At 37.8% G+C, this 140,486-nt stretch overlaps 4 protein-coding genes and 1 long non-coding RNA gene across 19 annotated transcripts; 3 read left to right on the plus strand and 2 right to left on the minus strand.

The window, feature by feature from the left end:
* Window positions 1-12,664: 12,664 nt before the first annotated feature.
* barx1 (BARX homeobox 1) lies at window positions 12,665-74,209 on the minus strand. 14 transcript variants are annotated; one of them, XM_056734253.1, is made up of 10 exons: window positions 74,100-74,209; window positions 66,187-66,365; window positions 48,799-48,957; window positions 41,033-41,184; window positions 40,766-40,932; window positions 15,198-15,403; window positions 14,807-15,058; window positions 13,676-13,967; window positions 13,307-13,391; window positions 12,665-13,219 (listed from the first exon to the last, which is right to left on the minus strand). In XM_056734253.1, exons 7-10 carry the CDS (start codon window positions 15,006-15,008, stop codon window positions 13,055-13,057), a joined length of 744 nt encoding a protein of 247 aa, XP_056590231.1. In that variant the 5' UTR covers window positions 15,009-15,058; window positions 15,198-15,403; window positions 40,766-40,932; window positions 41,033-41,184; window positions 48,799-48,957; window positions 66,187-66,365; window positions 74,100-74,209; the 3' UTR covers window positions 12,665-13,054. The 14 variants fall into 14 exon arrangements, with proteins under 14 accessions (XP_056590231.1, XP_056590227.1, XP_056590225.1 ...); XM_056734249.1 differs by adding an exon at window positions 72,033-72,196 and having other exon boundaries at window positions 14,807-15,403; window positions 74,100-74,205; XM_056734247.1 differs by having other exon boundaries at window positions 14,807-15,403; window positions 48,902-48,957.
* On the plus strand, window positions 17,307-29,742 carry ptpdc1a (protein tyrosine phosphatase domain containing 1a). Its single transcript, XM_056734241.1, has 10 exons — window positions 17,307-17,459; window positions 20,863-20,961; window positions 23,510-23,681; window positions 24,544-24,624; window positions 24,708-24,826; window positions 25,265-25,402; window positions 25,553-26,730; window positions 26,849-27,031; window positions 27,124-27,234; window positions 28,331-29,742. The coding sequence occupies exons 2-10, from the start codon at window positions 20,871-20,873 to the stop codon at window positions 28,463-28,465; spliced, it is 2,208 nt and encodes a 735-aa protein (XP_056590219.1). The 5' UTR covers window positions 17,307-17,459; window positions 20,863-20,870; the 3' UTR covers window positions 28,466-29,742.
* Window positions 30,902-33,522, plus strand: LOC130409979 (uncharacterized). The gene is made up of 2 exons (XR_008904961.1): window positions 30,902-30,940; window positions 32,939-33,522. It is a non-coding gene; the product is annotated as an uncharacterized LOC130409979 (long non-coding RNA).
* On the plus strand, window positions 34,689-44,582 carry wnt7aa (wingless-type MMTV integration site family, member 7Aa). Of its 2 annotated transcripts, none has more exons than XM_056734243.1 (4): window positions 34,689-34,837; window positions 36,513-36,739; window positions 40,180-40,451; window positions 42,266-44,582. In XM_056734243.1, the coding sequence occupies exons 2-4, from the start codon at window positions 36,643-36,645 to the stop codon at window positions 42,743-42,745; spliced, it is 849 nt and encodes a 282-aa protein (XP_056590221.1). In that variant the 5' UTR covers window positions 34,689-34,837; window positions 36,513-36,642; the 3' UTR covers window positions 42,746-44,582. The 2 variants fall into 2 exon arrangements, with proteins under 2 accessions (XP_056590221.1, XP_056590220.1); XM_056734242.1 differs by lacking the exon at window positions 34,689-34,837 and adding an exon at window positions 35,255-36,011.
* A 6,823-nt stretch (window positions 74,210-81,032) lies between the features above and the next one.
* On the minus strand, window positions 81,033-120,382 carry fbln2 (fibulin 2). The gene is made up of 17 exons (XM_056735423.1): window positions 120,298-120,382; window positions 116,879-118,788; window positions 104,918-105,020; window positions 104,389-104,518; window positions 103,111-103,300; window positions 98,210-98,416; window positions 96,967-97,077; window positions 94,750-94,851; window positions 90,688-90,822; window positions 88,811-88,948; window positions 88,490-88,633; window positions 87,354-87,482; window positions 86,606-86,731; window positions 85,452-85,568; window positions 85,008-85,136; window positions 84,022-84,145; window positions 81,033-82,444 (listed from the first exon to the last, which is right to left on the minus strand). The coding sequence occupies exons 2-17, from the start codon at window positions 118,674-118,676 to the stop codon at window positions 82,087-82,089; spliced, it is 4,041 nt and encodes a 1,346-aa protein (XP_056591401.1). The 5' UTR covers window positions 118,677-118,788; window positions 120,298-120,382; the 3' UTR covers window positions 81,033-82,086.
* Window positions 120,383-140,486: the final 20,104 nt, after the last annotated feature.

Here is a 140,486-nt window from a genome sequence, read left to right on the forward strand (position 1 = left end):
GCCTTGGATTTAAAGGGATGTTTTAGCGTTATTGATGCAACCCGCCATGCTGTCAATCAAACCTGAAAACAGACTTTTTCTAGTTGGTAAAAAGCTCATCTCTATCAGTGAGCTCAGTGGAATCTTAGGTCTCTTTTTGTGACCTTTGTTATATAGCCTCAAAACAAAAAAAATACATAATAGTTACCCATTCATATAACTAATAATCTTCAGTATTTATCTTCAATAAAGTCAAAGCTGTTATTTTCTAATAGATTTTCATGTGTTTTTTTTAGAGGATTTTTTTCACAGTGTATTGCCATGTGCCACGCAACAATGTAGACTATAAGATTATTTTATAGTCTAAATGTAATTTTATCTTTTATTTTTATAATTTTGAAATAACATTAATGAGAATGTAATACCCAAATGTGCTCTTCAAATCATATATCAGTTGTGACTTTCTTATGCCAGGTTCTGTTAAAACGATGCTTTTGAAGTCATCTTTGAAGTCACACTTTGCTTAAAGTGTAATCGTTGCAGTTTATTTACAGTAACCATGTGTACGATTTTTTTGTATTATTAAACAATTTATCTTGAGTATTTATTATTTGATTTATACTGTAGCTTTATTTATTAACTTTATTATTTACTTTAATGCAGACATAATACTGTATTATTTATAGGTTTAAAAGTGATGTTAATCACAATTGTACCATCCCGGTTAAATGAAGGTTTAATAATAATAAGTTGAATGAAATAAAAATTGGCTTTATCTTGATAATTTTAGGTTTTTTGTAGTAACTGATCTGCAACCGTGAGATTTAAGGAAACAATATAAGAGATGTGTGTTAAGCTGGAGGCTTAACAAAGGCATTTTGAATGTCACTCCTACGCTCTTAAAAACGTGTGATGACAGCACATTACATTATCATCTGTATTTGCATATTTTCATATGCCAAGTGATTTCTTGCTTTTCATTAAACAAGTCTGAATCAGACTATTAACAGGTCAGAAAATAAGATAAATTTAAAGTCTTATTAATGGTAAATATTTTAAAGCTGGCTAAAAAAAGTACATAAATGCAGGTTGTTCCAAAGTTGCCTGTGCACATAAATATTATAATTTGTATGATTTACAATCCCTTTATATGTTATGCCTGGTTTAAAGACCATATTATTTTACCCTGTTTTCCTTTTGATGAACTGCATGTGTGTGGATTTTTTTTATCCTTGACTTTGATCAATTTTGACAAATGTGTTACTGAAAGGTAAGAAGTTTGACAAATGACACCTGAAAAATCCAGCGAAAGCAGATGACGCTGAACAAAACTTGAACGATCTTTTAACAACTTGAGCTGTGATGTAACTTCAGAAAAAAACAATGGGGCACATCTGCATGAAACAACATTGCACTGTATTTCAGTTTGCATTTAAACTCTCCTAATGATCCTCTTTGTTTGGCAGCCCCAGAAGAGACAATACCTGCCACTTCCCTGTAGTCCACTGCTGGCACAAAGCCAATGATATCATCCCAAATGTTAACACTTCTTTCAACCGAACATCATACCACAAGTAAGTGTATTGTGAACGTTGCGCGCAAAATCTTTCATTCCCTTTTTAAAGTCTGAACTCAAACCCCCACAAAAAACACACCGGGTTACCCATTTTTCCATGCACGCTCTTACGGTCTCAAATGTGACTCTGTAATGAGATGTTGTTTGACATGCGTGCAACATTTGTGTAAGCCATTTGGCATACCGAAAAAAAATCCGTAGAAAGAAAAGGAGAGAAAAAGAGAGGCTGTCATGTGAACTCTGTCTCAAACCGAGCCCGTCGCTACCCTGCCTGAAATAATAGAGAGGAAATTGAGCATTAAATACAAATCAACGGTTATTAATTTCAGCGTGACAGAAGAAGGGCATAGAGGTTGAGCCTTTCAGCACAACGGTGCATGCGATTGCTGTTACTTCACCTCTCTAGCTTTAGAGAGGAGGGGGGACAACAAGCACACGGAGCGGGCCGGCCTGCCGCAGCGGGGAATAGAATTACACTTTTGTTACATGCAAACATCCAAAACGCTCTTTAAGGTTGATCAATTAGAGTTTCTCTCTGCAGTTGCACATTGTCAAGCGGCGGGTGATCAGTTACACGCCACGCTCTGAGAATTTACAGAGAATGATGGTATTGATCAGGGATAGCATTAGGAAGCCTTGACCTTTGTCTCCTTTTATAAACCCGGGAGGAAGCTGTGCTTGATCCCAGTGTTTTCCAAAGGTGCAGGGAGACACGTCCAGCACCTGTGAAATGTCAACCTGTTTAGATTTAAAGCAGAGTCGTGGAGTCATGACATCCAAGACCGTGTTCACGGCCAGCGCGGCTGAAAATGGATGAGGGAAGACATTTGTAGTCCATCTCACAAATGCAGAATCAAACATTAGCTTGCAAAACCATTGCAAAGCTTTAATGGAACTCGTCCACCGTAGCAAAAAGATCAGCATCTGCTGTAAATATTATTTTGTGGACTTTTTTCCGCTTGTCAAAACATGGATCTGCAATTGCTATTAGGCTCCTTAATCTTTGGTTGATTGTCTTAAACACATCAACACATTCCTGACTCCCACTCTCATCTGGAAAAATGCCTTTTGGTACATGCATATCCAGCCCAGGTGCAGATTTTATTCGCATTTTGTCAAATGGACTTGCCACTTTTGTTCCTAGAAAATTTCTGAAATCAAATTTCAGCTTTTTAAAAGTGAACACCTTTCTTGGCACAAGTCTCGTATCTGTGGTAGGTCCTCCGTGTTTTCTAACGGTGACACATATCTCAGAGTTTTCCATGGTCTCGGTTTCTGTCCAACATGTCGTTAACACTTTCCAAAACGTTGACCCGCATGACAAAATACTGTGTTAAACAATTCAACGATTATGCTATTTTGAAAAGTCATAACTTATGTGCATCTACTTGGCACATGACACACGGGGCACAATTTTATTCCCACTTTTTCCTGCTGTCCATTTGAAATGATCCGCTGTCAGCGTTGGTGAGCGCAGTTAAACCTCTCCCTGGGCAGACCCTGGCAGAGCAAATGAAAAAAGGGTGTGAAAAGAAAGTCAAAAGGACCCAACTTCACTCTGAAATTCGGTATGACTAAAACTGCCAAGGGCAAGGTTAAGGGAGAGGCAACCATCTGGAACGGCTGCGTTTGATTGGCACATAGTTAAACAATGATGCAGTTTGACAAATTTCAAGCGGAGCTTATGAAACGATAAGATAAACACAACAGACGCTAGGAGTAGTGCATCCACCTGTGTGCATCGCTGCAAAGCGTGAGGTAAAGACCCGGGCTAATGAGCGAAGCACTGGCTCGCTCTTGGATTAAGGTCTTTGTAATGTAAATCACTGTCAGATAAAGAGCGCATGTTTACACTTACCATTAATATTTTGATCAGCGTGTTTAAGAGACTCGGCTCCTTAATGCACACTCTCTCGTACTTCAGCAGGATGCCTTGGCGCAGACTGCCCTGTCGTCGACCGTGTTAACGTCATAAATCTCTTGCCAGTTTCGGCACGGCTCGCCGAGCTGAATCGCAAAGCGCGTTCCCTATAAGATGTTTTTGGCAAATTCTGTGTTATTTCGTTGAGATATTTTTGGCGCATTAATGCCCAATTAGACATCACTGAATGAGCCCTGAAAGAAACTTTAATACGTGAATGCGGGAGCACGATTGGGTGGGCTTTAAAAATCGTTTGAGCGTTTGTTTTTTCCAGTTTTGACTCGCACTTGAAAGGTTGTTTGGTATTTTCCTTGGAATCACTTTTGTTTTTTTTCCTCAAAACGTTGCTCGTACTGTCAAGTCTTACATTAAGAGTTGAACCTGAGGTTTCAATAACTAAAAGGGGCTTATTTTCGGTGAATATTCTGTCATTTCCTTATTGGGGTCAGTTAAGCTAAACAGGGCCAACTAAACCATATACCTGATGCAAAACATCTGTTTATGGTGTAAACGTGTCCGTTGCGGTGTCATATAAACAGTGTTGATCATTTGAATGTAAAGGTTGATTGGCAAAGCCGCTTGGCATTCTTTCATGCTGCTTTGAGTAACATTGTGTGAAAAAAGAAAAAACATTAGCACTTTTAGTGTGTAACATTTGGCTTCACTGAACATTTTGTAAACATTGATACTACTGCAAATTACTTAGCTAAATGTGAAGGTTTTATTCACAGAATTAGTGTGATGTTGGCTTGGCTCCCCAACAGCCTTTTATTACCAAGAGCTCAAAACGGATTTAAAGTGACTGAACATGGACTGCAACATGGACTGCGTGAACTATTGCCATTACAGGTTTCAAAACAAAAGTAGGCTAACTGACCAGAAAGTGTAATGTTTACTGAAAGGTTTGCAAAATAACCATTTTCTAACGGAAAATGTGCTTGTTGGAGTTCAACGATTAATGTGAAAAGGAAATTTTAATGTTGGTGTTGGAGTTTGTTGATGTTTGTTGGATCAGTGTGAATTGCATGGTCCTAAAAAAGAGTTCTCCCCGATGCTAATAAAATCCATGCTGGTCAGTCTCATTGTACTGTTTTCAAACGTGGCCCATCTGGAAATATATTTCTTTGCTAAAGCTACTACAATAACCATTTTTATACACGGATTTCACAATGATCATCACTGTAAAATGAGAAAAGAAACACATTTGGCTGGGGCTTTTATCCAAAGCAACTTAAAATGCATTTAAGGTTTACATCTTTCATCACTATTTCAGTTTTACCCTGGGAGTCAAACACACCAACCTGTGGCTCAAACTGTTGAGTTTGCAGATTTTTTAGGGATAGTCTACGCAAAAATTAAAATTCTGTAATGAATTACTCATCCTCAAGATATTCCAAACCTGTATAAATGTCTTTGTTCTGTTGAACACAAAGAAAGATATTTAGCGGAATGTTAGCAACCGAGATTCTGGTGCACCACTGACTACCATAATAGGAAAAAATATCGTATATATATTTTTGTTCTGTTAAACACAATAGATATTTTGAAGAATTTAGGAAAACAAACAGCTTTGGGGGACCATTTTTTGACGACCCCAATAATGTCAGCTAACAATTTTTTTTCTCTATGTTCAACAGAACAAAGACATTTATACGTGTTTGGTATTAATTGAGAGTGATTAATTCATGACAGAATTTTTATTTTTGGGTGAAGTGTACCTTTAACAGTGTTACGTCTAAACTTAAAGGGAGAGTTCACCCACAAATGAAAATTCAGTCATCCTCACCAGATGATTTTCATCTGCAGAACACCAAAGACGATATTTTGTAGAATGTCGGTAACAGAACAACGGTGGTCTCATTGACATGCATTTGTTCTGTGTCTGTACTGTAAGTCAATGGGTACCGCCTCTGTTCGGTTACCAACATTCTTCAAAATATCTTCTTTTGTGTTCTTCAAAAGAAACAAAGTCATACAGGTTTGGAATAATGAGTAAATGAGGGTGAGTAAAGGATTAAAAAAATATATTTTTGGTTGATCCATCCCTTTACACTACTGTTTCTAAACTTCTGTCCTAAACCAGGCTGGCTGGTTTGAAACTAGCTGGTTCAACCAAGACTACAAACCAGCTCATAGTTTTTTTAAGACTGCTTTTTTTATAAGCCTGCTTATCTTAAATACTTAAAAACATAAAAAATGACAAAGAAACAGAACTGTAAAACAAAAATACAGTTTGACCAGCTCGACATTATTTTCCAGACCATTACTGTAATGTAGCATTCACTACAAGAAAATGACCGGAAGTTCTGAAGTCATTCAAAGACGTCAGATAAAATCTCACACAATATGCTGCAGAAAGAAAGAAACAATATTGCATTATTTCCCTCTTCAGTCAGTGTTTTGTTAACCACAAGCACGCAGTTCCATACTGACCCACAGCATTCTGTAGCGACGCAGCTGCATGTAGCCCTTGAGTACTTTATTTAGAACACTGAAAACTAAAACAACACTTGCTCAATGACTGTTTCTTACTGCAAAATGTTTATGTGGTTAAAGAAACCAGCAGAAACAGAGCAAGCTAAGTAATGGATTATGAGATCCAGACCTTTAAAAGCAGAAAAAGGCATAAATCATTGCTAATATACTCGGGCTATAAATTGATGAAAGTGAATAGAAGTGTGGTGCAGACCACTCAGCGCTGCGTGCTGAGCGACTTGGTTTGGATATCTTATGTGGAACTGTATTGTTTTAAGAGTTTGTAGACGGTTGCTCTGTCATTACGTGACTTTGGGATTAAAAGATTGATTTGATAGCCCTTAATATAGCAGTTACATTCCTCTAATCTCCACCGTCGTCTGTTAAAGGGCAAGTTCCTACAGAGAAGAAAAACATAACAGTTTCAAAACACACTTTTGGGCGAGCTACAAGTGCAGTTACAGGTAAATGAATAATAGTGTTTCGTTTGATCTGCCCAGATTCGTTTCCAAATAGGAAATGGGAAAACATTTAATGTGTTTCTCAATGTCATTCTTACACGAAAAATGAAGTTAATTCTCTGTTTAATTCGAATCTTCATCATAATCAGTCAAATAAACAAATCTTATATTTTTTTAAGGCGTAACAATTTAGCAAATTTTTCCATTTTGTACGCGTTGGAAAGTAATTTTGTGGGTTGTACAATAGTCTGTTCGTATGTGGTGTGGGTGGCAGTTGAGCTTTTGTCCAGACAACATATTACTTTTTATAAAAATAAAAAAATCTGGCAACATATATAAAATGTTCTGTAAGCGCCACTAAATAACAAAAGAAACACTGAAACTCTCATAGGAGATACAGTAAACAAGCATTACAAGTCAGATGCTTCTGCCGTAGAGTATATGCAGGTCTTGAACTTGTTACAAAAATCCCCAAAAGTGGGTCCAGAGAAAAGCATTTCCTCACAGTACCCGTCATGTCTTCCTTCTGAGAACTCTTCAAAACGTGGGATTGACTTTTGAGCTGGATTTTAAAAGCAAAGCTTTTTTGTGCAATAATTGCTCTATAATGAGGGCTTTCGGTCACCTCCTGCCATATTGTGGCCGTGTTTTTTATTTACTTGTCTGGTGGGAGCCAATAGCTCCGTTAAAGAGATGGAAAAAATAAGTCTTTCCAGCTCCTGCTGGAATTTGATTTCTTCCAACAGCTGTCTTGCTTTATACTACCATGAAGTTAGGGAATCGCCCATCTCAAATCAATCACATGGGGGCTGACATTTCCTGCAAACTCTGCTCATAGGATAAATGGAAGGGTTGGCGTGGGGGGGGAGGGGTCGTGGCTAAAAAAGGAACATCAAATTGGCAGATGAACAGCTGGAATGATGTTCTTGTTTATGTGCGCTAATGCCTTCTCCCATTAGTCTGATGTCTTTGAGAAGTCATTTGGAGCATTTTAGGAAAGTCTCAGCACTTACCCGGAGAAATATTACTTTTGATAGGGCTTCATTAGTACAGAGAAATGAAGTACGTTTTCTTCCTTAATGAATTTGAGAATTCCTCTTATTCCTTTCCAAACGTTGCCTCCTCACTCATTATACGTCAAAACACATTTCTTGTTGTAGACTCACTGCTCTGTTGGACAGAGCAGGTCAAGATGAAATTGAAGGGATAATATGTGACTCACATCAAAAGGAGGCCAAGACGACACATGTTTGTACAGTGATGTAATGTCAGCTCGCTTTTGAACCTTACGGCAAGTAGCATTCGCATTTGAGTCATTAGAAATTACAAACTATGGCTGTTAAACTTCGAGACACATACAGATTGTGTTTATTTTACAGCTTTGGTCCGGGCGAGTGCCCTCGCGCTGGCACGGGCACATATGAGCGCTGAAACAGTGGAGACCTTATTCACACCCTCCCTCTCTCGACAAGTGAGATCTGGACAGCACCGCCCGGGAGCTGGGTGCTCAGCCTAATGAATGGCTCATAGGTCTATATGCATAGTAATGAGGCATAGAGACCCTTAAACCGTATACACTCAATATTTGAATTTTCCTCTCTCGTAAAATGTCATCGTCTCGCCATTCTTCCGAAATGGTCTTTTAATATGGGCTGTGATAGATGTGGCGTGCTTATAGGCGTAGATGGCATAACGTAGTTGAAATTGGATGTTTTGCAAAACTTCACAATGGATGAGGAGGACTTTAGTGTTTTGGAATGCTAAAACAGTGCATGTTGCCATGACGACACCCAACGGCTATGATAGCGTCCTCAAGTCCGCCACACGCTTTTGACGTTATCGCTTAAATGTTCAATTATAGCAGAGTGACATTAAAACACGCTGTCAACCGCAATCCAATGTGAACGGCAAGGGGGCCGGGCAACCGTAGAGGTATTGAATGCCTGAATCGAGTTTCAGCGTAATTGGGATCATACGCAGCATGTGCAGTTTTGGCACATAAGTTCGATTAATCAGAGGGGCTTTAATCGTGGACAATTCTCCTGTGTGTGGCTGGGCAGACGCTCAAGTGTGGGCCCCTACGTTGAGTTCTGTTTAAGTGTGCACCTTTTGACTCCACAAACACCCGCCTCAGAAATGGGGGTCTGTTACCCCACACCCTTCTTGCATCAGCGCATGAGCATGCCACCACAACAGGGTCCACTTAATGATTAAATTGCATCTCACTTGGAAGTCCAAATCACCAGATTCCACGTAGCGGGCTCCTTAGCTGATTGTAATTTATGTCGGAAATCATTGGTGTCCATAACTCGGCCAGACAGGAAGGAGAAGACATGAGGGTTTACGGAGAGCATTTACTTGTTGCTGTGTGGTGAACGTATCACATTGTGTTAAGACACTATCCTTTACAACACATAATTGCTGTTGAAAACATTAACGTTGCTGTTGTTGTCACGGGTTGACTTTAAAGTTTAAAGTGTGAATGCACCTGTTCTTAATCTGCATGGTAACTACAAAAACACCTGAGAACGACACGGATGAACACTGATGAATGAATACACTTTTTGAATGAGGCAGAGGTTGGGGGCTGTATAGAAAAGCTTAGTCAGCCTCCAAACCCCAAAACTTAAATCGTGGACAGTTTTTAATCTTTATCAAAGTGGCTGTCCAAGCACAATAGCACATAATATATTTTGGGCTCTGGTGGATCTTTTAAAATGTAGTTATGATTTTATCTGAGAGACCTGGAATTTATCACGTGCTGATGGTCTGCGTTTCTGGAATGAGGTTTTGTTCACTCGAGTGCATTAGGCATTCCTGCCCATGACTTCATCTGCAACAGATTCCTTTCAATCCAGAAGACAATGCATGAGTTTATTTTCCACAAGCTCTCGACCAAAGTGAAATTTCATCACCTGCACAGTAAATCTCCTTTGTAGAGATGGAATCCATACTAAGAACACTGGTAAGAGCATTAAATGAGCCATTAGTTCAAAAGAGCTGTGCAGAAATCAAAAGCTATTGTGCAGGGCTTGTTTCCTAAAACTTGCACTGTTGTCACTGTGCGCTTAGGGGTATTAAGTGTCTTGTAGAACAAACACTTGAACTGTGGTTTTACATCTCCGGAAGACCCCTGCACTAGCGCTTAAATGATCGGCAGAATCCCACTGTATACCACATCGGGGGAACTGTGTTGAAAGACAACAATATCCATTAACAAACAAGTTTTACACTTGAGCCTGCATGCCATTTAACTTAATAAATCTCTTAAATCCTGGAAACTTAACTGAACTACTTGTCATATATGCACACTTGAACATGACATGTGGTCAATAGTAAATATACTGATGCTTTTAGGTATTTCATTTCTTGTTTTTCCAAAAAACATATCTGTCTGTGAACAGGGATTACTTTAACCCAGGAATTCACAGTGCTGATTCTGCCATCAGTATTTGTTTGTTTTCTTATTATCCAGTTTAACTAGTCTCTTAAACACCAAAAAGAAATTAATTGTATGTTATTATACTGTGTGGAATGAGCTCAATGTGGGCCAGGCAGGTTGCAGGCATTTAATGTGTCATATGCATAATTGAGCAAACAGGATCATTTGAGGACAGCGGTTTGTAATACTGCTGTTTTGTCATGTGAGTTTGCATTTCGTTAAATTCGGGTAAATAGGTTCATTGGTTCATATCAGATATTCAACTTGTTTATATAAGTGGACATTATATTTTAAGGACCGTATTTTGAAATGTTGTAAAGATTAAGGAACAAGTTTAACGAAGCAAGTAGCGCGTTGCACGTGAGTTGTAGGCATAATAAATTTAATGTAAATACGCTCGAATAATAGATAAAAATCTATTTATTATTAGCCTATTATTTTTACTGCACATAACGAGACACAATAAATCAATACAGTAGGTTTAGATTATCAATGCTATCATATATTGTAGAATTAAAAGTGCTGTAGCTAAATACATTCTAAATAGGCCTTTAGATATAAAACGATACTACGCTGTCAGTGAATGGCAAGGAGACACACACAGTGAAAAAAACAAATGAATAGTAAGCCGCTTTGGATAAAAGCGTCTTGACGATAAATGTAGGCTATTGTAAGCATATGATCTGCATTTACAAAAGCTAATTATAATGTCTAATCTTACATATTTATTAGTCTCGTACTTTGGAATAATAATCTTTTCCAGGTTTGTAGGCTGTAAGATTTGTATGAAATATTTTAATGCATACTTTGTTGTTTATCTGCTAACACATCGAAATGTCTGGAACCTTATGTTTCCAGAGCCATGCTTGTCTAAATAATTTTGCGCAGAAAATGCAATTGTTTACATTTGTAAAAAAAATAGTATTATTTTACAACTCTTCATCTCATCACACGAAAATCGTAAGTTTAGAATTTATTCAGCACCTTTGACAGCTCTCATCACAATGACTTCAGTTGTTAAATTATAGGCTCACATGCTTTAGAGAACGAGCGATGCATCTGCGTAAAATGCCTTTTAAGACTGTAATTTGTTATGTTGTGGGTAAATAAGGTATACACCAACAACTTAAGAAAGCAAAAAGAATTGTATTTATTTGAAAAATGCGTTTGATTACCAATAGTTCACTTTTAAATAATTCGTTATTGCATTATAAAGTTATGCATGTACTGTATAGGCCATAAGCAGACAGGGCTTTGAATATATGTGTGTAACTAGATTTACCTCAAAAGTTCTAAGATAAATGTTCGGCTTTTAAAGCACGTTTTGACAGACATGTATTTTAAATTTGAATAGGTTGCAAGAAAGAAAAAAGGATCCATTCCAGTGCTTTACAGTGTAAATTCCAAAGTCTGAAAAACAGTAATTCAGGAAAATATTTTACAAATTAAACCCGTTTAGATATTATACTGACGCTGAGTAATCTTTTTAATTTATTTATTTGGTCAATTAATATTTCAAGAAAATTTTGGAATCAACTATCTTTTGTATGATAAACATTTACCAACATCTTGGTCTTCTTCAATCAGGAGCAGGACATTATTACAAGTATATATCAAGGCACTCGCAGGCCTAAAGGTTCCTGGTTGTACAGAGTCAACGGCAGTACAGGGTCACTGGATGCCTAATGCAGGTCTACAGTCTGTTTGACTACAGCTTTTATAATGCATTTATTTCTTTGTTGTTTTGGTAAAGCCAATTCAAATATGTTGTTCATGTTGGACAATGTAGTCATACAGTTCAGTCTCGTTGGAAGTCAAAGTTTCTAACATCAAGAGTCAAGACTTATCTCCAAATGTGATTTAGGGAGTTTTTTCAGACGGGACACCAAGTGTCTCAGAAATAAATGTTAACTAATAATCAATCATTGAATATAATTGGCCTTACTGCATAGCATGTTAATAGCAGATAAGTGTGAACAAAATATGATGTATTCGGATCACAGGCCTCCTAACTATATTTCAGGGACAATATAATGTCGTATTTGCATAATTTTCGCACATTTGGCTTTATTTTGCATATTATGATTTACATTAATTCTTTAAAAATCATCTTTCTTTGGGACAAGAAATTAACAAATATTTTAAAATGCTAAACAAGGCCAGGCCTACCTGATGTATATTCACATAAATGTGGTCTTTAAAAACTATGAATCAAAATGTAATTTAATTGCATGTATTTGACAGACGCTTTTATTAAAATCGATGTGCAGTGCATTCAATGTAAACTTTTTCATTCAGTATGTGTGTTCCGTGGATATCAAATCCACGGTCTTTATGCTGTCAAAGTAATGCTCCACCAATTAAGCTACCGAAAAACTAATGCTAGTAATATGTTAATTATTTTTTCTTGACGTTTTTGTTCTGAAAATTAAAAAAATGTTATCAGCCGTGTGAAACATGTAGCATTTGCCAGATAAATAAGTCTGCATCCACCACACTGCAAGTGCTTATTTAAGCTTCTTCTTGGCAGCAAAACCAATATCTTTAATCAAAAGATTTCCTTTTTAGTTTTGTGCACGAATTTTTAGGAAAATAAATAACCCCAATTCGAAAATATTGTGTTTAACTACTTAAACAACGTAACCACGCCAAAAGACGTAAGGGTTTAATGTGAAGCGCTTAGAAGAAGTATAATTTAAATCAGCAAAAAATATTAATATTATTACAATAATAATAATCAAAATATGTATGCTGTATTCGATGACGTCTGTGTTGTCATGTTTAAAGAAAAAACGTCACAACGTTACATGGCAAGGAACTTGTCTTTGACAAACTGGCATTTAATTATTTTTGTAAGAATATTGGTGACATAAAAATAAAGCAAAAAGCACAATTTATGCTGGTAAAGAGTCTATGATACCACAGCCTTCAATGCAGAGAGAGAGACCATTCCTTACTAACCACTTCTCGGAGTCTGGTCCATGGAAAACAAGTTCATAAAGACTTCGAGGGCCTCAAAAGTTGGCGTAATCAAACAAAACAAACAAAACATAGGTAGGATAAAATCTGGCCAAGTGGTTAGGTCTTTTAAACGTGTAAGTGCCAAAACAAAGGCATCGGTGAGCAATGATCCAAAGAGGCAGAGGGTCTGTTTGAGTCCTGAAGACGTAAAAATTCACATTTGGTCTTTATGGTCTCGTTTATTCCTCTTGGTTTGCATCAGAAAGTGAAGAAGCACCGTCGGATAAGCGGTCCGCATCTCGTGTCCTCTCCTGCTCCGAGAGCTGCTCACTGGTGGGTATGGAGTTTTTCTTTGGACGGCCTTTAGGTTTGGTTGGAGATTCTAGACCTCCTCCTTGCAAGACCTGCAAACAACGGTGCACGTTAGATTTATTTTTCAACCTGATAAATAAGTCATACTTTCTAAGCGTATTTTCAAACAAAGAACTTACGATTTTTTTCCATTTCATTCTTCTGTTTTGATACCATGTTTTGACTTGAAGTTGACTAAGGCCTAAAGACTCTGCAAGGTCTATTCTGTAAAAAGGAAAATGTCGACTGAGCCATTTCTTAGACAAAACTAAATATAATCATTGCATGTAAACCGTAGGTCAATTTTGCATATAACGAAATGATTTCTAAATTAAACCAGTTGAAAACATAAGTCAAATCATTATGTATTTGATAAATCGCGCGTGCATAAAAATACTAGGCTAGGCTATTTAGAAAACCTAATAATTATTTTTTTATGTCGTTTCCCCATCATGCCCATAATATTATCAATTGCAATACAGGTAATTTACATTTCAAAGCGTGTATACCTGTCAGGGGTTGAGAGATACTTCTGTTTCTCAAATCTTTTTTCCAGACCCATTAGCTGTAGTTCGGTAAACACGGTCCTGCTTCTTCTTCCTTTCTTGCTCTTGCTTACACCATCACCTCCAGGATCGAGTTTACCACGAAGGTGGAGGTCTAGCGGGAGATGATGGGATGATGAGCCAACTTGCAGACCCGCCGCTCCGGAAAAAAGAGCAGAGCCCAGCGGCGCACCGAGTGAGCAGGAGAGAGGAGAGACTGGAAACTTAAGGATGCTGGTCTGGTCTGCTTTCAGGACTGAAAATGAAACAACGGTTTGTAGACATAAACATTTTAGTTTGGATAAATATCGGTTGATTTAAATGATTTTACATGTCAGTTATAAAAATGATGACAAAAGTGAAGCTTTCGTGCTCATCATGGTCGATAAAACACTATGTGCTAATTCATATACTTCTATCATAATATAATATAATACAAATAATACACTACTTCACAAAATACATTCCCTAAGTTTTTCTGTTAAGCATTGTCTAATAGGCTAAAAATTAAAAAGCTTTGAAACTTAAGAAACTTTACGAAAAGATTTAGAAGATCTCAAAAGTGTCTTAAAACAGATACATTATTATTTAAATCACACTCTTAATTTGCCTAAAATATTCCCTTGACTAACAGATGGTACCATTTAAAAAAGACACATATTTAAATGTGGCCTACATCTCTCAACATCTCGAACTTACATTATGTTACCTGTTGTCTATAACGATAATATTTCATCGTTTTGTATGAGCGCAAATATCTTTCCCTTAGAGGAAAAGAGAAAGAGTAACATGAATTGCATGCCGTGGGCCTGCTTTATAAGTGCATTTGCATGCTGTGTGTGAATGTCATATATTTTGTCTTATTTACTTCATAAAGCTCGCTTGGTCTATTGCTTTGTAATTATTTTAGGAGCTCTCTAATTTGTTTTGTTTAAGTCCGCAGAGACAGTGCGGACTGTGCTTTTTGAGTAGGCAAATGGAGAGCTTCGGCGATTTGAATGTCTCTGTCAGCGATTAAGAGATTGCCAATGCTCGATTTCACAATATAGTATCCGACAGACATATCACTGTACTAAGTCATATCACTGTACATACCTAAGTGGTTGTGATATGGTCTGGCCGACAAAAGGGCATGTACTCCAAATTTTAGAAGGTCTCCCGCTGGACTTGATACTTTGTGATCCGGATGGTCTGTAAGAATCTCTTCAATCATGAAACTCCGGTACCTGTGAGACCTTTGGTCTTGATGGGCATCCGGGGGATAAAAGTGCGCCCCAAACTCCAAAGGATGTTGCATTATTAAAGTTGAATGTAGTAGATGTTCTCCGAACCCCCTGCTATTGAAACCTGTTTTTCGGAGATGCGTGAAAGTCACATTGAACATTCAGATGAAGCAACGGCGCATAAAGGTCCATTCAATCTTTTAAATGAGATGAAAATCATCCTTCGAGAACTGTTGAAATACGCAGAGAAGTCTTTGTCTGACCGGCAGATCTTTCTTTTCTTTTTGGGAGTTCCGAAATGTGTGGTCCGGTCCACGCAGCCGGTACGAGCAGTCTGTTCCGCCCAGTAAGGACAGCCTATTTCTGTTCTCACTCCACTGACTGAGCTCTGTATCCGGAACACAGACGTTTGAGTTTAAGGAGGTCTAACACAACGCCACACCTCCTTTTAAGCATGCTTGTACACCCTCTGTAAATAAATTTAAAACGCATAGTCAAAACATTCAGATTAAGTCACCACGGCTTTTTCTGTCCGATCATTTGAATAACTCTTGCACAAATGACCCATCCTATACTTATAATGGTATGCTGATAAGCCTCGTCCAATTTATCAGCTCTATAAATAAATAAGAAACAAAGTTAAAATACATATTCATACTACAATATTTTGTGTTCTTTTTAACCATTTAAAGGGTAAAAGGGTTCTCTGCCAATAAACATATTGTGATTTAAACATGACACAGCACCGTCTTTCCAAAGAAAACTAAACCTTTGAATTTGATGTTAAAGTATAGCCTATTATTATTATTATATAGGAAATGTAAAAATAGTCTATATCAATATATATATATATATATATATTATTTAAACCTGTGGATCTAAGGTCCTAAAACCTTTAAATCACAAGACTGACCAAACGTAAAACTACCGTCAAATCTTACGTAATTGTTGCATTTATATATTTTTGCTGTAAATGAAATAAATGTAATATAAACTAGAATTTTAAGATTGAATCATAACATTATTATGCGGGTTTTGCGACTGGTGAAAAAACATCCATCTTAACCTTGTCATTTTGAGGATATTGTCCTTTAAGTTTAAGAGGACAAAATATTTTCCTACTGCTTGAACCGTGTTAGACCCGCGATGCAAATTTTGCTTAGAATTTTCTTATTAATTAGATCCATTTTCTTCATAGCACATTAAGTCGAATCGCATAGAAAATAAATATAAATAGTGTACAAAAAAAATTCTTAGTGCAACATTTGATAATAGTGAAATGCTGAAACTCGATCGAATATAAGAATATAATTATGAGTGGAATTATTACATGCGTCGAATTAAACACGTTTTAAAATTTTCCCTTTGTTATTATAAGTTGTTAACAATATTATCTTTAATACTGTTACTGTACAAAAAGTTTTTGTATTATGTATTTTTCCAAGCTCTTTGTCCATCATGCACTTATATTACCATCGTCATCTTATACTTGTATACTTCACAAATCTTGTTATGAAGAAATTATTTAGGCCACATATTTATACGCTTATTGTTACTAAATATTAGTAGGCTTATACTGTTCGAATAAGTAACTTTGTGTTATTGCTAGTATGTGATCATTTCTTACCCATACCGGATTATGATCACGTCATTTCGTTATTAAAACATTTTAAGGTACGTTTTGTTTTTTCCCCCTTTGAGCGAGTAGAAGGACGAAATGGGAAAGAACGAGTGAGAGTCATTTTATATCTCCGATTAGGCGAAATCCACAGGGTAATAGAAATGGGGCTCTTCATAGTAGGCAAGGCATTCCCTGTTGGGAGCACCACCGTTTTCAACCACTAGGCGACATCATGCGAATTGGGAATACCAGATTGTGTGTCCACGACTGAGCCTTATTTATTTACATTTTTTTAATTTAAAGAAATACTTTCAGATATAAAAATAGCATTATTTTACTATCCGCTTTATTTAAATAATATATATATATTGTTAACATTAAAATATGCTATTGTTTAAAAAGGCATATAAAAAAAATAAACAATCCAATTTATCAATGGAAGTGTTACTGATAGCCATGCTATGTTGTGACGTCAAACCATAAAAAGCTGACAATGTAAATCAAAATATATAATGACAGCAAGATTTTATTGTGATCGTTTGCATTCACGATGTATTTTTTGTAATAGACAATCATATTCTATAACCCTGACTGTTTCAATTCACTGCTTGCTCTATTGAACCTAGTCAATAGCACGGTGTGGTCTCATTGTCTTCAAACACATGCGCCTCACAGCGTTCCATCCATCAATAGTTGCATTCATTTGGTCACATGACCGTGGATCGACCAATGAAAATCCTTATCTGTATCCTCCAACCTGTTACAATGGCAACATCCCCTTTCGCTGAGAAACTGATACAAATGCACGCCTCCCTATCTGCTCATGACTCATGCTTTCGCAATTCATCATGATTTCAGGGGAAACTATTATCTTTAGCTAACAAAATCCGATCCAAGGACAGAGGTACGTAACGACCGTTAACACAAGCCTTGTTGTTAGCTTTTGCTTTTAGCACAATAGCATTATAGGTTAGCTAGCTTAGAGATGCAGAGGAGATTAACCACACAGTCTGTTTACACTGTTTATGTATAGTTAGTGGTCTTATCTTTTAAACTCCTCAACTTTTGTGCGTTTTGCTTCTTTGTTTTGATATAACAGCTTAGCTAAACTCGTAGTTCCGCAGAACCCAAAGGGTCCATCCGAAGATTATCATTGTCGTTTTTCTAAGTGTAATGTAGGCTATGTTTCAACAAGAGGTTTAGCCTTCCCATCCATCATATATAAACTACTGTAGGGATACTGTTAGTTTGTTTGAGTGGATGTTGTACTTAATAACATTAATAATAAGTTCAAGAGTGTCAGAGAAAGTCAACTTTAGTATTAGGTCATTTAAAATAATGGAGAGAATAGACAGAATTGGTCTCCTATTGTTTTCTTAGACCATTCAATTTTTTCTTATAAAATGCAAAAAAGTGTCTCTATATTATTAAACAACTTAAGCACTAAAACTAATTCTGTTCTAATGGCACCATTTGAAAAGTTTCAAGACCCAAAATCAAATTAAAAGCTTAAAGACTTAAAAAGCACTTCAGGAAGCCACAGGCGACAGATGTACAAACAGTGATGTAACCACATATTCAGGATAAGGGGGAACATCACCCAATGTAACAATTAAAAAGTCAACCATTGACAAATGCAAATCATTTGGCTATTATTGGTTGGGATGTGTCGGTGTCTATTGTGGTTACAGTACTGAACGATTACAAAGAAAGTCCTCCTTTTGATCCCGGTGCACTTTAATGCTATATTCGTGTAAATAAACTTGAATTCTCACAAAATGTTTCCCTTGATAGATCTCTGTATAGATGAGTAGCAGAGTGAGAAATGTTATTTCCTTAAGATGAGGGCATGTGAAGGGTCAGGGACAGAGCCAGAAGCAACAGTAAGATTTCTGTAAACTGTTCGTTGAGTGCTATGACTGGCTGAGACTTTTGAACTCATTCTTTGTGGTCATATCCGAAAGGCCATGTAGACCTAACTAAACATTCAAAATGTCATTTGCTGTACATTACTGTGTGGCTTTGATCATTTAATTTAAAATAAAGTACAGCACTAGAACAAAATGCAACCATCGACCATTTGTTCAGACCCCTTGCTGTAATAGACATACTATGGAAAACTATAAAGAAAATACTATTTCTTGGTAGTAGAAATTGAAAGTATTCAGTTGAAGTGTTTTTGCAGATTTAGAAATAAGAGTGATATGATTTATGTGTTGAATGCTTTTAATAATTCTGCTTGCTTTGCAAATGCTTTGAAAAATCAGTTCAAAGTTTAGATGAAAGTGATAGCTGCTCTTTGATTTAATCCAGTGGGCGGCATTTAAAGATTCAACCAAAGGCTCAGAGTTGCAGCTTGTGTAAGAATTACAGCTGGAATATTGTTAACAAGCATGTTCAGAATGTAAATTTATTATAAATATATTCATGGTGTGATGATTAATAATTGTCAAATTCTTGTTATTTTCAAATCCATTCTTGGGTCAAAAAAGGATAAACCCAACAGGTGGGTTAAATTAACCTACAAAGTTGACCCAACCAAGGGTTGAAAATTACCTCCTCGTTCTCATCGATCTGCGTATAAATCACACGCTGTTGCAATATCGTAATACGTAAGCCAAAGTTTAATTTTGCGTGCATATGATACGCCAATGTTTGGAAGAACCTCGGCCGAGAGCAGCCATTTTGGAGGAAGAGCAAACTGAAAAAAAACTGAAAAAACTGAAAAAAAAAATACTGTAGGTTAAGGGTTTGGGTACAGGTTAATGGAACAAATTGCCGTTTAATATTTACGAAAGCTAAAATTGGAGTGTCATGTGATGCAAAAATTGGCGTATTGTATACAAGCAAAATTTAACTCTGGCATACGTATTGCAAGGTATTGCAACCGCTCATGTTATTTATACGCAATTGATGTGAATGGGTTCGAATAACCTATAATTTTTACAGTGTAGTTTTGTTATTTATGTTTTATATTATTTAAATTGAGTGTGTTTTTTTTATTTAAACATTTAACAGTGGGTGAGGTCATTTTACTTGTTGCTAGTTTTAATAGAATTGGGGAAAGTTTGATCCTTATACTTGAACAACCATTTATCTACATATTAATATTTTTTCACTAAGCTGTATTTACAGTTATAATTAAAATATTTATTCTCATTAGTCACCGTGACCCGAGGTAGTTCGGATAAGCGGTAGAAAATGGAATGGAATGGAATTCTCATTAGTGTGGCAGAAAAAACATGACATCATTTCTTGTTTGAATCAGGAGATACAATTTGCAGTGAACTACTAAAAAAAAGAGAAGCTGGGCTAAAATGACACAAAACTGGTTTGCCACTGTAGTTTCTAATAAGATCTGGAAAAATCAATTTCCAATCAGAGGACTTGTGCACACTGATTCAACGTCCTCAGGTTGAGTTTATGGACAGCTAAAGTGGGGTTTTACTTTGTCGTATCAGTGTGAGCAGTCGTGTACATTACATTGCAAATGAGTCTTACAATTCCACTCCTCTGTCCTGTATCCTCTCATTTTCCTCTATGAATTATTCATGATGTATCAAATGAATGTTAACATAATTTTACATGAGCTCAAGCTCATTACACCAACCCTGCACAAATAGGCATTGCCCTATTCTTTCATTCACTTTCTAGTTTTAGATATTTTAAAGAACATTTATTAAACTAGAAATGTTTGACATGGTTATATCTTTGTCATAATGTAAGCATGCAGAATATTACCCAAGCTTTACAGTGGGGCGGTTAGTCATTGTACTCCTATCTGTGATTAATGACCTTTACAGTCATGTGGTAATGTGAGTAGTCAACTGTTGACAGTTGATATGTTGAGTGTAAGGTTAAACTGACATATTGCATTTTCCACATCCTCTCTTTAAACAAGATCCTGTAGTCTAAATATCTTTCTTATATTATATATATATATGTATTTAAAAGTCTCAATCATTTATGTATGAGTTAATCCTGAGAAATAGATTTTTTTTAATGCCTGAATTTAAAAAAGATCTCCTTGAAAGACACCATGTCAACCATCTTAATTCCCTCTGTTCTTATCTAGAGAGGATAGGTAAGTGAGAGGTTGTATCCTCCTTTGCTCATCCCTTTAGGGTAAGCCAGTGACACTAGATCGAATGTGTGACACAGCACTTTGTGAATTTCTCCCCAAGAGAAAAAAACTCCCCAGCAACCAGAGTTACCGGTTTCCTCATTTCTGTTGTCCTTTTGTAATCGTTTACTTTAGCACCATTCTGTTTTGTCTGAGATCTTACACCATGTATACCACCTTGCAGTGTCGGCCATGGCAGCAGGTGTCAGTTTGTTGAGTGACCTGCCATACACCAGCGGCAGCTCAGCCAACAGGAGAGATTCAACCACTGACATGGAACCAGGTATTATAGTGCTCTTTCTCTACCTGTGATTTTTATTGTTCCTAAAAGTAAAAAACTGGGATTTTTGATATGGAAGGGTTGAATAAACCGAAAAGTTCAAGATGTTTTGTTTTAAAGATTTATTATGCTGTGTTCACACCGATTGACCTGACGCTAAGCCCCGCTCCCCTTAGATACTGTCGCTAACTCAGACAAACATACGGAGTTCGCTAACGTCTTACAATGAGAGCTGTCAGTGCGAAAGCCTTGTGCCAAGAGATTTTTCACACATTTTGCACACACTCTCTCAGTATTCTAGTGGGATGATATATAAAAGATTTGACAATAAATATGGGATGACAAAATTAATTTGGAAGCGAGGCTATACAGATCAATGCAAGTGGGGGAAAACGGTTGTCATGATCGCATATAAAAATACTGTTCATGTACCGCAGGATAAAATTCAATGAATTAACATTTAACCAGTTTAATATGAGATGAATTCTTTTATGTATTTTTGACCTGCGATGAATTTGACGTTTATCGTTTTTAGCCAGTGATACCATGCTGAAGCACATGATGATATTAAAGTTTAGCTTGAGCAAATAAAAATGGTAAGTTAACGAGAGTATGACAACCATTTTCTTTGGGATTGAACCAGGTTACTGCGCCCACATTTTGCTGTGTTGTTTAGGTTTAGCAAAAGAAATAAAATAATTTCCACTCCCAATCCTCTCAGGATATCTGAAGTCAGTGTTACACGTACCCCCAGGCACATCGTTTTGCAATTTTTCTAGCATAAATACTTCAGATTTTACTATCCTTCTCTATGGCGCTGAAATCTCAAATTGTCTGAGTTCCGGTGTTAACACTCACGTTTAGCCCAGGAGTTTCCTGTTTTTCACACCCATCTCCTGTGAAACCTCCGGAACGCAATCACGAACAGACCGAGTGGGAAACCCCCAGAAAGCGAGCCCGATACCTCCGGAAAGCGGTCTTGAACAGACCAACTGGGACCGAAATGCGTTACGAATCGAATTCTGCTTTCACCTCTTTGCTGATTAGACATTTGTAGTCGTGGCAGTTTTTAATCTGGGCTTTATATTTGTTTGTCCTTTGCCAGTGGCACATGCAAACTAGCACACATTTAATAAGGGAAAAGTTAGGTGTCTGCGTGAACAGGGTGCGCTGTAGAATGCAAAATACATTGACTAAAAATGTACACACAATCAATCATTGCATTCGGACCAAATGCAATGATTGGGCAAACTTTTTTTTTATCCTACCCCTCTCGCAGACAATATAGAGTTATTAAAATATCATTGGACCACTTTACTTATTGATTGCTAGCAGGAAGTAAGGACATTTCCAACATGCATGACAAAAAACACATATTCTACCTTTTTTGGGGTGAACCCCCCATTAGTGTGGTAATTTACTGGAGCTACATTCGACATATATTGTTACAATAAAAAAGGTTGTCTTTTTTGAAATTGTAATTCATAGATTTGTAGTTATATTAAGGATGTAAATGGGAATCAATAGTAAAATAAATTAAATAGGCATGATATACTACAGGTTTGCATAGACTCATTAAACTTTATTAGACTGATAATACATCATTAAATGTATTTTAATTGAATTTAGCCTGATGGGTTTAAATTGACATTATTTGCAATTAATATGATTTCAGATTATTTTAAGATTGTTTATCTGTTTAATATTAAGAAGTAACACGTTTGCCTCAATTATATTCTGTGATTATGTATTTTTCATTTTTCCCAAATTAAAGTTGGTTATTTAAGAAAGGGCACATGTAATGGCCATGGTGTTGAGAACTTAAAGCACATATCCATTATTTCATAAGCTTCTTTTGATGACTAACTGTTGAGGAGACTACTTTACCTTTATGTATAATTCTGTACTGTATCCTCTTTGTTACATAAATCCTTTTATTCATTCTTAATAAAGCTCATGGGTTATTGTAATGCTAGCCTCATATTCTTGATGTCCTCGCAAAGCTTTTTTCTCTCCATTAAACACATTATCCTGTTTACCTTTTACCTGAGACTACACACACAAGTGTTCGTCCAACCTCCCACTTACTTCGAACTTGGTCACCATGGAGACCCTATTTGAATGCAACCAATGAACCGGTTGGATTGTAATGGTCTCTTTTGTGCAACTGGGTGATTGTGTAGCGATGATTCACTGCACTAGGGTCATTGCTTGGTTTGTTCAGGCAGTAAGAGGCTGTGCGGAGTGTTGGATCATTGATGCTTTGAACGACAGACATGCAGAAACATTAACCATTCCCGGATGGAAAAGATCAGTGCAGCTTTGTCAAATAAGCAGGACACTCGGATCTCGCTAATGATCCTGAGAAGGAGGTGTAGCTTGGCTGTGGAAGATTTGACTTTCTTTTCGCAGAAGGTGGTAGTGGCTATTAGCATGTCGGATCCCCAGACTGATATCAGAGGAAGCAGATGTATTAAGTCATGTTCAATTTTGGGTTACTATGTCGAATTTGTAGATCCTGAAGACCAAGTCTTACTTGTTTTCTCATCAGGTAATGTTCGAGTCCCTACTGCGAAGTACACCAAGGTAGGTGAGACTTTGAGGCATGTCATCCCAGGACATATGCAGTGTTCCATGGCATGCGGTGGTCGGGCGTGCAAATATGAAAATCCCTCTCGCTGGAGCGATAAAGAACAAGCCATCAAGGGACTGTACTCATCCTGGTAAGCTTCCTTCTTTCTTGTCAGATAAGGAGTATATTCAGCGTTGCTTGATGTGAAAATATCAATATTTGGTCTTTATTGTTTATAGTTATATCACTTGACAATATGTTTATAAAAAATCGTTTTTTATCTGAAAGAGTATTGAAAGAGTACTTAAAGAGTATTTAAGTTTGAAATTGCTTTTCTAGACAAAAAATATATAATTTTATCATATTTCATAATTTATTTATTTTATTAGACTTTTATAAAAAATTGTTTTGAAATGTATTACTTGGACCAAACAATTAATAAAAATCAGTCTATAAGACTCCAGAACCGATGGAAATTCCTTCAATACTGTTCAAAAACATCCATGGTTTAGACTTCAAGAAGCTGAATGATAAAATGCCAAATCTAGTTTAAATTCATTTCTTTTGGATGCTTTGTCAAAATATAATTCCCACAGTTAGAATTGTGCTATTCTACGCTTTAATTTTATTCTAAAATTTGCAAAAATATATACATAGAGAAATGTTCACACCAAACGCAAAGCATTGCATTTCTTACTCTTACTCTTTCTTACTATTACTTGTGGGAATAGTTGGTCAATTTCCTGCGAGTGACGCAAAAAACATTGTGTGACAGAGAGGGAGTGTCTTCACGTGTCCGGACATGCCGAACAATAGATGTCAATAAGCTCTTCGCGATGCGATTGACGCAAATTAGGCAGGACATTGCACATCATTCACGTCGCCCGGTGCAAGTTTGACATTGACTTTGTATCTATTTGACTCGCACAAATCGCTTCATTCGCATTTGGTGTGAACGCACCATTAGGACTCCTGAACTTTCTTTAGTTGACTTATCTGCATTCTCTTCACAGGATAACTGATAATCTATTAGCCATGGCGAGGCCTTCAACTGAGATCATTGAAAAATTCAACATCATCGAACAATTTCAGAAGTATGTACATCTTTGTAAAAGGCTTATAAGCAATTCTTAACATGCCCCAGGGCCGGCTTTGCTGACATTTTATTTCTTTCTAGGTGTGGCTTAAAGACAGTCATCAACCTGCAGCGACCAGGGGAACACGCCAGCTGTGGCGGCACTCTTGAGCCAGAGAGCAGTTTCACTTATCGCCCGGAGGTTTTCATGGAGGCTGGGAGTCAGTACCTCACACAAACATACACCTATACCCCTTTCAGTCTGTTGCATCAAGCTAAGCTAAATCTATTCTGGCTATTATCACATCAACTGTCAGCGCGTTTGACAAGCTAAAGAACATTTGAAAAAACATTTGTCTTCCAAACATGCAGGAGTTGTTGAGCTTCTATATAGGTTTTAAGGCTTAGGGGGATTGGCAGCCCTTAACAAGCTCTCCTGAGATGGTGCTTTGCTTATAGCCAGCGCCTTCTGGGAAACTATGTAGAGTAAGATGCAATTTTCCGCAGAGCGCAGCGTGTTGTAACACGCAACGACAGTTACTCAGAGTTAGGTTTTGCATAGAAGTGTATAAACAATGCACATGTTTCTGTAAATTAAAACAAACAGAAAATCATGCGAGCTGAATTCAATTACATGTTTTATTGCCCACTTTTTCCAGTCTATTTTTACAACTTTGGCTGGAAGGATTATGGTGTGGCTTCCTTGACTACTATCCTTGACATGGTGAAGGTTATGTCATTTGCCATGCAAGAAGGAAAAATGGCTGTTCACTGCCATGCCGGACTTGGCAGGACAGGTCAGTACTTGATGCTCTTAAAGGAACAGTTCACCCAATAATGAAAATTCTTTCTTTATTTTCTAACCCTCAAATTGTTCCAAATCTGTATAATTTGCCTCTTTGAGGCAACACAACAATTGCCCTTAAAGCATTTTCATTTCTCTTCAGGTGTCTTAATAGCATGCTTCTTAGTATTCACATCCCGGATGAGTGCAGATCAAGCTATTTTGTTTGTCAGAGCCAAACGGCGAAATTCAATCCAGACCCGTGGCCAACTGCTGTGCGTGCGAGAATTTGCCCAGTTCCTTGTGCCACTGCGAAGCGTGTTCTCGTGCGCCGAGCCCAAAGCTCACTCGGTCACGTTGTCGCAGTACTTGACCCGTCAACGCCACATGCTGCATGGCTACGAAGCGCGGCAAATGAAAAACATGCCAAAGATCGTCCAACTGGTCTGCAGGCTCTTACTGGACATAGCAGAGAACCGTCAAACTGTGGAAGAGGAGGTGTTGGAAATCCCAGATCTCACAGAGGAAGTGGAGAAGACGGTTTCGTTGCAGGCCATCCAGCAGTTAGGGAAGGAGATGAGGGGCAAGGGAATTCCGATACCCTCACCTCGTTCTCCTGACCAACCCAGCTTTCCTCATCAAGTAACGGGTGCTCAACCAAATGACCGCCCACTGTGTAGTGACCAAGAGTTTGATGTTGTTTGGAGATGGCCAACTGTGGACAATACAAACAAGTCTCAACTCGTCTTAAGGAAGTGTATAAGCTATAGTGACTCAGCTTTGCACAAACTGGATGCAAGAATTCAAGGCCTGCCAAGTCCCCAGAATGCTCTTGGCAGCAAATCTGGTTTGGACCTTTCTGAACACTACACATCGCAGAGCAGATTAGCTAAACAAACCCCTGCTATTCAACCGTCTATACCTCCACTGACAAATAAAAGCAAAAGCAGTCCCAAACATGTCTCCTTAACCAGTTCCAGGAGTTCCCAAGTAGAATCCAAAAAAGGTCAAGATGACAAACCCATAAAGCGGGCGTCTCTAAAGGAGGCAAAGCGCAGCAGATCTTATGGATTTTTAGGGAGAACCAATGTGGACTGCAGCACAGTGCTTTCTAAATGGATCGCAGAAGATGATAGAAATGTTCAAACGTGTCAAGACAGCACAAATCACAGTGGAAATGAAAAGATGACCTGGGATGGCAAAAATGACGAATTTAATGATGTTCCTATTTTATCTCTGCAAAATGAACTCTCGCCTGAGTCTCGGCATCTGTTTGTGGCCAAAGCACTTACAATAGATATAGAAGATGCAGAACTCAGGAACACAGTCTCAATGTGGCAGGTAGGAGGAGTTTTACCTTTGAGATGCTAATAAAATGCACTACAGAAACAGCTTAAGCTCAGTTACTCAGTTACCTTCTGCTTTTTCTGTAATAAACACAATTGGCTTTGGTGGTTAGATGGAGCTGAACTCCCGTGATGGTGCGTGGGAGAGGTTGTGCGGCGAGAGAGATCCTGTGGTTCTCTCCTCTCTCATGTGGTCCTGGCTAGAGCAACTGAAGGAGCCAATCATTACAAAAGAGGACGTCGAGACTTTGGCTGAAAAGAGATGTAATCCCCATGCCCTCAATTCACTGGACAAGGTAATAAGCTAGGGAAAAAGCTCTTTCATTATGATAAATGTTTGTTATTATTCAATGGTTTATGTGTACTAAATATCTGCGTTTTTATTTAGGGACAAAAACAAACCCTTCTGTGTGTTCTTGACTGCGCTGCTCATTTGATGAAGATACCAGAGGATGTTGAGAGTATCTTTGTTGAACGTACAATCAAAGCATTTACTTGGGTAAGCGTTTTTTTACAAACTAAGAGCTTGCACACACATGGGATGATAATCGCACGACCTTATCGCCAGCGCTTTTTCTTGACATTTTTAAACGTTCATACCCAAGCGTTTTTCTCTGGAGATGAGCTGAGTGAACGTGCAAATTCACTCACTGACATAGATGCCTCTTTATTAAAAACTGAAATACCCCGGTACACAATGTGCTGCTGCGCAACACAGAAGAAGAATTCATCTTGCTTCCTCTTCGTCTATGGCTGTGTCCCAATTCGAGTGCTGCGTTCTTTGAAGGCTGCATTTTAAGACCGATTGCATCACATCAGCGCGACTGAGAGCTGGTAAGGCTGTCTTGATACAAAGGTTGCTTTAAAAGCAGCTCCAAAATGCAACCTTATTTACTCGGGTTTTAAAGAATGTATGTATCCTTCACAGCTTTGAATATCCCAAGATTTATTACGTCCCTTTAACGGCTTGAAATTTTTCAATAATAATTCAAAACTTTTGTTAAATCTATTTCAGTGTTTTAATATTATATATTGATGTTGTTCATTAACATTATTGGTGCATTATTGTGTTTTAAATACATAAGGTTGGTTAATTTAATATACTGTTGGGCTGTTTTAATCTACATAAACGTGAAATATTCTCTAAAATAAAATTTTATATTTCTGGCTCCGAATTTGTTGAAAAAACTCAGAAACATCTCTTCTGTGTCCTGCTGATTTCACCACGCAGTTCGGTTCTTGGACTTTTGAGGCTGCCTGCTTTGAAGAACAAGTTTGAAGAACTTAGAAGGTTGCAGCCCCTGAATTGGGACACAGCTAATGTGTGCTCGGCAAGACCATTTGTGCTTGAGCGCAGCCATGAACAAAAGTGGCAAAAGAGCCTGAGGCTTTTTTAATAAATGATGCTTTTACACCTGCTGTTTTGCATGTCGGTGTACACACTCAACGATAACCGTTCATCCCGGTGTGGACGGGCCATAACGGTGTACAGATATAAACTGCAATTTAATGTTTAAAAATCTCAATAAGGTATTAATGTTTCTGCAGGTTGTATCTAAATTGTGTGATTCTGATCTTTTTTTTATCTTATCCAGATTTCTTCTGATTCAGAGAATGGGCGGTTAATCTATAAAACACTAAAAGAAGTTGTGATCCCAGTCCTTAAGGATATGAGGTCAAAAGCACTGAAAGATCTGGATGTGACCTGTCACTGTTCCCAAACAGCTTGATCAATTCACCAAGACACTGGACTGAAAATTGAATATGAATCAGAAATCTGGTACAAAAATTAAAATCTGAAAAAAAGCACAACCTAATGTTTAAGTTATTTTAATTTAAATCTGCCTTTGTGATTACTCATTTGAAAAATGTATTTAACAACTTTTCCGAGAGAGAAAAATAATTACTGCCAAACTTTGACCACACAATGTTATGTTAGGCTATTTTTCTAACTTGTTATTAAAATTTGTTTTATATTTTTTTACATGTGCTATTTATTAGTTAACTGATGAAAATATTGGAAAGTGTTATTTTTTTATTTTTTGTATTTTATTTTAATTATTTGGCTCTTATGATAGAGAATTCAATACAGTTTGCATATAAAAATGTACCTCTATAGACTAAACCAAATTATATCACTGTGCAACATGTCTCATTTTATGAAACATTCTTAAAACTTTTTTTTTTTGAATTTAGCAAATTGCCAGATTTTCTAAATATTGCCTTTGTGATATAACGGTTTGTGTTGGTGCAATAGATGACAACTGAATGCTTTCATTCATAATGCAATGCAGTTTACATTAGATATAGCTCAGCATGATCTTGACGACAATTCTAAAAATGAAATTGAGAATGTTTTTGCAAATCCTGTTAAATTGCAACTTTGCTAAAAGTGAAATACTGGCCTGTAGACTGTGTTTTTGGAGAATGCGTTGTACCTTTAACCATATATTACTTGAACTTAAGCTGCTTTTTTAATGTACTTACAAAAGATAAGTGTGTGTGTAATTTACGTGGTGTTTTAAGTAAGATAACACTAGTGTTTAGGAATTTATCTGATCTCATTTGTCAACTAAAATGTTAACATTGTCTTTCAAAGTAAATTGTTGTGTAGCCAACAGAACATGTTTATTCGTTAGATCCGTAGAAGAATTGTTAGATGTTTTCTTGTCTGATAAAGAAAGATTACTGTGGATTGTTAAAAGCACTATATTTTTTATTTATTGCATTTTCACTCAAACGTGTAGAAATTTATAATGTTACCTTTTGCATTATTTCTTATTAACATATATTTCACATTTGCTCGCACTAAACAAGTTTGATTATTTAATACTATAACTATTAGCCTGTTTATTTGTGTTTCGAATTAAAAAGGTCCGATGATGCAATAAAACTTTATTCTTTTGTGACCTAGAACGTTGTCTTACTCAGCTAATGGCAACATCAGCTTTGATTAAGGCCGAACACATCAACTGTTGAAACGTATTGCATGTTTGAAATGTATAAATGGTGACTCTTTGTAAGAAACTGTCTTGTTTTGTGTGTCTGGATTTTTTCACTTTCCCTGTTCTTGGAGCTGCCTTGCAGCTATAATTATTGCCAGAAGTGCATCAAACAAAGTCAAGTTGCACAGAAGGGGCAGTTGTCCATGCATCATATGCCATATTGGTCAGAAAGGAATTTTACACAAATCAAGCATGTGTTTATAATCTGAATGTTGAAATTTATGCCATACTGTAGCAAATTAATCTGAATTTAGAATTAATTGTAATTTTCAGTATCTTATATACTTTAAATAGACGATTACAACAAAACAAGTTGTAAAACCTTCTTTATCACAAAACAAACATACACATGCCATGAACAAATCATTTACCATCATCATACTTCTCTTTGTCCTAATTTTCGAAGGTTAAGTTTTATTTTGACTAAAATAACTTTTTATTGATATTGAAACAACTGATCACTTTTATTTTCCTGCCCAAATTTAGGCTTTTGAGTGGAAACTAATAATTCTTCCAAAATTCAATAAACACAAAGCAGAATAATGCAACCTCTTTTCAATTTTAAAATGAAAAATGGGGTAAATATTAGTTCATTAAGAAACATGAACAAATGCTTTTGGGTTTTATGGAGTTTTTTTTTTTGAAAATATCTTTTTTCTTAGTATTTTATAAATCGTTATATTTGTGTGCACGTTTAGATATCAACGTTTGTCTCGCTTCACTTATCCAGATAAACAGCGACACCTGGCGTTGAAGAATAAAGCAACCTTACAGAAATATTCAAATGAGCATTAAAACATTATTTATTTGAACAGTATTTTACCGAAAGTATTTTAACAATAACTGTTTGTTGTTTAATTTCTGAAGGCTCCATTTAATGGTTATTATATATGTTTAATTATATATATGTAATTACGCATTTACATGTCATACGAACAACAGTTTTGTTAAATGCAGAAAATAACAGAAACAAATAATATTTTAAATTTGAGATAAAATATAACCACCTCATCACGTTAAAGATAATTTGAGGGAGATTGAATGCATTTGGGGTTAAACAAGCGGATTGCAGGACGCGGGTAGAGAGCAAACATCCGGGTAGTTTAGCTGTAGCAAAGACTCCTCGCGCTGACCGCGGGTGCTCATCAGTATTAGCTATTAGCCGGCTAGCCTTCAGCCTCCATTGAGGACACAGTGAAGGTATGGGAGAGATTTTGTTATCCAAACGCCCCCCTGCTATTTTCATAGAAAACAGCGTTGCGTTTAAACGCACATTTGATTATATTTCGTACGTCGGGTAAACTTTCTAACGAGTTTCTGATGCTTATTGCATTATTTATCAACGATATCTAAACTAGCTTACATGCTAGTTTGTGAGGGACTTTATTTTGGCGTGTCATCTTTATAGAGTGGATATATTTTATATGCTGTCCACGAAGAGGTTATTGTGCCCGTCTAAACGAAAATCGCTGTATCATTTATACGCGTTCCGAGAATTATTTTATTTCTGGAAAATGTTTCGCAGACCAGCCCTAAAGGTGGAGGAGGAGACCGCCATTTTTTATGAATTAAGCGAGGGAAGTTTAAGCAACCTACAAAGAGTTTAGTAAGTCTAACTTTGAGGCCAGAGTTATCAACCATTATATGTAGATACCCCAAGCATGGTCGATGAGTAGCTGTATTTATTATATTCTTGATGTTAAACGACGTCGATTCATAAAGCTTAAAACGTTAAGTTAACGTGACATGTGGATGAGGAATCTTACAGTCAGTGAGCTCAGCTATTTATGGATAGAAGATGTACAGTACTTTAATGAATTAAATCTGGGCTTGTTTAGCACTGAAGCAGGTTACAGATGATGATGTTTTCTCATACGTTAGTTACTCTGTTTTGACAGACAGCTCGTGCGAGGGAGCTTTAGCCGTGAGTGGCACTTCAGCTGCAAACGCAAGATGCATTTAAATGCAAATCTGGTTTGGATTCAAAATTATGACCATTTGTATTCTTCATGATCGCATTTCTCTGAGAAGATTATGTGAGCATGCACATGACAAATTCACGCTCTCTGTATGCTGCTTTTCTGTCATGTCATGAACGTCAGATGGGCAGGCAGAAAAGAAGCTTATGCATTTAAAATAAGGTTAAATGCTGATATGGTTGTTATTAAATCTGTGGAGATCGGACTCAATACTGAGTCTATAATTAATTGCTTGACCTAAATTATTGAAAAATTTCACCACTCTTAGTGCAGTTTAACTAATCATCAGACTCGCTTTTAGTGGATCATTTACTGGCTGTTATCTGTGGTGATTTCAGAACTGTGCCCTTTCAAAGATGAATTCACGGCATTATTGGAAAACATGCAGAACTGCCAGAATGTAAATTAGGCTTGTGTTACCATATGCCAAGGGAGCAAGTAATAGTTAGTTTCATGCCAGCTTTTCATAATATTTTTTTTGCCACTGTTATAGTACTTTGACAGAAAACAGGACCATTTTCCAAAACACTGTCCATTTTGACAAATAGTCTTAATTTTTTTTTCTTTGCAATAATCTGCTCTATTTTGGCTTTTATGGATTGTTATCACTGTTTCATTATAAACATGTGCTGTGAGTTAGAGAATGGTTCGTCTTGTCTTCCTGAGTCTTTTTGCAATCTTATTTATGACATAAAATAAGTCTATGTTATATAAAAGAAGTCCATGTTTAACTATGTTATTTAAAGTTAAAAGATGAACTTGCATTTAGAAATACTTATCTACCAAGATAGCTGCAGACTAGACAATAAGTCTTGTTATCTTTTGCTTTCACTTACTGACAATTTCCACCCCAGAGCCAAACTGGGCCTAGTTCCGAATGTGGCGGATTTTAATCTTACTTGAGATGTTCGTACGTAGCCAAGTCACACACACAATGTCAACATGGCTTCCTGGTGCCGAAAGGGTGCCAGTAACTTTGCCAGCCCCTCCATTTTGCTGCATTACCCAGGGTGTCTAATGCGGTTCGAGGGAGCATTTTGTAGTCGTGTAGATTTCTGGTTGGGTCTCTTTTTATCGTATTTTTTATAATATGTGTTTAACGGTAGCTAGTAATGATATAATGTAAAACTTTTTTCTTTTAATTTTAAACATATGGCTTATTTGTGTCAGTGGATTGTCGACATGATAAAACTCAGTTCAGAACCTTTTCTGTTCACAGACCGTGCTTTTGGAAACGTTGTTGCCGAGAAGATTATCCTAACATGGCGGACATAAAGGACTTTGGAAAATGCCAATCCTTGTATTTCTGTCGCATCCATGAACATTACTTCATTCACAGGTGGAAAGAAAGTGACATTTACACCGTGGGATGAGGTAGTAGGTTGTATAGTTTTAGGGTCACACCCACACTGGGAGATAACTATACATCCTACTGTCTTTCTCAAAGTGAAAACGAAGCTACCGCATTTTAGTCTACATTACCTGAAATTTAATATCAGCGACAGTGATACAGTTTTCATTGTGTTTCATGACATATTGAAATTTTGTGCTTATTGTTACAAAATAAATGATTTTGTGTATAATGGTCTTAGTTATCTTGCTTTATTTAGACTACAGTGCTTTCACAGTGTGAGGTAGTAGATTGTATAGTTGTGGGGTAGTGATTTTATCCCGTGTAGAAGATAACTATACGATCTATTGCCTTCCCTGAGGGGCAGAAATGCACACCGTATTACATTAGACTAAAACATTTTTATAACAGTTTGTCATTTTCTTAAATAAATATTTTGTCTGAAAACTGTTTTTTTTTGGAGCCTTGTGTCATGTTTTTATTACTATTACAAATACAATAAATGTGTTTTCATTGTGTTGTCACGGCGGTCTATGCATGACTGTTTGACAGGCAGATAAATGAAATATGTACACATTATGAGTGTCAGATGTGTACCTATGAGATGAAAAGGGAAAATGGTAATTATAGAACATAATAATTGTTTGGCCCTATCTTGTCTGGAATAAACATTTAATCCAGAAGATGGCGCCCATGCATCGTCTATATTAAATCTTTCCATTTGTCAGCTGCAGATGTCGCTGGCAGTTTTTACTCGGCATCTAATATATCTGTGTTGTCTATTGGCATTAGTTCTTCCTATGGAAAATATTTGGACATTTCAACAAAATGTATTACTCTGATTTTTTAAACGAGGAATTATTGAATTATTAGGAATTAAGGAATTCAGCCTGTGTCGGATTTATTATCGCATGTTGGATGCCTGCTCCTCTGGCTTACTATTAGTAATATTACTCAAAGTTATAATATTTCTCCGTTTGGTGAAAACTGGCTGAAGGGTCTGTGGCTAGTTGCTTTTTGGGGATGAGGGTTGCCTAGCAACTGGAGTTTGTAACATTTAAAACGTCAACCCTGCTCGAGGTAGCACCTTTAACTTTATGTGCGGCTCCCATTTCTCATGGGGGAACAAATGTAAAAATCATAAATGTTAACAACGCAAGGTTGGGGGTTCGATCTCAGGGGATTGCAAATACCTATGTAAAATGTATAGGATAAAGCAATGTAAGTCGCTTTGGATAAAAGCGTCTGCCAAATGCCTAAATGTAGAATTCCTAAAAAAAAGAAATGTAAATGTAGCCAGTAAAAATAATAATAATATCGTACGCTTAAAAACACGTTATTGTTCTCTATTTTAATAGCTATTTTTTGGACTTAAAAATAAATTGTAATATCCTGAATATGACTAGAGACCAATACATATAATGTGGGGCTGTTTCTTTAAGACAAGGGCTTAGCTTACAATGAGTGATGGATGTAGTGTCCAATCGTAGTTCTTAATCAAAAACCACGATAAAAAAGGTCAATGAAGGCACTTTACACTTTTGTGTAATGATACATAAAAGTTTGCAGTTATTGACCAAATGATACAATAAATATTGAACTTAAAATGTAATTGGTACGAATGTTGTCGTCAGTGAGGTTTACAAAGGTTGTATCTAACCATTTTCCGGGAACAAATTGGCAATGATTATGAACTGACAGGTGTAAACGTTAAGATGCAATATTCCAGACGAAAGTCAACCAAATGTGATACTCAAGCCCCATCAGGTGAGTCTATTGATACAATGTTGCAACGGGACATATCGGGAAACGCAATGTCCTGAAACTTTGGATTGAGATTTAAAATATGAACAGAAATATATTTTAGCTACTTCACAAAATCGTCAAGTAACGTAAGTCACTAACTGCTGTGTAACCTGCAGATATACAATATAGTTTTAAAGGAAAAACAACCACCTTTTCATCAACAGTCATTACAGTTTATTGGAGCGTTTTTAATATTCTTATATCACAATTTTGAGTGTTGTACTGCTCTTGACCACCGAGTCAGCAAGCACAGTCCATGACATCTGTATTTTGGAAGGTGTTTGGATGAGCCCATATCTCACCTCGTAATTAACTTGAGGTGGGTGAGGGGAAACCTAAAGTCGAACAAGTTTTCTTTTCTCATGGGAGGAGCAAACGGGTGCAGGAAAATAGATAAAAGCTCTGTTTAAGAAGCTGGAGTTACTGCGATATGATTTTCGACAAAGAGCATAGTGATTATACTTTTTTTCCTTAGACTGCTTATTATGATATTACAGTGATAGCGTGTTATCGACATCATCTGTCGCTTACTACTCAATTGTCGTACCTCAAATCAGGGTTTTACCTCTCTACGTATCGTAGGTTACTTTATGCAGACTTGTTTGTTAAACCCGGGAAGGCGCGTGTGTTCGCTGCGTGTTTCTGTGCAATTAGTCGCGTTATCAACCTGCTGGTGGTAGTCCACTTTCCTTCAAGGAGCGCAGACACATAAAAGGAGTATTGGAGGGTCTAACTTACTCCAGAACGCACCCTGATAGAGTTAACAGATAAATGGTCCAACGTTACAGGAGGGGTGCTGTGAATGTAAGATCGAAATAAGTTTTTGCGTACTTTTTAAGAAAGCGATACGCGTAAAAGTGACCCAGAAGCGGTACATATGCAGAATAACATTCATCTCCACAAGTCCCGAAGGATATCAGCCCAGGTGTTCATCTCAACTTCTCACGGAGTTTTGCATCCCTCTAAGGACTTGGTTTGCTTGTGATAAAACCTCTCGTCGGCGGGTTAGACCCATCAGGAAACTGTTTCTATTTCACAGTCTATTAACTAATTAAAGACTGAACATGAGTAGGAAAATACGTCGCTGGATTTTTCACATTTTCCTCTGCTTGGGGATTATATATTTGAAGATTGGGTAAGTAAGGGAAGACCGAACGTGTTTACTTCTTGCAACGTTGGAAATATGTGCTACTCTCTTGTGGGAACAAAGTTTATTTCATTTCTATTAGCCTGTAACAATTATTGAGTTCACAATTACGCAATTTACGCATGTGTGCCGGTATTTTAAGGCATTGGGGTATTTTGACACTTGATGCATTATTATAGAAAATAAACATATGACTTTAGTTCATTTTTTATTTATCAGTTTATACTTTCACATGCGTTTTAGAAATGTTTTTTTTTCTATCGTTGATCGATGGTCTCAAGAAAAATATATACATGGCATACGGAATGATTTGATTTATTTTTTAATACCTGTCCAAATGATAACTTATTGCGTGTTTTAATTTGATTTATTTACCATTATTTGTGACAAATCCCGCGAAAAAAAGTATCATTCATCATATCATGTAGGCTATAAGTGTTCCTTTTTGTCTTTGTAAATATAAACAGCGCTTATTTTTAAACTTCACAGCGGCTTTTCCTCCGTGGTTGCGTTGGGAGCGAGCATAATCTGTAACAAAATTCCTGGTTTGGCCCCTCGTCAAAGGACTATCTGTCAAAGCCGACCTGACGCTATCATTGTCATTGGAGAAGGAGCGCAAATGGGAATCAATGAGTGTCAGTTTCAATTCAAAAATGGAAGGTGGAACTGCTCGGCCCTCGGGGAGAGAACTGTCTTTGGAAAAGAGTTGAAAGTGGGTATGTTACCAAATTATTACATTTACACCATTAATGTTGATTTTTTATGTTTTGTGGCCTCCTATTCAAAAGCACCAGGAGGGAAAGCAAATTGAAAAGACAAGGGATTCTTTTCTCAAGCCCTTTAAGCCTAAATAAATCTGTTTTAGACCAGAAAAGTTCAGCTTGCCCATAGTAAGCAGGCGTCCAGTTTTCCTCTTTGCAGATGCAAAGATGTGATAAGCTTGCACTCTGTGTTCTCATACACCTGCTAGCACTCATAGAAGAATTTCTTTGTAAAAAGAGACGGAACAAACATTGGACGGAGTCTACGTCCTGCTACTTACTTTGACATCGAATTTGAACTGATTTGTCATTGAATGTAAGGCTAATGTTTAGTGTCTCTCACGCCACAGTAACAATGTCAGGTAAGTTTCAGCCGCATTCATGGAGCAAGTGCCAGCGTGGCTGGATTTATAGCCCTCTCAACAGTCCAACCCCTCAAAAGAATTCTTTTTCTAGTTGTCCCCGTCTTATCTGTAGATTTTAATGATTTGGGAGTCGGGGTTTACAATTTACCACGGGTATAAGTTACAGTGGCTGAATGGCAGGACCAGAAGAAAGTACAGTATTGTAAAGAAATGTTACAATTTGTCACCTTATAAGGCACAGAGAGACAAAGCAAAACTAATTAAAGCCAGTTTTCTACTAAGGGTAATGTTATCCATTTTCCTAAGGCAAACTTTGGCGTGTTAAGGGGTCCTTCAGCGCTATTGAACCAACGACACTTTGATGAATGGTGGTGTAAAGGAGTTTCCGACCCTCCTGTGCTGAGAAAGTAGGATTATCGAGTTGTTTTCCTCATGGAAGATGGCTGCAGGTAGTTTAGTCGCTTGAATGTCTGAACTCTACTGGAAATAAACCCCAATACAAGGTTTAAAGAATTTTTTTTCTTCGCTCTCCTTTTACAGTAGGATCCAGCCAGTGTTTCGATAGTGTGGTTGAGGCCCAGGGGAACAGCTTAGATCTGTAGAGACTTGTATCTATCGCTGAAGGTGAAGTTGTGTTTTATCCTTCTGCATCAAAGGCAAGGGCCTCCTTAAAAAAAGCAGGATTTCTTCTTTCCATTTCATTTTAGATCTGCACACGCTCATTGAATGGCTGCCTGGATCTGTTGTGGGTCCTGATTGTATTGTTTAGTGCCCGGACAGCTGCTATAGGTCTCACGTTTTGCCCTCTCCATCCAAGCACCGGAGAGCTGATGCTGACCTAGCGTGACAGACCGTGGTCTCCGTTTCTGAAGCAGGCCGGGAGGCCAGCCCTCCAAAAGCCCAACTGTTGTATTTAGCCAGACGGCTGTTGTGTATGGTCGGTAAAGGGAGGGTTAAGGAAAGCGGACAACCATTCAAACAGGATTGGTTTCAGTGGCTGTATGACCATTCATGCTCACAGTAGCAGAAGCCTGAGAGATGAAGAAGAGGTGGTTAATCCAGCGGGGAGGGGCTTGAGTGAGTAATGTGCAATCATTTTCAGGGCCTGGTACCAGGGTCTACATTTGGCACCCTTGACTCCTCTATGAGATGCACTTTTTGCATGTTAAATACGTAGCTTTAAGCACAGCTTTTTTCAGTACCCGCGTACCTGTTCACCTTTTGACTGTCCATATGAATGAAGATGTGATTGAGATATCGCCTGGAGTGTGTATTGCTCATAATCAGCTGCAGTTAGAGAGATATGCGAAAGGCATATCATTGCGTTATTTTACATTGGCTGAGAGCAACCCTCCTAAATCTTCTCTGACTTAACCACCCTCTGGTATGCTCAGAAATAGTTTTCCTCAAACAGCATTAATGCCTCAAGTCCAGACAAGTACATTGTATGAGGTTTATAAATTAACCTCTTGCATTTACAGTTTTGGCAAGAGGCGTCTCGCGCAGAATTATGCTATGCCACTATCGAAAATAAATGACACTCTTGTCATAACACACATGTTTTATGGGCGTCTTATCAGCTGTGTTTGCGTTCAGAATATCTTGATTTAAGTAAACGTAGCAGTCGTGATATAACACAAACAAGAAGCATTGAGGAACTTTTTAAGATTTGCTTTGAATATAGCCTACAGTCTTATTTCTTTCTTTTGAGATACATCCCTTCTTCCCTGGCGACAAGCCCAAACAACTCATAAAAATCTCAACATAATTGATGCCCCAAACTGGCCTTTGTTAAATTGCATGGGCAGAGATCCAAGATGTTTATCATCAGAAGATCAACACATACCAACATAAGTGAGTTTCAGGAAACCACTGAAGACTCGTGATCCTTTTGAAGGTGAAAACTCCAAAACTGCTGAGCTGCTCTGTTGATGTTTTTACATATCTGTGCATTTTCCAATTCCGTCTTTTAAGACATTGATTGAAGATACGCATGACATCACTCTTTACGAGGCCTAAGAGTTGAAAAGGTTAACTTTAAAAAAGAAAAAAGCATTTCTTCAGTTCCAGATGTGTAAATGATTCTTAGGACAGTCAATAAATGATGACTTATTAATCCAGTAAATGACATGTACATTTCCGGGAATGTTAACATGGGCAACAATCAATATACTGTATCTTAAAATCACCAGGCTTACTTAGCCAAATGGAATTTTATTCAGCTTCGCTTTTTCTTTTTCTGTACAAGCCAAAGATTTGTAATCAGACAAAGATTGGAGCAATCATCATCTTTTGACTAATCACTTAAATATTGCATTAGAAAACAATCTTGGAGAAGTTGTTCTCAAAGTTGGAGCCTGTTAAATATTTCACTTAAGAGTTCTCTGTTGTTTCATGTCACCTTGTCACAAAAGCTTGAAAAAGCCTTCTCTTGTTAGGATTTTCTGATCTATCCCCGTCCATATAAATTGAGTGCGCAGTTAACCCTGGAAGTGCCCTGTTCAACAGTCGCAATCAATTACAGCCGTGCTCTGGCCAGGGAGGCACCGCATGCCTGAGGAGTTCATCTCCACAGGGTGGATCCACCGTTCTGACGGAAGCTGGGACAGTGGCCAGACTGGAGCCTAAACACATACCCTCTATCTCCACCATTCTATTGTCTGAAATAAACTCTTGTCCTTTGAGCTTATTAAAAAGATGGACCGTTCCTTCCTTCGCCCATCTGTGTGCAAACAGCTTGTCTTCATGTTTCCTCTTTTTGACAACTGAAGGACGATTATTTGTGTGTTGAGTAATCACAGGTATGTGATCTGTTTGTTTTCATGGCCGTGTTAACCTGCGCTGGGTTCTACATCACTTTCTATTAGACCGCTCTCACACTTTTACTGTTAGTGCAGGATAAATGAACGATGCTTCACTTGACCAACACATTTTATTATTGCTATGAGTGTGAAGCTATGTCAGGTATGTTTGGGGGTGGGGTGATGCTGTCTGAGAACAGTCTGACTAAGAATGTTCTTTTGCTTCCAGGGAGTAAGGAGGCGGCCTTCACTTACGCCATCATCGCCGCCGGGGTCGCCCACGCCATCACGGCAGCCTGCACTCAGGGTACCCTGAGTGGCTGTGGATGCGACAAAGAAAAGCAAGGATTCTACAACCAAGAGGAGGGGTGGAAGTGGGGCGGATGCTCGGCCGATATCCACTACGGACTGAGCTTCTCGAAGGTGTTTGTGGACGCACGAGAGATCAAGCAGAATGCGAGGACGCTCATGAACCTTCATAACAATGAAGTGGGACGGAAGGTACATAGTGCAAGTCTTACATTGCATATATATTATTATTTAATTCCATATGCTACTATGCGTGAAGAAGAGTTTAATAGATTAGCGAAGACCAACTTTAATTGTAGAATGTGACTTCTTTGCCATTTGAAATTATGGTGAAGTAGGAAAGTATACGAATCATAGAAAATTGAGAGTCAGCTGATCAAAACCCAGGGTGGCACACAAAACAAAGTTTGATTCTTAATGTACAGTCACGAAGTCAAAAAGATTCTGTATTAAAATATTAAAACAGCATCAACGTCCATACCCATACTTTGAGCACTTTGACTTACCTTCATAAACTGTTTATCATTCACTGCCGAAGTGCCAATCTGAAGTGTGATGTTTCAGCACTCTGGACAGAGCTTCCTTCAGGGCTTTTAAATCCAAAGCCTGACCAGTAACCTTCAGTAATGATTCACATTCACCAATCCGTTGTCTGTAGCAGATGAATTCAGTTCTATAGCAATTCACACAAGTCATTGTGTTGTGGTTGTAACTAAACATATGATTATACCGCACCCATGATTTTGATTGATTAATGGGTTACATTAAAGCACCTTAGTGAGGGGGCGTGGCCTCTCTTAAGGAACATGGATTTTTCCTGCGTAAGCTTTTCCCGAGACTGTTTATCAGGAATCAGCGGCATGACCACACTAAGCCTGATATGCATCCCAGCTTGCAGACAATTGCAACGAAGACTCCAGCATGTCTGAGAGTAAGAAAGGGAGAACAAAATAATTAAAAAGCAAGGTGAACCCTTTCCCACCCACACCAAGAGCAGAACGCCAGAGAAAGAGCAAAAGAGAGAAAGGACACATTAGCCAATCACATTACACCGCCTGGAAAAGACAATTCACTGATGCCAATCACACCATTCAGATATCTTTCATATCTAAACAGGCACTCTGCTTCAGTGAGTTCTGCTTTCATTTGCCTGTTCATTCATATATTATGTGCAAACCTGTGCTTGCTTTTTGCAATGGTAAAACTATAGCTAGGGTATACAATAATGATTGGCACGTGTTGTGGATTAAAAAATAACAAAGTAGTGCTCGAAAAGTTTGACTTGTTGTGTAGGCACCTGAAACCGGACTCCCGAGCTTTATCTGTGTACACTACACACAGGGCGATTGTTGTAGGAACTCTGCGATCATCATTCAGTCATTGTTTATATCATATCCTGTGCAGATTCCGCTCCATTGCATATACAAGACAAGAGACTTCTAGAGACAACCTCTGATAGTTCGCCCCTTGAAACAATTTGTGGCGCTTGTTGTGTACACAAACGAGTAGGCTTGCTACATGGAGTCGGAAAGCTGGTTAACACACAGACTGGGTTTCACAGGCCAGAAGGAATGAGGTAGTATAGCACTGCAGGTTTAACAATCTTTGCATTCTTTAAATCGGAATGTTAAAAACCTTTGTCTCAACCTGTTAAAACCATTCACGGAAATATGCTCTGAAATACACGACTGTATGCACAAATTTTGCCGAGGGTGACTGCACTAATCTCTGCTTTATTGTTAGGCCAGTCAGATCACGGTTTGCTGAAATGTGCCTTATGTTTGACGTCAATACATGCTAAATATTTATATCACATACCTTTTCGTACATATGCTAAGGCAAGGGTCATTTCCTTCCTCAGACATTCCCATCTTTTGTTACAGGTGACTGCAAACTGAAAATGTGTCACAGAATCAACTTTCAGTATGACCTAAGGCTATGATTATGTATACCTAAGCAAACTTAAAGTATTGAGTTTCTAAAATACATTGACTTGTCTTTTTCAGGTATTGGAAAAGAACATGCGTTTAGAGTGTAAATGTCACGGCGTATCTGGGTCCTGCACCACCAAGACCTGCTGGACCACTCTTCCAAAGTTTCGCCAGCTTGGTTACATCCTCAAGGAAAAGTACAACCACGCCGTGCACGTCGAACCGGTCCGAGCCAGTCGAAACAAGAGACCCACCTTCCTCAAGATTAAAAAACCATACTCGTACCGGAAACCCATGGACACTGATTTGGTGTACATCGAGAAGTCGCCCAACTACTGCGAGGCAGATCCTGTGACGGGCAGCATGGGAACCCACGGCAGAATCTGCAACAAGACTTCTCAGCAGGCCAACGGCTGCGACCTCATGTGCTGCGGCCGAGGATATAACACGCACCAGTACTCCCGCGTGTGGCAGTGCAACTGCAAATTTCTTTGGTGCTGCTACGTCAAGTGCAACACCTGCAGCGAGCGGACAGAAGTGTACACGTGCAAGTGATATATTTATTGCGGAGGTATTTATGCACAGCCGTTTTTGACTGGTAGATGGTCTGAAAGAGTCACAACACTGATGATAACCACCGTTATGGATTCAAGGTAGAAAATAGAGCCATTTGCACAGAATACTCGGACCTGGTGGTGCTACCGTGAGTCCAGATGGAGAAATTTGCATGCAATGCATGCAGCTCCAGAGCTACACTGAGAGCTTTGGTATTGGTACCGGTAGACACCTGTTTGTTTCCAGTACTGAGCAACAGAGCGAAGTACCCTGCGAAAAGCTTGATCTGTGGACCATGAGAAGGACGTGGGCTGTGGTCGGGGGGTGTTCTGCCCCGTCGGTAGTGTGAAAGTACTTCTCGAGGAAATTTTGGCAAAAAGACCTGGGCTGAGGGATGGCCGTTATAAATGTTCAAACACAAAAAATGCATGGACACAACAATGGCTATATTTAACGGATTATTTAGAAAAACAGCTAATTTATTTAATAAGAAAACTACTGATTTTCGTCTCGTGTTTACTAGCTTAGACTTTAGGTTGTGTTTTGATATTGTTTTTGCATAAAATCAACTGACCAAGTTTTACACTGTATTTTCATGTGCTGTAGGGATGAACCTACGACAATGCACGATACAAAAACAGCAGCGCGCTGCACTCAAGATAATTGCTAGTCGCTGAACGCGTAGACACCACTGTCTTTGTGTTTCTGTGCTGACATTTTAACCCTCTACGTCAGTGTCAACCCTTGCACATATATTCTTTGTACAAATACACACTGGAATTGAGCATCGTGTGAAGGCTAATTCATTTCGAAGCGAACACAGTCACTTTCTTCAGAAAAGACAATAAGCTAATTTACATAGGATATTCATTCAGAGGTCCTTAGAACAATCAGATTTCCCACTTATATTAAACTTTATGACCTCAGCTGACACAAAGGTTTATGCTAATGTGACCCCAGGCTCCCCTCTCTTTTGGCAAATATTTGCTGTGTGGGCAGAGAAACAGATTCGGTGAAAAATTCACTTTGGAATGAAATGGCTAACATTCAGGAGATGCTTCCACCTGCTACCGATATCGAATGTTGAGATCAGATACATGATCCTGTTAATGCTATACATTATAGGTAATATAACACTTTTGCTGCTAGTCCTGTTCTGTTTTGCAACAGTAGTTAATGCTAGTGTTTTGTGCGTTGTAAGCAAATGTGCTTGTCCAGACAGATCGTCCCTATGTTGTCGTATATTTTCTAAGAGATTATTTTTATATGAGTATTTTATTTATTTTGTGTAAAGGAAAATCCCACGACCGATGTCCTTCAGATGGACAGAAATTAGGGAGATGAGCTAAAAACAGTGTGAGCACGATTGTCACGGTACCAGCTTGATCACTTGTGTTTACTTAATCTACATCGTGTAAACTGCAACTACATTGTTTTTGTGAAGTAATGCTCATAACGGTGTAGTTGGCACATTGTCTTATTTCAGCATGAAAGCCAATCAGTAAACAGTTAAGCGTAGCATCGTCATGACAACAGTCCCCTATGTGGGATCGATAAGGGAAACCATAGTAAACTAATCCTGGGACAAAACTCTTTGGTACGGAGTAAAATGCATGATTGTTGGAGGGGTTTAACCAAAGAACAACTGAAATGAAGCATGACTCTGTCAGGAGTTTAAAAACATGCCGGCCTTGATGTAACTGATATTTCGCAACAGTCTGTGATTTCAATAGATGTCTTGCCAAATTGATCGTACATGGTTGTGTCATCATAAATGGTTGAAAAATGTTGTGCATTATGTTTTGAACAGTGTTAATAAATATTTCCTTGGCTTGCACCGGTTTTCCTGTTTATTAAGAATTTTTCATGTTTGTTATTCATGTTTATTCATTTTGTAAAGTGAACTCAAATAGTTTTACAACGCTCCTAATCTCAACTAAATAACTTGCTGTTGAGTCACATGGTCCACATCATCATACAGCTTCCCAGAACTTAAAAAGAGACGTCACCAATTTGGTGATGCCTTAACTGCTTAGTATCAGCCACAAAACACACATTGCTAAGTTATGGTTGACTAGCGATTGGGGCGCTTTTTAGCGTGGATGACCGCAGGGCAAGAAGGAAGCTTAAGAAAGCTCTTGCATGTTAATGGTAGGGCTGGTGTAAGGCTTTAATTGATGAGCGGTGTTAAGGAGGGTGTCTCAGCAATGGGCAGATAGAGGGGGAGAGGAGGGGTGATGGATTACACTGACATCTGCTTCATTCACTTCCCAGCGCCGTCACCACAACAACGGCACCGTGGCCCCCAAAAATGCTGTCCAGTCTCCATGAGAAGCGGGCCTGCCCATTAGCGAAATGTTAACTATGCAAAATCCAGCTAACTTTTGGATGCTATTTATTTTGTCCCCCCTCCCCAAAAGGCGAAAGGGATGGCAAAAGTGGGGCTTTGCCATTGTGAAGGATGATGTCAAGAGGAATTCGAATCCGAAAGTTAGAAAAGATCTTAGCTTCACCCCCTTGAATAATCGTCACAAAACGTCCCATTGAGAATCGGATGAAAACTCATCAATAGGCAACAGCGTGAAAAGGCAGCTGGCCAAACAGCCTCGGTTAAAGTAACACGGACACCCAGTCACCATGAGCTGAATCACAATATTGTGCGGTTTTGAAAAAGCTTTTGGATGTTACTCTGTTTGGCTCAGGCTCTTGCTTCTTTTCCATAGCCTGAATGGCATGACGGTGGAGAGCTTAACACATGTAGATGGAGGAGACAAGAAGTGTTAGGAGAACAATTAAGGGGAGACAAATTCCACATCTAGCTGCCTCCTTTCGTTATGTCTTTGCCTTCCTTTTACAATGAAGCCATTTAGTTAACAGAGACTCTCTGTGAAACACTTGTCTAGGAGTTGAGTTTTCTTGTCGGCATGCCAGTATGCCAACCCCCCCTTAGTTATTTTATCGTGCCTGCTAACTTAATATTGTGTCACTTTCTTGTAGACCATTTGAACTGCAGATAAACCTATGCAGTCACACTTGCCAACAACGCGAGTTAAAACCTCCATCCAGGTGTTCAGCATGATCGTCTGACATCGGGGACAACATCTCGTTGGCATTATTGTGTTCAATATCACACTGTCTGCCGGCAACTGCAAATACCACGAATTGTATTGAAATGCTAATTAGGATTCCCCGCATTGTTCTCCTATAAACTGCACTGTTAACCCATTCATCGGTTAATGTCAACGGCTGTCCACGAACGTGATGCTTGAACTGAGCCTTCCTCAGCTAACATGAGCATTATGAGCTACACTGTGCACACCTGCGCACACCTGGATTCTCTTTCATTTATAACTACCAGGCCGTCTATCTTAAGCAGTACTGCTGTTCTTCGCTTAAGACCAGAGCAGATAAGACCGGCAGTGAGATTTCCTGGGATGATTTCAGAAACTGTCAACTTTCCTAATGTCTTGGTGAATGTTATACCATCTAATCTGATTTAATCTTTATACAGTGTGTGCCCAGCAAACAGGGAAGCTCTGGTGATGATTTCATTGAGGTTACTGATTGTCTTTATTGGGAGAGATGGGTGTAATGCCAGAAGGTGGGAGTCCTTCTTGCTGTGGATTTAAACAACCGCCACAAGATGAAACATGTCTAAAAACCACTAATAAACCCACTATCTTATTAAAATGCTTGGTGCTGGCTCTTCTTTAAAATGGTTTTATTGCACAAGCATGCACTTTAGGTATAGTTGAGAAGAAATACCTAATGCAAAGTAAATGGGATTTACATAAAGGGCAAATGGGACATAAAACCCTATTCCACACATCAGATATCAACCATAAATCAGACCAACGATGCTCATTACAGAGAGAAGAGTCAGTGTAAAATATTACACTGGCACACCTACCATTTGTCAGTTTCATCATTAAAAAAACTGTTAGCATGTAGAAATAACTATTTAAGTGCATGCAAGTATAATTCGCCAAGCAAGGGTCTAGGGAAATTTCTTTAGTGTTCACTACTGGTCAAAAGTTCAAGGTTACTTGTTCTTTATTTTTTCCACATTAAACTCATCCAAACTAACAAATGACTATGGGAATTATGTTGTAACTACAAATACACAATCCATCAAGTGTTTTTGCATCTTTCTTTTGCAAAATATATTTCTATAAATAAAAAAAGACCAGCTTTTTGAAGCCTCGCCCTGAGATGTTTTTAAACAGTATTGGAGTGTTTTGTCATGCTCTTTATGGCTTTTGACAAAAAAATCAACATTTTTACTAAATTGTTGACACAATTATATTGTTTGTTTACTAATTTCATTTATGATTGTGTCATCAAGTCTGAAGGTTTCATAACATCATTAGAAACATTAGTCAAGTGACCCAAAACATCCGACTAATATTGTTCCAGTATCATATTATATTATTATTTTCAACTATAGTTTCTAGTTGGTAAAGGGTGGATGTAATCTGCACCGAATCTCAGAAGTTGTTAATTTCTATTTACTAGTCGATCAACTATAATTAGCATCTTTTGGCTGTTCTGCTAGTCTACAGTGCTTGACCATACAACTAATCCTACATTGACTGTAATCCCATTGAAGTTGTTTATCACAGATCTGACATTGTGCAATTACATTCTTTGATGTTTTCTTTGAATTTGCACAGGCCACAAAACTGAGCGATTAACGGACAACAAAATACAAATACAGAATAAAATCTACTCTGTCATATCATGAACTGCATACCATAACTGTAACAATGGCAATATATGATTGCAGGAAACAGCATGTCAACCACTTGGAGATCAATTGTATACCGTTTTTTTATCAGAGATCAAAACAATTGAACACTTATTCCTCCAGCTGTATGTGTTTTGTAGTATCATGGTCCTTTATACACAATCCATTCTGCACATGTGACAAAGATGATCTGTGTATGTGCAGAACCACGACAGGAGATGTTTAGTATAATAACCAAATCAGACAGTTGAGCTCATTTTCAGTTCCTAATCCTGAAATGTGTGTGCGAGTGTTGCTTTGTTTATTTGGACGATATAGGCTGGGTGGCAGCGGGGATTTGAAGTATCACTTAAGACACATTCCACAGGTTGTGAGTTTAGTTGCTGACAGTTGTATAGCCGAATGAAGTGCACGACACAGGAGGTCTCGCGCAGCCTCGTACAATGAAGCCGATCTCTCATGTTGCCATAGGAAATACCATCAAACTGCTCTTAATTACAGATCTCCCTCCCTGCTGGCCTCTCCTCATCATGTGTGGCATGTGTCTAGAATTACACTTTATGTATAATGTCTTCCCAGACCTGTGCCAGCATGTAACTCAACCCAATTTGTGGAATATAGAAGAACAATATTGCGGGGATATTTAAAGCACACAGCCCAGGTGGAGTTGCAGGTACATTAAATGGCTGGGGTGTGCACCCTCGCCCCATCCCTTCAGACGTGTAAAGAATGCGTTAATGACTCCAGTCAAAGACGACCCGAGGACTGGAGGCCAAACGATCGGGAAGGCTGTGAATACATCAGCACGGGAGCCATTCCAACTTAATGCGGTGAAAACTGTAATTTTCAGAGAAAGGAACAGAAATAATAGCAGGATTATGGCGGTAAAGCAGCCATGTCCGTGGCCTAAAGCACAGGGATAAGTGTACATTTGCTCTTTCCGTGCCTCCAGTTCTTAACACAGGAGGATGTTGGCGGCTTTTATTGGGGGTTTTGCGAATCACTTTCATCTGCATGTTTGTATGATCTAAATGTTTTTGATTGCTACTTGTAGTATATAAATGAATAGACGCATGGGCTCGTGTGATGTTTCTTCTTGGAATGAGATTTGAGATAATGTTAAGATAAGTTTCTTTCTCATCACCATCACGAAAAAGCTGTATTATCATCATTATCACACTTGTTAGATCTTAACATATTCATGTCGATATACTAAACCATCACAAGTTCATCTTAAGACTCCTACAATAATATCTCCAGGGTTGTATGCATGTGATAAAAAAGAATGTGTGTAAATCATACGAACCATATAGCAAGGCGAAGCATGAGAAATGGTTAAAGATGACAGCTTAACGTCAAATACGCTTTCACGACGTTACATTTATTAATTCACTCTTCTTTTTCATCACCTCTTCCAGAGTACAGTTAAGAAGGAATGTGGCGGTGCATCATCACTGATGGTCTCCTTGAAAGAAGAAATAAAAACAGTAGGGTTGTAGTGACAGAGCAAACCATTGAAAGTCTGTGTTTTGAACCGTTTGATGACAGACGAACTCTGCATCACTTAAATTAGGACAATCGAGTCAGCCGCAAAAGACATTGAATGACAAATCCAGCAGAAATTACTTCATTATTTACATCCACATGTAGGCAGGCTGTTCTAGCAAGTATTCTACAAACTAAAATAAATAAAACTTGAATAAAATGTAAAAGTCTTTAATGAACAAAAACAAAATGAGGTTTAGTGCATGGGACACTATAAAAGCATAGAGGATAAAGATTTAGGCTAAAGGATTTTTTTTGTCGAAATCTTTATTCCCTGAAATGAGGATCCCTCAAAGCAAAAAGCCATATGTGACCCTTGACCCCAAAACCAGTCAAGAGTCAATTAAGATTGAAATTCTGATTTATACATTATCTTAAACCTGAATAAAATATTTCCTTGAAGCACAACTAATTGAAAATCTGGAATCTGAGGGTGCAAAAAATTTGAGTAATTCCCAGCAGCGAGCGAAGTTTGTAGGCCATTTTTGTTCAGGATTTTTCTGCTTCCACTCACAAAAATGTTTTTATATTCACAGTAATAAATTACCTTCATGGAACATATAATAAAAAATATACAATTTTGACTTTTGTCACAAATATACATGTGCTACATTCATCCAAAAATGAGAATGAAATTATCAATTTACATAATTAAAATAACTCAGTCTTCACCCTAGTTCTGGTCCAAGTGTTTGATTTCGACACCGAAGGCACCAGACTAACATGAGTCCTTCACGATAAGTACAGTAAGCCAAAACTAAAGGCCCATAGGGCTTTATGGGACTTTTGTTACCCTCTTTTTGGTGCACCCACCACAACCCCCAGCACCACCACACCCCTGATATATAAGAACATTTAGGAAACTTGAGCAATGTTTTCCTCGTTCAGTTATGTGACCTATCTAGCTCTAGGGCCTATTTGTGTGTATTAAAACTACGCTGTAAAACTTTGCTGTAGTTTTGCAGCAGGTTTGTCAATAACTTACTGTGGATTTAATTTACTATTTTATTTTAAACATAAATTTACCCAGTTCTTATATTTTTTTTTCAATAAATAAGACTAAATATCTTGGGTTACTTTGTTATGTAAATGTATAAAATTTATGACATTTTACATATTTTTATACTGAAAACAAAACAAAAATGCTCAGGAAGAGTGTCATTTTTGCAGTGTTATGCCAGTAATGCTCATTTTGAATATAAAAAGTCAAAGTGTTTTAATTCTGATTAAAGTCAAGTTTAACTCAAATTAAAAACAGTATAAACAGAAAAATATAAAGTAGTAATCAAATCTACAGTAAGTTACTGGCAAAACTGCTGCAAAATTACAGCAAAGTTTCACAGTGTAGTCATACTTCAAAACGTACAGTACAATAGTCAAGTACCTAATGCAGTTAGACAAGACTTTGGAGACAAGTGTTTATGAGGTAAACTAGATAAGGACAGTGATTGTGTTACATCATTGCGTTCAGAATCTATGGATGTCAATTACATTATCCAAAAACAATCCTCTACATTGAATCCCTTTAGATGCTTATAATTGCACGGTTTGCTCACCAAGATGAACGGAACCTTGGAGTGGGGCTTATTCAGAATTTAACACATCACCAATTCAGACTGGCTTGAAATGAGTTTCATCATGCATGTCTACAGAAGAACAAGCACACATGACAAACTCCAACATTGCATAATACTTCTGTGAGTCCTCAAACTGTTTGCCTGTTCTTTCCATCAGTGGAAAAATTTAGTTAATTTTCCCAAACTAGGTTTCCATTTTATGGAGGATTATAAATTGATTGTCAAGCAGAAGTCGAGGTAAGTGGTATTAGTCGTCGCCTTCAATCAACCAGTTCAATAAAAGGTCGCCTTTATGACACTGCATGCATGAGCTCTGGAAGTGAGGTAAATACCATAATGACTCTGACTACGTGGCTTAGTCATTTCAACTGGCAACACCAGCTGAGTACGGTTTCAGTGAACTCAGATCTGTCAGGCTCTCTCCAGAAAACGTGTTCGAACAAGCAACAAGATGCAGATTCTTCACTGAAAAAGACTTCGGCTCAGCTGCATGCCAAGAGAGTCTTCAAGGAGTGGCAACATTTCGCATTATACAATAAACATATGCATACAGTATATACTTATATTTATGTATATATTTAAGCTGTCCAAACTATTATAGTAAGAATATATGATGCATTATGTAGTTTGCCACATTAAGTGGATGTCACATAATTCAGTAGGTCCTTCAAAGAGAAAATCAACCAACAAAATCTTGATTGATTTTTTAAGATACGTTGTGTACAGCATGAAGTCATCATGATGGCCCTGGACTGGTAGGACTGTGCACCTGGCAATGGTGCAAACAGATGTGGGAAGCAAGTTCATATTTCTGAGGCAAAGGAAAATAAGACTGTTCCACTCTACCCCTATTCCAAATGCCGCATTCCCCGTTCCCAGGGTTGACTCATGTTGCTTGTTGCTGTCCCCCACTATCATTGTTTGGACAGCTTGAAGCCTCTTCAAGAAAGGAAAGTTGATATTTGAAGCTTCGCATCGTCCATTTGTTGTTTCAAGTCTGGAATTATTTTTATGATTCAAAAATCTATAAGGTATTTCTAGTAACTTGAAAAGTTAAGAACTGATGCAAATGTGGTTGCACAGTGATGATGTTGGAACTTTTCTTGTCGGTCATGCGTGCTCAGGTTAGTCAAGTATCCGAGTGTCATGTCACTCCACCGTCTGCCTCTGCAGTTCAACGCTGGGTCAGAGGAGACTGTGTACATGTCCTTCTGTCTTCAGAAAAACACAGCTGGGCAGCTCGTGCTGATGTCAGATGAAGACACGAGGAAAGACTATAATTAAATATCTCGCTTTGGCAAACAAATGTGGAACTAAATCAAGGGGGTGGATGACATTAAACACACTGTTTCTGATCAGAAGTGCAAAGTGGAACCAAATGTGTCAAAAAGCCCAACTTGAGGGGTGAATGCAAAGGTTTCCCCCATGGACATTTCACCCAAAATTAAAAACTCTGTCATTATTTATTCACCCTCAAAAACATTTTCCTCTGTGGGAGCCAAAAGAAGATATTTTGAGAAATGTCCCTGTGGTTTTGTGTCCATACAATGAGCTTCAATGGGGGCCCAATGTTATTTGGTTCCTTAAAATGTCTTTAGTGTTCTGTAGCAAAAAGAAAAACATACATGCTTGCAATGACATGAGTAAATGATGAGAGAATATTTTTTGGGGGGAGAACCATCCCTTTAAGTGTTAAACTAGCTTTAATGCTATGTAAACTGTTGTATTCCAATCCAATACACATACTGCAACAACAGGGATGAGCTACTGCAGATATCAAGCAGCCAGTACAGACCTGTTCCGCAGTGATATATCTCCATCTTTATGTCATGTAAGTGTAACGCTGTGCTGGAATGTGTGCTGGGGTCCTAGGGGCCACTCTCCCATGCAGCAAACAATCACTGCCAGCTAATAAAGGAGGTATTTGTGTGATATGTCAGTGGTTTGTGTGAGGCTCAGATGGAATGAGATGGTGTGGCGAGATACCATTCAAAGCCTCTCCAGGAGGGGAAACATATACTATTATTACCAGAAGCCATTGTCACAGCGAGCTCTTTCAAATAAAATGTGGCATGGCACTGTCAGCCGATACTTGTGCGATCAAAACCCACAATAATTCGCAGCTCCTCAGGTACATTGATCTAGAGTTACTGCAGGGACGGTAACAAAGCTGTCAGCCATTCACAGTATGACTGTGTGTGAGGTGAGAGAGGAGCGTTTTCACGTACAGGATGATGATACAGTGAAAATATTTTTCTCATCATTGAAGAAGCAATCCTGTGGAATGCACAACAAACAATAAATCCTTATTATGTTCTCATATTAACTCATATATAAACACCTTCATAGAGGACGGATCGTAAAAAACAGGATTTGATCTACTATGTTGACACACTCCAACATTTACAACTCAAAGCTCTCCCCTACAACACATAGTGAATGTAAACAGCAAAAACAGGTCATTCAAAAGCCCATATGACAGCCCATAGTAATACATTGATGACTGTTGTTTACGTAACATCTTGTGGGGGTATTCTAATGTATATTAGCCAATAATTGATCCAGTCATTACCAAGGTTTTTTACATATACTGTAGATGTGTTAAGTGCATAGTAGCAAAATCAGCCTTTTAATTATGATGGTCAGTTCGCAACAAGAACTATAATTATAAACATACAGAGAAATTATATCGCAGAGATCTTTTTCAGAATGTTTTTGCCAGATAATATAAGATAAAACATTTACAACCAATCAAAATCCATTACATTTTAAAGGCATGATGTTATACTGTAGTTATCATTCTATTTATCTTTACAGTTACCACTGTTGGTTTAAATAGGCCTTTAGACAGCAGGTGAGGTGTAACTGTTTCTGGGGAAAAACACTGGACTATTATTATAAATGGATGTGGGTAAAACCTTAATTAATGACATTCAGACAATAATTAAAAGACTATATTATAAGAGCTGCCATAAATAAAATGAACAAATTATCTACTGCTGTTATTTTATGAGCATGACTTTCATGGCGCAAACATTTACAAGAAAAATCTCAGCCCCGCACTTTATACCATCTGTCACAAAGTAGTTGGGCTAGTCTATACTTGATAAAAACACAATTAGTATTTTTCAAAAACATGGAAAAACATACACTAAGTTGTTTTGCTTTCATTTCAGGGTATCCTGCAGCTATAGACTTTTTAAAGTGATTCATCACCTCAACCAGTCAGTGATGATGGTGTTGGGAGTTTTGTGACTACCCTACAATATGACGTTAAGCTCTGTTTAGATTTTTGTAATGTATGGTGTGCTGAGAAAAGATTACGGTGGATAAAAATTCTTACTCAAGACATTTCATTCATTCAATATGAAAGTATATCTCATGTGATGTGTTTAAACTTTGAACCAATAACTGGTTTCGCAAATGCATTGTGGGCAAACCTGCACATAAAGAGCATTTCTGCTGGACTGTGTCGACTTCAATATTAATATATTGTGTCTAGGAGCCGATGGTCGAGTGGTTCGTGCTCCGACAGTTGGCACCGGTGCTTCCCGGGCAACTTGTGGTCCGTTCCTCGACCCCACCCCCTCCTTCCTGTCCTCTCTAAAATAACTGTCTGTCCAATAAATGCAAAAACCAAAAATAAATCTTAAATATATATTGTGTTCTTTAGTTTTTTAAAGAAGAAACCTTTAAATTAGCAATTTCTGAAACGCAACATATCAACTGTTGTCCTTCTGAAACCTTGTATCAAATTTTGTAAGAGCATTGCGTTAACAACGCAAGGTTGTGTGTTCGATCCCAGGGGATTGCAAATACCTATGTAAAATGTATAGGATAAAGCAATGTAAGACGCTTTGGATAAAAGCGTCTGCCAAATGCCTAAATGTAAATGTAAAGTTAGTTTTACTTCAGCTTGACCCTGCTTAAATAAATTTTTATAGCAATTCTTTGGAAAATCTTTTTTCAGTTTAAGAAGAAAAAGCTCCTATTAACCTAGTAGAATTACTACAAATCATTAGGTTGGTAGCTTTCATTAATTTTACAGATTTCAAATATTGTGGTCTAATACGTCAAACACGTAAATATGAACTCTAACTAACAGCTTCAGTAACTGAAAATGAACAGCATTCAGACGGAAAGAAACAGAATTAATGTAATCTGGTACGCTGCGCCCATTTTATAACATTGAAGATTCTGTCTCCAAGACTACAATGTGTGTTCCAAAACTAACATACGCTGTATTTATCTGACCGACCAAGGCGACCTTCACATGCGCTATTCAACAAAGTGTTAATTTACTAATGATCTCATCGCTTTCCTGACACAATTACCTTACTTGGCAGACACACAACATGCTTCCAAATGACGTAATGCTTTCTTTAGAATCTATTGTATAGCTACCCTTTACTGTTTGAATGACACGTCTATAGAATTTTCAACAGTCAGAAAAGCTGTTGTTGTGATGTATTAAGACGCAATTCTAGTTAAATGATTTTCAGTTTTATCTCACACCACATATTGTGAACTTCACACAGATTTTCTACTTCAAACTAATTTCTTGAACAATTTTCAAATTGGTTTATTGTCCAATCGTGGTCTCTACCACAACAATGACATGTTGTTTAAAGCCTTGTTTGAATATCCACTTAAAATTCATCTCCTGTCCAAAAGCAATGTTAAAACACAATGATACAGAAAGTCATCCCATCACTGTCAAGATGTTGAACAGCAAAGCAACGTCTGTTGAATGTCCATGCGAGTGTGTTTCGGTTGGGTTAGGCCCCTTTAATTCGGGGATCCCAGCTTAAAGGAGTCAATAATTTTTTGAGATGGTCAGGCTTGGTAAGAGTGATAAAGCCCCCTGTCGCATTTTTGTCCCTAACTACAACAGCTCCCATTCAAGCACTACGTCAAGTATCTCCAGGACTGACACATCCACCTCTTTCCGGCCTTCTCAACATTTAAATGTGATCAAATCAAAAGGTGACTTTCCCTCACAGCTGGCCGGAAAAGCAGATCAGGTCAAAGCGTCCAAGTGTGCTTGCCAATGGGATGGGTGAGAGTATGTGTTGGCCATGGGTGTGGGAGAAAGAGGTAAAGAGAGAAAAAGGCCCCTTTAAACTTAAGTGTTTGCTGCTAAATAGTGAAGGCTTGCTATGTGTGTCAGACTCCCATCGTTTCAAATGGCTGGCAGCCAATGACGGTGACCCGATGTGTAAAGGTTTGTCATCACTGTAGAATCTATAATGAAGTGATCCTATTTATCCACCTCATACTTACGCTGGTGAAAATAACAACTTCTTTTCTAAGCAAACACTTTTTCAAGTTTAATGTTTAAAATATCATTTCCACTTTGTGAATAAAAAAATTGTATGACTTGCTTTTAAAACCATGTCCAGATTTGTTTCAGAAAATAATCGGATGTTTATGAAAAACAGGCACTTGAAATCAATTGGGAAACAACACACCTCCCCCCAAAAGAAAAGTGTTTATCGTAAACTGCGGTATGCTCTCAAAATGATGTTCTTGAGACTTAGTTATACTTGATACACACTTAGAAACAGGAGAAAATAATATATGAATTTTGAATATAAATTATTATTATTTTAACACAAACCTTGTTGTGCCATGTATCCTTCCTTTTTATTATTTACTTGAATTAATGTATTTGCTTGTAAATTATTCCAGTTCATGAAATGATTTTCAGCAGCTTTGAAAGTGAGGAACATTAGTTCTTTTTTCTTTTGTTCTTGCTAATGTGAATAGCAGATAATTTCAAGTGAAACAGATCAATAGCAGTGCATCTAGAAAATTCGGGCTGTCACTTCTGAATGTCTTAATGTCCCACTGATCTGCTTTCACAAGTCCCCAAACCCCTCATGAGGTCCAGTAACAAGAGTGCCACCTGCAGGCAACTTCTACTGCACATCTGAAAATGTCCCAGACACGGTGTCCTACAACTGAACAAATCAATTCCCAATCGCATAAGTTTGTTAATTTATACAGAGGCGCAGCTCTCAAAGGTGTGAAGCGAAAATACAATTGTGAATCTTTAGATGCGTCGAGGCTTTGAAAAAATGCGCAGGATTTGTGTTGAACAGGTGGAAGCATGCTGTCAGGCAGGCAATCAAGACAGCAAGTGAAAGACATGTTAGGACATCAAAAGGTATCAGCTGAAGTTTGATACACGCCGTATAGAAAGATCTTCAGAGGCGTAAACATAATTAATGTACAAACCATACCTGCGTCCTGAGTGTTGAGAGATGCAGTCTCCTTCAGAGGGTACGCACCCATAATTGTTATTTGGCACGCAACTGACAAAACAAAATAAAGGGTCACGTAAAGTTGCTCTGTGGAGTATATTATACAGTGTAATTGAATACCACTAATGTACATTTTTACTTTTATTGCAATGAGATTATATAACAGTGTTGCTTTGCTGTTTTAATATTTGCTTTCGCAGACTGATTCCAGTCTCGTGTAGCATTCAGGACATACGTTAAGCACTGTAAACACACAACATATATTATATAAAAGAGTACATGGTTTATACGTAACCAAACAGTTCACACACGTGCAATTCAGAAACGTATAAATCTTGCCTCCAAACAAAACTTAACCAGCTTTGCCTGGTTACTGTACAGCTACCTGGTCATTTCCAACACACTGACAGACAGTATCACTTTCAGTTCTCTTTAATTTTACTTATGCCACTTTAAGTTAATCTATAAAGTACTAACAATATTCCTACTAAATTTCAAATATTGTTTCAATTTGCATTTATTGGCTGAAAAAGAAAACCAGAGAAACAGGTCAAAATAGCAGAAAATATGCCCTATATTTTTTCAGACCTCAAATACTTCAAAGAAAGCAAGTTCATATTCACTTTAAGCAAAACAACAGTAATATTGTATATGTATAGGAAAGTAAGAAACAAAGTGATAACTTTGATCTTTTTCACAGTTTTTATGTACCCTGTCATGCTGTCAGTCTTTCATATTGCTGTTGGATGACTTTCTCACTTCGACAGCCACTAATTGCCACAATACAATCGCTTATTAAATGAAAATAATTTTTCCTTAGTTGTACATCGATAACTATCATATCATTTTTTTTGATAATCTGCTTTCATGGAACATCTAATAATTCTTTCTTTGCATTAATCTGAGGCTTTAGAGAACAAAAAGTTACCATCAAGTTCATCAGTTAACATATTCTTTCAGCATTTCAGAATGAACTATTCTCAGTAATTTGCATTTGAACTCTACTAGCATTTCAAGTAAAGCTGTCAGTCACGCTGTCACGAGACAAATTCTCGTTGATGAAACAACAACAGGACTTTGAGGTCTTTGAGTTAGGCTTGTTGGTCTGGGGTTGTTGTCAAAGATTTCCTCCGGGTGCAGTGTCCAACGCTCACCTGTCTCAGCTGTGTATACACCTGTCATCACTCTGCCGTCACCTGCATGCTTCACACACACACACCACAAATCGCCACAAACAACTATACTGCTTAGATGAGTGGTTACATCCCTTTGGAGTCCATATCAAAGGATATTTAACACCACATAATACTAGGCAGCAAGCTGACCTTTTTTTAACTCGTCATTCTAATTATTCTATTATGTTTATTTTTCACTCGTGCCGTCAATGCTACAAAAATCTCTAGCATAGCTCTTTTTAGATTGCAAAATGCTTCTACTTGGTTTACAACTGAACGCTTTCTAACCTGAGGGCAATTCTTTAGCAGACGTTTTCGTGAAGACTACAGTTGTATTGGTCTGATGGTTGACATATGTTTGCGCTGACAGTAAAAATATTTCTGCCTCGTGGACATGTACGCGACTATCGCTTGTTATTCAGCTAGCTTTGCTTTTGCGTTCTAACTAGTCGTGGTAACTTGAAACACAAGCCGTGTGAATTGCAGGCTTGAAGTAAACATGAATAATACTCTTTTCCTCTAGAGCCCAATTAGTCATTCAGATAAAATCAAAGGCTCGTACGGCTGTCTAGTCGACACTGTTGTGAAAAAGTGATAGAGACATTACGTGGACAATGGAATGTTTGCTTACAGACACGGATATCTCAATTAAGCATGGCAGCCTGCGCGACACATTACATTTAGCTAGAGGACTCTGAAGCCATACTCCCCAATGCTGAAAGACTAATGACACCAGCTTGAACTTCCCAGCGGGTAAAGTTTGTCCGTCAACGGCAGAGGTAAAAGCCTGAACCTGAGATCTACACTTTACCTACTAGTCCATGAGGACATTAAAGACCTCAGGTGGGTGTTTGGCTGGGATAATGGGGGGGACTCAAGTGTGAATTATCCGTGTGACGGAATGATTCACACCTTCAGTCTGGCTGTGTGTTTTATGAGCTACCTTAGGCTATCGCAAACCTGCTGGAACATGGAGTCTGAATATGTGATTATACCGTATATCAAACGCTTCTTATGTCATTATGGAGACAAAGCTGATTAAATCGCGGCACTAAATTTCTCCACAGAGGGCTGGCGATCCCTTCAAAACATATTTGTGCAATGCTAAAAAAGACGCATGAAGTCATGGAATGAACAATGATCTCTAGATTTCCTCTTTTAACAGAGGCATAGAGGAAAATGGGAGGTTAGGTGTTGTTGTGATGTTAGCTTAACACACCTTGAAGAAAAATATTTAGTCACACAGTTTCCACCAGGATTTTGTTGGCTTCGTATAAATAGTCAGGTAATTTTACTTTCCACCCTCATCCCTGACAAGTCAACCATTCGCATTGACACAAGTCACACTTTCTAAGCCATTTATCAGATTTGAGAAAGCCGGAATGGTCGGGTGTGCCACCCATGAATATTATAAAATACCCAAGCGTATTGTATGCCGCCTTTCAAAGGGTGTGTTCAAACACCGCTTTTGACAGTATCTCAGCCTAACAGGCTTCCATCATTATTCCACTTATGATGGGTTGAATGTTTCTAGTGAAGGAAAACCCCAACAGGGTTCCTTTGATTTCAATATCTGCCGAGGCCACATCATGCCTTGTCTTCTGTTTTGGTACGTATCTGGTAGCTTCAGATCAGGAATTTGGGGGAATTCAAGGAAATCTGAAGAGACAAGTGAGTCCGGCTACAGGTACCTCCACCACAAATATTGAGCCGAGGGGAGACATTTCAGGCTCAAAGTCTTTGTGGTTTCTCAGTGAAAACTGCAGGAAACCTCAGTGTGAGGCTAATTATGCCTTCACAGGCGTGATGGGGCCAGACAACAGGAAAATTACTGAGCAGTCTCTACCCGTCACAAGGGCGGGTGAGAGCGAGGCTGGATCAGTATCACACCGGGACTCATTTCCTGCGGGGAGTGATGAAAGGACTGTCACTTTCTGAAGCTGCTGAGAGTTTCATTGCAGAAACAGGTAATATTATGCAAAATAGAGTAAAGTGTTAAAACTTGATCTCTTAATGGATTCAAAAATTCTAATTTGAAAGATTATAGAAATAATATTCTGAGATAAAAATTGAGTCTTTTATCTTAAGAAAGAAGAAGATTTCAAGTCGTAAAAGTGCAAAAAAGGTATTGCTTCAATGGGATACTTCACCCAAAAATGAAAATTCTGTCATCATTTACTCACCCTTAGATTGTTCCAAACATGTATAACTTTGTCTTTGTTTTGCTGAACACACAGGAGGAAATTTGGAAAAATGTCAGATCTCATCCACCATTGACTTCCATAGTAGGGAAAATAAATATATGGGAGTCAATGGGGGATGAGATTTGACAATCTTCCAGATATCTTCCTGTGTGTTCAGCAACATAGAACAAAGAAATTTATACAACTTATACTTTTCCGACTTGAAAAGTATCACTTTAAAAACATGGTAAATACGGAAAATAATAAATCATTTAAAAATATATTTTAAATATAATTTCTTAAATAAAATGAGCTGTGTTTGCAATGCATTCTGGATTAGGGGTGGTTGTTTACTGTCCCAAGTAAAAAATAAACAAACTTCCAATACTTTTCAAATTACTAATAAATCAACAGAATACAGTTCTGTTTAACAAACTATAGACCTTTTTATCGGACAGGCCCGAGCCTGAGCCCCAGTTCACTTATGGTTTGTGTTTGGCTAGTGTCTTATAATAAAAGTATTTTTATATATTAATATTAATATTAATTTGTTTTATTATTTTACTGTTTAAAATTATATGACAGGTTTTTTTAAATGCTAACAAGCATTTACCAAAACTTGAAGTACTTTTTTTAAACTCTTAACACAGTTACTTATCTACCTCACACAATTAGCTAAATAGTATTTTTTTGCCAAAAACACAGTTTGTTAAATAAATATAAACTCTGCCTTCAAAATGCTGAATGACGTTTACAAAATATTCTAACTCTATCAAAACACAGCAAACCTGACTAAAAAAATCGAGTCATTCAGTCAAAACATTAGCACTAGTTTTCTATCCAACAGGAACATAGAGTCAATCATAGCGCATTGACTGTCAAACTGCTAACAAATAATGCCATCACAAAAACTGCATTACTTGTCATGTTTCAGTTCTAACTGTATAGAACATACAATATGAAAGTCATTTAAATTCAGTCAGCTGTAACACTTTTTTCCATTTTGCTGTAAAATAGTTTTTTCTTTTCTCTATCACTATTACTCTGTGTGGATTCATTTTAGATAGGGCAGAGTTATGCACAATGTAACAAATTTTGGTTTTAGCTCAATCACTCAAAATAAAAATTGAGCTTAATTAATTATATTTTTACACAAACAACATACATATCTCTAGTACCAATGAACACTTAAAGTTTATTTCCAGAATCTACCCTTACCCTAAAATTACAGCAAAAGTGGGTGTTGGTGGGGTTCATTGGAAATTTTCTGTCAATAAACTAAAGATTTGTTTGTACATTTATCTATATTAGATAGATTGAGATTTGAATCAGCTATTTTTCAATTATCACTAATTGGAAAATTCTATTCAGTTCTTTTACTATACGCTGCTGTTGTTGCAGAAGTAGGTTTTTCACTAGGTTTTGGAACATCAGGTCTTCATTTTTGTCATGCTGTATTTAAGCATTTGTAAAAAAGATAAGAAAGATCCATAATTTTGGTATGGTGAAAGCTTGTGTGAAAAGAAAATTTAAGCAGATTAGAAACGTGTTAATCGACTTAGTATTGTGTTAAAGCAACATGAATTGTGTTAATGGTATGGTCACAACATACGGATTCGGATGTTGTGCTAATTGTGATTAGAGTTTTGAAAATGTGACTACAGTCACAAAAGAGTACATGCGTTTGAGCAGTAACATTTGTTTATTTTGTTAAATTGAAACCGTCTATTGTTTATGCATTTACATCTGTAGTCTAAGTGTAACAAGTAGGGGCAAACTGTTCATACTACGAACCACAAATTTGAGCAAAGTCAGACTAAGACTAAGTATAAGATTAATTAATATAGATGCTTGCCTAAGTAAGTACCTCTTATAAGCATAACCTGATCCTTAAAGACAACATAAAATCAAATTTATAACAAGCATTATCCTACATGAATCATTGCAAATTTTTTCACTTTTAAAGCATTTATTCTAATGGAGAAAATGGTTTTTATTATAATGTATCATAAAAATGTAATAACTTTCTCAGGAGACATAATTAAAGACACAAAGAAAGCAAAATAAGGTTTTAATTAAATCTTCATAAATAAGTATAGATATTACCTACATGTTTCCCCTTAATAATCTGTTTCAGTCAAATTCATCACATTTTAAAAATGAAATGCTCTACAAATATAGATTATTGTTGTTTTAATGAGATAACTAGGTTCGTCTTTTCCAACAAGACACTGAATATTATTGAGTGTGTGAGGTAGCAGGTATTTGAATGTAATGAGAGGGGGAATGACAGCGTTTACCAGCTCTGCTTAATATCTATATTCAGGAAGTTCAACACCTGGTTTATGTCATTCATTTTCAGCATGCTGTCCACATTGGCTCTGCCCATCCTAGTGTGCATGTCTTCCAATTACCACGTCTTCATCACGCAGGTCCCTGTGACTAATCTCACTTCTACACATGAACTTTCTATCTTTCCAGAGAGATTTTAATAGATTTAATTTCTCTAATTGTAGATCATAACCTCTGGCCTAATGACAGGGTAGTATGCATCTCTTTGAACCAAGATCACTATCACCTGATGGATGGATCGTGTCTATATGCTTTGGCCTTAGGGATGCATTGCTACACCACATTCATTTATATATTCTTATCAAATTGTCATCTAGCCATTTACATCCTGGGTATAGTACTGTAATTGCTCATGTTGCGAAGTCAATGTAGACTAGTTTTATATGCTGATTTCTATTACAACCTGATCTCACAGGAATTCATAACTTTTTTGTATGCTGTGAATCGTAGAAATGCAGGATTACTAGAAAAAAGCAATATTGAAGCCCCACCCCTAAACCTAACGTCAATGGTGTGAAAGCAAATCGTACTAAAATGTACGAATGAGATTGTACAAATTGATACAATAAACCCAGAATTAGTAACCTTTTTATCTTAACACTTTCTATGGCACTGTGAGAACATGTTTTTCTCATAATGCTTTTCTGATATGACCAGACTGTTGAATATACGGCGAAAACAAATACCAATATTATCTTTTCTGACTAAATGAAGCAAAAGTATGTGAGATGTTCTGTCTGTCTTCCTCTCGCTCGCACTCTGATAACTGCATAAAGGGTCCAGCAACGGCTTGAGATGAGACGTGTAAGAAAATATTCCTTTTAAATCTCAGTAGTGTCCTTTAAGAAATGAGCGCATTCCTGGACCAGTACCTTAAAATTGTCTTGAAAGCAAACATCAGAACAATGGGGTAACCGTGGTATAAGATTAATTGTTGACGGGTTGCTGATTTCTTCGAAAATAATGCACGCAACGAGGTGGTGATGCGGCCACGACTCACAGCGGAGTTACACTTTACTTAAACAGAACTAAGTGATCAATTCAGTGGTTTACATTTTGACTGTTCATCCATAAAGTAAAAAAAATGTTGCTTTATATGACCTAAGATCTCTTTATTTAGTTGAAATGTTGCGATACACAAAGCGAAAGTGAAAGTAACAGTCATTCATAATTTCTAAAATCTTCTAGCTTCATTCTGATATCATTACCACAGCAACCAATGTAAATGCACCAAATGCTGACAGCACTTCCAGAACAAAAACATATCAGACTTGAGCGCAGAGTTATCTAATTCCAAGATATATCTAAATCAGCATTCTCGGTGGAACAAACAAGACTTTTTTCATCTTTTACATACATGACAAACAGACTTTTACTTTCTCCGGCACTTTATAGCCAACAGCAAGTACTTATACTCTCCCAAGCTATAAGACTGATCTTTAGCTCACCCAGATTAAGACAAGCCCCTTTCCTAAAACAATGTTGCCTTTATGTTTTCTATAGTCCCTGGGATATCTGAGTGTCTGTCAACAGATTCCCTTCCCAGCCTGACTGCAGTCAAAGTCAGACAGGCCTACCGGTCACTCTCCTTCTCAGGTGAGTCTCACCTGCCACTGAACTTTCCATTACCTCTCCCCCTCTCCTTCTCTTTTTCTTCCTGTCTTCACAAAACAAACAGTGAATTCTACCTCTCCACCCTCAGGCGGTCATAATTCCACTGCCTAATATGTTTTTACATGAAGCTTTTAATCAAGGTGGGAAACTGTACTGACGCAAACGTCCCTTTGCTGTATGAAGAGACTTATCTATGGAACGTTTGACAGGGAAGTGGTGAACCAGAATGCTTTCATCTTTTCCATTCTGCTGTAACAGGAAGAAAACAGAGATATATAAGAGATCCAACAGAGATGTGTTTATGCGAAATTTAAAGTCATACATTTATTCAACTATGCACATGCAGTTTTAAGAAGTCAAAATTTCATTGCTTTTAAACTATTTCACTTAATGGCAGGTATTTCTCAAACATGCTCTGACTCAGGCTTTGAATTTGCCTTTGGGTGATGAACCATGACTTCTGCCTCTTTCAGGCTTTCATGTGAATTAATCAATGTAAAAACCTTTGGTGAACATAGAAAAAGCATTCTCAGTCAAATACTCAGACATATTTTTTTGTTACTTCTCAATTTCTCCATTATTTAGTTTATAGAATGCTCTATGATAGGCAAGCCTCAATTAAAGCAATGAATTACGACATGTTAGTAAAAAATATGATTATACCCATATATTATTGATTTGATATACGAAGTGTTTGTTTCCAAAATGAGATTACTCCTTTTTTAAATGTTTCAAAAATCATGTTTTTTATTACGTTATCATGGTTTTATTGTGTTTTTTGTGTTCCTTAGCTGTATTTTGTTAGTTTTATGGCTTAAATCCAAACCAATTGATTGATATTTTTTTTAAGATTTTAAAACAGGGTCATCTACTTTTGGAATAAACTTCATATTCAACCAAAGATAATTACAAGAAAAAAATGAAAAATAATCTCAAACCAGACCCATTGTCTAACAGAGGAAGTGATGCTCTTACTGAGCAGCAAGGTATACGACAACCTAAGGAACTACGTAAACCAGGTTCACATGTACCAAAACCTTGCTTCATATCCCTTAAATAGTATGTGACATCAGGTTAGAGAAGTTACTATTTTATTGATTATGCCAAAGGAAGAAAGATGCATCAAAGGCTATTTCAAATCACTGTGAAGATATCAGCCACATCAAATCAGTCTCCATACGGATATTTCCAAATGATGATTGCACAAAGCCCGGTTACATGGAAGAAGGCCTGACGTGAAGCGTGACAAGGCTAACAGTTTTCGATATCTGAACACCTTTGCGTTCCCAGCCTCCGCGCTAGACGAAAGAATGCACCTGAGTACATGTTACTGGTCAGAGGATCGGAATGAAGCCTGGAGATGAGCTAATGTGAAAACAAATTCTTTCACCCCAAAGCAATTCCTTACCCTTATCTCTAAATAAAGGCATTCCTCACTCCTATAAAGATCATTTGGCACACGGGCCCACCTCTATATGATCAAATATCATAGTGTACATTAATGAGGTATCAATCGTGAACAGAAGCATTGTTACTTTAAAGTGTAAAACAAGTCAGTGTTTACGACACAAAGGTGCCTTGGGCATGTTATTTAGTAGAAATTCTTGGAGGCTGCTTATTACTGCTGGACACTAGTGAAATTCCTCAGGGGCATTGTCTCCAGTAAAAACACAGTGTGTGTGATCCACGCATGCATACGCACACAGCGCACGGTGTAAAGTGGTCATGCATCTCGACAGATCTGTCACCAGCTGCTTAGAGCGTTGCTCAGTCGATGACGGCTACCACCACTACGCTTTGTGTTCCACCTCACAACCGCACAGGCAGGCCTGATTTCTTACAGTTACTCCAGCACGGAAAAACTCTTTGTTTACATATGCAAACACCTACCGCAGTCTCCTCCTTACTATTAGTGGTCGTTCAGAGGTTTGCTGTGGGTATTAAGACTGGTCGAAATGACAAATAAATTTAACATTTATCACCTGGGCCGCAATTGTCTGCAGTGTTGATTTAACAGAGCAATAGTCTGCATTCTGCTGCTTCCAGCGCACGATGTAAATCACCCGGCAGAACACATGGCTTCCTCTGGTAATTGGCCGCAAGTTGGGCCTATCCGATGGGACGTGTTGCAGCACAGGCTGTAACCCGAGGAAGATTCCATCTATAAGAAGAAAAATGCCTTTTATAATAACAAATGCTTAGAATTGGCTTGTTACCTGCAACTTTGATTGCAATGCAGCTTCAGAATTCAAAGTATTGTCCAAAATGTACTTTCACTTGAAAAACGCACATTCCAATGTTGACTTGTCATGGCCACAAAAAAGTCTTAAAAGAATGGTTATAAAAGAGGGTTAAAAGTTGCACTGAAGAAAGAGTTTTGAAGCATTATTGAAGCCACAATGCCACACTTTTCTGTTATGTTTCATCTTAAATTAACCAATGTTTCTCTTAAAATTGCTTAAATGTAGATAAAATACATGTCTAGATTTGTATGAATGGAGCTAAACAATTGTACAGATACAAAAATCTATATCTTTATAATAAATTCTGTAAGACTTTTTCTTTTAAAAGTTTTGTATTTTGTCAAATCGGAGGCCAATCTGTGACATCGTTGAGATCTTTTCTGAAGATCTAACAGGCACATATATATGATTTCTAGGACATTTTTAACAGGAGATTCAGGTTTCCCAGAAACCACTGAAATAAACTATTGTTATCAAAAAGAAATCTTCACTTTTGTAATAATTTCCAACTGAAATATTGATATATTTTTACAGTTGAAATGCTCTATTACGACAATCTCTACATACTGAATTTTTACTTTAAGACATGTATTACCTTTTACTTTTTGCCAGATAAACCCACAAATTAAAGGAAACTCTAAACTCTTCAAACCATTCATAACTTTCAATCTGATGTTTCACAGACAACCCTCTTTGGACTGACACCTGTAATCATAACCCTATGTTTCAGATCCCAACAAACAGATGAAACGCACTCCTGTGTTTGGCCGAGGGGCTGAAGTTGGGGGAAATGTAGCAGCCAGTCTGAGCCCCTGAGAACCGTGACACTAAAACAGGCGCAGACTGCGCGCCACACAGAAAGACAGCAGCAGAATCCGTCATCGCCGTCATTACCCTTTGTTGTAGGCAGTCAGGTGCTGAAAGTTTTGGTTAAAGAGCATTCACCAGAGGTAGTTCTCTTCCCTTCTCCAATTTCCTTAATCCCCAAATTAATTCCCTTTTATAGGCTCTGTAAGGTAAAGGATATTTTTGTATCAATTACAAAGCAGTGTGTTTTGCTTAAACATTCACAGCGCATTGACCTTGAGATGGAAACGACTTACGCCAAGTCGGTCTTGCAGTGAGATGGATTTCACGAGGGTTGATGTTTTTTACCCCTTGAGCCCAATATGCTAAACATACTCTGAGCTTCCGGAGAGGTCTAAAGACTCGAGTAGACACTCAGCAGTTGACTGACAACTGTAGATGTATATAGCCTACTGTAGGATGGCAGATACGCTATGTGTCAACCATATTTTTTCAGATTATAAAGTTTACAGTGTGCTTGATATATTTGCGTTCTTATCAGTGGACGGGACTTAACTTTATTTACACATCACAGCAATGAAGAAACATACAGAGCGGGATGAAACAAGTCAAGACGAGAAAGAACATGTTATTAAGGGTTAGGAGGTACAATGAGAAGACACGCTTCCTTGTTTACAATTTATATAAACTAATAGTAAAAACACAGGCATGAAAAGCAACAGGATGAATGTACAAATATCAAACAAACCAATTTGCCACAATGAACTGCACTTTCAAACGTTGTTAGAGTAATCTCCGCAAATCACGAAATGTTATTGCTCATCGCGTTTGAAATTAATTTTCCTTGCACGTGGACACAGTTAGCTGAACAACCATAATGGCGTAAGACGTCTGCAAGCACATTAACCACGAACATGTAAAAGGCCACCCAGAAATATGTCTTTCATAACACAGTTTCCATCTCTGCTGATAAGCTCAGAGCCAAGGTAAATAAGAACTCGCTTCTCCACCTGCCCAAGAACTTGAGGGTAAATAGTGCAAGTGTGCGCAAAGCAGTTGGTCAACATTATCTTTAATATATTCTTCTTGTAACTTGGGTATTATGTCTGTTGTGACTAATGACTGTAAAGTCACTAAAGAACTATGATCTTATTTGTGGTTTAGATTTTATCAAACAGTGCTCTTTTGTTTAAGAATATGAATATCTTTGTCCACGTAAATCACGTTTAAACTAGATTTGTTCCACATAGGTCCACCCAGTTGAGGGAGGTCCATGACCTCCCTTCGACAACAGAGTTTTTGGAGTTTTATGGTCTGGACAGTGAGGTTCAACTCCCTGGAATGTTTTGATTTAGCACTTGTAATTTCATTATCAAAGGTCACATCAAATTGAAGCTTTATTAGTTCTAGACAAAATCCCTTCATCATTCAAACCTACCCAATTAAACCTGCGCTGACTAGCTCTTTCTTTATTCGTGTGAAAGATGAGTCATCGCGCACCAGACAAAAAGTGTCTTCCCCTGATGTGATGATGACTATTACATGAAATGGATTCTTGAGCTCCCGTGGCATATTTGGTAAACAGAAGAGTGCGGATGCCTAACACTCAGGTTTAAAGAGGGAAAAATCCTCAAGCTTCTCTTCAAGGGGAGCAGAGGCGGAGTGTCTTAGGCTGTGTCGAAAGACATCTGATGGAACGGAAGCATTGGCAAGCTTTGTTGGCTGGTCAGGTGGCACTCCATCATTCCACTCTGCTATGACCCCGAAAGCAATAACCTTGACTTAGACGGGTCTGTTTTCTGGTCTGGTTGTGATGTAACAGATTCACCTTCATACAACAGCAGCAACACTTGCACTGAATAAAAATCAAATCAAGCAGAAACTGCAAACAAATAATTTAATCTCAGAACTAGCGACACTGTCTTTTTTCAATTACTTTTACCAAGTGGTCCCAAGGTCATTTGAACTTGCATTACATTTACATTTATGCATTTGGCAGACGCTTTTATCCAAAGCGACTTACATTGCTTTATCCTATACATTTTACATAGTTATTTGCAATCCCCTGGGATCGAACCCACAACCTTGCGTTGTTAACGCAATGCTTTTACCACTGAGCAACAGGAAAGCATTATCTATAAAACAAACACCACTTTTTTATTTAATGTGAAGCTACGGATACATTCAAGGTGTCCCTCCGAGGCAACTGTTTAACTGCCTAATTTAACCGAAAACAATCATTTTTATTGTGATTAGAAAAGAAATCTTCATCTAATGTGAAAAACTGGCATAAAAATGTAATGGAGGAAATGAGAACTCTGACATGGTCTCTGCTTTGTCCGAATTACAGCACAAACAATGTTTCTGGAGACAATCCCCAACCGATATTCATCTCCCACATTTGGCTGGGGTTCAAAAGCACACATAACCATGGAGACTGCTGGCTCAATGAGCCGCGTGTTGATTTCCAACACTCTGTGCAATAGGTGGATGGCACAGTGTTTCACGCACACTAAACACAGAGAGAGGAGTTACATCCTGGGAGACAAGATGGATGCCAAGATCCCAATCAAAACATTTCTTAGAAAATCATGCATATACATACAGACTTATAAATCTTTTCTGCATGCCTTTTTTTATTAGTGTTTTTTATAACAGCTAACCTCTGAAAAAAGTATTAAACCGACTTGATAAATGTCACTTAAACACAGCTATAGACTTTCAAAATAATTTTAATACTAACACTTTACACACTAAATTTAAATTGAATTAATCAAAAAGACATGTTTATTGTTTATTTACATTTTAAATGCATATTTTATTTTTATAACATGTTTTTTAATCAAAGTTACTGTAATGCCTTATCTCCCTTGTTTATTGGTTATATCTTGTATGAATAAAACTGACCAAGCTTATTTGTTCTGACATTTCTGAAAAATATATTTGAACAAAAACACCAGTTTATGCTGCATTAAAATGTAAGCATTTATTCACAAACTCTATGTAAAAACTGTTCAAAGTGGGTCCATTGAAGGACTGTTCTGCTGTCTATCACCGTGGTAGTTTTAACACACACAATGCGGTCTTTCAGGTACGGCCAACTTAGTCATTTCGAGGTGGGCAGCAACTAAGCAGTCTAAAGTTTAAACTGCTACCATTAGTGGTCTCTGGACCAGGCCTGTATTGGGGAGAGAAACTCAATCTGAACCATTAGCCTTAGAGTAAAAGCCTTTCAAAATGCATTCCAATCTGTGCACAATGAGCGTGCAGCACTGCGATACATTCACATCTTTGAGGTTTCATTAAACAATTTGCTTGCAAGTGGCTGTGTTACTTGAGCTCGCATAAACTGAACGATAGACCTCAATGGTTTGTGCACAGGGTGTAAACGCATCACAATTTGATAATGTTGAATAAAATCATGTCAGGGTTTGACTGGATAACCGCACTGTCTCTAAAGAGATACTGAGACAAGGAAGCCATGCACAACAAGAGATTAATGAAATGATCCAAACAGCACAACGTCGGAGAAAAACAACTATTGTGTAACAACCTTTAACTCTCAACTTGACATTTAGGTTGCAGTAGCAGACGAACAATTACGTGAATGTCTGGCACTTTCACTTTGAGAAAGTTTGTCTGCTCAGCAGAAGCAAACTTTCTTGGCGAATAAGTTTATGTAAGCAGTGCAACAGACTATGTTGCATTAGGATTGACAGGGCCACACAATTTTTGGTGTCTAAGTCATTTTCTAAGGTTGTATTATAACGTGCAATACATCAAGCCTTTGGTAACTCTGCGATTGATAAATATGAAATCGTAACACAGTGACAATCAGTTATTATGTACTGTCTGATTGAACTTGTTCATCGCTGAGCCTTCTAGCACATAAACATTAAAGTTTTTCTACAAAGTACATAACATGCCTTGGGCAAGCATTTCGCAAAAACTTTTGCAGAACAATAAACAAGACGCTGGATGAGACAGATGTGAAAAACGAAACGCAGATGAGCGATCAGCGAGGTTTACATGATGGAAATTCCCATAGAGGTTTGATGAACTCTTTTACATATCACCTGCAAATGAAGGCAGCAAGGCACGCTAAACAGGGTGATGTTAAACTTCAAAACCTTTTCGAGCACATACGTTACTTTGTAACCACTTTTCGTCAGTAATTATTTACATAATTTCAGGTACTATGATTTGGGCCTTGCATGGTTAGCGGAAGCTTGGATTTTCAACAATGCAACACTGGGACACAAAGCATAAAAGATGCTGTCAGATAATTCAACTATTGGACTTTTTCTTTATTGTAAGTTCAGAGGCTGTAAATTATGATGGAACCTCCTCTTTTTGGAAGGACTCCCATTTATTGGCACAAGCGTAAATGAAACGCATAGAAACACAAAAATATACATAAGAAAACGTCTTATAGAACGTAATGCGTGTAATGCTTTGATGCGATAAATGCACGTAAGGAATGCCCTTGCCATAACATGTCAAAACACAGAGCTCAGTTTGGTAGCAAACCTAGATTTCATCTTTCAAAGGCAAGGCAGTTAAAAATGCAAAAAACTGTTTAAATGCAGTTTATATATCTTGATCAATAATGTTTACTTTGATCTTCCTTCTCAAATGATATTCCTTGTTCTGATCTGACCCCCAAAACATACACGTCACAACATGAATATGCTCTTTGCTACAGCAACGCATCACTGAAACTTCGTCATCTTCTCGAAAATACCCCGGAGAAAACCGCCTATGTTGGTATTGCTTACCTAACAAAAGCGAGTCTGTGGTGTGATGGAATCTCGCACCACTAGGATGGATAAATGAGCTCGCGAACTGACGAACTGCGCGAGCCAGAATTCTGTCTGCTCTGATCTTAATCCACAAGTGGTGCTTCTCCAAACACAACGGATGAGACATTTACAACCGGCCTCTGGGGGTAAACCAAGAGAACAAGGGTTAATTACGAGCTCGTCGCCAAATAACCATTCAACCCAACGGACGACGAAATGCATCTTTATGATCCTAAAGCTGACAAATGACATCTACACATTACATCGGTTCTGTACTGATAACTTAGAAAACCAAACTGTCCCACACATCCAACAAAGAACACAGTCCCTGTGTCTCACAACATATCTCAGGCCTGTAAGTGGAGATAAGAGACTATGAATGAAAGTGCTTGTACTCAGCAAAGGTAGGCCATTGACTGGGCAAGATGAGAATCTGACGTGCTCACCCTTTCCCTTATCAGAGCCCTCAAAGCGAACAGATCGGACGGATAAGGAAGGTGCACAGCCCTGACACTCCACAATGCAAGAGATTTCAGAAGATACAAAGTGCACAGACTCAATGCAAGAGGTCTCATGTAGCCAAATTCCCTGTGATTTCTGAGGTGAGACAGCAGCACCGCCAGAACAATGCATCTGGATATAGATAGCATGGACCTGTTGCACGTATTCAACTTGTAAGAAATGAAGAAACACTTTAAAACTTGACTCCTATGGTGGTGGTGGTCTTGAATTCGCAGATTTAAACAATGAGGCCAATACGAACTTGATGTGTAGGCTATATTCTCTTTGTGCGTCATCATTTCAACAATTTGTGGTCAATTTTGTTGAAGTCGTGAATCATATACGAAAAACATGTGGCCCAATATCCAAAAATAACTCATGTCAGATCGGTGCCTGGACATCGTCCTGTGGTACCACTCCTAACAGGTGGCGTGTTTTCCATGGCCTGCTTTGGAACACCACCAGGACAAGTTCCTGGGAACAACCCAATTTACTGAAAATAACAAAGCACCGCTCTCAGGGGACGTCCTCCGGCTTCCGACCCTCTCCACCAAAACCCACACGAGCGAGTCTAGTACGCGCAGGGTTGCCAGGTCCAAGAAATATTTCCAGCCCAATAACCCCTCAAAACCCGCCGAAAAGGAATAAAAACTAGCCCAATTTTTTCCCTCTGTCAAATCAAAGTTTACAACTGCCTAAAGACGTTTCTATTGCCATATTTTTTTTTGAATGGTTTCCTATGTATTGTATATATTGTTTTGTTCTGTTGAACACAAAATAAGTTTTGGGATATTTAGGAAAGCAAACAATTCTGGGTCACGTTTAACTACCATTTATTTTCCTGCTATGGTAGTCAATGATGCCAAAGAATTTGCAGCAGCTAACATTCTAGCAAATATCGTTGTGTTCAACCGAACATTATGAAAGTAGCCCAAAAATCCGCAACCCGCGGCTCCATAATTTTTCCCGCACTTGCATTCTCAAAATAGCCCAATTGTGCGGGAAAACCGCGTACCTGGCAACACTGAGTACGCGCAACTTTCCCTCTCGAGTTTAAAAGAAATGGCGGGAATATTTTACGAGCGCAAATTCTGTTAAAACGAGTTTCACATTAATTTGCTCATTATTAAACACACACACACACATATATAAAATAAATATTTTATAAAACATTTGTGTGTGTTACTTACTCAAATTTAACTCTGGTTTTACTAGCCTACAGAAGAATCGTTTACCTGAGGTATTTGTAGCAAAACCATAATCACAAATATACCGACTAGTAGACTGACATTTTAACACTGATATTTGTAGTTAAATATAAGACAACCAAAAGATGTTTTATATACACTTCTACTTTAATAAAACACTGGTTATAATAAGGCGTGTAGCTATCAGAAAATAAACCGTTAGTGATCAAGTACGTTACGCTGGGCTCAAAAACACCTCGGCTGCGTGCGAACTTTTTCACCCTTTGAAGGCATCAACACTCGAGATCTTCCCCTGTTTGAGTGTATTACAGTGATGGTGGTCTACATAGATTACCTGACACAACAATGAATCTTCGGTGTTGAGAGATCCTAGTAACAGTCTTTCCTGTCTTCCTACGGTCTTGAATCTCATAAACTTCACACAGGAATGTAGTTTTAAACGGTAAACATAGGTGTAGCTCCCTCTAGTGGCCAAGTGTATACTAGCGTCTGTGTTCTGGTGACTAGAATGTGGACATCTTTGCACATTTTGATTTTTAAAATGTTAAAAAAATAGATGAAATAAACATACGTTCACTCGAGCATGTCGAAATATTAGACTGATTGTGTATGACGCAACATTTCGAGATGCTTTCAACTTTGAGATGTTATTATTGAGCTGTATGAAGTCACTGGGAACATTCCTTCCATACAGGGTGACTTCATTGTGCTTTTCCTTCTCAGATGTTACTACCCATCAGCTTAAAAAAAACACAACTCTTATCCCACAGAAGGGGAGGACGGCACTTGAGATATAAATATCCACCCAACCATCAATCAAGCTGACACTTTATGGTTGGAAACATTTTCATTATAGCGTTGAATAAACAAACAAGTGTACCGCTGTTTGTGTACGAGCTCTGCCACTGCTGTGCTGCGCTATAAATCAAACTCTGATTCACAAACAGATACGCTGATGCATTGCAAACTATGGATGCTGTGCATACTGATAAGACAATCACACTGTTTAATGAGCAGAGGCATGTGGAGGTCAGAGGTCGCTTGTTTTATGCAAGGGTTTGTTAGAAATATGAGCAAATTCATATCGGAGCACTACAGGTTCAAAGCTTTCTTAACAAAGCGATTAAATACAATTTGTGGTTGGTTTCCTAGCTTGATAAGAATGCAACATAAATATTAGATGTTAAAAATATACAGTTGTATAAACTGTATTGATTTGTTGAACAGATTTTTGTTTTTCACTTTGTGATGGAACAAATAAGGGCCTAAAATAATTGTTCAAACTGAAAAATGTCAAGGATAATGCAGTTCATGCAAGAATAAGGAACCGATCATGACATACCTTTCTTGATTCCATTACAAGTCTCTAAAAGATAAAAAGTTAAATTACGATTACGTTGTAAAAATACAATATGGGTTTCTATTTATAACGGAGAACCATTGAGCTCTCTGTCATTATTATATGCACTTGCATTGTGACTCAACTGCTTCATGTCTTAAAAAAAATCATATCTCTAAAGTGTACAGGTCAGACTGGTAAGGAGTTCAAGGATACATTTAGCTTTAGGAAGGAGTAAGAAATCTTTATGCTAACTCGGAAGAGTTGAAATAACATAGATGGAATGTGGGCATAATAAAGATCTGTCAAACATGGGAAAAGGAGAAAAACATAATTAAATACATAAAAATGATGCAATGATATGCTGTCGGAAACAATTGGGAGATACTTTCCATAATATGCAAATAAAAGTCTTATAAAATTATGAATGCACCCCTATATTGTTATTTTTTCACCCTCTCCAGGTGTCTAGATAAAAAGTGGAAGAAAAGAGAAGCAAACATTATTTTTAATAACAATCATCAAGCAAAAACAGGATTGCGGATTACACATTTTACAGAATTATACATATTATACATTAAAAAAAGTTATTCATAAAAATGTGACGACCTTGTCCCAATTTATTTCTGCTTATTTACATATTATTTGGTTAGGAGTATTTCCCCAGTGTTTCTGATGGCAGTCTAATATTATCATAATTTCAACCCCCTATTCATGAATTTGTTTTTGTAATACAAATAAAAACAGATTCTACAAAAAGATAAGAGCCCATGTGCTTAAAAGTCAAAGCAACCATCAATCCAAAGGCATTTCAAAGGATGAGCGGATAAAAGACAAAAACAGTTATAATAAATGTTTGATCTCAGAAACGCTGAATCCAATTCCTCCCGCTGAGATTAAGTGACAAGATAACAGTTCACCGCTGGATGTTAAGATGCACTGAAGCTTCTTCTCTGTTGCTCACTCTGTGAAATGATGCAATGACCTGTAGCATACAATCAGGTGAGAGGCGGAGACCACCAAGATGGTGCCAAACCTATTAGAGAGGCAGAGATGCATTTTACTGGATTAATACCAAATCCAGTTAGTGAAACGATAACATGGATTCCAGTAAGAAATCCAATCCAGTTATATAAATCACAAAATTGCACCATTTTGCTTATGTTTGTCTGTTACCTCTTTAATAATTTGTAAGCAATTTGTGCACCTTTGTAAGTAACAAATAGTTAAAACCTTGCCCAACATTACTTTACCTTGACTAAAGATGTTTTGGTCCCATGACCAGATGTTGACCAGGTCAGATGGAAAACTTTGGTAATGAACCAGACAGGGCACTAGAACAACACGTGCTTTTACAGGGAAATTACACTTTTCATTTATACGTGTACATTACAATACACAGTTTTAATTTCTTTGTGACACCTGAGTTGGATGAAGATGTCACCATGCTTTGCTTTGACAGATGATGGGACGGGTTGTAAAATAACTTCCATAGCGTGCATGCAAGTTGGACATAGCAATCTCTGGAAGAACCTTTCCAAGTCTTGTGATTAAACTTTGGAGATGTCTCTTATCTGCAAACTATCTTAGATCTGTTGCTCTGAATTGGGCCTACTGTACAAATGAAAAAGCCTGAGATCTGCTTTTAGAACGGTACTATTTATTACGTGCCTTTTCCTCAAGGGCAAATTCTTCTCAGTCCAGAACGGCCTCTCTCTCCTGCAGGCAACCACCTGACTCTTAAATGTCCCTCACATCTCACCACAACAGTTTGTGAACACAAATACAGACGTTTTAATAAGTAGCTATCTCTTTCACCTTCAGAGGATCGACTCGGTGCGTAGACTGATGCTCAAGGCTCTTATTTCATCTTTGATGTTCTACAGGTTGTGTCTTGAGTTTGACGTTTTATTTCATTTGGTTTAATACGGCACGCTGCAAATGATTTACTGGTAATTTTTCCCGATAAATATTTTTCATTGCGTAATAGGCTCCGCCAGACAGTGTTATGTCTCGTCATCTCTATAAACAATCAGAAAAAAAGAATAAAACAACTTGTGTAAATTGAGGGGATTTTTCCTTCTCTGTGAATTTGTCCAAGAAAAAGAAATCCCCATTTTTTAATAAAAACATATTACTAATAGATTACAATCAAATGGCAGTCATCACCTTCCGAAGCCAAAGACACAACATGACTAGCATTTGAACTATTATGTAATTTTTTTTATTGCAAATTACACAAAGGTTTAAGTTCAATTGAATCTTATGAATAAGATCATAAATACAAAAACTCTTTTTACAGAAAGTTAAAAAGTAAGAAAAAGTTTTATGGCTAAAAGACATTTATGTATTTTGGAGTTCATATCTGCATCTGTGCTTTGCTTTATAAAAATGTTGCTTGATAGAAAATCCTGTACTCATGTGCTCTCTGCTTACTGATGTTTTTACCATGTTAGCGTTGTGTTTTTCCTCATGAAATGGAAAATGTGAGTGTGTAGTTTTTGACGGGCTGAGGCTAAAACAGGTTACAGAAGTGTGTTGTGCAAGCAAACATTCCTGCACCAGCAACCGGATAGTAATTAACAAAACACCCTTTAAAAGCAAATCCCTCTCTTTATGATCAGAGAATTGTGACCTTCTTTCTATCTTACAGGGGATTTAGAAAAATCAACATCCAAGATAATTGTAGAATAACTTTGCATATCTAAAATTTTCCTTAAATATAAAGGGCACTAATGGACCGTGACCTAAACAGAATTCACACTGTATGTATATATTTGGTATTCTAGTGTTAAGGCAAATACTCTTTTTCCATGTATCATAATTTGTACCATTTCTAAGCTAAACAACGAAACAAGTGTCTACTTGCCCTTTACCCCCCTCTCATCCCCCCAGAGCCCCTCCCTCGGCTCACATGAACCCCTCAGGTGCTGACCACTTGAGTTATCAAACACACTTGTTGATAACCATCTAGACTGCAAGTTGCACTACGCTGTGACATACTGAGTGCACGCTCACACACATTCAAGCATGCACAAACACACAAACAAACATACATTCACAACACGTCCTAATGTCAGGAGATCGCAGCAATAACAACTATTTTGATCTGGGATTTTTTTGGATGATCTATTGACAAAGATGCAATATAATATACACAACTAGGTCTTTGGAGGTGTATGAAGACCTTGCATAAGTTTTTCTTACTTTAGAATGAGCTATTTCTATCTACGTATACCACGGGTCCCCTTAAGTGGAATTCGCCATGTTGTTTCTACAGTAGCCCTAAACGGACAAACTGTCCTACAGAGCGCTTTCGTACGCTCTTTATCTCCTTGGGCAAGAAGCGAAAATGTGACATCTCGAGTCATTTTACATTTATCATTTGTAAGTCATTTATTCCTGTGTCAGTCTACATAGTGCTTCGAAAGGGAGGGGGAGAGCTGGAGTGAGCCGGTAGTTGCGATTCGCAAACTCACCACTAGGTGCCTCAAATTTCATACACTGGACCTTTAAGCAAGTTTCAATTCGCTCTCCATTTAATCTCGCTGATGTCTGGAATTAAATCTAATCAGAGATTTTTCTAACAAGATCGTAGGTCGCTGTCATTCCTGCCATTCTGAATTGACTGATGTGAATGGGCATGGACAGATAACCCTTGTTGGGATGATAATCAGTGAGACGGACCGTCAATGTCAACCAGGCAACAATTAAGAATCATGCTTTAATGGTTACCTAAATAGAGCAAGAAGGTCAGCTCAGGTGAGCCACTCTCTAACTTAAATACGTTTGAAGTACAACACTTACTATCAATCTGGAGTGGCCAACCCCTGATGAAAGTATTCGATTTGACCCAGCTCACCATAATAATTCCCCCTTTTATCTTTAGATGCCCATTTTGGATCAAAGGGTGGCCCAGTGTGTTGAATACCAGATTCTCACACACAGAACCTTGTGTCTGTGCAAGCGGAACACAATATCATTGAAATACCACCTCTTATTGACCGAACTCAGATGGCTTACCAGTTTCATTGATCGAAGGCAAGGATGAGAAAAAACTTCAAGGGTGAAACGATCAAAATTGTGAAGCTGAAAGCATGCAGATTAAAGATGTAAATATCAAAGAATGAAAACAGATGTTGCTGAAGGACATCTGAATAGCGCTTTAAATGATCCACTTCAGTAATTAGTTTGCATTTTGTCATAAGCATGACAGCGCTTGCATATGGCACATCCCGGCAATGCATTCTGTACACAGTTTTTCGATTTTTAGTTTGAGGGGTTGACATTCGTTTCTAATGGCTATGAAAACCAATTATACCAAATCTGGGGCCTGACAGTTTTATAACTTCTCAACAGCAAAGCTTTAAAGTTAAACCAGCTAGAAGAGATGAATCGATGTAGCATTCTATTAGATATTATGAAAGTACTAAAACAAATATGTATTCGTTTCAGCAACAATAGCAAAAGCACTTTTGAGCAGAGCATTCCACAAAGAGATTTTAAAATGAAGAATATTGAAATGCTTAGATATGTTTCTGGTTGTCAAACTTGTGAAACGTCTCCACAGTTAATGTGAAGATTACATCACTCAAATCTGCTGCTGGAATTTATGGGGTCTGGGACAAGTAATAAGGGTAGGCCCATGCCCCCAGCCCCCATACACCAAGCAACCTCAAGTCACATTTATTAGCCGCCTCAGAGTGACAACATAGTGAAGTTATGATAAAAGGTCTAGCATTGTCTCCACTTCGATATTTTGTTACTTGATCAAAAGACATTCTTACAATTTTAAGTATATAAAGTACATTCTGTGACCAATTGTACTGTACAAACGAGCTGAAATGAAACTTGGCACCTTGGTGTTTAGACACATTGACCGAAATGAAATCCCAGAGAATCCCAAAGACTTCCTCTGAATATGATCACAAAGTTCATGACTTCCCTTGAGCGTCTTTATCACATAGCCAATGTATCTATGCGCGCATGTTTTCCCCTTGGGTTGAACACTTGCTTTCCAAAAACACAATAATCTATATTTAGCAACACAGACAAGCGTGAAGAGGGAAGACGATAAACTGTAAAAGCAGCACAAGTGTGTGTAGGATGCCGTCTCAATGGGCGGAAGCGTTTGGGCCTAGCTGTCGACAGCGAGAAAAGAGGCCACCCGTGCGTTACTATCAGACTTATTGCTTCTTGCTAATATACCCGAGCCATTTCACCGTCAAAATGATATATAGTGAATTTTACATTATTAAATTAAGCATTACAGTAGAGTTAAGTCAGAAAGACTTTGTTTTATTAGATAGCCCTGTGAATTTAAACAATGTGGCTTTTTAAGTATTTAAGCATATGACTTTTGGTCTCCCAGACTGGATTATCTAATATCCATGTTTCCAGTCTACAGTACTGGCTAGTATGACTGATTTATGCCGTATTGTAGAGCTGACGTATCATTCATCCCACTTAGCTGATAGCAGTCAGGGGTTATCTGTTGGGATGTACTACATACAGCACCGAGCTCCCTGCTTTGAGCATTGCACGCCCTTTCCCGATACCTACACAATGAGAGGCAGGGTTGAGCGGCCTCCAGGGTGCGACACAAAATGATAGCGTGGAGGTCTGATGAGGTTTGTGATGGAAAGCACGCTGAAAGGAGTAGAGAGCAAAGCAGCTCATTTCTATAGATCGTACCAAATGCTGAAACACTTACCCTCTCAATAAATGGATACGCGTAAAAGGAGTTGATTTACTAGAGGATTTAAGTGCATTTGACAAAAATATTGTTTTTATTACATTTGATGAATTTTGATACTTAATGATGTAGCTGATGTAACAATTGTGTAAAAATAAAGTTACATTGGGTACTTCCTGTTTTCTCCACTAGGAGGCGATCTTTAACTTTAAATAAAAAATCCACAAGAAAACTCAAAAGAGTTGGTGGTTTTATTTAACCAGAGATTGAGTTTTACAGACCAATAGAAGTGAATTCAATAGGAAAGGGAAGAATTACTGTTAATATACTGATGTATTTTGGATGGAAGGAGTATGAAATGCTGTTGTGTTCAATAAACTGGGTTATGACAGAAATATACCTAATATACTGCAGTAATGATACAATATACTGTGATCTCAGTTATGCTGTGCATGAGAGTATAGTGAGATGAACTTTTGGAACCCTGAGATGAATTTTAAAGACAGTAATAGATAAAATAGGCCCAGTATAAAAAAATAAAGATGTACAGAATAACATAAAACGAAATGAAGAAATATTTTCAGTGCTCACACATTCTTCATGTATGCTTGTTAACTGTTTGCAAAATGGGTATATTTGCACCACAAACGTTTTGAAACAAGTATAGGAAAAAAAATAATACATACTTTTAATTGAAAGTGATTACAGACACATTCACCCACATTTCTCATGTGCAGGTGGAGTATGGTATGAACTGAGGCGTTTGTTTGAGTTATCGAGGATAGGTATTAAAACACAATTATTAGCCGTTTTTAAAAGAGCTGTAAAATTTGTCGACGTCTAAATGAGGCGACAACGTTTGACGGGCCTGCAGCAGAATCGTGACAAATTTGTGTCTAAATGTCTAGCGCTACCTCAGCTCAACCCTTGCCACCCCCACAGAGAAACATTGTGTGGTTAGAAAAGAAACAAAGTGCTATAAAAAGCTGTTTTAGGCAATCAAGATAAATTGGTTCTGTATAAACAGCATCTGGAGTAGAGCACTTTCAACACTTTAAAGAGGAAAAAGTGAGACTTTTTTCTTTCTGTCAGTCTCTGCGCTCCGTTCTGTTTGTTCTTGCTCTGCTCAAAATAAGAGGTCGGATCCCGACGGGAGAGTCCCATCTAAGTCTGCTCGGCAAATCCATTAGGCAAACAGAAGTCGAAAGAACAGCCAGATGAGAAACAACTTCAAGGCCGAAGCTTGAAGAGTTTAGCACCACATGAAATCAAAAGTGGAGTGAAGCATCACATGGAGTTTGGCGTGATGAAGACGTAGATTCGAGCCAGGAAAGTTGTGAAAGTCCCTTGACGCAGTAGCTTCATCTCCACGTCGATGAGGAAGTCCCGTGGCTCGTGCACCTGGCGGTGCAGGTAGACGGCACCCGTGAAGCTGTTGAGCTTCCGTGTGCTGAAGTAGCCTTCTTCGTTTCCTCGGGGGATGCTGATGATGATGTTGTCACCCGAGTAGGCAGGCGAGGGTCCGATACGGAAGATTTGAGCGGGGATGACGATGTTGGTCTGGAAGCTCATTTGGTAGTATGTGATGCGTGACGGCATGGTCTGGCATTGCTGGAAGTTGGGGCAATTCAATCGCTCACAGCGTCTAAATAAGAGATGGCAAAGGTCAATTTGATGTACTGTTTTACAATAACATCGTTCGGTGTGTTGTTCGACTGTGAAACCAAAAAGAAGATATTTTGAGAAATGTCTTGGTGGTTTTGTGTCTATCTAATGGAAGTCGATCAGGGCCAATGTTGAACGTTCTTCAAAATATCTTCATTTGAGTTCTGCAGAAGAAAGAAACTCATACAGGTTTGGTCAGTAAACTAAGAATTTCCATTTTCAGGTGACCTGTGCCTTTAAAAAAGGAACCTGAACCAAATCTACACACTATAACGTCACAGAGACCCCCTAGCAACCATTCAAAACACCCTAACAACCAGATCTGAATCTTTTTTCCATAGATGAACCAAATATTTTGTACAACATGACATTACACAGCATGATACATGACATATGAGAGAGGCAGTTCCTTCTAAAAATGACCACGGCCCATAACAACTGCACCACAGTAGGTGTTTTCCCCCTGCTGACCGTCTATGCGGTTACATTTCTGATTAAGCTGTGAATCTCAGGAGGCCTGATGGCGAGCAGTGGGAGTTCCCACCAATCAGAGACCTCGCTGACACTGCCCAGACGTGTGTGTTTGAACTTCTGCTTGATCAAAGCAATCTGCCTCCATTCCCTTGCCTAGAAGGAATCATGATCGGCTACAAGCTGGGCACAATAAAGATGGCACGATGCTGCTACAATGTATTTTTACATTCTTGAGACCGAACAGGTGTACGATTACTTCTTAATACAAGACTTACAGTTTCATCATTAGGAAATCGACACAGAGGGGTGTGAACAAAAGTATTGGGATACGCCTTTCTAATAAGCATGTTTTTTCTATTTAAGTAATCCAATCAAAACCATTTGATTCCAGATTTTTAAATGGTTGTACCTCAGCCAGATATTGTCCTATTCTAACAACTCATACATCAATAGAAATCTTATTTATTCAGCTTTCAGATTATGTAAAAAGCTTTATTTCAAAAAATTGACCTATAAGACTGGTTTTGTTGTCCAGGGACACAAATATCATTACTGTATATGCTGTAGCATTAAAGGTCAAGTGTATTTAGCGGCATCTAGCAGTGAGGTTTCGAATTCTAACCGACCAGCTACAACATTGCGGATTCCATTGAAGGGGGTGTATGTAGATAGATTATAGGCTAATAAAAACATACCACTTCATCATGTAAGGCTATTATTCACCACTGAAGACATAGTTATGTATACTATAGTACATTTCTGTCAATAGATCCTCCAATTAAAATTAAAAACCTGGACCACTGACGGAAGTAGTCAAACCTGTTCATTAGAATGGGGCGTCCCAGCACCATATAGTGTGTTCTGCATGATAAATGTGATTGCAATCGGGTGTAATCGCAGTCTTAACCTCCATATAATTTCAGAAATGATTAAAATGTAGCTACCTATACTGCATGCCCATACAATAAAAGTTCCTATTTAACATACTCACGTTTTTGCACGTCTCATGAAGAGAAACAGACTAACGTATCTCATGCATTTCCATCATTGCTTAAACGCTGTATGGCAGTAATGCATACTCACGTGTCTGACACTTTCTTGTAGTTCTCTGGACATGTAAAAGACAGGCAGCGGAACCCTCCCTGAAGGTTGAAACAGGTCTGAGAGGCGGAGCAGTTGTGTGATCCAATGGCACATTCATCAATATCTGAGATAAAACAGATGTGAGACGGTTTTAAGTTATAAATTCTTAAAAGTTCAGTGTGTGTGTGATCCCTGGGTGTCAACACCAATATCATACACAACAATTCACTTTAAAACTGATTCCATTCTCTTTCATTCTCATTAAACACATAAAAAAAGAGGAAAAGGTAACTCAATAATGAATCGCCACTAAACTATTGAGCTTTTGCAGGTAATACATAAATAAATAACAAAATCGCAGCGCACGTTCAATTTGACCAGTCACAATCAATGCATGCAGGATGCGGTTGTCAGGGCGACTGATGTCTGCGGTGACTAACTGCCAAGCTTCATTTTGCTAGGAGTCAATTTTGGCCCCTCCAGAAGTAATTAATTATGCATCTCATTTGACAAAAGCAAAGTCCTCGTTTCAGCTCGCCGGCTCCAATCCGCACACTAATTCATTTGGCGCAGGCTTGCGCTAACCTCCGGGAGCCTGTACGGGCTCTTCTTCACCTCTCATTGACTTTCCCATCTCCAGAGCCTGAGGGAGTTTTGTCAATTTTGTGATCTTTCGAAGAGAGACGGAAGAGAGCGAGGAGCGTTGTGATGAACCTGTGGTTAGCCTCTCGCAACTCAATGTGCCAATTAGAGAAATTAAAGCTCAGAAACAAGTTTGTAGCTTTTGGCCTTTACAAAGGTGTTGGTTAGAATATGGACTTTGAGGGCTCGTCCTCACCAAGGGCGATAACTTTATTAATAAAGCTCTAAACATCACTCTTAATGTTAAGGAATAGCTTCCAAACCACAACTACACAGAAGAACAATATTGTTGAGTGTTTTTATCATCATATATATGATATGATGCAGTATTAAATCAGATTTACCTTCACATGTGCGTCCATTAGGTGACATGGTGTAACCATGCGGGGGACAGGCACATTTGTAGCTTCCCGGGACATTCTCACACTGGAACGCACAGAGATTCCCAATGCTCTGTGAACACTCGTCGATATCTAGAGACCAAATAACAGCATTCATCTTTATTTCTGAGAAATGTATAGTGTAAAGAACAAAACGTGTGAAAGTAAGGGAAGTTCAGGAAGACACACTAATTGCTCCACTGTTCTCAGTATGTGTTGATTATGACTCCCCAAAAAAATCAATTTTATTGACTGAAGGTTTAAGAAGGGATCTACCTGTATCTGATCTCCACAGAGGTTACATGATCAACAAATAATGAGTGTACTTGTGTTTAAGCTATAAGGGGCAACACCGGAAGGATGAAAAACAAATCAATTTCCTCTCTTGAAGACATTAGAGAACTTTACCTTCACACGTATGACCGTCCTCTTTCAGGTAGTAGCCCATTCGGCAGTAACACTGGTACGAGCCGTAGATGTTTGCGCATTCCTGACCGCAGGGATTGCTGTCACATTCATTAAGATCTGTAAGTGCACACAAACACATTAGGTGACATTTTGTGTTCAAAACTTTATGCATTTATACATTTTATTTGCAGTTATCAGAGCTCAGGAAATGGAAAAACACAGCTCTTTTAAATGATTAAATACTGCGCTTTCAAAGTTGACAAGCCCTTTTTAGTTATTTTTTATTGAAAAGATATTTGCAAAAACCAGTGACAAACATAAAGGGTAACTAATTATAATGATTTATGGCACAAAATAAAAATCACGAAATGTGGAGATACAAGGTTTCAGAATATTATGTGAATATATTCTATGTATTTTTTATCTTTTTGTACTATATGTAAATATAATATTTATTATCATTCTGACCATTATGATTATTTTTTGTTAGCATAACATGTTGTCCGTGCATGATCTATAAATTAAATTTTTTTTTAATGTAATTTTAAAATATAAAAAAAATATATATATGTAAAAAGTGAAGAACGTTAAATATGTCCATTGTACAATTTTGTGATGTACAACAGTGTATGCTGTAAAATTCAGTGTTTATTTTTCCAGAAAAGTTATAATTAATTAATTTTATTCCAAAATGGGTATTTTTTCCCTAACTTTGACTTTTTGACACCATGTGCTCACCCTTATGTAAGAACATTCAATAACTATTTTCATCTTACCAGATGACACATGGATTTATGCTCTTTTATTTTTGTATCTCTATTCCTTTGAAACCAGACTAAAAGTCACCTCATGGAGAGTACCTCTGGCTATCTTACCTGCCAAGTCCTTGAAATAAATGCTGACTAAATGAATGAAATTTCTCAACGTGGCACTCGCAACAAAAGTGCACTTCGGTCATTTTAAAAACATCTGCAGCAGTCACTCTTGCTGACAGCTTATATTCTTTCACTCTATTTTGCTTTTCACTCTCAATGTCTCTCTTCCAGACTTTCATTGGAAAAGGAAAATGTATAGTCCAGTCGTTTTAAAAGCACACCACGTTCTTCACGGGCACGCTGCTTCTTGTTCCAATTCACCAGTGCAAATGGATGTACCTTCGCAGTTCTTGCCGTCGAAAGCGAGGGAGAAGCCGGTAGTACAAGAACACTGATAGGAACCCGGCGTGTTCTCGCAGGTCTGGGCGCACAGGCGGCCCGGGTACCTCCAGCATTCATTTACATCTGCCGGCAGAAGTGAAAAGAACTGTATTAGTGTATGTGCATACTGCAGTCTGGGAGCTTCTCTCTTCCTGCTACACAACAGAAACTGTGAGAGATAAGAGATCAGTATAATCAGCATGCTCTCTGGAGCATGAGCTACTGTCGGTTTAATCTATATATGTTCCTAGTCCAAAGGGTAACCAAAGGGAAGGCGGCGTCCTTTGGGAAATGGAGTCACACATCAGTATCCAGACTGCAGCTTTAAGCACTGCATGTTGTGGCGTTTGTTGTCCTTAAAGACAGTTCTAAAATGGCTTTGCTCAAAGGCATAGTTCCCCGAAAAATTCAAATTTTATCATCATTTATTCATTTCAAGCCTGTGAGATTTCTCAAAACATCTTTGCTTGTTTTCCAAAGAGTCACATAAAGGTTTTAAATGATATGAGGGTGAATAAATAAGGACAGAATTTTTATGTTTTGGATGAACTCAAGTACCCAGATTTCACAATAGAAATCAAGTGGTGAGCTATGTAAACTTGCTATTTGAACAGCCCATTTTAAGACCATGCTTATCTGACAAAGGATGTGTTTTCATAGTTGTGTTGTATATCGTGTGTGTGTCAGTATGTTTGTAAATACGCACCCACACAGAGCTTGCGAATGGAGTCATACTGGTAGCCGGTTTGGCAGTCACAGCGGTAGCTGCCGGGCAGGTTGTGACAGATTTGGCCCTGTCCACAGCGGTGGGTGCTGGTCTGACACTCATCCACATCTGCAGATACACATTCCAACATTCCTTTAGCTTTTACAAGCAAGTGTATGTTGCCTATGTATACTAACAAAAAGAAGGACCCATGCTACTATAATGATGTTATCATGATAATACCATGTTCTAGCCATGTTGTTTTAAACATGTGAAATTGTGTGGTGTGTGTAGACCACACAACGCATCCTAGAGACGCATGAAAAGATTGGTTGAATAAAAGAACTGTAAGGTTTGTTATTTGTGGGATTTTCATGTGTCGTACCTGTATGGTGTAACAGCAAAATTTAGAAAATAAACTGTTAAAAATATATATTTTTTATATTATTAGCAAAATTATTATTTTGCAAATGTATATGTTCTGTATATGTTAATGTTTTCATTAAAATCTATATAATTTCCCAAAGGATTTGGGCACCAACCAAATGTCGCCACAACAATATTAAACCACCAGTTATTTTTGAAATTATGGAAACATTTTTTTTTTTAATGTTAACATTTGAAACTTTTCAGTGGTTTACGGTCAGGGGACAAAATATACATTTCGTATGGAAGTCATTGTGTGTGTGGTCCTGGTAAACCAGACATTATGGGGACCAAGTGTCCGCACAAAAATGGTAATATCAGATATTTTAGACATTGTGGTGACATTTTTGGGCAACAACGAAGAAAACGGGTCATAAATCAAACTAAATAATGTTTAATTGAAAATATAAAAATGCTTAAACCTTTGTGTGATATATACACAATAGGCAATATACAGTTTGTACAGAATAGAAATCATCACGATATGTCTATGGTAAGACCCTATAAAACATGGAAACCCAACATGTGTGTGTGTTATTTCTTTGTACAGGTTTATTTGTCACAAGGATACTAAAGCTATAATGGTAAAAGTCTGATCCACCTACAATTGTGAGGAATGGCCAGGATATATCAAGCCATTATGTCTATGGAAAGTCCCCACAATGCGTAGTAACCACCATCTGTGTGTATGCGTGTTTGTGTATCCTCACCAACGCAACGTGCCCCATCAGGGCTGGAATGATACCCCCGACTGCATATAATAATCTTGCGCTGACAGGTATAAGAGCCCACTGTGTTAATGCAGTTAAAGCCAGAAGTACAAGGCTCACTTACACTGCTGCATTCATCTATGTCTAAAATAAAAAGCAGAAGAAAAATGATTTAGTTTAGTTAAACCAGAACCAAATGGAACATGAAATCAAGTAAGCCTAATTCATAATACCAATGTCATTTGTAATTTTTAAGTTTTTTGCTTGCAACCGTCCACTAGGGGGCACTAAGTGACTCAAGATTGCTATGCCCCATCTTACCGAGGCAGTTGCCATGTGAGTCCTGAGTGAAGCCCGTGAGACAGCGTTGCTTTGATTCGCAAGTGAACGAGCCATCGGTATTCTGGCATTCGAAGCCCGTCCCACAGTTATGAGTACGCACCACACACTCATCGATGTCTAAAAGAGAAGAGCGCACCACGTCAATACAAGACAAGAGACCAGACAGCTAGAAGCTACCCTGACTGGTACCTGCATAGAGGATTTGTTTAGTTTTTGAGATTGATGCTGATATAAGTGCACTACATGTCAAATAAATGTTGTTATTCCTCGCAAAGCTCACCAAATGTGCCGTGTGAGTATAATGAATAGATCAGCCTCGTCTGAGATGTTTATTGGTAGAAATGGGTTTGGACAGAGATCACAACAATGCTCAATTACAGGTTATATCTTCACAGCAGGTGGCACTGTGGCTCAATAACAGGCTTAGAAGACATGGTCGCAATTTAAAGCAGCTGATCTCACCACATCAAACCCAAGTCTTCCTCCACGGTCAACATCGCTTTAACTGCATGTTAGCAATCACAGGTAAAGCAAACTGATTTCGTGTTTCACATCAAGTTAAACCGCGTGTAACCCAAACTGATTCGCACCATTACCCAAGTTAACATTATACCCACTCTGGGATATTTGGTGAGCTCTTAATTACTGGTTTTCGGGGGCCGTTCCAAATCCTACAGCATCGGGAAGTTCTCGTCTTCCATAGCCTTTAATTTGGTAAAATCGACCATTTCCATTTCATCAGATATGATGGTAATTATCCCTCCGCACTTATTAGCATGCACCAGACCGAGTCCTTACAAGAATCAGAGACGATTCTCAGCGTTCAAAAGCGATTTGAAATGGTTAGATGTGTCTAGGCATCTGCTTTGTGTAAAAACAGCACGCTGGATGGTTTAGATGTTAGTAAGTGAAAGCCTAAAGCCATCAGCTGTGGCCGCAAAGGCCAGTGAAAAAATGACATTGTGCAGCACAGATTTATGCCATTACTGGTTCTTCGCTGACTGTGATGTTTTTAAATGACGAAGACACTGATCTCAGGTCAGTAAATTGGAGTGTGTGTGTGTGTGTGTGTGAGACTTTGAAAAGGGTGGGAGGCTATTTGTTATTGATTCTGACCACATGCATCACTGAGATGTCAGAGGATGGGGGATGTTGAGTTGCGCCATGGTTCTGCTGATTTGCTCCCACATTCAGGCAAGTTCACGCAGACATACCGCACTGCATGTGTTAAGGACACTAATCAAGGTAAATGGCATATATTTTTGCACCGTCTAAAGGCCAGCTCAGATCAAGACTGATCAAGTTTTAGAACAAGACGTTAAACTGAACCAAGAGCAAAATTGGACTGCTTGTCACTATTTTAGGGCTAAACAGTTTTTCCCTTTTTTCTATGGCAGCAGTTTGAAGTTATAGCTGCATAGTACTCTATTATTATCCCTGTCTACAAGTTTCTCTGTTTTCTGATATTGGTCACAAAATTAGAACCAACAAAATCGAATCTGCCCTCCCGGATGAGACTGTTTTCTCTCAAGGTTTTTCTCCATTCAGTTTTGGTTCCTCGCAAACGTTGCCGTGGATTTTCAAGGTTTTTTCAAGCAATACTGAAGCCCCTCCCCTAAAGTCTCTGGTGCAAATGCAAACCGTACTAAAATGTAATAATATGATCGTACAAATTCATACAAATTAGCTACCTCGTAAATTACACATGAATTGAAGATTGCGTCGGATAAACACATTTTGTACACACAGCCCACTGAATGAACTGCTCCTTTGACTCATTTTCATTTGCTTCGCATTTCATAAACACGTTGCACTTGCAGATATTATTTACAAATATTTGTTACTGGTCCACCCACCTTCACACACTCCGTTTCTCTCCTGGTAGCCTCTTGAACACGAGATTCGCCTCTGGCACATAAACGATCCAATTGTGTTCACGCACCGCTCATCCGACTGGCAGGTGTGTGTGTTCGTCACACACTCGTTCAAATCTGCAAAGTAAAAGTGCAGGTGACATGAGGTACACAAATAGAAAGTTACATCCATAAAAATCTGTAATTATTCAAATATGGTGGTGATCTCCATTTCTGAAACATATTTATTGCTGGTTGCAATGCATTTGGACACTATTAAGTCCAGATACAAGTCATATTTGAATGGCGAGCAGGATTAGGCCAATGTTTATTGTATGTTCCGTCACTACAGTGAAGAGTCAAGATGGCCGGATTTATTAAACGCAAGAACTCTAGAGAATGTTAAAGTGTAAACAGGACAGAAACAAGCGAAGAGAGCGGATAATTACTTCAGACTTAGACAATGGTTGATTTGTGGGCTTAAGACTGGATTTAATATGTCATGTTTTTGCCAAAATAAACAATTTCTGGCAGAACTCTAGAGAAATTCCATATGTTGGCTTATTTGTTCTTCACAATGGCTGGAGACACCACAGAGAGAACAATGATTCTGGGCAAGTCGTTTAAAAGTACAGGCCAATTTGAGTAATCATAGACAAGATTTGCATTTAAAGAAGAAAATACTCTACCAATGCAGTAAAATAAGAGTGGAGGTTTTAAGAAACCGAAATTACCCTGCATTCGCAACACAATCTCACAGGAATTCATAAAAACTTTACAAGGTTACAAATTCCTATAAATTAGTAACGATTGTTACGTTTAGGTACGATTTGCTTTCACTAGTGATGCACCGAAATGAAAGTTCTTGGCAGAAGCCGAATAAAAGTAAAACACTTGGCCGAAGGCCGAATACCGAACATGGCATTTAGCATTTCTTCTATTTATTTATTTAAGTTTTTAACTATCGCACAAACTGAATGGTCAAAATGTTCTTTTTATATTTTGTCTTGCTTTTCGATATAATACAATATAACTCAAAATAAAATTGAGCAAAATAAGCAAAATTAAAACAAAAAATTGAGTTATTTCCCTTCTTTAATAGTCTATATTAAGCCTATACCTGATTGCTGAAAGAATGTGTAGCTACTCTGTACCCCTACAACAAAACACTTCATTAAAAAGAGTCATTCAACATTATAAGCAAAAAACACGAATAAACGAAAAATGTTGGAATATTATAGGCTATACTGCAAAATGATTTAAAGAAAATAAATCCATGCAAGCAATTCTGACTGATAATCATTTCAGTTCACGTCTCTCCTCCAAACTCCGTCCACAAAGATGGAGTTCTCTCAGAAGGTGCCGTCCTGGCCGGGATACACAGAACATACTTTGACAAGTTGTTTAGTACAGGGAACTGTGTGCACGCGGCCACTGTATGATGTCAAAGGGTGCTTTCTCTCTCTCCGCTGGTTGCTTCTTGATCATCTCACACGTCATGTTTTTGCTATTTTCGGCCAAATATTTTCGGTTGCCAAACATTCGGTGCATACCTAACTTTCACTCCAAGAGGTAAGGTGACGTAAGGTTTTGGGGTTAAACACATTACTGTGTTCAATGGATCGAATTACTGAGACATTTTCTTAAGATATATTTAAAATGTTTTTCACTTGCAAAGCAAACTATTTTATCCAGAGAAAAAAATGCATTAATATAATTTATTGCATAAACATAATGACTACAGAAACACTAAATTAATGAGTCTTTCGAATGCTTGTTCATCTGAAATAACAACATCTGTTCCCTGCATTGCAGCTTTTCACAGGAGGACAAGACTAGTCTGAAGGGCCTCAGGTACTATATCATGATATTACTTCTTTCTCAAATCTGCATTTTCTACACTAGCAGAGAGTTGCGGAGCTTCTGGTCATTTCCAGTTGCCCTTAAAGTCTACATTTTAGTGCAGTTCCTCATGTAGTCAGATTATAGGCCATACTCTTTATCTCTTTTTTTAAGTTCTTAGCTTCATGTAAACATTATTTAGCTCTAGGGGGCATGCAGAAAGCATCACAGGCTCTGTTTTCGCGCTCTGTCACCGATACGGCACAAGCGTCAACAAGCCGCCTCATCAGTATACACGAGTGGAGGCACTTATTCAAAACATTTGCTTTATCATAACAATATGTTGAATTGCCTTCAAAATATGGTACTCTGAAATGCATTAGAGGACACGCATTCGTATGAATAATGTATGTGTGCAGACTTGAGGCCACGGGGAGTGAGAGAGCACTATCGTGATGTGTCATGACTGTGGCGGGGATGCTGAGGGATATGGTCTGTGGATGTTAAGTATTGCTTCTGTGTTCAGCGAAATTGAGATGAGCGGGTGATAATCAAGCTTTGTATAAGCAGTTTGTCTAAAATCATGTTTATTGAGACACACACAACCATATAAACATATCTGTATACAATACATGTCTGTGAATACTAAGAGACTTCAATGTTATTTGTGAAACATATTTTTCCATCGCTCCTACACAGCCGGTGCTTCATTCATGCTCCAATTTCTATGTGCATGTGGCACATGGTGATTGTTCATTATCGATTTACGAGTTGAAATTGCCCTATAATGTCGGTTGAGACCTCTTACCCACACAATCTCTATTCTGGTTGTGAATAAAACCCTCATCACGCATCTATTCGAGCAACGAACACCCTCCTGGTGTACAAACACCTCTTCAAGGGAGCAAGTGTCTCTCACTCGTTCACTTCGTTGTTACACACAACAGACGTGTGCAAACACACACCCACCCTTGTAACGAACACAGCAGCACCGCCATAAAGCCACATTGGCGTTTTACGAGGTGCGAGATCAGATTAGGTTTTGTTTCTAATAGTTTAGTTTGCTCTAAATCAATCAACCATTTTACTGTCGTTTCAAAGTGGGTTTTCTCCTTGGCGAAATTCCACACAGGGACGGGTTTATGAATCTATAACACTTAATGTTTGCCACGTGAATATGGCTTATAAAGAGAAACAGATGCTGGGAAACTCTGGCAGGCCATATACAGTCAAAAGTATACTGTACGCAAACCGCTTCTCATTTCGAACGTGCACTCGGAAGGGTAATGCGTTGCGTATTGAATGAAAGTTCATACTAAAATATTTCATTAAAACAAATCCCCAATCCAGTATCCTTCACTGTGTGACTAAAAATCTTGGCTGCACAAGCAAAGTCAGACAAGGTTTATTTTGTTTCTGCCAAGATGAAATCAAGGTCTCTGACCACCCGTATTTAAGCATATGGGAGCACTTTGAAGACGGAAGACAAAGAACAAAATAAACCCAGGGATAATTCAACAGTTAAAGCCGCCAGTTCGCCCAAGTCCATTTCGCTGATAGCCTCCCTTAAACTGTCCTCAAATGCAGAGATTAAGATACACTACATTTACAGCTCCTGTCTCCTGAAGCAAGACAAACCTAAAACGTTGGCGTAAAACCTATCATTCACGTTGACTCGTGGACAGTTCGCGATTGCCGTCTTCGCAGTCATAATCGATCATTGTAAAAATTTCAGCTATTAAACAGAACTTAAATAATGCGAACATCAACCTTTCCTGTAAAAGGAAAGGCAGTTTATTCAGTCAGGTGGTATAAATTACATACAGAAATCCACGCAGTTACGCTGGCACCAGTGAAATACAGTGTTTCTGGATCCGTTTATAGTCGATAACAGCTGTGCATTGAGATTTTATTGCCAGCCTTCATGGTAAGTTCAGGATGTGGAACGGAGAGACCTTGGAATATATATGCACGCAACTCTATCAGTATAGTAAATAAACACATGATAAAAGTGTCAGATCGGACAGGAAGATGAATCGCACGACAGAGGATGGTGTCGAACTCAAAACTAAGGTCACTGTTTAGTATTATAGTTAGGGCTGAAGGAGAATAATACGTCGTGGATCAGCGAAACTGAAGGAAATAAGGTAAGACTAAGTAAGTCTGCAATATGTTGTGAAGGAAACCGATAGTGTTTTGCAGCTTTAAAAAGTTTCACTTTACCTTCACAGGTGTGTCCGTCAACCATCAGAAAGTATCCAGGGAAACAGGAGCAATGCGCTAGACCTCTGATAGGAGAACAGCGCTGAGCACAGGGTCCATTACCTGCCGCGAAAAACACAGCTTACCAGTTAATGCATCTACCACGCTTTCTAATAACTATGTCTGGTTATAAGATTTCAGTGCCCAAGCACGACTAGCACTTACCTAATGATGCTTATTGAAAGACCAGAACTCAATGTGACAAATGTAATAGCGGGTGGCAAGATAATTCGTAAAACGAAGGCAGTTTTAAATTACACAGTCAACAAAATAAATCTGAGGCGCTGCACAGCAGTTAGCAAGACACCAGAGATGTGCAGCGGTGTCACCTGCAAGGTGCTCACACATTTAAATGATAATAATAAACATTATAATAATAACTGCTACTTGTCTGAACAGTTTGCCTAAATAAAAAGGCCTGGAAAGAAATGCTCAGCCTAAACTGATCTGACATAGCTGAGCAGTTAAAAATATTTTTTTCTTCACGACTTGATGAGTTACCCAGAAGCATTTCAACCCTCTTTAGCCGAAACTGAAGCACCAGAGACGTGACAGTGTCCCAGACAGGACATTTCTAAGTTTTTAAACATCCATCCATTCTAAACCACATATACATTAAACCTTGAGAATACCAATAAATTATTCTCCAGTAGAGCTTAAGTATATATTTAAAGATTATTTTATGTAGTATCATCAAAGTACTTTTTCAGGAATACATAGGACTAAATTGCCCTCCATTTTAGTCTATAAAAGTACACCTGTATGATTCAAAGGCGGATGTCCGATTTCTCATACCCGTTGTTGATGTTCAAATCACCAAAACAGACACACCCCTACCCCAATATTTCACTTTCGTCACCGCTCGGCTCGACTAATGTCCGTCCTGTGCACTGTGCACCCTACTGTGGATTGGCTGCAAGGTTGTTTTGGTACTCGGCCAGACTTTGTCTTACCAATTCAGATATCAGACACCCCGCCTTTAAACATGTAAACTTTCATTTTAAACGTTGTAAACTTAGAGTACACAACTAGTTTACAACTACATTTTTATTTGTACTTACACAATACTACAAGTAAACTTAGTATTTTAATACTTTTTAATTTATGAAAGTAAACTTCAAAATTAACATGACTCGCAAAACTACTAGATTTGTCTTTAAGTAAACTTAAAATCATACCTTACCCTAACCTTACAGTTTACAAGTTATTTATATTATATATTATATTGTTACATTATAACTATTTGGAAAATTTGTAAAACTATTTGGAAAAAGTATTAAATAGGTGAATCATTCTAAAAAGTAAAGACAACTACAAGCCAAGTATACTATACTTCGTACACCCCACTATACTTTTAAGTATATCTCAAAAGATGAAGTAAAAGCAAAATATCCTCCTATGTAGGCCTATCTTTTTCTGATAAGTACACAATAAGTAGACTGTATATATACTTTCTCATTTTGTTTAAAATATATATACTAATAGCACGCTTGAATAAGAATAATTCTGTTTAGCATAATCCAATAAAGCTAATGTGTGATTCCTCTATTAGAATGACTATTCCTGCAAGTTGACAAAATCTGGAATCTAGTTCTACTTCATGATGCAACAAGTGTAACAGGTCATCTAATAACATTATGTGCACTCCAAAACAACTCGTGTTGCCAAGACATGACTAACAGGCTGGCCATTTGTCAACAACACATCATTACAGGAATGATTTTGAGTCTCTCCAACCTCAAAAACATGTACACGTTATTCTGTTATGAATGTTAGCTAAGACAGGAATATCCGGCCTGCCAGAAATTCACTTCAACCCTGAACAGGGAAGAACTTGACTGGAGACAGAAGACCTGGATTGGAGAGCTGATATGGGATGTGCGGATTTCTGCTGCTTTGGCTGCAGTTAAGATGATGAGTGCGGTTGGAGGGATGGGATTTGGCAGTTGTGTTGGATATTTGGAAGAATAGCAGTATTTCGGGAAATAGAGTATAGTCTTTATTACCTGCTGAGAATTAAGAATGTTGAGGGTTGTGTTATGTAGAATGTGGTGTGTTATAGTCGGATAGTTGTGCCTTGATGTATACAATGTCTGTTTATAGTACAAAAAATTGTTTCCCCATCAATAAGCTTAAGACAGGTAAAAGAAATGCAGTTCTTGGTTTAACATTACTCACCTGCACATGGGTTATGTAAGACGGGGGTCTCAGTAGAGGTTTCCTGTTGTGCTGGAGACACAGTCACCACCTGGTCTTCCTCACTAACTCTATTGTCTTCCTCCTGGTTCTCTGCAATAGAAAAATGAGTTACATCTACATCATTATGATGACTCAACCTTTTTAACTGGCAACCTTTAAAATCACTTAGGATTGATAGTGCATTTAGAGTTTCACCCTTTTTAATCATGCAAAATTATAGTAAGAGCTATTCAAGTTCCATCTTTCACCAATAAATCTGTCAACGAAATTCAATCTGAAGGTCAGCTGAGGCTTCAGATAGAGAAGTTACTATAGTGTCTGAATCATGTTATGTCTTATACTGGAGCATAAACAATTCATTTACTGTCAACGCTTCTATATTAACAAGGAAGACAAAAACAACATCGTACTGACACGTTATGAGAATAAATACCAATATGATGTAATGTTTTTGGTTATAATACCAGGGAAACCAAGGATGATAAATTACAACTTGCTGAGAATCACACAAAACAATGATAGTCTGTCCATGTCAGAAAGGATGTCCATTGTTCTCTGTATAGTATAAAAATAGTTGAAGGAATATTATCACCCTAAAATTGAAATTTTCTCATTCAGTTTATTAATGTAAATGCAAACCATTACATCCTTTTTATATTTTCGTTGTATACGAAAGAGCTGTGTAAGGAATACATTTGACTATTTCTTCATTTTATGATTCATTTTAGATAGTTGTGACTGCGCTCAGTGCTATAACAATGGGATGATTCACTGACTCATCATGAAAACATTCTCTGTTTTAATGTGTAAGCACGCACCTTAATGCATTACAAACTCCCAGTATAAAAAACGAGGTGATTTTGAATTCAGGTCACGCACATAATGTAGATATGATGTTAGGCAGTAATAAGATGAATTTCATTGTGTAATGCAGGGCTGATAGTGAGTGTTTTGTTGTGAATAACGATGAGGCTTACATATGCAGAAACTTAGGCAGAATCAGGATAACATAAACCTTCACGTGCATGGATTTTAATAAAAAACGAATCTTTATACAGTTTATTACATCTATAGGAAAGATCCTTCTTTAAGACTGCCGTTCTATATAATTGAGATTTAAGGTGTAGCTGACTGAATGAAAAAGAGAATCTATTCCCAATTTATGAACCAAACACGCAAGTTTTGTTTAGTATACAAAGAGTTATTACAGCCATGATATTACCTGGCACACAGGTGCGTGCGTCCTGCAGGAGCCTGTATCCCGGGTGGCAGACACACAGGTAGGATTCGTGAGTATTGATGCAGGCGTGATGGCAGATTGCTCCAAATCTCTGGCACCTGTCTTCATGCTCTAAATCCTCCAGTGAATTTGCTGCAGGATCCACTTCTCCAGCGGACAGCGCTTGCTTTGGGAACGGACCGTCTGACACTGCGAAAAAAGAGACGTTGTAAATTTAAGTTTGCAGTTTTGAGCAGTTAGGGCAAACATTAAAACGGCACCCTGCATATCGGGTGCAGCACACTAACCTTTGATGAAATAACAGAGAGGAGTTTTTCACACACTGGTAATATCAACAAAACTGTTGTTTATACTACATATACTATATACTTAACTACATCTACAAATGATAATAATAATAAGAAAATGATAAGAAATATTATGCCAAATGTAAAAGATGTGAATTTTCATATCTCTTACATTGGTTACTAAACTGATTATGGAACATAGTTTAAATTATCAGATAATAATAATTAAATTAGACGCCAAGCATTTCTTAATGTTAGAATAAAAAAGTGCAAAAATATGTTATTTTTTATTTTGTTAAGTATGTTAGTTAATAGGGTTAATACGGGTACATATTTTTTAATCTAGCTTTTCTTAATATTACTTCTATGAACATCAAAGCGTCTCTAATGAATATTCTCATTACTTCAAGGATAACCCAGATGTCAACCAGACCGACAACTGCTTACATATAAACTTAATACATATTAAATTAACATTGCAAACAACACCTGCCATTCCACCAGCTGTTCCTGCCCCGCCCTCAATATTCTCCATCTGCCAATCACGTTCAAGCAATCCCAAACCCATAGTCGGCTAGAAAGCAACTGATAATAAGCACCCTTTACAACCTCGCGTGCCAATTGGCCATGAAGCTCCAATGACGTCGCAATTAACGTCCGGTTAAACAAAATAAACATGCTCAGCTTCACCTTACACCGCACACTGGTGTAAAGTAAATATTTCTCACAGTCTTTAACTGAATGTAAATGCTATGAAGGGGTGAGAGAGATGAAACATTTCCGTTTTAACTTATCACGGTATGGGAGCGAGATGGCATGGGGCTTGAGAAAGCATCCCTCATGGAAATAATTACCTCGCGACTATTTTCCTATCGCTTAAACCTTTGATGCTACATAGAGAGAGAGCAAATGCAGTTAAGGATAGTGTCCTGAAAGACAGTGAGAAAGATCTTTCATAGGTGCCTCTATGGAGGCAATTTAATTGGAACAATTTTAGGGGGCGATCGTCTGTCTGTGCACGGATATGAGATCAGTGCTAATATATTGACACGGTTATAACTAATCTCACCTTGCCTAAGGATATCAGGTGGGCTCTTTAGATGAAGCAAGGCGTCGGGCCAGAGGAATGTGCCGGTTGAGAGATGGCAAGAGGTAAAGTCGGGGTTTTATGTCTCATTTAAAGGACGAAGGAGCCGGTTCATTGACTTGGGCTTGGCTAATAACTGTGGGAGCTGAACAATGAACGTCTGCCATTAGAACGAGATGGCACTCTGCCATGCATGTTAAAAGAATGAAAGCTAGGACAGCGTTGAAAAACTTCAACTAGGACAGCTATAATCAACATTACCTCCATTTTATAATGCAGGGGACACTGGGGTTAATTGTAACAGACTACTACAGAACAAATCTACCCTCAAAGGTTTGGTAAAAGAAACATCGCTACTGTCCTTCTGAAACCTCATATCTCCATATAGCCTCCATAGTTTTTATTGCCATAAATCATGGTTGGTCACCCTTTATGTTTGTCACTGGGTTTTGCAAATATATAATTAATAAAAGGTTTTTAAAAGGGCTAGTGAACTTTTAATCACTTAAAAAGCAGAACGCTTTTTACTATTTCTTGTAATTTGGACATCCAAGGTTTCAGAAGGACAGCAGCAGTGTTTGCAGTATACATAACTGTACCAATATTGGACTTAATAATAAAAAAGATCATAATACTTAATTTAAAGAGTACAACTAGACAAAGTTCTATAGAATAATAAAGTCTATTATCTATATAATATCTGCTTTAAAACATATTAATACTGGAAGGAATTGACTTCTAATGGTTCTCTCAGCTGTCATGAATAATGTCTGTTTAAAGCAGGCAACTTCGAGGAATTATCTTGTGTTGTGTAGTGATTTAACTCATTTCATACAAGAAAAGTGTTAATGATTATTCATCTACTATTATGATGATTTAATGGTCTCTAAATCGGACAAATATTTTTATTTCATAACTATTGTAACAATTCCCGCTGAACTCAGCCATTATACAATGTTATACGACAAGTCGACAACTACCTGTATAGTATACCAGTAACACATTAAGCATCCTTCGCCCAAAGGTAAAGTTCACCCAATAATGAAAATTCTGTCATCATTTACTCACCCTCATGAAAATTTAAACTTGAATTACTTTCTTCTCCACAAAACAAAACAATATATTTTAAAGAATATTAGTGAGCAAACAACAGGATTACCCATTGATTTGAATTGGTTTTGCGTACAGTAGAAGTGAATGGGTACCACAATTTGTCGGTTACCAATATTCTTAAAAAATATTTTTTGTGTACTGTAAAAGAAAGAAAGTCATACAAGAGGTTGACTAAATGTGATGTGATCTAGGAAAACCCAACACGTGTTGGAAATTTAAATATTATAGTTTTGATGTATGAAGGCTGGGTTCAAGCCCTTTCCAAAGCTCTTTTTATTTTTATTTCGCTCATACCTTGTATGTAACAAAAGTTTTGGATATCTGAAGTCAGCTGAGTGTATGATGATTTCAGGAACAGAATTTGGAGGAAAACTGGTTTAAAAGTTAGGTGATGAAAATAAAAGCACAACAGTCAAATATCAAATAAAAGTCAATTTACATTGGTAAAAGACTTACTCTAATAAGAATTTAATAAAAAAAATCCTAGTGTTGAAGTCTATAAAAATACTGTATAAAAAAAGTAAGGAAAATGGTGCTGGGCACACTACAAGAACGAGAGCTCTGTGAGGAGCGCTAAGAGCACTGCATCACTACACAAGTACAATAGTAAACATTACGTACAACAACTAGTAAACCATTGTTTATCATGGGCATAGTGTCTGAACTTTTGATCATCCCTTGTATGTTTTGCAATCGGGTTCCGGAGGCGGCCCGCATGAGCAGTGGACCGGGGATTACTCCCGGTGCTCCAGACGGTGAGCTTCGCCATCTCACGATAACGTTGTATAAAAAAACTTTGCATGTCGTATTTAACACAGGACTGTTGGGAAATGTGCATTGATACGCTTTCATTCTTCATGTTATGTGGTTTACTTTGATAGATGAACTGTTTTTATTAAGAGAGGGAAAGTTATGAGTGATTTTTTGCAGCTTCATCGTCATGTCCTTAAACATCAGTATAAATCGCTATTTTTCATTAATAAACAAGTACATTTTGGCACGATATTTTCAAAGATGATAGACAAAAGGTTATAGAATAATAATGAATTAAAACGTCCCAGCGGGTTTTCCCTGATCCCTGATCACAAATGATGACAGAATTTTCATTTTTGGGTGAACTATCCCTTTAATTTCATCCTTTAACCAACAACATAAATAAACTTTACAGAATTTAAATCAAAAGCATCACAACAGCATTCAGACAGCAGCACTAAACATAAAACAAACGACAAAACAATCTCAAAATGTATTGGTTCAAAAATTGTTACAATTGCTCCAATCGGCCTACACTACAAAATCCATTTCTAAAGCTCATCCCAGTGTAAACAATACAACATAACTCACAGACTTAACAGGAATCCAACAACACAGCAATGTTTCCATGCGAATCCCTGCAAAATTAGCTAAATTAGTCGTCTGAAACCTTTTAGACAGAAGGAAGGTTTGCTGGCATGGTCATAAGGCAACAGACTGCACTGCCATCTGCTTCTGATTCAGGCCATCTTGCCAGCATCTTTGTGCGTTATTCCGCACGGTAACGTGACACCTGACCAATCAGCTCTGGGCTTCTTTCTTTCCTCTGATCCATCAATGTCAAGGCCTCAGCCAGCAGTGTGACGAACTCGAATGTGAAACTGAAAGCCAAGGCACAGCCAAGGACTTCAGATGATTCCGAATATGATCCAGGCTTCAAAAACAAACAAGCAAACGACAAAAAGTTGTGACTTCTGCTCTGATGTTCATTGGAAGATGTAAACTCATGTCACTGTGATGAAGGGATAACTTGGACATTCATTTAAAGAGGATTGACTGGAGTCGTCCCAGATCCTAATGCGGTTTAACATCTGATAGTGTGTTTCCATCGCGACCCTTATTTGGCACGGTCTAGATCTGCTCGTCGAAATAAAATATGAACTCTCACTCACCCCAGACCTCACCCACTGGAGATCTTCCATATAATACAAGTTTAATATTGCATACCATGGGTACATACTGCTGTAAAAACAAAATTCTTGGTAGCATAAAAGACTTCACCTAAAAATGAGAATTCTTTCATTGTTTACTCGCCCTTTTTTTGAGAATAGTACAAAGATCTTGCCATACAACAGCAGTGACGTTTAAGCTTCAAATAACAGAAACCACCCTCTAACTCTCACTTTACAAAATGCTTCAGAAGACAGGTTATGATTCACATGGACATCTTTTATGGCTTATTTTTTTGAAAAAGGCTTAAAAAAACAACAGCATACGGGCTGGGAACATGAGGCTGTATGAATAACACCCTTGGAACATGACAGTGAGTAAACAGAGACAGAATGTGAATTTTGGGATTTTCTATTCCAATAAAGAAGAATGTGTGGCGTGTTTAAGTGTTTGTGTGTGCACAAGTCTTTTACCTCTCTTAGGAGTAGCAGTCGGCTCCGGCCTCTCTTTTTTCTTCAGGGTGGGGGGAGAAAGCCCCTCTTCTCCATCCTCGCAGCACGCGAGGAACACGTGTCCACACGGGTAGCTAAGGTACCGATGGGCTTTGCAATCTTTGCCTTCCCTGCGTAGACGCAGACCCAAAGCGCAGCAGCTGCAGCAGTCCTAAGACAAACACCCAGACGGAGACGGAAATACATGAAAACACATTCATTGTTGAAGTTTGCAGCTGTGTTGTATTCCGTTGTTCAAAAGAGTAAATCTTTTCAGTTAATTAAGCACGTCTTACACTTGCGGGTACAAGGCCTGATGAAGTGGTTCTCAGTGATGCAGATTTTACATAGGCACAGTGAGAGAATTGAAATTGTTTATTGTACAAAAGTAAACAAAAGCAAACATTGCTATTTTAAAAAATGAACTTATAAAACTATGTATATAGACCAGTTTGCATGATGTTAACACTGGTCCAGCAGCACTTCTGGTTTAGTTTTTTTTGTATTTTTTAAATCGTACATATATAATTATTCATAATTTATATTTGTTATTTTTATACCATATTTATTTGTATAATAATATTTATTTTATATATTATAATTGGTCTTTTTTTCATAATGTCCATTTTTATTTAATTATCTTTATTGTATTTATTTTACATTTTATATTTATAAGAGTTGACTATTCATTGATTGTATTTGGAGTAGAATGCTAATAAAATAGGTTAAAAGAATAAAAGAGCACATAAATGGTTCATGTTAACCTTCCAAAAAGGTTATAATGGTTAAGAATTGTAAACAAATAAACTGTTTTGAAAGACTACCATTTACATTATGTAATAACACCACTTCGGAAAAGTGTGATATTGTAAATCGCTGACCCTGTAACACAACATTTTAGAAGGTGACTAATCCATAAGAATTTGTACGAGGTGAATCGTACTAAAACTAATAAGATTATACGAACTAATCACCTCATAAAAAAAAACTTACAAATTCCTGTGAGATTGTGTTGGAACAGCAAACAATATAGGATCTTTAGATCCCGTTCAAAATGAACAAATCGTTTTTCTATCCTTTCAATGCACAGTTATGGAGTTATTTGCATGCATTTATTTGTATTTAAGCAGTGTTGAGTCTCTGCTGTCCACAACCCTATCAGAACACACCACTGGTCAATGCAACTTGTTTTCTTCTGTATTGGTATATCACAACTTGTCACTTAGAGTGTCTCAGTTTTCATTTGGCTAAGAGTTGTACCTTATGAGAGTCTTCTCCACAGGGTGACCGGTTTCCTTCCTCACACGACTGTCCAGCTTTCGCTACATTTATGCCAGCCTGACACCTGCTCTCCCTCAGAGCACCTGAACAGCATTGCTTCTGGACAACACTTGTATAACAGAATAACAGGCAACAGAATAAATGCACATGTTAAAACATGACATACAGTATGAAATACTTAAAAACATTTTCTTGAATCTAATTCAGTTAGAATGAATGGTCTGCAAAGTCTTTTAAATTATTGCATGAATTTGACCAATCACAGCAACCTTTATCATCTCATTTGCATTACACATACAGACTGCATTTACTGAACGCGGGAATGTTCATGAGTGGAAAAAAACTAAAAGCCACACAGCCACAACACAGATTCTGTTCTCTCTATGGTTCGGTACACCAATTAGCTGTTTGTTTTTTTCTTAGTACTTTACACATATAACTGGTATTTAAAGGAATTGTTTACAAAATGCAAATCCATTGAAAAGCTTAACAAGTTTAACCAGCTTACCTGCACACAGAGCTGAGGTCTTCTGATATCACAGGCATAAAGTTGCAATGCTGATTCTCCTCTTCCCATTTCTGTCCAGCCGCACAACAGCTTTCTATCGAACCTGGAGCCAATAACACAGTAAGCATTAGGAGGAGAAACATCTGACACCATGTTTTTATAATCCAGACAGAGGGGACATTACAGCAAACGGTTTTCTAACAAAAAAGGTAGGCATATGGGCTGAAAGAAATATAAGCACTGATAGAACGCAAGCCATCGATGAAGCCCAACTTGGATTTATAGAAAGGCCATACAAGATCTTGCCTGCAGTACTCTGTGCAGAGAAAAAGAAAACTGATACGAATGGGACAATTAAACAAACAGTCCTGGTATGTACATCCTCGCATGCGTCATTATGAACCGACTTAGCACTTCAATCTTTAACAACCATATTCAGGACCAATTTCGATCAGCTATTCAAAGTAGTTCGAGGAGCGTTTCTGCCTGATCTTTTGAACAAATTGTAGGAGTCATGATACAGTACAAAACAAGAATTTCATAATGACTCATTTGAAACTCTTGTAATTTTGAATAATTCATCCCTTAGTTAGAATGAAGCACTGAATCTAATTAAGCTTACAAAACCAGCGTGGCATGAACACCATACAATTCTCAAAAATTCAGCTTTGCTTTGACATGCTGTGTATCAGAGAAATGAATTTTATATGATTATAACCAATTACTTCTGAGCACAGAGGGTAAAGAAATGCAGAGGGGACTTGATACCACTTTTACCCTAAATTCCTCAAACGTCTTTTCAAGCCGGTTATTTCCTGCCAGCCTGTGAGGATGTAATAAAATGGGCTTGCTTGGATGTGACCCTTAAAACCAAGTAAATACAACCACACTCTCATAATCTTTGAATGTGCTTTGAAGTACCAAACATCTGAAAAGATCCGATTATAAAATCACTTCGGCGGTGACACAAGAGGCTCGCGGGCACTCTGTGCCTCCTGGAGCGCTTGACTGAGGTCACCGGCTGCTGCACCAGCCGAACTCCTGAACTTTGAGATAAATGTCCATCTGTTCTAAACATCTCACACAATAGCGCCGCAAGTTGTTTATAGCTAATCAGTGGATAGACACACCAATAAACAGAGAAAGGAGATTGGAACGCCTGTTTGATACCTTAATATAAAACCACTACAACATACTAACAAAGTTGTTCAACTGCATCAAATCCACATGAAATCTGTCCCTGCTGAACTCAGAAGAGAGCTTTTAGATGTCCTCAGAAATCACAACGTCCGTCAATCAAAACGTTCTTCAAATCATCCATCTCTTGTGTGTTCAATTATTAAATATTTTGGCTGATTTGATTAAGCACGCAGCTGCCAAAACCAGAGTATTTTAACATTCTGTTAAAGTTCACTTCCTGTCCAACACCGTGCATGAAAACCTGGGCCGTAAACTCAAAGGGAATGATGCATGGAGCGTCAGACATTCTAGATTATTCATTTCAAAGTCAGACGAGGCATCAACATCGGGTCACCAAAACCCTTAAATTGGTTAAGGTTTGGCTTTAAATCTATAATTCAGAGAAAAACACTCCTCAGGACGCTGTAAACGGTCTGAACTCAGGTTGTCCAGCATTACAACAAAAACAACCCCGAGACGAAACAAAGGGATCTCGCAGCAATCAACTAGAAAAACTTCCCTGCTTTCCTGTTTAACTTTCACAGCCATAAATGTGATTGAAGCCCTTTTTTATGACCCTCGAATCATGTATTTGGAAATGTTTATTTATGCATGGCAAATAAGTTGCGCTCTGAATTCAATGGATGTCATTTTATGACACTATAAAAGCAGGAGAGCTTGAGTGATGATTCAGAGCAGTTTGAATGACTGTCAGATGTTTGTTCAACTTTCTCTACCACAAATATTAGGAACATTTAACATTGAAGCTATATACAATCTGCAAGGACACATTTAAGAAAACGTATTACTTACAGTATTTCGTGAAGCCTAAAACTTTGTTTTTAATTAAAACATCTTTTTCAAGGACTTCCCTTCCGACAGACTGAATTTAAGAAGAGTATTTATAAGACCATTCTCGGTATGTATCACGCTGTTCTATAAATCTCATGGTTTTGTCACACATGTTGAGAAATGCTAATGAGTGTGTGGTGCGAAAATAAAAATCACTGCCATTCTTCCGTTTGATCAGCATCTGTAATGCAGATGGTTACAAAACAAAGATCTCTTCAAAACTCTTCAACTATTCCTGCAGACAGTCCAAGGACATCTGTAGGATCAAGGTAATTATTTGAAAGCTTTGGTTTAAACAAGTTAGTAGTTACATTACATCACAAAGCAACGATATGTGTAACAATTTTGGTATCCATGACACTAGAGTACAATGGCATGAACATGAGATCAGAAGTTGAATTCCAGTTAGCCATATATCCCTTAAATTACACATGGGGTCACATTTTGACCTTGAACTTTCTAGAGACTTCCACCCTCAAAATCATACACAGATTCCTTATTCCCACGGCAAGCATTGCTCAGAAAAAGCAGACGTTAAAAGACGTATTTATTCTGCTTTGTTTAAAACCTTTATCAAATGGCACAAATTGGATCTTTTCTTTCCAGATCAAGTGAGGAAGTCCAATGTTCATTTCTGGGAGTGTGTTAGAAAGGACAAAGCATGAAGAAACATCACATATTTCTCATTAAGGTTTACTGTACTACGTATAAAACACACAAAGGCTATACATCCTGTTCATCAGCAAAACTGTGTTTTAAGAAGATACCGATTTTTTCTCTGACCTTAAATAAGGTACTTTGGAATTATACACAGTCTGTCAATTCTAAATATGGGCAGATGGATTCTGCAGACTATTTACATTTTCAAATTTTGGGGGAAATCTGGGGAATTGATATACGGATGGTTAAAACACGTTCGAGTAGCTAAAGCATTATAAAAAAAGGCAAGACTATTGAATTAACAGAGTGGGGCGAGAATTTACAGAATTTCGCAAATGACAGATGTGGCAAAATATTGCCCAAATCTGTGTTTTCTGCAAGTAACATTTAATATGGGCCTGCTTCAAACACTAAGAATGAAAGCTATTTAAATTGTTTGGAAATATGATAGACTGAGACTAAACATAAATGTCACTTCACAGGGAAGGACACAATTTAAAATCTGAGCACTCCGCTTGCAATATATCAGACCAAGTGACGAATACATTCTCAAACCCCAACATTGTCCCATTAACTTGGGAAGTATATCACTTTGACAAAGTACTGGAGGGCTTCAAACATTGGTTTTTATTTCTGGCTGCATTAAAAATCAAGGCCCTGAATGCACATTTTCCATGTACTTCTATGTGTGGCACACTTTAACCCTACTTACTTTTTAATAAACAATATCTACGAACTCAGCGCTTTGAACAGTGCCTGCAGCCTTTCAATTTTAAGCGAGCGTGCAGAGACGCTCTGGGCTCATGAATGAAATCGATTTTCTTTCAAATTAACAGTCTTTTTCTCACATTACCCCTGTTGAGCGGTCTCCATTTTAGTTTTTTTCAAAGTCAACTAATGGAAAAGTACTATTTAAACAGAAACCGGTTAGAAAAAAGAACAGCGACAAGGAATACCTTGCATTGAAAATTTGACCTGAACCTTATTTAAAAACCAAAATCTATCTTTTCCCATCAGTATAATAATTGGCAATAGAAATGATACGGTCATTCTTTGCCTTTTATTAAAGAGCCGTCTCTTAATGTTAACAGTGTGAATTTCTGTCCAGCTGTTTATGCCTTGTTATATTACCGTTATTCTACCGTGTAATTCCTCGCTGACAAAAAAAAAGCCTTATACCAAAAATAATTGTATCTAATTTACCAGATAAAAGCAACCCTGAGGAAAATATTCAAACGGTTTACTTCAGAATTTCTAATGAGTTTTTTCAATATGTGTAAATCAAGTAGTTTCAATTAATTAAAGAGACTTAAAGAAAACAATACACAACACCTCCTAAAATCGCTAACTTTCCTTATACTGTAAATTTAGCAGATCTAAAACAATACCAAACTCTGCATCACCCCTCCCGTCATTCTTCCATAATTTACTCAAGACTCCCTTTTCTAATTACACTAAAAGCCTTCAAAACAGATGCGTAATGCATTTCCAAAGACAATGTTGTATAACTCTACATAAAGTCTCTTTGTTTAACGAGTCTAATCTCTTGCAGTGACCTGCATCCCCATCCGGTTCTCCGCACTCCATCAAGTTGTTCACGTCTTGTAATCTATCACTCTCAGGCGCACGTCAACAATGCTCCTGCGTACATAAGAAACATCCAGGAAGGAGGCAGAGGTAAACAAGGAAGTGTCAGAGACTCTCGCCTTTCGAATAATATGAAGTAGCACAAAGAGGAATTAGATTGGACTCCTGCATTCCAGCACTTGCATTCCAGGTCAAGTCATTTCCTATTGTGCTTACTGATATCACCACTAAAATTGCACTCACATTCGGTGCACTGCCTTGAAATAAGAAAAAATCAATTAAAGAATGAACTAAATGCAAGAATCTAAGACCCTAAAGCAGAACTGGAGCGCTTTCTAGCCCACCCACATCTCTATATGATATTCTACCTTATGTACTGTATAGACCATTTCATCAGATGCGCAGGCCCACAGTTAACTTCCGGTTTGTGTTTGGCTAGTGTCTAATAATATAAATATTTATATTTTATTTAATTTACCTTAAAATTAATTATTATTATTATTTTACTGTATAATTATTGTATTATATAAAGGATTTGTTGAATTTTGTTGGGCATTTATTTAATTTACTAAACTATTTGTTGAATGGGTCCTGTAGTTCGGCAGCATTCAAAGAAACCGTATGATACATTGACATTGATCGATTGAGCTTGGTTTCAGAGTCTACATTCAAAATATTGGAGAGACAAGTTTAGCCAAGTAACGTTTGTTCTTAGTTTCTTTTGATTGTTATCATTAATAATCTACAGGCACTCTATTGTTTGTGAATGTGTACTAGAAATTCAGTTTGGGTCATAAAAGTGTGCATGCGCAACAATGTTTGTTTATGTTGTCAAGGTAAAACTGTCTACACGCTACTCTAGAAAAAAATACAAAGCCAAAGTTGTGTTCAACAGCTCAAACATTTTCATTGTAAGGCCCCTGTGTGTAGGGTGTATTGCTTTGTGCACCTCAAATAATGACTTGTGATCCAATTTTAATTAAACCAAAAAACACTTATAATTATAGAATGCTGGAACAGCAATTATTTTGGTTGGTGGTCTTATTTTTCAAACATTTGATTGCCCACAATTATCATAAATTTCTATTTTTCATAAACTGCCTCAAAACTGTGGCACAAACTGTCCTCACAAATATAGTAATACTAGTAGGTTTTCATCTTGTGGGGACATCTTTTTAGGTACCCATGAGGGAAAACAGGTTATAAATCTATAAATATCTTTTGAAAATAGAAAATGCAGAATGGTTTGTGTGGTTTAGGTGTTAGGGTATGGGATTGAATATATTCATAAGCCTGATATGAAATCAATGGAAGTCTATAGAACTTCCCCATAAAACATGGAAACCAGTGTGTGTCTCTGTGTGTGTGCACGTCTTTAAAACTAGTGTAAATCGCTAACTGTTAATCACACCTCTTCGTTTCCCATTGAGTCAACAACTGCACTTCAAACCTAAAGGTCAGTTTAACTATCAGCGTGAGCTCCTTTAAAACTTCTCACATGCTGATACTTCATCATTATGAGATGTTGAGGTTATAAAGTCATCCACGTTTGTCTAAACTCCTATACTGTATCCTAAACAAAACCTTTTGTGAGTTTATGGATTGTTGTAGATAAAGGTTAGCTGGGAGCGCCATTGTTTCACATCGATGGGAAAGATTATAATCTTAATTGCCTTTGGAAACAACTGTGCTCAAAGCACTTAAGTGATTTCCAAAACAGACCTTTTACTCTCTAATATACAAATATACAACACTTAGGGAAGTTGCTGATGGTTACCCACAATGCCCTTTTTTCAGGAATAGGGTGCATAAAAGGCACAAGATGAAATTGAAAGCGAGTAAACACATATCGCAGCTTTAACTCAAAAGGAACAAAAGGAGGAAAAAATCAATTTGTTCTACTTCATATATAGATAAGCTAAAATACTTTAACAAATCAAAGGCGCCACTGACCTACAGAACAAGTCAAACTTCAGTATGAATCTCCGTGAAATTGGCACTTTAACAAAAATTTGCCGTAGAAAAACTCACTCCTTGGCTGTGGCATTATTCACCTCAGAAATCTCATAGTATTTTAAATTCCCTGCTTGAGAGACTCTTGAATATTTTCTCTTTCAGAAAGAGTCATGGGTGCTTTTCTACTCCAGACTGTCATTTCAACTCCGAATAGAGAATTGCTGCTCCACCTCACATTTTCATTGAGCGTCAGGGTGAACAAAAAGACAGAAAGGTGCAGAGAGAATAAAGGGAGATATCTCAAGGACAGTAAGCAGTGCCAGGTACCCAAATACATTCTCATATTTCCTACAACATTCCCTCATAGGATGGGAAACTTTTTTCTGGGCAGAAGCACACGATTGGTCCTTTTTTCGTATATTGTTCCATGGATGTCACCGTTTGATGGAGACCGTCATTGAAATGATTGCGAATATACGGATTGCCGTTCAATTTCTCAAGGTTTTGACGGCATTGTAGGCTCATGGGGATTGAGAAAACACTCCTGCTGAGAAAGCAGCACCCAGTCGATTGGCTCCAAGAGGAAATAACTGACACTTTTCACCCATTTTGTGAAATGATGTACTGTATTCTTACCGTGACTTCAAATTATCCTGGCACAATAGAAAAAAGGCAAGGAATATACAGGAAACTTATAAGCCAATATATTTGGAGGAGAAAGAAAAGCAATATAATATACAACGTCTCCAGACGTGTATAAAGACCTCACATAATGAAGCTTTATGTTTTTATTATCTTTATTATCTAGTATGAGCTATTTCTATCTACATACACCGCAAGTCCACTTACATAGAATTTTCCATTTTGTTTCTACAGTAGGCCCTAAACGGACAAACTGCTCTACAGAGAACGTTTGGTAAAGAAGCCATCTCCTTCAGCAAAGAACCGAAAACCACACGGCATCTTAGTTCTGGGTCAGCTACCGTAGTGCTTCGAAAGAGAGGGGTGGAGTGAGCCGTTGGTTGCAATTTGCAACCTCACTGCTAGATGACGCAAATTTCATACACTGGATCTTTAAAAATTTGTGATCTCTAGCGACTGACCCCATGACCTTGGTGTTGCAAGAGTAATGATCCAGCCGTTTACTTTACGTGACACACCCCTGACAAAACCACATTTCCCAACTCGGATGACACAAGACAATAGCATGATAACTAGGTCCCGGCCCTGTCCAATGTGAATAAAAACATCCCTTCAATCTCTCTCACACACAACACAAACCCTACATAGTCCTTCCACAACAGACTCTGACGTCCTGCAATATTTATCACAAACAAGACATGTGATCGCATTGAACTAGTGTCTGACATCCACTGACTCTGACAACTGCATCACACTGATGTCTTTTGTGTAATATCGTGAGGTGCTGCTACGTTGCCAACAGTGCTGGAGTCTTTGTTGGACAACCAATCTCCGAGTCCTCTGGAAAGACAACACAAACTTTATGCGGCATGTGTCCATCTTTGATGAGAAACAATTGATCGCTCATGTCTGTGGGATCCTGATGTGTTTACCTCAGACATTTCTCTACTGGAAAAAGGTGTGTGACTTTTGGATGTTAAACTACTTCTGTTCTATTTTTATAAACCGCGTCAACGGACCGAAGAAACAAACAAAATACAGTTAAATTCAAATCTAACTTGCTATGAGGATCTCTATCTCTAAAACCTAGCACACAGCTTTCAAACTTCCAAGGCAAAAAATACATAGCAGATATCTGATTCACGGATTATAAAAAGCAATCATCAGGAATTTACATTGGGAAGAATACAGGCTTTGAGGTTGATGGAATAGATGTGACATGCATGAGGATCTCTGCCATTTATCTTACGGAGACTCATATTTTTAAGGATACAGAGAGCATACAAAAGCCACAATGAACTGTTTGTCCAATTCCATATGTTTTGGACTTGGACTCGAACACAAAGGCCATTCATCTCAGAAACTACAGACGTCTCAGACATACTCTCCAATCTTCTCCACATGGAATAAATCTTTCAGGCGTGAGCTCTCGAAGAAAGCAGCCAATGTGATTGAAAGAACTGTCTGTCTTTCTAGTGCTAACATGTCAGATTTGTTAAAAGCCAGAAAGAAATATTTTAATATTACATTTTATTGTTATATTGTGATATGCAGGCATGTGAGGATATGTAATTATAAGGGTAGGTGCTTAAGTGACTGTGCATTAAAGAGATAGATCAGGTGAGGTGAGTAAATGATGCAACAATTTTCATCTTTGGGTGAATTTTCCCTCTAAATTTTAAAATTTATTCCAAAATTATAATCTTGATTTTTTATTATATTTAAATGATTAAGTTACTATGGACATTTCCAAACTCTGTTGTCTACAACTGCAGTCTTATTACATGTTTAATTAAGTAAGGCTGAGAGTCAAAACTGTTGTTGTATGAGGCAAGGAAACAAACAAATCTAGGTACACACTTAAATGTAGACTATTTCCTGCAATAAGTGTCATGCTGGAGGGGTGAAATAAATCTCCAGAGACCTGCTCTTATCATTATCTCAGTATGACTTTGACTCTCTTAAGTGCAAAATTTGAGGCTAGAAGCGTTTGAATGAGAAGTCAGGATCAGAAATCACTGCATTTTGCTTGCAGTAAACATTTTGAAGAAAAAGAGGATATCAACAACAACACGAAAGTTCTCCATGTTCAGGCAAGTAACCACATGAAGGGATCACCTTAAATAAATACCTTGGTTCATACGATCTCTCTGATCGATACATTATTTTTTAAATGGTTAACCTTTTTATGGGACCTTAAGAAATGAAAAGCTCTTTAAATCAGGTTTCCCAACCATCATTTAAATTCAGCTATGTATCAAAAATCTATTTGCCGTCTTAGTTCACCCAAAAATAAAAAAATCTAGCATCATTCAATCAGCCTCTTGTCATTTCAAACCTTTATGATTTTCTTTCGTCCGCAGAACCCAAAAGAAGATATTTTGAAGAAAGTTGGTAACTGAACAGTGCTGGCACCCATTCACTTCTATTGTATGGACACAAAACTAATGCAAGTGAACGGGTGCCAGTTAACATTCTTCAAAATATCTTCTTTTGTGTTCTGCAGAAGAAAGAAAGTCAAACAGGTTTGAAATGACACGAGGGTGAGTCATAGCTTAAAAATTAATGAGAAGTAAAGAAATATACAGCTGTCTTTATATGACCTCTCTGTTTTTGTTTTGGATATTTGCGTATCCTCTACAGAAACCAGTAAATTCTAAAATGAAAACAAAATTGAAATATTGAAACACTCCAATGTGTGCATAACCGTGGTTGGGAATAACTGATTTGATTCGAAACTTTCCATCACTGCTGTCCATTGCAAAATCTGCATTTTCAGAACTTATCTCTCATCACCATAGCACATTTTCGGCTACACTCTCGGACTTCAAATTCAACGCACATGTTGGTAAAGCCGGTATGTGCACAAAGATAAACTTCTTCCCGGCCAAACATATTATCAGAACTCTACCCTCTCACTTTCCCTGATTATCGCACTCGCGCAATGCGGCGAAACAAAATGTTGAAAGCTCCAAGTGTCTCTATCCGGTGAGAGCTGTTTATTTTGAGTAATGGCCAACTGGATAACGAATTCCCCTGCTTATCAAACTAATTGTGCAATGTTGTGTTTTAGTTGGAGTAGCCTTGTCACAATAATCAGTAAATGACCTCTCCAGACTTTAATCTTGCTATTATCATTTATCAAGGAACTTGCTTAAGTGAGAGCGTGCGCTTTGCCAAAGCTGTTTAGGGCAAGGGGTTGTGGGTGGGGCAGGATTTTGTTTTGGTCAACGTCTTGTCTTGGTCACAAAAAATGTTTTTTATTTGGAGATGCTGTATGGTGAAAGCTCTGGCAAGACAAGCTTTTGTGACTCGAGCACAAGAACAATGAGCGATAACAGATTGAGTTATTCGATCCCATACAAAAGGATACATAGCATTCTTTTGCAAACAATAGTTTTTGAAAACATGTTTTACATTTGGTAACAGACTTACGCTTATCACACAAAATGAAACTTCTGTCATCGTTTACTCACTCTTGTAATTTCAAGCCTGTATGACTTTCTCCTGCAAAATAAGGATACATACAGATTTGAAATAAAAGTGAGTAAATTATGTAAGATTTTCAGTTCATAATTTCCTAATATCTTAGAAGACAGAAATGTTTTGTATATTTAAAACCATGAAAACATGTAGAGGTTGCATTTTATTTCCAAATATAATGAAATAATACAATTCATTACAATATTTTGACTAAAGAATAGTACTTTTTTTACAATTAGAATTATTTCTATTGTTCAATTATTTTTGTAAAAGTTAATTGCACATTTGCCCAACAGTATATTTTCATTTTTTTAACATGATTTAATTGTTAGGCCCTTTAGCTTAGCTTTAGCTAGGTCCAGTCAGTGAAATCTAGCACCAAGTTTGCGACCAACCAACACTACGAATACTGACAGAACATGGCGAATTATATGAAAGGGAACCCGCTGTATATGAATAGATAGAAATACTGTAGCTCATTCTAAGGTAATAAAATCATAACGTTTCAGTGTGTTAGCTCTTTATACATCTCTGAAGACATTGTTATGTATATTATATAGTATTTCTGTCAATAGTTCATCCAAAAAAATGACACACTGGACCTTTAAATGAAATTTCCATTTGTAAAAATATAAGAAAATTCTAAAACAAGCTTAATTTTCTTCAAACAAAACAATTTTCTTATCTCTTATGATTTTGGGTTGGTAAAATTTGACATAAAAATGCTCTTCGTACTTTTATATCAGACACGTTACTGTAAGGGATTTACTCAAGTCCCACGGAACAAAATTACTTTCCAATTTGACCTATTTTTCTGTCCTCCATCTGAATGTATAAAACATCTGAATGCACATTTCAACAAGCATTATTTAGCGGGCATGTAAACGCATCAAGTTACTTTTGTGCCTCTTTTAAAGGCCCAATTAAATATTTCACAGTTCCAGGACCAGTCAAGATGAATTACTGTGCGCAAAACAAGCCCCACATAAACACCTTACGGTTCAAAGTCCCAAGCCATTTTCCACTCAGTGGTGTATTTATACCTAGCAATGTTTTCTGCTAATTGAAGCTTTGAACGTGTTGAGCGACACAAAGGTGATGTGTGGTGTGCGAGTGAATACTCAAGCCTAAACAGAGAGGATGCACCCAGCAGGAGCCTCGCTTGGCTTCACGACCCAGACGGCCCCCCGAGTCGAATATTTATGCTCCAGCTCACAATTCCTGCAGTCCTTACATTCACATGCTAAAATCTAACCTGACAGCAAACAGTTTTCCTAAGTCCTGCATGACACCTCAAATACTGTAATTGGTTACCTGCTATGTGAGCTGGGAAAACAAATTACTGTAAATATTTGAAGAAGTCCGTTTGTTTAGTCTTGTCGTAAGCTGGGGGGCCCGGTCTATTCCTCAACAACGTACTACAGTCATCTTTACACAGCTGTGATCGTCTTTGACAACTCGGCAGGTTTTCAGAATCAGGGTCTATGGCACATGGTGAATGTAGACTATAAATCACATTAGCATTAATGATGCACTAAAACTCTTCACCAAAACAATCCAGTACTCTGAACATAAATGACAACCTATAATTGGTAAACTCACCCTCCTTCATGCTAGAATGAGAGCTGAGGGTGTTGTCTGCCTCTTCCTGGTCTTCCCTGAAGTTAAACAGACTGCGAGCTTGTTGGTTAGGAGATAGGCTGGTTGGAGCGAATTCCTCCGGAGAGAACAACTGCCACTTCTGTTTCCTTTCAGACTTGGTCTTGTGGTCTCCAGAGGACCGCACCAGCTCCTCTGTGGGGTGTTTGTGGTTTTCAATGAGTTTTTCGTGGTTTTCTATGTGGGTTCCTGAATGCTGTTTGTGTTCCTCTGAGGGCTTTTCGGGCTCAAAAGGTGATTTTCCATGTTCTGGTAAAATTTGACTAGAGTCAACGCCTGATGCTGTCACACTTTGCTGAACAGGATCTAAACTGTTCAGGATATTTTTATTGCCTTCAACAACGGCCGGTTTAGTGCCATCATGGATAGTAGTTTGATTCAAAGCAGCTGTGATGCTTTCTTCTCGTTTAGAAATGTCTGCATCCACAGTATTGGGAAGAACTGAGTACATTTGACTCTCTGATACGCCGTTCCAAGCGGTTTGCCATGAAGCAGTGGTTTCCCAGAGCTGAGAGGAAGTTTGCTCTAGTGTTGTTGAAGACTCTGTGGTTGTTGTGTCATCCTCTAGGTTATAAATATCCCCCTCAGAGGTTTCTTTTGGAAATGCAAGGTGTTCATTGTTTATATTGCTGTCCACATCAGTCAAGTCCTCTTGATTGGAGTGTTCTTTATAAAGACTGAAGCTCTGGGAGGTTTCTATGCGAGAGGAGATTCCCAATCTGTTTGTGGTTTCCAGAGGAAGGATAAATTGTTCTTGGTCTGTTTTATATTTCAGAAAGTTCTCTTCTTTTGGTTTGTCTTTATGAGTATTGATCTTCATCCGGTCTGTACTGGTCTTATGGGAGGGAAACTGCGGCCTGTCTGTTGTGGATTTATGAATGCCAAGCATCTCTCTCAGTTCTTGTTTGGTGCCCCTGTGGAAAGCCTGTCGGGGGGTAAAATTCTGCTGATTTGACACTGATATGATGGACGATTGGGTGGGAGAGGCAAAACCATGCAGGGATGGATCTAAATAATCTGTTGGGGGATAATCATAGTCTTCCTCATCCTCTTCTTCATCAACATTGTGGCTTGGATGCAGGTTTAAAGGACCATTGTTATTGTGCGCAGCCGGAAGGAGTTTGGAAATCGGACCTCTAGAGCCTTGATGAACGTGCAGTAAATGGTCTTTGTAAAGACCCTCTGACGTGCCATCCGCCCCAGCTGGCACATGCACAGGTTTTGGAATGAGATTCGGATCACAATTTGGAATTGGATAGCACATTAGTTCGCCGCCACCGCCTGGGCAGTGGCAGACCTGGCACGGGTCCGTTTGGACGGAGTGACCAGCTTCGTACTTCTCCTCCCCGTGAACACATCCAAAGCGCTCGCAATGAATGCACCCATCAGCCGGTTCGGTCAATTCAATGCAGTTAGCAGGAATCTCAGGGCATGGCATATAATGGCAACTGATCCTTCCACCTCCCTGCGGACAGGAACACTCAGTACTTCCAAAATCCACAAAATACGACTCGCCTTCTGGAACTTTACCATTTCTGAAGCCCGCACTGGTGCAGTCGTAATATTGGTAGCCCTCACACATGCAACCTGTTTTCATGCACGTGGCACAACATGCTCCAGTTTCCAATACTTCTTCAATGCATTTGTCTAGTACGGGGCAATCCACACCTGTACAATCCTTTTGACAAAGGCACCCACTTGTGCTCAGCAAAAGCAACAAGTTTAGGAGATGACTGGCCATTTTAACGAGGTACCTGGTGTTACCACCGCTGACAAATGTATCCAAAACACTGATGCTCACCAGACTCCAACAATCGGCGTTCCTCTCATGCAAAGCAAGCAGTCAGTGAAACCTTTGAGAAAGAGAGAGAGGTGAATTAGAGAGCACAGAAAATTTCCTGTCGAGTTCTTTCAGTCACTGTGTAAAAGCCAACATCTGGCTTCATAGTTGAGCTCACCCTCTTAAGACCATCCCACATTTTAAAATCACAGGGCTGTCCAAGCCTGATCTCATAAGCAAGATTCTCCTTAATCATGAAACTCCATTCATCCCCATTACTATTATGTGACAAAGACATACGCACGTGTGGTGTAGAATTCAACTAAAAATATTCCATTTAATGGATCTTCTTCACACCATCTGATTTCATTATTATTTTTGGTCTCTTTTTTTGATTTGCTTGACATTTATGGGACGACTGTAGTTTGGTTTGCTCAACATTTCAGTCAGCACAGGATTAGCATGAAGAAAGAACTTTGAACCCCTTATTTTAAGATTAAAAAAGCTATATGAGCCATTCAGTGCACAACCAAAGCCATTTTTGTAGATGATGAGGTGTTTTTGGCGTTAGAGTATTTGAAGTACTGTAATTCAGCAAAGCTGTGTTTCTCTGTAGTAGTAAAGTCTGTTAGTCCTGTTGCTTTGTACTGCGTATTATAGTTAATTGCTTTATATTAAACAGCTGAGAAACATGTTCTGTTTGATTTGGAAAACTGCTGACTCCTGAGGCCCCGAACGTTCAGATTTCATGGCAGATGAAAGAAATTGCTTTAATTGTTTCCAAAAACACCATTAGCCCTAATATCTTTAAGACTCATTAAAATGTTTCTCTCCACACCAATTTACCATTTGCAAAGTGTGCCACTGGATTTAAAACAACTGGTCTAAACATTTTTATTTTAAATAAACGATATAAGATACATTTATGTATCTGACAGGAACTGTCATCCACACTTTAAATGTCATTTATGTGTTTCAAACAACTATCACCAAGTTCAACATGTATAATGAAATATAGCACTTAATGCATTTAATCAGAAAGTTCTGGCTATGAACTAAAAAAGCGCACTATTCATTTCAATAAGAGCACAAAACATAACAGGTGTTTCTCAAGACATATTTGTAGGGGGTTTTCTTTTTTTTAATCACCAGGCATATTAATAACACTTTCCCTGACTGAGTCTTCGAATCTAACGTTACTTTACAATAATCTGTGGTTACTCGTTATTAGCCACCAAATGTATTAAGTCAACAGGCTGGTACTTTTTTAAGACCCCATTAAAATAACTCAAGTAACGTTTTTGCGGAAACTGTGGTTACTATGGTAGAATTATAAGAGCGGTCTCCGAATAACGAAATGATGGGAGAAGGGAGACCTCAAGCGCGCGCTCGAGCACCAAGAGGCAGCTCTGTTCTCTTGCATAAAGTTTAAAAAGTTGAAACCATGTAGCCGATGCTTCAGTCGCTTAACTTAAACAATAATGTAAGAGATGCTTTTGGTCTTTTTTCATCGCGTCGATGTTAAATACTTCAGTGCATGCGGGAAGCATAACAATATGAAAGAGTAAAAACAAAGTTTTACCTCACTGTAGTTATATTCCTCCGTCCGTCCATAGGTTAGAAGATCCAGCGGACAAACTTGATTTATGAAGCCTACACAGGGCTGCTTGGACTGCCCTGAGAAATGTAAAGGGGAGGGACAAAGTTTGAGAACTCTAGCCTATACGTACCTTTCAGCAGTGCACCGTACAACCTGAAACTGGAATACAAACATATTCCTTATGGCTGGAATACACTTCAAGATTTTTTTGACTAGACACAACACTTGCAGACTTTAAAGTTTCAGATAGAAACGCACTTGACTGATCAAATCTGCTGAGACTTTCTGCAACAAGTCCAGACTGAAAATCTGGGCAAAATCTGATCAAGTCTTGTGGTGTGTTTAAGCCTTTAGCCTATTTTAAAGCATCGGATCAGACATATTATAAAATTATACACATTACTCAATAGCATTATTTATAAATAAATAACACTTTTATTTAGTAGATGCAAAGCAGAGGAAACATTTCACATTTTGTTTTAAAAAACATAAAATACTTTAGAATAAAACTATCATCTAAATACTTTCATTCATGAAAAATCAATGAAACTTCTTCACAACTTTATTTTTATTTATAACATTTTTATTTAAAGATATAGACCATATCAGAAGACCTAAACAACACTCATCACTACACAAACTTTTGAGACAAATACAACCAATTGAACATTTATAACCAAGTTAAAATGTTAAATGAACATCTTTAAGATTTTATCATATATGTAAGATTAAAAAATATGAATTCCAAATGAATAAAAACTAAAACCTGAAGTCCATCTGAACCAGTGTTTCATCTCGTGAAGTGGTCTATGAGAGCAAACAAACCTAAGCAATCTTGTCATCACACCTAAATACAATAAATACATGGCTGCTGGTTTGCTCATCTTGAATTCAAGACACACATTTGACACACTAAAAGGCACAGCTGGGCTTTCCAAGCTCTGTGTGAAATTATTTACACAATAAACAGAGCAAACTCAAGAGAGCTCTTAAGAACATCTTTGGAGTTTGTTTTGTTTATCCAGTTAAATTGTTAGTCAGGTACCCCTTCAAAAAGCAGTAACACACCTTTGAGGTTTTTTTGGAAGTTGACACCACGATATGAGTATTCTGTTCGCTCCTCTGTTTCAAAAGACCTCAGAGGTCATGTCTGTTTAAACAAGGACCCTGCGCTTAGTTACTTAATGTGCTATCACCTGCTTGTTATATTCTGATTCAGAATCAAGAGAATGAGAAATAATTTGCATTTAAAACACTAATGCATGTTACCTGTTCTGTATTTTAAAGTCCTTTGATCAGGGGTAACCACATGTTGGGTTCATACTTGAGACCCGTCCAGATATTCAGTCTGTATTATTACCAATGCAATTTTAACATCAGGAAATGAATAACATGAAATCATACACACCGATTAAGAATTCCTCAAAGTACTCAATGTTGTAATATGTGTGTAGCGGTATGTTTCTCTAAACAAACCCCCCTTAGTAATCCATAACAATTCTCAGTTTTGCCATGACCTAAGTCCCTGAGATTCACTACAGGACGAAGAATGAAGCAGTTTTCCAAGTAAACAGGGCACACATGGCTCCATCAAACATGTCTCCAAACTTGTGTTTGGACCGGCACACAATTCAGTACAATAATTACATCTGACATCTGAGAAACTGTTTACTTTTACCAAGATACCATGAGAACTGCAAGACATCAAGAAAACATTACTCCCAATTTATTTAACAAAAGACTTATTTTTCCAAAATACAAGACAGGGTGGTAAGCATTAACCGATATTCTAAAAAACCCAATATGGCTTTGATGATGAATACAGTAAAAAACAAAATCTAATGCATTAAACAACACTTTTTCCCTTTTCAAAGCCAAACACCATGTTTTTTACTCAATCATCATCATGTTTTTTTCTAAAGGGTATCATAAATTTGTCAGGGTGGAATTTTAGTCTGTTGGGTGAGCTGAACAATCTCAAACGGTGACCTGATCAGGATTCTGACCTCAGAGGCCTGTAAATACTTGAAAACTAGCAAAGATAAATGAGCTTTAATCTTATCCTTGTAATTGATACTTCTCTTTCCAGGTCTACGCACATAGCATTGCACTGGAAAGGGAGGTGAAGTGCTTTCAAATACATTCAGACGCTCAGTTTTGATTTGCTCAACTGGAGCAAGAAAGGTCCTCTGTTAAATGTGCATTAACCCAGGATTCATTGAAGCGATGGTGCCGAAATGAGAACCTGTTTGTAATGAGCTTCAGTGTGCTTGTGTTTGGGCTGCAATTCGTCCGGTTCGAGTTCATTCGAGCATTTAGTGCAATGTTATTCACAGTACGATCAAATGTGCAAAAGTTTATTTTGTCACTTAATGCTCAACTGTGATTAGTTTCACCATCTCTTTGATGGAGATAAGATGCTGCTAGACCAAAACCAGTGTAAAAAAATGTACCCCTTTGAACTTACCTCTACAAGAGTAAAAAACTAAATGTGAGAGAGATTTGTGTGTTCCCAGTTAATCCAAAGAGAAAAATGATCACCACATAGACTGTTATAGAACAAAGATGTTGTCCCAGCCTGACCCTGAAGGGATCGTGAGGATTTATAGACGCCTTTCCTGTTAATCATTGTGACGCGTTTTTGTGGGTGGAGCTTAGCTGGAGGCAGAAAGACCACGATACTAATGCTAGGAGCACGTTTTGCTAGCTTTTGAGAATGACTCGAAAAAATATGTTTAAACTTTAATATGTAATGTCACTCACTGTCCAGGACCGCAATTGTTTTCAAAAAAAGACTTTAACGCAAGGAATCTTGCCGACCTGTACGCGCTCAGTCAAGGATCCAGAGACGAACTGACAGGATTACCTCAAGTTAAGTGGCCTGACATCTACACCCACCAGACAGAGAAACCATGTTTATAGTAAAGATTAAACTGAGAGCATAAACATCTATACATGCCTGCGTGTGCTAACAGTGGCAACCGTTAGCAAATGCATTTTCTTGAACACAGACCTGACACATAACATGAGCCTTCACTGCTCCCTCTCCCTTTATGCTAATGCACTTGTGACAACTTAAAATAGATGACAAACTGTTTATTTTATGTTTAGTTTCTGGCCGATAGTTAACTGCTAGTTGTATAACTAACAAAGTTAGCGAGCATACCCGATGAGTATGCATTCAAAATTAACGTATGTGAAAAATAATATTGTTCCCCGGTTTATGCTTTATGCATACGTGAGATATTTTTAGATACTCAAATTATCCAACAATACACCAAGAATAGACAGGTTTTTTTAAACTTAGGTTACTGTTATGAAGTGAAACGCGAGCATGTTTAATGATCGTTTCTGTGCGGTCAGCTGTCGTCAGTGTTCTTGTTTGACAACGGCCGGGGAATGTGATAAAATATCAAATTGGAGACTGTTTTCGGTCGATTGTGGCACTAAACATCACAACAAGACGATATTTTAAACGCCTTATATAGCAGAATCTGTGCTGGTTTGTATTGGCCGCCTCCAGTTTCCCGTGGATTTGACTCCAGCTAGCTCCGTGACGTAAGTGTGACGTCGGGGTCTATAAGAACACAATTTGTGACATTCCTTTGTCCCTTGGCACATGGAGGTCAAGCTGAGACATTCTGTAAAGAATGGCCAAATCCAACTCACATTACATTTTTCTTAGTCATCCTTTATTCACATAGATCATATGCATCACGCGCTTCTTATGTTTTCCACTTTTAAGTTGATATTTTTTATAGCATTTCAAAATTTGATTGGCCATAGAGAATTTCATTGTGTTTGTACATCATTTTGCTGAACCTTGATCCATCCACTTATATTAGAGATCATAAATCCCTGTAAATTAAAAGAATAAAATACGATTTGACATAATATAAATACGTCAGTGTTAGATGGTTTAATAGAAAACATGTTTAGGTCACAGCCTCTGCCACGGCGTTTCTGATTTCACCAATATCAAAGGTTTGAATGTCAAAGTCACCCTCAGTTTAATGATTCTGGAACATAATCATACGCTATACACAGGATACCAAATACTGCAAACACGCTACATATTCGATACCATATAAAGGATTCAAATTCTATTATAAGAGAAACCAGAGATGAACAATAGTGACCGTGTTTGATTCTTTAATCCCTTTTCTCAATGCAAGATAAAATACTATATACATTTATAAAACATATCAGAGAAGGCCGGTTTTCTGTTGCCTCCATGAAAAACATGATCCCCAGATGACCTCTATCATTTTTCCATGAAAACTTCAGGGGAGAAATAGTGTCACGCAAAGGTCCCATAACACAGAGGGGACCACCCAGCACACTAATGAACATTTTGGCGTGGCTTACAAACCACCGAGTTATCTGTGTGATACAGTGCTGTTTGAGGACTTGTAAATTGTGGGAAAAATCTAGGAAGCCCAGAGAGAAAACGAATGCACGAGCTAGTGAAAGGAAAGAGAGGAAGTGAGTGTAGCAGGAGATTCTGGAATCTTCATCAGCGTCTCTCCATGTGTACCGAGCTCAGCTTTACGGGAGTGTAATGTTTCTTTTAGCACTGTGACAGGTAACAGTGGCCATGACAAAAGCAACATAATGAACTCTATAGGGGGCGAGGGTTGAAAAACATAAAAATGCATCCTGTGTTTGATGTGCACATGGAGACGGGAACGTTCATACAACCCATGTCATTTTTTCCACTCCATTAATGTTCACGCCTCACCGATTATAACTGCGGAGGATAGTTCGTAGGCTCTGGTGAAATCCTGTGAAACAGTACACATTAGTAAGCGAATGTTGTGAAAGTTGTCTCATTCATGAAATGTTTCAAAACATTGAGCATTGTTCACAAAACGCATTGCTCTTTGCTTGGGGTTATTTAAATTAAAAGATAAGCTTTTGTGCATTTATATTGATATTAGCCTACACAGCTTACTGTACCTAAAGTGCTTTATTCAGGTGTGTTGAGTAATATGAGCTTAACAGGGCTGATTTGAATAGCCTCACACACCTAATAAGCAAGATGTTTCAAGGAAATGTCTAGCTCCAGCCAGGCATCTGTCAACAGCGGTGGGGGAACCAGGGTGGGTAGCACAGCTTGACAAAAAGTGATGAAAGAGAGAGAAATGGAGCTAAAGAGAGAAGGAAATATCTTATAGACTAGGACATGCTGCTTTACTCTCTCATGTGCAATGCCCACACTGGCCTTCAGTGTTTGGCATATGTTATATCCAAACAGACCAGATCTTGTGCAGTGTTTGCCTATTGTGATGAATTGAACGAATCAGAATCCGTTTTTCATGTCTGTCAGGTTTGATAAAAGTAGTGGGAAACTAAGAAATAAAGAAGAGTGGGAGCTTCTAGTTTCATCAAAATAATAAGTTGGATAAGTCAAGAAGTCAAAATACATACCGCAACGGAGCCAGATGGTTGGATGGGGTGAGGCTGTAAAATAAGAGTTTAGTGATGTCAGCAGACAAAATGCAGAATTGCATTTTTTAGCTGAGAGGACTAAAAGCTATTAAGGATAGTTCACCCAAAAATGACAATTCTTGCCCCTCTTGACATCTTGAGAAATTACTTGGTGGTTTTGTGTCCATACATTGGAAGTCAATGCAGTATTCGTGAAAATATAGAGTTTATATTTCATAGTTTTGTTCTGAAAAGACACAAGGTAGAACAAACCAAGCAAGAATGTTGGTTGAACTATCCCTTTAAAAAAGGTTCATTTCAGCCTTGTGTTGCCTTCAAAGTGTTTACAAGCTCATTTTAGCTAAATTACCTGGGATATCATTAGTTAGCTAGTAAACCCAAGTTACTACTAGAACTTCATTAAACTACATGTTCAGCTCTAGGAAAAAGCACTACAAGCTGAAAGTCAGAATCTCAGGAGATCCATTTGAATAGGTAGTGATTCAACCATTACAGCAGTGAATACACTTCAATGCACAATATCCAGGGTCCTGACGTATCCGATAGAATGTTCATGCTAACATTGACCTTGAATGAGAAAAAAATAAAACCCAAACGCTGTTGCCTCCAGCCAGTTACAGGCAAAATTTCTCATCTTCGTCACGGTATCTGACAGAATCTGTTTCACCTTTAACTGAAATGTGAAAGAATTACCAAGATTACCATATGTGTGCTCATTCAATGAAGACGGGTGGAGTAATATACAGTCAATTAGCAGTAAAGGAGGCCAATTGTCATTGACAAAAAACAGCTACATTGACTGATGTGAACAGCCCATTTATTTTGTCCCAATTCTTTTGCTTTTTACAACACCCTATCAATCTATTTGGCGATTGTGATGTCACTAAGTAGTACACATTTTTGCATCAACATCCCTGCTGGCTTTGTGTCAGGGGTGGGTCAGGACTCATTTTCCTCAAAATTACGTTGACCTTTTGCACTTAACTATTTCCAATAATGCGTAGCGGCTACAAATCAGGCTATCAAGATTCAGTGACAATCACATTTAAAATAGGAGATCCAGAGGCTGTCGCTTGATTATTTTCTGAATAAGTGAGGATAACAATTAAAATAAGTGACGTTATAAAGTTGTGAAAGTACCATCAGTCCTTGGCCTGAGATAAATGTCACGTCCTCCCTGTGCGTTTTGTCTTATGCCTGTGGAGAGATTCCATTTGTGCGTGTGAGGAATGATTCCTTCAGTAGGAATGTTGCGGCCTCTACTTAATCAACTCCTGATTTCATGAAATATTAATGTTTGTACCTGTGGGCTCTCAGCGTGTGTTTTGTTTTGTTTGGACATGCGTGTGTGAGATGCAGACATGTGCAAATCACAACATCAAATCAGTCTCGGCTTCCGGTACGTGAACAGAATAGAGAAACGGAATTGACTAAGTAAACTGTTAAGCACTAATAAGCACTCTAATCGGGCCTGTTTCCCGGTAATAAAGTGTGTGAATGGTTGCACCTGTTAAAAATAAGCTACGTACAGATCTCCAAAAATCGACTTCTGGTTTGAGATCCCAGCATAAATCAGAAATTTGCAGCCAACATTTATTGCTACTTTTCCTGACACCATGTCTACACCGGAAGCGACCGGCAATGCGACATGACAAAAGACATTAAAACACATTAGTGCTAATTATAATTAAAAAATTTGTCCACACCGGATGTGGCGCTGTTCGACAAACCTATTCAGAACAAGCAGGTTGTCATATCGCATCGCGCACGGTTGTGTCGTACAAAACTCTAATCCTCTCTGTCCTCTACTTTTTTACGCTGTGGTCTCCTGAGGCAACGTTGGCATTGTGGCTTGCCACAAAATCCTCCATCCCTATTGTTACAGATAATTGAGACCCAGACATTCATTTCCAGGATAACCTGCCATCACTAACCAGCGTCGACCAAATCCACTAGACTTCAGATTCATTACAGCACTCACAAAGATCAGACTGTGCCTTTCTGACTTCAGTTGTATTTGAAAGAATCATACAATGATGTTATCAGCAGATTTAGGAAATTCATCATGGCTGTGCTAGATGTATCAAAAACTTGGTATGAAGCACCCATGGGGAAAGCTGTGCTGCTATCACCATGGATTCAGTAAAACCGATAAACCTGAATGAAACACCTGTGTAGTCATTTTGTCCTATGTGCACATATTTACCTTGGAGAGACCACTGGTTTAAGCCGGTCAGCACTGGGAAGATACAATCCAGCCGTTCTCTATATTTGATATCATTATTACGCACCAGCTCTTCCAGTCTAAACCGTGAGTAAAAAAAGATCCCCATAAAAACAAAGCTCTCCCATTTTACAAAAACAATTGCGAAAAGTAGGGTTTAGATGGTATGGTCTGGAAGACCTTTAAATGTCATGTTTATTCATAACCATAAAGAAAAGTTCACATATAAAGCTCTCTCAGTTTTGTTTGTATTATAACCAATTTAACAATTCTGATCTGAGAAAGTTGCTGCTAAATTACCATGAACAGCTGATAACCCCCCCCAAATAGTTTCAAAATATCAGTTTAAGGCAAATCAAGCCTTATGCGTTATTATCTAACTTATCTAACTTAAGGGATCTAAACAGCAGAGGGAGCAAACATAGCTTGAGGCTGTTTCTCGGCTTTACACTTTCACCTATCCCCCTCCCGGCTGTGACCCGCCACTGGGATTTTGTGCTAGGGCAGTTTTCAAACTTTGTTGATACGGACAACAACAAATTAAGACTTCTTGTTTATTTCAATTTACTTCTCACCGGAAATGAAATTGAGGAGTTTTAGATATAAATCATTTAATTGTTTGCAAAGATAAGTTCCCAAATCATTTAATTTTAAATCTGAAGTCCAAGCGAAAAGCAAGAGTTTAGGTGTGCAAACACGTCTAGTTACCTTGTGTATTGGCCATTTGTCTCAAACAGCTCAACTGAACCAATTACCTAAAATGGTCAATATTGTTTATAAGCCATTAAATGGTAGATAAACACACTATATAAAGCAGAATGATATTAAGTGATAGTTCACCCAAAAATGAAAATTGTGTCTTTATTTACTGTACTCACCCTCTCATTTCATACTTTTGAACAATGGCGGTACCATCTGACTTGCATTGGTTTTGTGTCCATACTATATGCATGAATGGGTTCCAGCGTTGTTTGGGAACCAACATTCTTCAAAATATCTTCTTTAGTGTTCTGCAGAAGAAAGAAAACCTTACAGGTTTGAAATGACAAGAGGGTGAGTAAATGATGACAAATGTAAATGACTTACATTTTTGGGTGAACTGTCTTATTATGCCCTGGGCACTCATGAATTACTGGTTCTGATATTATAGCTAAAGTGTGTAATTTGCATTTATTAAAGTGTTTGTTTATAGAAATCTGACGTGATCCAAAGGCATTAGATAAATATCTCTACTCATCACAATATGCATAATAATTCATTTTCAATAAATGGATGAATGGATCGTGCTTAACAACTTGCTATTTTAAATGCAATGTTTTTGAATGCATGCTCAAGTACTTTAAAAAATTGTATTTTCATGATTAATAGGCCAACACAGGAATCTCCTAAATTACATTGATACAGCAAGTTCTTTTAGTGTCTCAAATACATTGATGAAAGACTTTCCTTTAAATTATTTGTAATTGAGGATATACTAAAATGGTAAAAAAGTCGTTTCTGAAACGACTATCAATCACTAGCAGAGACTGAATAATAATTAAAAGTCCAGGACAAAAGTCCACTCGGTCTCGGTCATTATAAAATCAAATCACTGGAAAAGTTCTACTTGATCTCATTTCATCCTCATCTTCCGAATGGATTTTGCATTTTACTAGAGTACTTCACAAATTGTTTGAGTTCACATTTAAATTACTTTAAATACCCTATAACCTGAAATAATCTTTCACCCAAACGCACCTTTAAAAGTTAAGAGCAATTAGATTTGATATCATTAAATTCCAGATATATTCCGCATCTGGGTGAATTAATCAAGCTGTTGGGACGTTTTCTGTCTTTAACTTTTAGGTAAATGAATGTCTTTGTAGATGAAAGCGTTTTTGGTCTCCCATCTGGACATTTTCTCTCGCGCCTTCATTGAATAGGAGGATTGTGTGTTCACGGTGTCTGCTTTTGCCAAATATTGTGAAAATTGGACCTGTGGACTGTCATCCTCTACTTTAATGCTCACACAAGTTATTATAGGTTCAAGTTCCAGTTACATTTTTTTCATGTAAATTACACTGCAACAATGCAATAACATTTACTACATAAAGCTATTAAAAAACAATGAACTATAAATTACATACTTATTTACTGTATCTAATTAAAACCTTCAGTTAAAAACACGTTTTTACGCTTTTTCACCCAAAAAATATTTAATCCTTTACTGAGGCGAAAATTAATTTCAATGGAAAGCCGGCGACTTCCACCAAAACAAGCAACAGTGACTGTTGGCGACAGGAAGTGGGTGTGTCTAGCAACGACAAAGTTGTGATTTGCTCAACTTTATGCAAATGATGAGCGACTTTAGGAGCAACTACCAACAGGTGTAAAGCAGCGGAGCTCACGTCATCCGTCTTTCGTCAGTAACTCCAGTGTTTGTTTATAAATGTTGCTAGAGCAACCAAAGCTAGGAGCGCCTTCTAGCAAGAGACTAGTATGTCATTTCAACAGTGTATGACTTCAGAACACAAAAGATATTTTAAAGAATGTTGGTAACCAAACAACTTTGGCCCCCATTGACTTCCATAATATACACACAACAACATTTCTCAAAATATCATATGCGTTTTTTAAAAACATGAGGGTGCCTTCATCATTTATGAGTGGACTATCCCTTTAACCTTAACCTTGTGTGGATTTACTGGTGGAGGCTGTCGGGGTACATAGGACCAAAAAGGAAAACATTGTTTTAGCACATGGAACAAGTGAATCAATCATAGCGATAAAGAAAAAAAAAAAACATCTTGCCTTATGCCATTTTTATGTAAAGCTATCTTTTTTATATCTGTACATAAGCACAAAACAGAATAGACAATCAGTATTTTGTGTGATGAACGAGCATATAAATTTGATGGACGTCACATAAATCTATAAAAAATATCTAAACATAAATCTAAACCATTCACTGTTGCAACCAAAGTACATACTCAAACCCTGTAAAACCCATATATAATTCCCTACATACCGTTAATTCATTTAGAGTCACAGGTTTTGATTTTTGTCTTGTCTTGCCAAGAGTTCACTTGTGCAGAAACACAAGCTGACTTAAAAGATTTCACTGTTAAACCTTGATATTTCCAAACACAGATGTCGCATAGATCAACACCTGGATGCATTCGACTTTCTTTCATATCCAGCCAACACTGAATCAAAGAAAGCGAGGATATATGTGTTACATTACTTATGATGTTGGTTCCTCCCTCCATAAATTCTGCACTATTTATCAGAGTTAATACATCACGGGGACTGGATTTGAGAACCACTGGATTAGACGTCCGTGGCAAGAAGTTTGCAGGTGGAACCATTACATTGGATTGGAAAATGTACGTATTACTTTGGCCCAGATTGCCACCTTTCCTCTCCCCCACCCCACAGCTTAATATCATCCATCTGGCCACACGCAAAGCCTCAAACTCTCTCACCTTTTCATTGACTTTTCATTAAGGATACTGAGCACATCGGTCGCTCTAAAAAGGGAATAAATATTCTTACTAACAAGAAAAATACAAGCTAGACAGAGAAAATATGATAAAAATACCTTACCGCCAAAAATTGGGCCAGAGATCAAAAACTAAAGCATACTTGGCACTTTCAAAGTTTTCTAAGATTGTGTTGTACAGCAAAAAAACAACAAAACACAACTTCACTTGTCTCAGTTGGAAAAGAGCGTCTTTGTTTTTGTGTGTCTTGGCTGGTCAGTCTTGTGATTGATGATTATTTGGGTTTTATCCAGAGGTGAGGGCCATTCTCAAGCTCAGATGGCTTTTTAATGATGAAAGCTGTGTCTACAGGTCTGTAAGCCTGCGGTGCTGAAGCCTCCTATTGCTTTTTCCATCCGAGTCATATCTTCATTGCATTTTTCAACCACAGGAGTAGGTGATGGGTCTAGCCTATACCCACTGATGCAGACTGCAACAAAAACATGATGCATGCAACCCTATGGTGTGAGACCGAACAGTCCGAACCCCTTCATTATTAATGGTACATTTCAGTAGTAGCTCAAATTTATTGGAATGGGGCAGTACTAAATTGTAAATGTGGGTCTGTAAAGGCGTCTCTCTCGCATAGAGCCAAGAATCACAAGAGACTACAAAATATCTGGAAATTAATGGGATTCTACCAAGAAATGATGCTCCCAGATCAACAGTCCATGAACAACACCCCTTGTACAGCTGTGGAGGAGAACATAGTGGTTACAATGACACAGTGATAAGTTGTGACAGGCAATATTACTTCTGAGATTCTGAGATGAGTTCTAAGACCGTAAAAAGCAGAGAAACATTTAAACTAGAAACAGGCTTTGTTCACACTTATCATAAATTCGATTTTTCAGATATGATTTGCAAAAACAAAGTGATTAAAGTCTAAACTGATCTTTAGAAGGAATTTCCGGTGTTTTTCATTGGTTGCTAATAGTAATGATTTTTCATACATACATTAGTTACTAAACAATACAGGATAAAATACGAGATTGAAATCAGCATATCAAGATGTACTTTAGCCAGTTTTAACAAAACCAGACTTCAGGTGTGACAAAGTTATCCAACAATGTGAAAAACTGATAGCATGACAAGAAACATGAAAACTGAGATAAGATTATTACAGTTAAAAATAATACACTTTTCCTTATTACATGTACAAATATTACTGTTGTCTTGCTTAAAAGTGAATATAGAATTTTTGCAGTATTTGAGTTGTGACAAAATACAGAGCATATTTTCTGATATTTTGATCTTGTTTTTATTTTCCCAAATACTGTAGATTTTTTTTAATTTCGGGATAAAAATTCTTAGTACTTCTGAAAAAAAATGACAATTTTACCTAAACCCCTACCTATAAATAGTAAATTCAGAAAAATTGAAAATGATCTTGGAAATGTTGGAAATGTCAAATTCTAACATATTAAACATATTTTTCATATTTCCTATGTTAAAATTGCTTCTCTTAAAATGTAACACGCTGGACAGGAATGTCAACAATACATCTAGAAATGCTGATTTAATTTAATTCCTTTATTAAAAAAGTTATTACAGATTAAAATTAATTTATGCTTGTCGCGTGGGCTCAGCTGAGAAAAATTTAGGGAGACATGGCAAAAAAATGACAACACATGCACAAAGCTTTTTGAGCCAAAACCAAGAAATATGGTTACAAAATATTACTACATGAGAGGATCAACAAAATATAAATAACTAATATGAAGGCAACGTGTCTTTTCTATTTTCTGATGTGAGCTTTCTGTTTTTTTTTTAATACATTTCTGTACAGTAGCTATATTCAAAGCTGTAACCTTTTGCCAATTGTAGTATGTTGCCCATTTCTACACTGAAAATCTATCCTTAACCGAACCCATCTCTGTGTTAGGGACAAGACATATTGTGCTACTTTTAACTCAACCTTGTGTCGTCCCTTTCATTAATTTACCACAGAATCAACACAAAATGAATCATAGTGAGTTTAAAAAAACGTTAAACTACCATAACACCATTTTTTTCAGATAACACATCCTTTATGAGAGTGTAGTATACATTTCTCATATTATAATGGTAAAATTTATCCTTATATTGTACACATTTGCCCTCAATCCCTTTTTCGTGTTCATATACAACCACACATCAGATTTCTATAGGTGCTTTGCCTCTTGTCTGAACAAAGTCAACGTTTCCTAGCATGAGCTGAAATAACAACAGAACACTCGACACTGATATGACAGCTAAACAACCCTTCCTGACACAACCAAAAATTGGCTGCAAAAATACACAAGCAATTGTAAAAACTGCTGTCATATCTTGGATTGCAGTCCAGGACACACAGAGCCTTAGTTGTTGTTTTCCTCGAGTTCATCATTCAAACACAATGTGTCACGGTTTGGAAGAGACCACAGAGGCGGCACCTTCCAGCATAAAATAAGCAGGAATGCTTTGCAACTGAAAACCAAATCTGTCAACACAGACACGTCTCTATCACGACAACATATAAACGCATTCACGCCGTTGACTGTTGTAATTGGTGTTTTCAGAAACGTCCTTAGCTCTGCTGTGCACCAGGCAGATACATCTTGAATCTGCCCAAATGGAGCGACTTCTGCTCACAGGAGCATGTGCTGCGTGGGGCTACAGTTCACATAAACAACCGCCTCCTGTAGCCATCTGCTGGTCTGCTGTTCATATTGCAGCCCTGATGAATAATTCATGTCCATCTGGAGAAGAGGAACTACAATAGAGAAACAGGCAAACAATTAAACTGATACTGTACAGTGTCATTCACAACTATAGTTAAAATGACAGTGATGTCATCTTTTGTAATATTTTTCCAATGCTTGCTGCATTCAAGTATCTCCTTGACACCTGATCTTTAAATAAGAAGCTACTTTGATGTTTTGTCAAATTTTACATAAAAGAAAATATATATAATAACAACTTACTATTCAAAGCCCATATATACACTTATGCCATGACAGGTTAAATAAATTGTGCCTCTTGACAGTATCGTCTGCTTTGACATTTCAGAGGTCCTTGTTATTATTCAATATCTGTTTATGCCCAATGAATGAAAAATACTACAATCACAATCCTGATCAGACCAGGGACATTTCTCAATGTTGAAATACTTTCTCCTTCAGTAAGCTATTCATAAGCTGTCTCCCTGAACGTCATTCAACATTTAAACTTTTATTTAATAATTCCAATACAGCATCACTGGCTCAGCACATTAAACTGCATTTACCCGCAATAGAGGCGATGCTATGAATGTCACACATTCCTACGTCACAAACTTTCTGACGCATTTCAGAACGCGCCGGTGCGTGACACAGAGCTTTGCAAGCGTATGCATTCAAATACTTACAGAGAGTATCATTCAGGCCTTTATATGGAACAACAGTTTCGCTATTTCAGAATCAGACCTCTCTTGTGCTGTATAATGGGCTCTGTATTTAAAATAAACAGTGCGCAGATTGAGGACGTTTGCATCAGAAAATGCTCGAATAATATTACATATCTAGGGTGCTTGAAATCTCCAGCATTCAGCACTTGCCTTTCAATAAGACATTGTAAGGAGAAGGAGAGACTGTCAACTAAAAGGCATTTGATTACACCGTCTAAAATGAGCAGCTGTTGAAAGGCCCTCAAGACTGCACAGGGAGAGAAGGATTTTGATTTTAGTTTGCACGTCTTAGTTTCGTCCTGTAGATGTCCTGTAGTGTTCATGGTAGAGCACCCTGTTCGCTTTGGATACAAGCATCTGCCAAATGCATAAATGTTAATGTCCTTGGGACTTGCTGCAGAATGACAAATGTTGTTTGTCTTAAAATGTTTGGCAGACTTTTCCATAGTGAAAAAATAATCACGTGAGAGAACAAGACTGGTAACTGCTAAAACAAAAACAACAATGACGTCAGCATTACAAAAGCATGACAACATAGAAAGGACAACTTGGAAAGTTACACCCAGTAATCTTTAAAAGTGTTAAAAGTCCTCCAATACTATATCTTACTTTTCCATTTAACCATGTCAAATTGATGTAGTACTCTCAAACAACAAACGTAACATCAGCAACCCTATTAAAGGCTTCCATATATCATGTATCTCGCTGATGTTTAAAACAAGTGTAACTTCGGCAATAACAAGGTACGTGTCATATTGTTGGCCGATGGGAAATTCCCTTTGACAGCATTTTAATAAGAGCTCTCACTGTATTTCAGCACTCTGGGTCTCATCCAGGTAGCATTTATCAAGGGTGATGGACTGTCTTTCGTGAGCTGGCATCGAGCCTGGTTAAAGATGGCCCAGCTGTTCCAATCATTTTGACATCAATCAGCAATGACCGACCCGGGATCCCACCTTAGCAACACAGATGTCAGTTCACAGCAGGTGACACGGAGGGGAGCTAAACAAATGTTAGATATAGGACTGGACATGTTTAGAGATGAGTTACTGATGACAGTTGAGTAGGGCATTATATTTAAAGGGTATAAAAGTGACATAGCCATTCTAGAAAGCTACAGATAAGGCATTGAAGAGGAATTATCCACTGTTATGTATCAGCTTACCGTAAGTATATGGTTTATCCTGTGAATCAGAAGGCATTTAAAATTTTCTGATTGGCTCGTCTTGGACTGTCAGAGGAATGTGACATTAAACGATATTTCAGAACACTAAATTAAGTACTATTCAATTAAACAGTTTCTCTAAAGTCCAAGTGAAATAAAAAATGACAATTCTTATTTTTTCATGATTTATAGTAAATAGCTTATCAATGTGGGTCGTCTTCTTTTTTTAAATTCAGGTACCCTCATAATCTTCAGTTAAAATCTGAAAATACGCTTCCCTCCTGAAATGACTATCCATGATCTGAAATGACGTAAATTAGATGGCTTGGACGGAGCATCCGTTAACTCCTCCCCTTCAACTGTCAGTCTGCTCCCAGTATCATTTCGAAATTTAGCAGTTAGATTTAACACATCCAATCAATTCGCAGTGAAAAACACAAGCCACGCCCACTCATTTTCTCTTTTGAAATTCGTTTCAGGAAATGTTTCAGAATATGGAAGTAAAAATGATCGCAACATTCGGTTCATGGGACTTTTAGGTCCAGTGTATAAAATTTTGCAGCATCTAGTGGTGAGGTTGCGAATTGCAACCAACGGCTCACTCCACTGTTCACCTGGCTGACAGAGGACTAAGATGTCGTCACGTTTTCGCTTCTTTTGTCAAAGGAGATTTCGTATTTACAAAACGCACTCTGTAGAGCAGTTTGTCTGTTTAGGGTTACTGTAGAAACAACAAGGGGACCCGCTGTGATGTAGATAGAAATAGTTCATTCTAAGGTAGTTAAAACATAACGTTTCATTATGCAAGATCTTTATATACATCTGAAGACATAGTTACTGTATGTATATTATATTGCATTTCTGTCAATGAATAAATGACACATTGGACTTTTAAACAATAATCAATAATGGTTGCACAATAGGGAATTCATAATAATAGCAATAACATTAAACCAAGTTCACTGACCCCTATTTCCTCTAGGCAAATCTTGAAATCGTCTTGAGGCGCCAGATCTGAAATATTGTTTAAAATGACTGACACTGTTTTAATGTATAGACACATTTTAAAAAGCAATCGCAAACGTATTCCATCTTAAAATATTTCTCCAAGAATGTGTTTACCCCAAACAAAAGATTGAAAGCACACAAGAACTTATGCACCTGCTCCACACAAATCTGTAAAATAGCAACAGGGCACTGGTTGCCTTAGCCGAACTGGAAAAGTGCGATCTAATCACACAGTCTAATCTCATTTCCATCTATATTGAATTGCCTTCACGATATGCATAGCTCAATGGGTGATAGCCATTAAACTAGTGGATGAGCTGATCCAGCGTGCAGAGAGGAACATGGGAAAAGAGTGGCCTTCCCTAAATGTGTCAACCGGTTCTGTTTAGGAAATGGATGGCGGTCAGGTGTTAAATTGGGTGAGAGAGATCTCCAGCATCAGTTCCTTTGGAGAGCGGGGGCGTTCCAATGGCCGTCTCGCTGCAATTTTTGTCCAGCCTCTTGGTATTGTGCAGTGGATAGTGAAATTTGAAACATGGAATCGAATGGTGGATTTAGAATATTAAATGAATACGTTGAGTAAAAAAGGAAAGTCAATGGCTCATCGCCATTTCAAAAAGCAAACGCAATAGTATAATGAAAGCTTGTGTGGGGAAAACGTTAAAGTCCCAGTGAAATTAAAAATTACTATTCTTATTTTTTCTTGAAATATTGCAGCGTTTATAGTAAATAACTTATCAATGTGGGTCATTTTCTTGGAAATGTGTCAGAATACGGAAGTAAAAACGATCGTAACTTCCGGATCACGGGGACTTTAAAGTTGTTCACTTATAACCTAGTAGTTTTGCTGTATCTCATCTAACCTTTTTGGGTTTAAATTCACTTTGATGCCAAATGGTTCTTCAATGTCATGTGTCATTCAGCTTTTTAAAATTGAACATAAGGGTAACGTTTAGTTAATGCATTAGCTCACATGGACTCGCACTAATACATCAACAGCATTTACTAATCTTACTTCACGCTAATTTCAGCATTAACAATCATTTTTTTAATTAAACATTGTTACTGTTAAGATTTGTTTATTTGTGATAAACTAACCTAAATAACTGTATTGACATTAACTAGCATTAACAAAGACTACCGCGCGGAAATCGTGCATCCGCGTAGTTATTACTTAATTCAAACAAGACGTGAATGGGAATACTTCTCGTCAGCTAAAATCCCAATTAAACGGCATATTCAAGAACAACATTTAAAAATGACGTAAACTGTACCATAACGTTTGTTTCCTACGATCAAGTAGCGCTTGAAAACATGATTTTTCATGTTGCTTTAGATACTAAGCATGCACAAAGCTACGCTAGAGCGGCTACATTGTGCACTTCATCGGTCCTTTTTATTTATTTCAATGGCAGTTAAGCATCTTGTTAGTATCAATAACTTTCATACATGCTGAAAAAATATATTGCTCATTGTTAGTTAATAATTGTTAATGCATTTACTAATGTTAACAAATAAAACCTTATTGTAAAGTGAATGCATCATGAGTACTAATCTCTGAAGTCTCTGCCCTCACACAAAGCAAAAAGGGCTTCTGAAGACCAGGAATAAAGTGTAAAAGTCTACTTTTATGATACTTTACGAAGTGATGATAATAAATCATCATCCACTTTAGTTTGTATGGACAGGAGCAGCTTGTGAATTTTGTCTAACATCTCAAAAGAAATAAAATAATATGGGGCAGGAACCACATGAGAGCAAGTAAATTATGGAAATTGTTTGGGTGACCTATTTCTTTAAAGATTTATTTACTAAATCCTGGAATATGATATTGCCCCCAATAGACTTTTGTGCTCTTATTGTAAACATGTCTCCTGAGAGCACACTTACAAGGTTAAAGCACTTCATACAGACAAACTTCAGCTCAGAGTGTTTCAGCCTTATTGAGCCAAATTCATTTCAGCCAATGAATCCAATAAACTCAACCCCGCTTGACTGAATGGCAAACTTGTGAACCTTTCTCATAAATAAAACGTATTAACATATATAAGAAAGCATAACAATTCAGGCCTAACAGACAACTGTCAGAACAGTCTCAGTCCGCAGCACTTAATATGAAATATTCACTCTTTCAACAACGAAAGAAATCAGAAAAAGTCACATCATTCATATAGCCATGCTTGCATTAGCAACAAAAGAGACATCAGCGTCTCTTCTTCAAAGACCTTCCAACAAAACTATAATCAGGCTAAAGTGTGAGAAAGCAGGGACACGTAACTCATTACCTCAGATTGTGTAAACTGTATTCAGTACTGTTAATGAGACCCTTGAAAGCATTGGTGGGGGTGTCTGGATAAGGAAGTCTTTGAGCGGCTTTTGTAGCTCCCAGATGGACAGTTTGAATGACGTCAGTGAGCCCTAAACGCTTGAATGCTGAGTCATAGGGAGCTCCTAAAAAAGCCATGAGATCAGTACTGGGTGGGGTGTTGGGTGGTACACGTCCTGCATATGGTTGGCATATCGGAAAGCTGGTCGGTGTTTGTCCATATTCTACTGGGAAAAATATATAGTTTCTATCTATCTATAGACCGTTGCAGCGGCAACAACAAAACCAGACTTAAAGGTCCAGTGAGTCCAGTCAGTGAAATCTAGCGGTAAGGTTGCGAATTGCTAACAACCACTCACTCAACCCCTCCCGTTCGAAACCTATGACAGCTGACAGAACATGGCAAATTATATGAAAGGGGACCTGCGGTGTATGTAGATAGAAATAGCTCATTCTAAGGTATCAAAAACATACAACTCTGAAGACATAGTTATGTACATGTCATTATATTGCATTTCTGTCAATCCCCGCAGAAATTACACACTGGACCATTAGCTTCCGGTATACTTCTGAAAAGAATCAATAACTGTTGGGTAGTTTTAATTGAATTTAATACAACTAATATACAATAAAATACTAATATAAATTACATAGAAAATAAATGATGTTATAACCTAACACAGACCAGAAGTTTACTTCGGGCTAGATGCATGTTTCAAGGAAACTGCCTATAGACCACTTTGCAAGATGTAAACCATGCTGGTCCTACACTGGTCCAGAAGAACATGCTAAACCAAATCAAAATGTTAAACAAATATCTTTATGATTTAATTAAATATTAAGGATTAAAAATAATTTAACCGCAAGTTAAGCATTTTGCCGAGTGGTCTATATAAAGCTTTTTGTTAGCAATCTCATTTACTAGAAGGCAAATTTTTTTACAAAAAAAAATATGGAATTGCTAAAGAATATAAAGTAAAAGTATAATAATTTAAACAAGCATTTCAAACCATATTTAAAAAGAATACGTGGCTATATTTGCGCGGCCATAATTCGGGTTTTGGTGCCCT

Source organism: Triplophysa dalaica, chromosome 21, assembly GCF_015846415.1.
Source record: "Triplophysa dalaica isolate WHDGS20190420 chromosome 21, ASM1584641v1, whole genome shotgun sequence".
In the NCBI taxonomy this organism is placed as follows: Eukaryota; Metazoa; Chordata; class Actinopteri; order Cypriniformes; family Nemacheilidae; genus Triplophysa; species Triplophysa dalaica.

Excerpts from the sequence above, each read along its gene's own strand:
- barx1 (XM_056734251.1), bottom strand. The coding sequence starts at position 15,095 with ATGTTCAATGTGACTTTCACGCATCTCCGAAAAACAGGTTTCAATAGC. Across the intron at positions 13,968-14,806 it reads ACCATATCACAACCACTTAG|TCCTGAAAGCAGACCAGACC; the intron begins GTATGTACAGTG and ends TTTCATTTTCAG. Across the intron at positions 13,392-13,675 it reads TATCTCTCAACCCCTGACAG|AATAGACCTTGCAGAGTCTT; the intron begins GTATACACGCTT and ends TCCTTTTTACAG.
- ptpdc1a (XM_056734241.1), top strand. The coding sequence starts at position 20,871 with ATGGCAGCAGGTGTCAGTTTGTTGAGTGACCTGCCATACACCAGCGGC. Across the intron at positions 24,625-24,707 it reads ATCATCGAACAATTTCAGAA|GTGTGGCTTAAAGACAGTCA; the intron begins GTATGTACATCT and ends ATTTCTTTCTAG. Across the intron at positions 26,731-26,848 it reads ACACAGTCTCAATGTGGCAG|ATGGAGCTGAACTCCCGTGA; the intron begins GTAGGAGGAGTT and ends TTTGGTGGTTAG.
- wnt7aa (XM_056734242.1), top strand. The coding sequence starts at position 35,941 with ATGAGTAGGAAAATACGTCGCTGGATTTTTCACATTTTCCTCTGCTTG. Across the intron at positions 36,012-36,512 it reads ATTATATATTTGAAGATTGG|CGGCTTTTCCTCCGTGGTTG; the intron begins GTAAGTAAGGGA and ends TAAACTTCACAG. Across the intron at positions 36,740-40,179 it reads TGGAAAAGAGTTGAAAGTGG|GGAGTAAGGAGGCGGCCTTC; the intron begins GTATGTTACCAA and ends TTTTGCTTCCAG.
- fbln2 (XM_056735423.1), bottom strand. The coding sequence starts at position 118,676 with ATGGCCAGTCATCTCCTAAACTTGTTGCTTTTGCTGAGCACAAGTGGG. Across the intron at positions 103,301-104,388 it reads GTGGAGAAGACTCTCATAAG|GACTGCTGCAGCTGCTGCGC; the intron begins GTACAACTCTTA and ends TGTTTGTCTTAG. Across the intron at positions 87,483-88,489 it reads TGATGGGGCACGTTGCGTTG|ATGTGGATGAGTGTCAGACC; the intron begins GTGAGGATACAC and ends GTGTATCTGCAG.